At 41.9% G+C, this 116,605-nt stretch overlaps 3 protein-coding genes across 5 annotated transcripts; 1 reads left to right on the top strand and 2 right to left on the bottom strand.

Moving 5' to 3' along the window:
* Positions 1 to 9,338: 9,338 nt before the first annotated feature.
* Cops4 (COP9 signalosome subunit 4) lies at positions 9,339 to 42,038 on the top strand. Of its 2 annotated transcripts, XM_048364757.1 has the most exons (10): positions 9,368 to 9,616; positions 17,989 to 18,068; positions 21,230 to 21,381; positions 22,327 to 22,430; positions 26,971 to 27,124; positions 27,294 to 27,444; positions 31,967 to 32,137; positions 34,737 to 34,852; positions 38,332 to 38,416; positions 41,528 to 42,038. In XM_048364757.1, the coding sequence occupies exons 1-10, from the start codon at positions 9,543 to 9,545 to the stop codon at positions 41,659 to 41,661; spliced, it is 1,221 nt and encodes a 406-aa protein (XP_048220714.1). In that variant the 5' UTR covers positions 9,368 to 9,542; the 3' UTR covers positions 41,662 to 42,038. The 2 variants fall into 2 exon arrangements, with proteins under 2 accessions (XP_048220715.1, XP_048220714.1); XM_048364758.1 differs by lacking the exon at positions 38,332 to 38,416 and having other exon boundaries at positions 9,339 to 9,616.
* A 2,396-nt stretch (positions 42,039 to 44,434) lies between these two features.
* Positions 44,435 to 61,275, bottom strand: Plac8 (placenta associated 8). 2 transcript variants are annotated; one of them, XM_048364759.1, is made up of 5 exons: positions 61,128 to 61,275; positions 52,223 to 52,366; positions 50,465 to 50,589; positions 48,104 to 48,220; positions 44,435 to 44,588 (listed from the first exon to the last, which is right to left on the bottom strand). In XM_048364759.1, the coding sequence occupies exons 2-4, from the start codon at positions 52,335 to 52,337 to the stop codon at positions 48,116 to 48,118; spliced, it is 345 nt and encodes a 114-aa protein (XP_048220716.1). In that variant the 5' UTR covers positions 52,338 to 52,366; positions 61,128 to 61,275; the 3' UTR covers positions 44,435 to 44,588; positions 48,104 to 48,115. The 2 variants fall into 2 exon arrangements, with proteins under 2 accessions (XP_048220716.1, XP_048220718.1); XM_048364761.1 differs by lacking the exon at positions 61,128 to 61,275 and adding an exon at positions 53,154 to 53,163.
* Positions 61,276 to 83,818: 22,543 nt separating this feature from the next.
* Positions 83,819 to 86,483, bottom strand: LOC125364460 (U3 small nucleolar RNA-associated protein 6 homolog). Its single transcript, XM_048364050.1, is given in 6 exon segments — positions 83,819 to 84,285; positions 84,288 to 84,814; positions 84,816 to 85,190; positions 85,843 to 86,031; positions 86,063 to 86,393; positions 86,396 to 86,483. Coding segments are annotated over 6 exon segments (1,689 nt in total). The 3' UTR covers positions 83,819 to 84,106.
* Positions 86,484 to 116,605: the final 30,122 nt, after the last annotated feature.

Below are 116,605 nucleotides of genomic sequence, written 5' to 3'. Positions count from 1 at the left end.
TCCAATGGTAATGGGTCTCCACCCAATCCTTGGGGAAAACAGGATTTGCTGCCTCCTCCCAGCAATTAAGTCTTTTGTGCTTTAGGGGAATAGGGATTTGGCTTTTCTCTTTCTATTCTTTCTAGTCCATTCTTCTGGCCTCTTCCCACTACCATCATCCCACTTGACTTTTCTTTTCTTTGTTCTCAGTACCCTTGTGGGGTTCATGGAGAAGAGCCTAGTTGTGGATGTGAACTCTTCTATGATCATAGCTCTCATGAAATTCTACAGGCATGCCAGCACTAAGCCTTTAGTAATCATTATGGTTTGGATGTGAGACATCTCCCAAAGGCCACTTGATACAGGCTATGAGCTATCAGGTGGTAGTGGGAACAGGAGCTAGGGTCTCCTGTTATATTACTGGAAGTGTGACCTGGAAGGGTATATCAGAACTCCAGCCTCTTCTAACCTATCCCCCCTTCTTCCTTCTCTGCTTCCTCTTCTTCTTTCTTCTCTTCCTTCTTCATCCTCTCTCTCTTTCTCTTTCTTTTTCTCTCTGTCTTTCTCCTCCCTTCTTCCCTATCTCCCTCCTTCCTGGCCACCATGATGCCACAAAGCGAGCAGCTTTCCTCTGCCATGTGGTTTGAAGCCCCTAGCCTGCTGAAGCATCTGGGTCATGTGATCATGGACTGAAAGTGCTGGAACCATGAACTAAAACACATTTCCCTAGTCTTATTTTTTATTTATTAGTATTTTAAAATGAGATCCTGCTATATAGAGTAGATTGGCCTTAAACTTATTATGTACCTCTGATTGGCCTTAAACTCATGATACTCCTGTGTCAGCTTCCTAAGTGCTGGGATTATAGAGATATACCACCTTACCCAACTAATCCTTCGTGTGTGTGTGTGTGTGTGTGTGTGTGTGTGTGTGTGTGTTCTTGTGCACTGGTACTATGGTTTGAACTCAGGGCTTTGTACTCTCACTTAGATTTCCATTCAAGGCTTATGTTCGATAACTTCAGCCATAGCTCTCCTTCTGTCATTTTGCTGGTTAATTTGATATAAGGCTCTCAGATTTTTCTGCTTGGGCTTGCTTCCAATCTCTATCCTCCAATTCTAGCCTCCTTTTCTCCAGCCCCTGGCAAGAATAAGTTATAAGATGCTGATGGTTCATGCCTGTAATCTTAGCTACTCCAGAGACTGAGAACTGAGGTCAACCTGGGCAGGAAAGTCTGTGAGACTCTTATCTCCAATAAACTACCAAAAAGCCAAAAGTGGAGCTGTGGTTTAAGTGGCAGAGTGCTAGCCTTGAGCAAAAGAAGCTAAGCAATAGCACTCAGGCCCTGAGTTCAAGACCCAGGGCGGGCGCAAGTATACTACACACACACACACACACACACACACGGGGGTGGGGGAGAGAGAGAGAGAGAGAGAATAAGTTATAACAAGGAGAAAAAAATGGGAAAGAAAGCCGAGTGGAGAACAAAGGGAGTGAGAAGGGGCTTATGGAACACACCGGAAAGAGGAAGGCAGAGTGATAGAACACTGGCATTAATTAGGCTTCTTATCTGAAATCCTGGAAGTTAGAAAACCATAGAACAACATTCACTGGTCACCAAGGGGAAGCTCTGCTAAAATCCAATCCAACAAGATGATAGAGGTTGGTGAATATGCAGTGATTCACAGATATGTTACCCATAGCTTCTTAGGGATTTCAGAATGAATGCTACCCAACACTAAAACAACCCGATCACAGGCCTCATATCAATATAAAGACAGAGATGGAGAATTTGTGATAAATTTCTTTGAGTGTATACGTCAGTGACATGGGAATTATAGCATAACTGGAAATTATAACATAAATGTTAAATTGAGAAGTCTTAAAATAGATGGAGCATTCCACAAGGAAAACCTTGCTAAAGGGGAATGAAACCTTCTCGTCTATCTCCGTAAAAACTAGGAATGATGTGGGGGCAAAGAAAGGCAGCAGTAGTGAGTATGTTCACGTGCTCTACATCTCACTAGACATGAAGAGCATGGAAAGAAATATTCTAAGACTTTTCATTTATGGAGGTATAATAAAGGTACAATGAGGATGAAAGTAAGAGGTAAGGAAATAACAAAAACTGTTCTCATGGGATATTAGAGAAAGGGTGTTGAAAGTTAGAAAAGGTAGGTAATGTTTATTTGTATAATCTTTAAAGTGGACTTATTTCTTTCAGTTATTTTGCATTTTCTTCTTGTGATCTTTCTAATTTACTTTTCCTGGCTTCTTTCAGACTAAAGTTTTCTACATTCTTTTCCTCTGTTGCTTTGGACTCTACAGATTCGTTTCATACTTTTGGTTAATTTAAACATTTAGTTAATTTAAAATGTTGACCCAGATGCTGATGGCTAATATCTGTCATCCTAACTACTCAGGAGCTGAGATCTGTGGATGGCAGCTCAAAGCCAGCCCAGGCAGGAAAATCCTTGAAATTCTTATCTCCAATTAACCGCCAAGAAATCTGGAAGTAGAGCTGTGGCTCAAGTGGTAAACTGTTATCCCTGAGCAAAAAAGCTCAGCTACAGCACCCAGAATCTGAGTACAAGCCCTGGGACTAGCATAAACAGAGAAAAAAAAACATTTTACTGAAAAAAAGTAATAAATTACTAATAAAATTTAAAAAGATAATATGTGTTTAAATAAGCCTTAAAACACATTTCATGCTGACTAAATTGAGAAGAAAACATAAAAGAATATCATATGAATTATAAACATGGGCTAGGAATGTTATTTAGTGGTAGAATGCTTGCCTATTGTGCATGAAGTCCTCGGTTTGATTACACATAAACAGAAAAGGCTGGAAGTGGCGCTTCGGCTCAAGTAGCAGGGTGCTAGCCTTGAGCAGAAGAAGCTCAGGGACAATGCCAGGCCCCAAGTCCAATCCCCAGAACTGCAAAGAGGAAAAAAAAAGGAATTATAAACACACAGAACAACTGGTAGGACTCATGAAAGAATTTAAAATATTATTTTAGTATTAAAACTAAACTAGGGGGCTGGGGATATGGCCTAGCGGCAAGAGTGCCTGCCTCATATACATGAGGCCCTGGGTTCGATTCCCCAGCACCACATATACAGAAAATGGCCAGAAGTGGCGCTGTGGCTCAAGTGGCAGAGTGCTAGCCTTGAGCAAAAAGAAGCCAGGGACAGTGCTCAGGCCCTGAGTCCAAGCCCCAGGACTGGCCAAAAAAAAAAAACTAAACTAGAGGGAAATACAACAGATAATACCTTAAGAGAAATATTGAAAAGAAGGACAATTTTTAAAATGAAAAAGATGTGACAAAAGAAGAGAAACAGTTTGAAGGAAAGGTACTAAGATACCAAGATTAAAGATAAGCAGAGGGCTGGGGATATAGCCTAGTGGCAAGAGTGCCTGCCTCGGATACACGAGGCCCTAGGTTCGATTCCCCAGCACCACATATACAGAAAACGGCCAGAAGCGGCGCTGTGGCTCAAGTGGCAGAGTGCTAGCCTTGAGCGGGAAGAAGCCAGGGACAGTGCTCAGGCCCTGAGTCCAAGGCCCAGGACTGGCCAAAAAAAAAAAAAAAAAAAAAAAAGATAAGCAGAGAAGTTCTAACATAGAGATAATAGCAGTTTCTAAAGAGAAGAACAAACAGTCTTGGTGTGGTGGCACAGCCTATAATCCCAGGTATGGGAATTACAGGAATCCTGGGAAGGTGATGCAAGAAGAATGAGAGACCAAGGGCATCCCAGACTACAAAATAAAATTTCAAGGAGGGGAAAAAAGAAGGGAGGGAGAGAGGAAGGGAAAGAAGAAAGTAGGGATAAAATCTAATAACTATAACTAAAGGAAATGTTAGAAATATTGAAATTACATATTGAAAGAACATACTGTGTACCTGAAAATATTAACCCAGAACGACCAACACAAAGACATATACCAAAAACTACTCTATGTGAGAGGGAAAAAAATTAGGGGCCTCCAAGCAAAAAGGAGAAATAAAATAGACTTATCAGATGTGTGTGCGTGTGTATGTGTATGTGTGCACCCGTCCTGGGGCTTGAACTCAGGGGCTGGACAATGTCCCTTAGCTTTTCTGCTTAAAGCTGCTGCTCTACCACTTGAGCCACAGCTCCACTTCCAGCTGGTTGCTGGTTAATTGGAGGTAAAAGTCTCAGAGTTTTCTGCCTGGGCTGGATCTGAACTGTGATTCTCATATCTCAGCCTCCTGAATAATTAGGATTTCAGATATAAGCAAATGGTGCTTGTCTTCCATCAGATATTTTTCAGTAGTGGTTTATGCCACAAGAAAATGGAGTACCATACTTAATATTCTCATTTGTTAGATCACATCTAACAAAACTGATGTTCAAACATAAAAGATACAAGCAATTATCAGCATCCAAGAGTATGTAAGAATTCAGTTTCATGAGTTCTTTCTGAAAAAACATATTAGTGAATTAGTTTCAGAAAAACAAGATGATTAGAAAAAGTACATAAGAACAGGTAGTAAGCATTAACTTTCATGACTTATAAGACTAAGATTAAGTGAACATTAAAAGGAATAAAGTATCTGGGCACATCTGTAATCCCAGCACTCTGGAAGCTGAGGCAGGAAGATTGCAAGGTCAAAGCTAGCCTGGGATAATGAGACACTGTGTAAAAAAACACAAGGTATAATTCGTAATCACTGCAATGTGCACAAAATATCAGTATGGGAATGTAAGTGTGGTGGTAAATATCTGTAGTCCAGTTGAGGGAGGGGGTGGGAAAGGGAAGTGACAGGAGCAAAGAGATTATAAGAACATATTTCACTTTTGTTTTACAGTAATTACATTGGTGGGGATGGTATTAATTTTGTGCTATTGTGTATGTGATAATGTGGGATGAATAAGATGATTAATTATGAGATATTCTGATTCTATAATTCTTTACACATTTGTGAGCCAGAATTCCTAGTAGAGAAATAAGAAAATACAAATGTAATATAGAAAAGATTAAGTAAGCCATCTACATTGAGATTGGAAGTATCAGTATGAACTCAAGTCCTTTTAACTTTAAAATATGTACATATTTTCTATTTTTGTCCTTTGAAAAGTCCCTGAAATGATGCATACAATAGTAAAAGCATTGGTAGCTCTCATATTGTTATCTAGACCATCATTCTCCAATAAAAGCAATAAGGGTTTCCTGAGAAGTGACTGATTCTGGTTCTAGGCTAGAAAATACACTGGGTTAAATCTAGAATAGACTTTTTATAGCACCAGCAGCATTTGAAATCAGTGCTGAATTAGTAATTAATTATTTTTCCTTCTATAGCAAGGTATATTTCAGTTGGCACAGTAGACACAGACTATGTACTAGAAAAGAAATCTCTTTGCCTAACTATAGGGAAGTTGTGAAAGGGTAGAAAACATCTAGTTGCCTGTAATAATTGGAGGGTCCTGGGCAGGGAAATTACATTTTTGGACTAGAGTTTAGTAAAATTTATAGACCAATAGTGTTGACAACTGTGACATGCTTAGTAGGTGGTATATTAACATGATGATTTTGGTTCAGTACATCTGGGCTAGGAGCCAAAGTTTCACATACCAAAAAAAGAAAAAGAAAAAGAAAAAAAGACCAGGCGACAGTGGCTGACCTCTGTAATCCTAGCTATTCAAGAGGCTGAGATCTGAGGATCTCAGTTCCAAGCCAGCCCAGGCAGGAAAGTCTATGAGACTCTAATCCCTAATAAGCTGCCCCCCAAAAGCTAGAAGTGGAGCTATAATTCAAATGGTAGAGTGCTAGCCTTGAGGGGGAAAAAAAGCTCAGGGATAGCACCTGAGCCATGAGTTCAAGTCCTGAGGAATGCTATGAAATCTTTTGTCATTCTGCTTGTCCCTCCTGGGAAAATGACTCATCTTTCTGTCCAGCACATCCACAAGGCATATGCTATCCTTCCTTTTAATAGTTGTCTTGTATATCAGATTTACTGTTGCAGTATCACAATGCTTGTATTCAAGGAAACTTTATAATGGCACAAAAGAGTAGTAATACTTGCAATTCTAATTTGACAAAGAGAAGTTGTAAATGAAAGAAGGAAGATGTCTTGAGGGACCACATTTGCACAACTTTATTATGCATATTGTTATAGTTATTCTTTTTTATTACTTGTTATTATTGCTAATCTATTTTATTTTTTTTTAATTTTTATTTGTTTTGTTTTTGTTGCCAGTCCTGGGGTGTGGACTCAGGGCCTGAACACTGTCCCTGGCTTCTTTTTGCTCAAGGCTAGCACTCTACCTTTTGAGCCACAGCACCAATTCCGGCTTTTTTCTCTATATGTGGTGCTGAGGAATCGAACCCAGGGCTTCATGTATACGAGGCGAGTACTTTACCACTAGGCCATATTGCTGGCCCACAAATCTATTTTATAACTAGTTACTCAAACCTTAAAATAAGTATTGTAAAGAACTCAGAATAGCTGGGAGCCAGTGGCTCATGCCTATATTCCTAGTTACTCAGGAGGCTGAGATCTGAAGATCACTGTTTAAAGCCAACTGGGAAGGAAAGTCTGTGAGACTCTTTTCTCCAATTAACCACCAGAAAACTGGAAATGGTGCTGTGGCTCAAGTGGTAGAGCACTAACCTTGGGCTGAAGAACTCAGGGACAGTGCCCAGACCTAGACTTCAAGCCCCATGACTGACAAAAACAAACAAAAAAGGAACAGAGAATATGTAGTGTCAGATACTAGTGGTAGTTTCAGATATCTATTAAGGTTCTTGGAATTAGCCCCTGACAATATGGTGGAACTACTGTATCCAGAAAGCAAAGACTGGGCTTTCAGAATATAACAAGCAATTGAAATCTTCTCAGCAGAACTGAGAAGTCTCCATAATCTATTTAATATTTTCAGAGAGTTCTTTGGCAAAGGACTGATACTGCATCTGTCCGGCAATGTTAGCAATCTCATTAAAAAAGAAAAAGCACTTTTCACTGCATTTAGTGTTTTCTGTTTCTTTCTGACTTTTGGTTGTCTCTGAGGTCATCACCATCTTTTTAGGAGATATACCAAGGGGGCTGATGTTGGGACCAGGGCAGATGTACCACAAATCTTGCTACTGGATTATAACTTTGATCTTTTTGGCTTCAATTTACAATTTAACAATTGTTTAGGGGCTGGGAATATGGACTAGTGGTAAAGTTCTTCCCTTGTATACATGAAGCCCTGGGTTCGATTCCTCAGCAACACACACACACACACACACACACAGAGAGGCAGAGAGAGAGGCAGAGAGAGAGAGACAGAGAGACAGAGAGAGACAGAGAGCGAGGGAGCGAGAGAGAGAGAGAGAGAGAGAGAGAGAGAAAGCCAGAGGTGGTGCTGTGGCTCAAGTGGCAGAGTGCTAGCCTTGAGCAAAAAGAAGCCAGGGACAGTGCTCAGGCCCTGAGTCCAAGCCCCCAGGACTGGCAAAAAAGAAAAAGAAAAAAGAATTGTTTACTTCTAGCCCAGCACTGATGGCTTATCCCTGTAAGCTACTCAGAAGGTTGAGATCTGACGATCTTGGTTTAAAAGCAGTCCAGGCAAGAAAGTCTGTGAGACTCTTATTTCCACTAACGACCCCAAAAGCCAGAAGTGGAATGGTGGCTCAAGTGGTAGAGTGCTAGCCTTGAGAAAAAGGAGCTACGGTATAGCAACCAGGCCCAGCATTCAAGCCCTAGGATCAGCACCAATTTGTTTTTGTTTACTTCTGAAACTTTCCATTCTTTTACTTTCAAATTGTAATTATTAACAGATAATTTAATCCCTGAAAGCAAAATCACAGTTTAAAGGCTACTATATAAGTTAACTGGATGTTGAGTGTATTTCTTCTTAGGAAACATACTTAGTACAATTCCAAAAGTTCAGTTAGCTCTGATTACTTCTAGACAGTTTCTGGTGCCAGTACCGATTTTTCTAGAAGTAGTTATTAAGTTTTTCCTATTTTTGGTTCCATGCTTAAAACATTTTTTTTGTTTGTCTGATGATCTTTTACTTAAAGATTTTCCTTTGTACTTCTTAGCTATCTGGGCATGCACTTGAGTAAATATAAATGTCATCTTTCTCAATCTTTCTCTTTTTCTCTCTGTGTCTCTATTTCTCTGTCCTTTCTTTTTGTGGTAGTGGGTTTGGAGACAGGATTTAGCATTTGCTAGGTAAGTGTTCCTCCACTGAGCCATACCTGCAGCCAAAATAATTTTTAAAGTCTGAGCTTACATCTTTTGTTTGTTTGTTTTGTTTTTTTTGGCAGTCCTGGGCCTTGGACTCAGGGCCTGAGCACTGTCCCTGGCTTCTTTTTGCTCAAGGCTAGCACTCTACCACTTGAGCCACAGTGCCACTACTGACCATTTTCTATATATGTGGTGCTGGGGAATCAAACCCAGGGCTTCATGTATATGAGGCAAGCACTCTTGCCACTAGGCCATATTCCCAGCCCTGAGCTTACATCTTCAGTGGTAAGATGTCTGGACCAAGAGCAGAACAGTAAAGTGTGTTACACAGTAAATTGGATTACTTTTTGTGGAAGAAATAAAAATGTATATGTATTTGCTCATATTTACAGAAACAAAGTCGATAAACCTTGGGATTATAGAAGCGAAAACATTGGTGGTAGCTTTTTCCTTTAAAAAACAAAACAAAACAATTCTAGACAAGCACTGGTGGCTCATGCCTGTAATCCTAGCTACTGAAGCGGCTGAGCTCTGAAGATAGTGGTTTGAAGCCAGTCGGGGCAGGAAGGACCATGAGACTCATATCCAATTTACCACCCAAAACTCACAACTAGAGCTTTGGCTTAAGTGGTAGAGCATTAGCCTTGAGCAAAAAACTCAGGGACAGTACCGAGGTCCCGATTTCAAGGCCCAAGACCAGCACCAAAAACAAAACAAAAACAAAAACCCCAACCCTATTCGGTAAAAGGGAGAGAAGGGGAAAGAAGGCTATTCCTGAAGGAGTAATGAATGCAAAACTCAGGGCCACATATTGTAAACAGCTGGACAAAATGGAATGTATAATTAGTCCCTCAAAAGTGCACATCTGGCATTCACAAAAGGATTGGGCTGTGGTGAACTGGAATTACGAACAACAGGTTCTTTACCACCGGTCGTCCAAGCAGTGCCTTGAAAGAACAGGGTACCGTAGAGCTCGGGCCCGGAGCTTAAGTAAACGCAGTAGTTTGACCTACCCGGCCTTCATTGAAGTTGCACACGCCGCGCACCGCCTCCAAGGTCTTCACCCAATCACAAGTCGGAGCGTGAGAACGAAGCCTGCTGGAGAGGCCTGGGCGGGGCGGGGCGGTGTGGGTGGGCCTTGGGCGGTGTGGGCGGGACCTGGGCAGGGAAGCGAGGAGTTTCCCGTCACTCAGCCTTGGGGGCGGAGCTCACTCACCCCTCCTCCTCCGGCGCTCTGGCCCACAAAGGCGGTACTCTCTGGTATCTCGGGTTCCCTCTGGCTGCGCTCCGGAGGACCACAAGCCACTCGTTTCCTTCGGGGCTGCGAGAGGCCCCCGCAGCCGTAGCTGAGCTGGAAGAAAGATGGCGGCAGCCGTGCGGCAGGATTTGGCCCAGCTCATGAATTCCAGCGGTTCCCATAAAGATCTGGCGGGCAAGTGAGTATGCTTCCCAGGGGCACACGAGCTAGCCCGAGGGGCCGGGAAGCGGCAGACATGTTCCCCTTGAGGTGACCGAGGTTTCGGGTGTGAGGCGGGGAGCGGGCCGGGCGGCCCGAGGGGGCGGGCCTGAAATCGGCTACGGAGCCACATTGGGAGCCGCGGAAAATTAGAGGGGACCGAGTGCCGAAGGCCTGGGACCTGGGAAGCCCTGGGACCTGGGAAGATGTCAGCGTGTCCAGTTCTTGAGAACATCCTTCCTGGTTCCTTTGGCTTCTGGAAGCGTGGGCAAGAGAGACGTCGGCTCCTTCGGCCTTCGCCGCCCTCCCCAGTGTCTCTTCTCATCGCTGGTCGGTCCCTCACATCGAATCCGACCCCTCTTTATCCTGGACTCTCCCACCTTTGGTTGAGGGAAATTGGTATTATGAGACCTTGATGCAGAGTTTGCGCCCAGAGGCGACATCGCGGCTTCTCAGGGTTAAACAGGGGCTGAGGAGGTATGGCTCCTGTCATGTCGTCCAGAACTGTTCGGACCCATCATCCGTGGGTCCTTGTGTTTTGGATATTCTCACTCCAGCACCATTCTGAAGAAGGGCACATGGGCATTCTGTCTTCATTTCATGGATCAGAGTGCCTAGAACAGTGATGTTTGCAGGAATCAGAACTGCTTAGGAATTTTGTTGAAGTCTATGTAGAACGCTTTGGTAGACTCCCAAGTTAAAATTATGACATGAGCTTGTCCTACAAGCCGTTTGAGCAGTTTTCATCATAGGTAGGTGGATGGAGAGACCTTGTAGATTTCACAGCATTGCTATTTTGTAATGATAGGCCTTCTGTTTAAAGTGTGCCCCCCAAGTTAATCCTAATGTTTATATCCTAACAACTAAGATCGCTTTGAACGAATTGAGGGGACACACTTGCTTTAACCTGAACATTGAAATTGTGAATGTGCTGTATGTGGGTTGTGCTGCCTTTTCTTTGGTGGCAAATACCTCTATTTTTATTATTGTACCTAATTTATCAGTATATATTGTACATTTTTCATTATTTTCTGCTCAGCAAAATGGGGATAACAATAGGGCTTTCTTATAATTGCTGAGGACAAAATCAGTGTGTGTGTGTACTTACACACTTGAGTCAGTACCATCCTGGCACATAGAAAATGCCATAAGATTGTTATTACTGTTAATCAGTCAGTAAGTATTTATTCCATAGGTTGGCAGTAAGTTGAATTTATCTTCATGGCTCAGCCTTTTCTGCATGTAATTTTTATAGATTTGGATGTAAATGAAAGTAGCTTACGTATTTCCCCATATATCCTTTTTTATTATATTGAAGAAAATTAAAGGCATTAGTTATCAGAAGAGATACAACTTTTCAAGCTTTTACGGAATTTTGAAACTTCAGCTACTATTTACTTTTTCAACTTGGAATAAAAGGTGGACAATAGTCTGTATGAACACGGTAGTCCCTCAGTGTATTGTGGATCACTTATTGGGGCTTCACTGTATCGTGGTTTTTTGTTGTTGTTTTTTTAATACATGAATAGTGATCCCTCACCTATCACGGAGGTAGCAGTAAGTGAACTGTGCTATATGGAGGGATGACTATCTAACGCTACTACTTTGCGGATTTTCACCTATCGCTGGTGTCTCTGGAACCTAACTCCCACAATAGGCCAGAGATCACTGTATTCTCTTGAGTGCTGCTTTGTTGTTGTTTGCTAAACCAAAAACTTAATGGTGTAAAACAACTAGTATTTCTCAGAATTCTATAAGTTGACTGTGCTGTTACGCTGATCTTGTCTGGATTCAGTCATGTCCACTGGCAGCTCACCTGGCAGCTGGGCACTGGTCATACCTGGCTCAATCTCTTTGTTACTGTCTCTGTCTCCTACTCTCTCTTTAGTGGCAAAGTGACATTGCAAAAGCACACAGACAGGGGAAGGTGTTGGAAGCCACTACTGTAACAGTCTGCCACATGGGTTTTTGTTACAGTTATATAAAATGGTTTGCTTGGTAACTGATAGCCAGTTTAATGTTAGCTAGCTACTCAAAGATGCTTTCTTTCAAGTCTCAGTCTTGTCTACAGGTATTTCTGGTTCTATCTAGATGAAAGTGTGTCATGATAGTTGGTTTATACTTGAACCCAGGTGTGACTACTCTAAAAAAGCTCATTTTTAACCTATCAGATTATACTACTCCTCTTTTTAAAACTGAATTAAGGTTAGGTGGCTCAGGTCTCTAATCCTAGCTACTCAGGAGACTGAGATCTGAGGATCATGGTTCTAAGCCAGCCCAAGCAGGAAAGTCTGTGAGACTTTTACTGAACTACCAAAAAAAAGCTGGAAATGGAGCTGTGTCTAAAGTGGTAGAGCACTAGCCTTGGGAAAAAAAGAAGATTAGGGACAGTGCCCAGACCCTGAGTTCAAGCTCCATGACCAGGAGACACACGACAAAAAGAACTGAATTGGGCAGGATGCTGGTCACTCTTGCCTGTAATCTTAGTTACTCAGGAGGCTGCAGGTTGGGGATCACAGTTCAGAGCCAGCTGGAGCAGAAACGTCTATGAGACTCTTATCTCCTAAAGCCAGGAGTGGGGCTGTGGCTCAGGTGATAGAACACAACACTGGAGTGAAAAATCCAATTGAGAGAGTTCGGCCCTGAGTTTTATCTTCAGAACCAGCACAAAAAGCCAAATCAAAACAAGCAAAAAACAAAACAACCCCCCCAACCTGAATTGTAAGTGCTTTCCAGTAGCTGAACTAATACTACTGTATAAAGTAGGTAAGAAACTGGCCATTAAGCTGGGTACCAAGGATTTACACCTGTAATGTAGCTACTCAGAAGGTTGAGAGATGATAATTGAGGTTTAAAGTCTGCACGACTCCATCTCCAGTTAACCAGCAAAATGCTGAGCTGGAAGTGTGGCTTAAGTAGTAGAGCACCTGCTGTGAGCAAGAAAGCTGGGCCAGAGAATTAGGCCCTAAGTTCATGGTATACTGTAATAGCCCCTATCAAACCCCCAAAAGGAAATAAATTATATAAAATATTTTTTTTGCAAATTTGGTAGGTTTTTTTTTGGCCTATAACATGCATTGGATTCATTACTTTATGTAATGCTTATGAAGAGAAGGAGAACGTTGAGAAAGGAGCATTTGAAGGTAACTGTTGGGATAGCCCGTCTTACTCGCTTAGCTAAAAACCTTTTTTGTTTTTCAAGAACAGTTAAGATGTTACTTCCTCCAGGAAGCTATTTCCTATGCCCAATGGTATTCTGAATTTACTTGTACATAGTACTTGATTATTTTGCTTGTTTGTATATGACCTTGGCCAGAATGTGATTTTTTTTTTTTTTAAACCAGTCCTGGGCCTTGGACTCAGGGCCTGAGCACTATCCCTGGCTTCTTTTTGCTCAAGTCTAGCACTCTGCCACTTGAGCCACAGTGCCACTTCTGGCCATTTTCTGTAGATGTGCTGGGGAATCGAACCGAGGGCTTCATGTATACGAGTCAAGCACTTTTGCCACTAGGCCATATTCCCAGCCCCTGAATTTTTTTTTATAAGAATTATTTTGTGAGCAGATATGAGACAATGAATTGTAGATCTTTGTTTAGTTAATCATAAGGAAATGTGACCTTCTCCCCTCTTCCAGTTCTGGGGTATAGAGGGTATCTAGAGGAGGCTATAAGCCTTCATGGCATAAACATTTCATTTTACAAGAAGCTGTTAGTAATGAGAAACTTCTGGGTTGGGAATATGGTCTAGTGGCAAGAGTGCTTGCCTTGTAATGAGAAACTCCTTAGCTGCCTTTGCTTATTAGAAGAGCTGTTTTTAGCTGGGCACCAGTAATTCTAGCTACTCAGGAGGTAGAAATCTGAGGATCATAGTTCAAAGCCAGCCCAAGCAAATCTGAGAAACTAAAGCCAGAAGTGGAACTGTAGCTCAAGTGGTAAAGTATTAGCCTTGCACACAAAAGCTCAGGGACAATGCGGAGGCCCTGAATTCAAGCCCTAGTAGCAGAACAGCAAGAAAAAAGCTTTCTTCTCAAAAAAGAAAATAGAATAATACACTGCTCTACAGAGGCAGAGTTTAGATTAGAATTTTCTAGTAATAAAATGGAACAGATGTTACAAATGGAGAACATATACACGTAATGGAAGATAAGACTGGACAACTTTAAAGTTCCTTCATAACTCCGTATCTCTGGTTCTCTGTTAATGCCCATATGTATACATTTACTTTATCTATAGAGTAAATGTTGATAACACCAAGAGTTTCCTGTAAGCCCAAGCATATTACTTATATTTTAGGGTATTTATCAAGTAGATATTATTACGTTGCGTATGAAAAAGCTGTAGTACAAAGATGTTTGGTGGGGCTGGGGATATGGCCTAGTGGCAAGAGTGCTTGCCTCATATACATGAAGCCCTGGGTTCAATTCCCCAGCACCACATATACAGGAAATGGCCAGAAGTGGCGCTGTGGCTCAAGTGGCAGAGTGCTAGCCTTGAGCAAAAAAAGAAGCCAGGGACAGTGCTCAGGCCCTGAGTCCAAGCCCCACAACTGCCCCCCCCCCCAAAAAAAAACAACAACCAAAAAACAAAGAGGTTTGGTGATGCCAGATTACAGCCATATCTGCTTGTCTCAATCTCTTAACTGTAAGCACCTCTACCTTTTGGCCTTATGTTATTTTTACTAAATTGAACTACATTTGAGATAATTATTTTTGCTTGCAAAGTTCCTTTTATCCTGTCTTTCTCATTGCCACTAAATTGAAATGTTTAGAATCCTTAACAATCAAGAAATTACTTGAGAAAGTGGTGCTGTGGCTCAAGTGGTGGACTGCTGCCTGAGTAAAAGATCTTGAGAATTCAAGCCGTAGTACTGGCATAGACAGACAGACACATACACACACATACAACTCTTCCAATAGCACTTACTTGTTTTTTAATTTTTGCCAGCTTTATTGTTATGTATATATGTGGACTATCTGTCAGCTTTCTGCTATGAAATAAGCCATTCCAAAACATAGCACCTTGAAATGGTAGTCATTTATTTAGTGCAGAAATCTGGAGATTGGCAGTTTGGATTGATCTCACATGGATGATTCTGTGCCTCTACTGATCATGTTTCACATGGGCTTCCATGTGTATCTGTAGTCAGCTGCAGGCCAGATGGACAGTTTTGCTTTTGTAGGTTGGCTGACTAGGTGATTGAGCTACATAGTTCAGCCACGAAGTGTGCTAGGGTTTTTTTCAACAGCAAGGTCTCAAAGATAAAGACATATTCAAGGCCCCTTGAGGTCTAAGCTCAGAACTGGTACTTTACTTCTGCTATATCCTATTGTTCAAACCAACTCTGAGGTAAGGAGTGAGGGAAATATATTCTATGTGAAGACCACAAAGTCACATCTCAAAAGAGACTGAAAAAACGTTGGCCTCTTTTTGTAATTACTATACCAAGTTACCCAGGTTAAACCTCATTGGGTTTCTTGGGTCAAAGGATTTGTATTCTTTCAATAATCCTAAGGAATTTTCAGCTATATCTTTTAAAATATTGCCTCTGCCTCATTCTGTTTTTCTCTTCTAGGTTGCAGTTAAATCTCTGTTATATCTTTTGTTCTGTCTTGTATTTTTTTCACTTCAATGCTTTACTTCAGAAAGGTTTTCCATACTTGTTTTCTAGTTTGTTAGCTTATTAACTTTGTCTAATCTGTCAAGTACTCAATTGAGTTTGTATGTATTTTCTTTTTTTTTTTTTAGTTCTCTAGTTTATCTCTGATCTTTTCCCAAACAAGCTCTTGATGAAACTTAAAAGCTTGTCTTTATTTGGGTGAATACAGCAAGCATAATTAATCACATATAGTATTTTTTTTTTTTTTTTTTTTTTTTTTTTTTTGCCAGTCCTGGGCCTTGGACTCAGGGCCTGAGCACTGTCCCTGGCTTCCTTTTGCTCAAGGCTAGCACTCTGCCACTTGAGCCACAGCGCCACTTCTGGCCATTTTCTGTATATGTGGTGCTGGGGAATTGAACCCAGGGCCACATGTATACGAGGCAAGCTCTCTTGCCACTAGGCCATATCCCCAGCCCACATATAGTATTTTTGATAATAGCATCTGAAGTCTTGGTTGTAGCTACTGTCTGTTGTTTTTGTTGATTCTACCTCATATTGTCATGTACTTTATTAACTTTTATTAAGAAAATTATTTTAAAAAGAAACTATTTCTAGAAGTAGTTGGAGAACTAAGATGCTGTGATTTCAAGAGAATTTTTATTTCCTCTACCAGGCACCTGAGGCTGCTCAGGCTAGGACAAAGGTTTCAGTGTTTCTGTTCGTTTGGTTATTTGATTGTTTAGATATCCTTGGATAGAATTTGTGTTCTTATTTTCAAACCGCTAGATTCCTGCTTTGGCAGGCAAGGAACTCCTACTGATCCAGCTCTTAGTCTTCCAGAAATTGTAACTTTTCTTTCAGTGCTTCCAGCTGTTCCCCAGAGAGCCCCAGAGCAGTGTCCTCATCCTTTCCCCACCACACTATCATCAGCAGATGCCTCCAGGCAGAAGAGAGAGAATATGCAGTATTTCACCTAAGGGAATTTTTCTGATTTAACTCTTTAAAAGAAAAAGGAAAGATGAGAGGCACTGGTGGCTCATGCCTGTAATTCTAGCTACTCAGGAGGCTGAGATCTGAGGATCTTGGTTCAAAGCCAGCAGGAAAGTCCGTGAGGCTCTTATCTCCAATTAACTTCCAGAAAACTGGAAATGGCACTTGTGCCTCCAAGTGGTAGAGTGCTGGCCTTGATTGAAAAAGCTCAGGGACAGTGCCCAGACCCTGAGTTCAAGCCCTATGACTGACAAGAAAAAAAAAAGATGAGAGAAAACTTGCCAGTTTTAGTCCTTTAAGGGCTGCCAAATTTGTCAATATTAAAAAGTTTAGAGGGCTGGGGATATAGCCTAGTGGCAAGAGTGCCTGCCTCGGATACACGAGGCCCTAGGTTCGATTCCCCAGCACCACATATACAGAAAACGGCCAGAAGCGGCGCTGTGGCTCAAGTGGCGGAGTGCTAGCCTTGAGCGGGAAGAAGCCAGGGACAGTGCTCAGGCCCGGAGTCCAAGGCCCAGGACTGGCCAAAAAAATAAATAAAAGTTTAGAAACTTAGTATTTCCTTGCTTTCTGAGAATCATTTCTGTCTTTTGGAATTTGCTATCTTTTCAGTCGGTATACTTGCATCATTGTTTCTTTGCAAAAGTATATAATGAAGACATAAGCATTTTGGATGAATTGAGAATAACTAAGTGCTGAATGGTAGTTTGGGGTATGCACCCTACAAAATACATCGTAACTCTGAATGTGTTCAGGCCCTGTTTGTATAAATGTTATTTCTTGGCTAAATTCCAAGTGCCTTTCTGTAATTTCAATGCTGTTAGCACTATCAAGTACATCTCATTGATGTTTTATAAAGTACTCATAAAACCAAGAGAGATAAAGCATAAAATATCTTAACCCTCATGTGTTGACTCAATTTAAGAAATAAGATGTTACCAGTGTTCCTAATATTGTTGAATATTTTCGTGCTTATAATGAGCTGAGTTCTGTTTGAGGTATTGTATATATCACTGTGACAAAAAAGACAAAAATTTGTGTCCTTGCAGTAGCTTATATTTTAGGAATTTGGTATGGCCTGGTAATTATTGCTCATTCTTTTTACAAACTAGTTTGAATCTTCTGTAGCTATGGATATTAGGTAGAATAGTTATTAGAACTGAGTACAAATAAAGAATAAGTAGTTTCTCTCAAATAATTTGAAGGGTGTTCTGTCAACATTTGGCCTGGTGAGTTTACTGTGTACACATGAGATAGTCTCTGTAGCCTAAAGAACAGTGTCTCATTGTAGATGACTCTAGATTCATTCAATCTGCAAGAGTAAAATGTTCTGGATCAACTCAAATAAGGTTCTTGTGTATCTCAGTTGAAGGGAAATATAACATCTCTTAAGACACTTGAAAGAAAATAGACTGTTTAGTTCAAATTTCAAACTAAAACTTTCAAGAAGTAACACCTGAGATTTAGAAACATAGAGATATAGATTTACTTATGATGGACATAAACAGTTCAGTTGGACATACTATACTAAAACCTATTAAATAGTACATTTCTTAGGATTATAGGTCTAATAGTCTATGTGGTGAACTAGAAACTTAAAAAAAAAAAAAGGTCTTCCATAAGGAAAACCACAAACTACTAGGACAGTCTGAGAGAAATCAGGGCAAAGGGAAGTTCATAAGTTAGAATCAAGGTTAACATTAGGAATGAGTAAATAAAACTGTAATGTAGTACTCTCTGTAAATGATTTTATTTGTATTATTTTAGGTATCGTCAGATTCTAGAAAAAGCCATTCAGTTATCTGGGGCAGAACAATTAGAAGCTTTGAAAGCTTTTGTGGAAGCAAGTAAGTAGACTGTAATTCTTTGTTTGCACTGTAATCCTGAGCTAGTATTTGAAAAATTTCTCAAGCCTTGTTTTATATCAAATTATCAGTGTGAAATGTATGTTGAGATTGATTCTAGAATTTAAATGGTACATTACTTGGTTATTTCTCATTAAATTGTCTTCAAATTTATTGTTCTATACAAATTAGTCTTAAGATTTTTGTATTGGTTTTGATGTAGTAACTGATTAGTGGCAAAATAGCATAATTTAAAGAGAATGGTTTTAGATTCAGTCCTGGCATGCTATTTCGTGATATTATTTAAGCCCATTGTGCCTCCTTTTCTCATTTACAAAATAGGGATTTGATACTTATTATGTAGGATTGTTGGGACTTTAAATGTTAATAAACAAAGTGCTTAGAATAGCATGTAGGATATAATGAGCACTCTCTATGGCTGATATTAATGTTAAGTATGGGCTTTTGAATGGGGAACCAAGTTTTCATTCAAGAAACTTTTCCCCACTCCCTGAGTTCAAATATCTCTAATTATTTTGAAAATTATTCAAAATTTAGACTGTAATTTATATTAACATATTGACACTTGACCGTGTCTGTAGTTGAGTATATTTTCATGTACATTTTTCTGTCACATAGACTCCTTTTTATAATTCTGTGACTAGACAATATAGTTATAAATGTCCCTGTGTGTATTGTAAAATGGACCTCAGGATTAAGTAATCTGTCTGTCCATTAAGGGTATGTAGCTGGTCATTGGCAGAGCCTACACTGGTTTCTGGTTTTCTGTCCTTAATTTACTTTCTTTCCTAATACTAAATGTGTAGTGATTTCTTTCTGTTTCAAGTGCCTAATAAATAGCAAATGTAATGAAACTGTTTCCTTAGTCACATCCAATATTATTCAGTAGTAAATACCCATTAGTATATTGTAAACTAATTGTAAGCACTAAATTGTTACCTAAAAGAATTAGGTCTGGGGCTGGGGATATAGCCTAGTGGCAAGAGTGCCTGCCTCGGATACACGAGGCCCTAGGTTCGATTCCCCAGCACCACATATACAGAAAACGGCCAGAAGCGGCGCTGTGGCTCAAGTGGCAGAGTGCTAGCCTTGAGCGGGAAGAAGTCAGGGACAGTGCTCAGGCCCTGAGTCCAAGGCCCAGGACTGGCAAAAAAAAAAAAAAAAAAAAAGAATTAGGTCTGGCAATATGAGAGAAACTTGCAGTGGTTTCAGAAAAACAGGTTGGAATTACTTTATTAAGAATATTGCACTGTAGTGGGCTGGGAATATGGCCTAGTGGCAAGAGCGCTTGCCTCCTACACATGAAGCTCTCGGTTCGATTCCCCAGCACCACATATATGGAAAACGGCCAGAAGGGGCGCTGTGGCTCAGGTGGCAGAGTGCTAGCCTTGAGCGGGAAGAAGCCAGGGATGGTGCTCAGGCCCTGAGTCCAAGGCCCAGGACTGGCAAAAAAACCAAAAAAACAAAACAAAAAAAAAAAACCCAGAATATTGCACTGTAGTAGGAAGAAAATAACTTTTTTTGTAATCTTTATATAAAATTTGAGTATAGTGATGCTCTAAGAAGAGCAGGCTACTTTGAAAGTTGGTTAAGTCTACTGAGCAACTTTTTTGTTTTGTTTTGTTTTTTGCCAGTCCTAGGGCTTGAACTCAGGGCCTGAGCACTGTCCCTGGCTTCTTTTTGCTCAAGGCTAGCACTCTACCAGCCACAGTGCCACTTCTGGCTTTTTCTATATATGTGGTGCTGAGGAATCAAACCCAGGGCTTCCATGTTTACAAGGCGAGCACTTCACCACTAGGCCATATTCCCAGCTCCCTGAGCAACTTTTCAATCATTTCTTTTCAGCATAACTGCTGTTTTAAGACTTGAATAACTTATCTAAGCAGGGGTTCACAATTATGGTGCATTTAAAAAGTGTAGGAGGGCTGGGGATGTAGCTTAGTGGTAGAGCACTTGCCTATCATGCTTAAGTCCTTAGGTTTAATCCTCAGCACTGTAAAAAAAATACAAGAAAGTAAAAAATTATATTACTCTAATACTGATAACTAATGTTTGTTAAGTGTAATGTGCCAGGTATTGTTCAAAGTACTTTGTGCATATTATTGCACTTCTAAAATTTTTAGGAGGTAAGTGATATTATCCTCGTCCTTACAGATAAGGTAACAGGAACACAGAAAGCTTCTGAGTCATATAATAGGTCAGGCTTTAGAACTTTCTTTGTTAATCATGTACGGTGATTAAGATAAAGTTGATATATCTACTACTGACCAATTTTTTTTTTTCTGTGTATTTGTGCCAGTACTGGAGCCTGAACTTAGGGGCTCTAAACTTTTGCTTAGCTTTTTTTTTTGGCCAGTCCTGGGGTGTGAACTCAGGGCCTGAGCACTGTCTCTGGCTTTTTTTTGCTCAAGGCTAGCAGTCTACCTCTTGAGCCACAGAGCCACTTCCGGCTTTTTCTGAATATGTGATGCTGAGGAATTGAACCCAGGACTTCATGCATGCTAGGCAAACACTTTACCACTAGGCCACATTCCCAGCCCCTCCTAGCCCCTCTTCCTTAGCTTTTTCTCTCAAGGCTGGCCACTCTACTTCTTGAGCCATATCTCCACTTCCAGCTTTTTACTGGTTAGAGATAATAATCTCAAGAAATTGTCAGCCCAGGTTGGCTTTGAACTTCAGTCCTCAGATTTCAGACTCCTAGTAATACAGGCATGAGCCACCAGTGCTTGACTAAAATTGTTTTTATTAAGAAATACAAATAGCATACCTATACTGGTAATATTTGAATTTAGCTTTTTTAACTTTTTTCTTATTCAGGTTCATTTTGAAAGTGTATGATACATAAAAACACGAAAATATAGGTGTTTCTGTATCTTCACTTAGTAGAAAAATAAAAAGAAAGGAAAAGTGTAAATTTAACTATTCAATATTTTTCCAACCATTTCTGTTGTGTATTTTTACTGTTGTAGTAATTAGGAGCCTAAAGGAAACTATAATATAAAATGGTAAGTGTATAGAAATCCCTGAATAATGCATTGAAGGCTGCCCTAATATAGATTGGCTTTAGTATTCGTTTCAAGTAAAGATTGATTGCTTAATGAAAATTTATGTTACTCATGTTTTCTTCTCTTTTTTAAAACAAGTGGTAAATGAGAATGTCAGTCTTGTGATCTCGCGACAGTTGCTAACTGATTTCTGCACACATCTCCCTAACCTGCCTGACAGCACAGCCAAAGAAATCTACCATTTCACCTTGGAAAAGATCCAGCCTAGAGTCATTTCATTTGAGGAGCAGGTAAAAATCTAGCGCTGTAGAGTTTAATTGAAATTGCAGAACTTAATTTTAGAATCTGATGTTATTAAATTCTTAAAGGAGATGATACAATTTCTCTTTTTATTAATATATTTATTATCTATACGTGTTTTACAAGGAGTTGCCATTCAACAAAGCAGTTTATGAATACAATTCATTTTTTTTTTTTTTTTGGCCAGTCCTGGGCCTTGGACTCAGGGCCTGAGCACTGTCCCTGGCTTCTTCCCGCTCAAGGCTAGCACTCTGCCACTTGAGCCACAGCGCCGCTTCTGGCCGTTTTCTGTATATGTGGTGCTGGGGAATCGAACCTAGGGCCTCGCGTATCCAAGGCAGGCACTCTTGCCACTAGGCTATATCCCCAGCCCAATACAATTCATTTTTATCAGTGCCATTCCTTTTATCATCCTCTTATCCCTTCCAGCCCCAACCCTTTCCTCAATTTTCTTAATTTTGTAGGATATGAATTGAATTTTATAATTGTATTCTCCTGAATTTCATTTTATATAAAACAGTATGCCAAACTGTACTCCATGTTGTAAAATCAAATAAATATTGGATGTTGCAACTCAGACTGCTATGTTTATATATTAAAATTTGATTTTATCAGCCAACTCATCATTAGATGAGTAAAATTGTTCATGAGGCTGACATTGTAGGAAGTGGCATCTGGCATCATCTATGAAGTAACATTAAAGAAAATTAACATTTAAAGTCTTGCCATTACTCGTATTACAAAAATGTACTATTTTGATATTCTGTGAAAGAAAAATTCATAGAAAAATTTAGGTGATATGTATCAACTTTTACTATTGTGAATTTACTATGTTGGATGCGAGCATTGCCACAGTAGATTAACTTTTTGTGTAATTATTGCAATTAGTTACTATGCCAGTTAAAATAATTTAACATGTATGCCTACTATTCCAGGTTGCTTCCATAAGACAGCATCTTGCATCTATATATGAGAAAGAAGAAGATTGGAGAAATGCAGCCCAAGTGTTGGTGGGAATTCCTTTGGAAACAGGACAAAAGTATAGTAAATAGTGGATATTGATGAATATATATATATAATTGTTCACTTACACTTTTTCTTATTCTAGTCTAGCAAGCAGATGATTTATTTAGTAAGTACATTTTACAGTATATTAGAAGTGCTACACAGAATTAAAAGAAAGAAGTGCTACACAGAAAAGTAATTTGAAATAGATTAGGTATGGTGGTACATGACTTACCCTAGCACTCAGGAAGCTGAGGCAGAAGGACTGTGAGTTTGAGGCAAACCTGTGCTACGTAGTGAATTCCAGACCCGCTTGGGCTACATAGTGAGCCCGAGAAAGGAGAAAGGGAGGGAGAAAGAAAGAGAGAGGAGGAGAGGGGAGGGGAAGGACAAAGTAAGAATGGAACCTACATATAATTAAATACGGTGATTGGGATGGTGTGTTGGCCCTTCTCAAAGACGTCATATTCTCAAAGGATATAGAGGAGGCTGAAGAATGGCTGTGAACTCTGAGGGTAGAGTGGGTTAAGAGAGAATGAAAGAAGAATCAGAGATACTGAGTGTAGACAACTCTCCAGGGGAAATTCTCAAAAAAGGCAGGAAAGAAAACAGAAGATGATAGTAGAGGTTAGGATAAGAAATGATTCTTTTTTTTGTGATCCAGAGGAGAGCAAACATTGGATACTGAGGAGCTGAGGGAAGGATTCCTTCCCTAGACAAAAGGGGAAAGAATTGAGAACAGGGACAGGTTTAGGTAGGAGCACTGATGGTTGGTGCTGAGTTCCTCAGCCTTTGTACTGTTGGCATTTTAGACTGGGGAGTGCTTGGTTGTGAGGGCTGTTTTGTTTGTTGCAGGAAGGTTAGCAGCATCCGTGCCTTTGCTGCTTACATAGCTAATAGCACACCATTCCTAGTTGTGACAACTGCTTCCTGTTCCTTGGAGGGCCAGGTTGCCCTAGAGATGCACAGAATAGCTGGGACTGCATTATGGGGTACAAATGTTAATGCTATGGTGGGGCTTGGGCCGGTTCTGTCTGAGTACATTGTGATTCTTAGTGAAAAATTAAGGTGTAGACAGAGGGGGCGACTGTGACTGAGAAAAGACAGGGCTGGAACTTGGGATAAATGGACTTTTTGCTTTAAAAATTATTGTAATTATGTTTTGTTTTTCTGCCAGTCCTGGGGCTTGAACTCAGGGCCTGAGCACTGTCCCTGGCTTCTTTTTGATCAAGGCTAGCACTCTGCCACTTGAGCCACAGTACCACTTCTGGCCGTTTTCTATATATGTGGTGCTGGGGAATTGAACCCAGGGCTTCTTGTATGCGAGGCAAGCGCTCTTGCCACTAGGCCATATTCCTAGCCCAAATTATTGTAATTATAAAAGTAGGAGATTAATAGATACGGTTAAAATGAAAAAGAAAAAAGAAAAATATAGAACAGTGTAATGTTATAACCATGTAGACTTGAATTATGAATTAGAAAACAGTACAAAATATTAGTGATAAATGGTATATGTAAAAAACTTGAATTTTTATAAAATCCTCCCACCCCCCAAAAAATGTAAAGAAATGTGTTTTGTTTTTTTGTTGTTGGTTGTGAGACTTGAACTCAGGGCCTGAGTGCTGTCCAAAATTTTAGCCTCTTTGTTGTACTCAAGGATAGTGCTCTACCACATGAGCCACGGTGCCACTTCTGGTTTTTGAGTGGTTAATTGAAGATAAGAGTCTCATGGGGACTTTGCTGTCTGGGCTGGCTTCGAACTGCAGTCCTTATATCCTAGACTCCTGAGTAGCTAGGTTACAGGTGTGAGCCACCAGCACCTGGCAAAAGTAAAGAATTCTAAAGTTGGAGTCAAATAAATTATAAACTCTTTTGTCACATGGTGCCTCCACTTTTCTTGGTAAGTGGAAAGGATTAAATTTTTGTGGTTTATTCTTGGATTTAAATTTTTGAATTAGTTGAGCTATGCGTTTGTTGCATAAAATATGACCACTGGGGTAGAAGAAAATGAAAACTAGAATCTACCCACACCACTATGCTGTTGTGTTAATGATTGATTGATTGTTGTGTGTGCCCATCCTGGGGCTTATACTTAGGGTCTGGGCACTGTCCCTGAGCTGCCTTTTGCCTAAGGCTAGTGCCACTTGAAGATTTTTCTGAGTAATTTATTGGAGACAAGAGTCTCAAGACTTTCTTGCCTGAACTGGCTTCAAACTGTACTCCTCAGATCTCAGCCTCCTGAGCAGTGATGATTATAGGTGTGAGCCATTAGCACTTGACTGCTGTTAGTATTTTGATATATGTACAGAAGTACATTTTTCTTGAATGGGAGAAATAATTTTAATGATGTGTTATATATTGTTCAATCCTACTTTTTCTATTGCTTTTTTTAATGTTGGGGGGGGGGCAGGGGATGGTTCATGAGATAAGGCTTCACTCTACAGCCCAGATTGCCCTGGAACTTGCTATGTCTAGTCCAGGTGGGTCCTGACCATGCGATCCTCTGTGACCATATGATCCTCTGCCTTCCAAGTGCTAGGATTAGAGGCATACACCACAACCCCCAGCTCCTTTTCCCCCCTCTTTTGTGGTACTAGGGTTGGAATTCAGGGTACTTGGTAGGCTTGTACTCTGCTATTTGATCTATACCCCAGTGCTTTTTTGCTTTTAGTTGTTTTTCAGGTATGACCTCATATTTTTGCCTAGGATGGCCTCAAACTGCAATCCTCCCATCTACAGTCTTGTGCAAGCTGGGGTCACAGTCATGTACCACAATGCCTGGCTTATTGATATAGATATTGATATATTGATATATACTTTTAAGCTGATCCATCTGATTGCTGTTACCTCCCAAGTAGCTAGGATTCTAAGCATGAACACTATTTCTTTTCTTTTTTCTTGCCAGTCCTGGGCCTTGGACTCAGGGCCTGAGTACTGTCCCTGGCTTCTCTTTGCTCAAGGCTAGCACTCGACCACTTGAGCCACAGCGCCACTTCTGGCTTTTTCTATATCTGTGGTGCTGAGGAATTGAACCCAGGGCTTCATGTATACGAGGCAAACACTCTACCACTAGGCCATATTCCCAGCCCTGGACCTTGCACTCTTGCTTGGCTTTTTCATTCCCAGCTGGTATTCTACCACTTGAGCCATCCCACCAGCCCAGCATTTTGTTAGTTATTTTGGAGATTAGAGTCACTAAGACTTTTTTGTCCTGGCTGACTTCAAACTGTAGTCCTCCAGGTCTCAGCCCTCCTTAGTAGGTAGGATTACAGATATGAGCAATTGGTACCAGGCTGTATTCCAGCTCCTTTATATACCACACCATTATTGCCATATATATCCTATAGGTGATTTCCATTTTTTCCTACTATATATTCTTATAAGTAACTATAAATTAATGTCTTTATATGTACATACATATGTAGGTACATCATTGGTTATCTTCTTAAGATTTGTTATTTGGAGGTAAATATAGTGAGTGGGCTAAAGGCATACATAATTTACGGAATTAAAGATACTGTTTGAGAGTGTGCTGCCAGATTGTTCTCTTGGAAGTTGTGCTTTCCTTAATAACTTGGTTGGAGAGTATGCTGCCAGTTTAGTTTGTTTTCTTAAAAGCTCTGCTTTGCTTAATAACATTAGGGTTATAGTGATATCACTATATATATATATATAGATATATAGATATAGATATAGATATCACTAGTCCCTGAAGTTGAACAGATTTAGAAGAGCTTTAGGGCTGGGATGTAGCTCACTGGCAAAATGCTTGCCTAGCACGTGTTACATCCTGGGTTCAATCCTCAGTACCAAAAAAGAAAACACTAAATAAATAAGTGAGTTTAAAAAAGAAGAAGAAGAAGAAGAAGGGGCTGGGGATATGGCCTAGTGGCAAGAGTGCTTGCCTCATATACATGAGGCGCTGGGTTCAATTCCCCAGCACCACATATACAGAAAACGGCCAGAAGTGGTGCTGTGGCTCAAGTGGCAGAGTGCTAGCCTTGAGCAAAAGGAAGCCAGGGACAGTGCTCTGGCCCTGAGTCCAAGCCCCAGGACTGGCCAAAAAAAAAGAAGAAGAAGAAGACATAGCTGACCTCCAGTAGCTCATACTTATAATCCTAGCTACTCAGGAGACTGAGATCTAAGGATTGCAGTTAGAAGTCATCCTGGGCAGGAAAGTCTGAGAGGGTCTTACAAACCACTCAAAAAGGCCAGAAGTGGCACTGTGCCTCAAGAGGTAGAGTGCTATCCTTGAGTAAAAGAAACTCAGGGACAGCACCCAGGCCCAGAGTTCAAGCCCCAAGTCTGGCAAAAACAAAACAAAAAACAACCCCCAAACCTGAAATAGAGCTTTAGCATATGAAATTGCTTAAGGACTTGAAGATATAATGAGGTCAGTGATGGTAAAAATAATAGAAATTTAGTAAAATTTATGTTTTAGTTACTGTATAATATACAGTAAAAAGCTTTATTTTCTATGAACAGAATATACTAGGGAAACATAACATTTTTTAAATTCTAGAAGTTTTCTTGGTAAACTGTTGATTCATTTTGTGTTTTCTGCTGTGTCCTAGACAGTACAATGTAGATTATAAACTGGAGACTTACCTGAAGATTGCTAGGCTATATCTGGAGGACGATGATCCTGTCCAGGCAGAGGCTTATATCAATCGAGCATCATTGCTTCAGAATGAATCAACCAATGAACAGTTACAGATACATTATAAGGTTTGGAGCCAGTTTGGACTTAATTTTGTATTGGTGAATCATGTCATGCCAAAATTTTCCAGAATGTCTGAATTATGCTTTTATATTTTATTATTTCTCTTTGTTTCTTACTTTCTGTCTTTTTTTCCATTTCATTTTTTCCCCTAATCAACTCATTTTTCCTCTATAGGTATGTTATGCACGTGTTCTTGATTATAGAAGAAAATTCATTGAGGCTGCACAAAGGTACAATGAGCTCTCTTACAAGACAATAGTCCACGAAAGTGAAAGACTAGAGGCCTTAAAACATGCTTTGCACTGTACCATCTTAGCATCGGCAGGTAAACATGTAATTTGTGCCTAAATGCCGTTGATTATCTTTGGTTAATAACTTAGAATGATTACTATTGGAATATTTAGTAAAGAACTATTCTTACTCTTCTAGCTGAGATTATAGGTGTGAGCTGTCATACCTGAACTGAAATAATAACTTTTTGTTCCTGGCCCTCAGAGGCTCTTGACTATCTTATAATGCAAAATGTATTTAGTGTATACCTAAGAGTCACCAAAATTTTACTAGTTTCACCATTGTCTAAAATTTCTGGTTCAGCAGGATGTAGATTGTTTATGCCTAATTCTAGCTAACTCAGGAGGCAGAGATGAGGAGGATTTTGATTTAAGGCCACCCATGGTAAAAAGTTTAGGAGATCCTGTCTCAACCAGTTGCTAAGCCTGGTGGAGTGTGCTTGTCATCCCAGTTATTCCAGGGGCTGGGATAGGGATCAGCCTTGGCAAAAAAAGGTTTGCAGTAGCCCTTCTTAACAGAAAAAGCAGAGCATGGTGGTGCACATGGTGATACTGTCATCCCAGCTACTGCAGGAAGCAGAAACAGATGGATCATAGGATAGGTGGGCCTGCGCAAGTGAGACCCTATCTCCAAAATAACCAGAGCAAAAAGGGATGGAAATGAAGCTCAAGAGGTGGAGTGAAGTACTGAGCCAAACTCTTGTACTGCCATTTGCAGCTTAAAGGGGCTCTCTGGGGCTGACTCTGCGCACTCCCGTGTTGCTTTCTTCCCACATTCCCGGTATCTCAAATTCCTGGGATCTCCACTGCTTCCTCAGCTTCATGCATCACTATAGGTTCATATATCACTTTAGGGCCTGCCTGCAAGGAATCCAACCTTGTTACATATTGTCTGGCCACCTAGGCTTTCTTTGAAATCTGATTGGAAGGCTCCATGGTCCTTATTAAACAAGCATCATGTGGATGATGCCAACATCCGCTTGCTAACGCAAGCGGTACCTAGACCCAAACCCCTAGACCGTGGCTACAGTGCCTCTGGGAACCTGGGTGGCCGAGCATGGTGAAATGGATCTTGGGGGGAGTAACTAAAGAAGTGGTCCTTGGTCAGCAGCATGCTCCTGTGACTCAAGGGAACATCTTTAAAAGAAAAACATTAATTGTACAAAGGAATTGCCAGTTAACAAAGCAGTTTATAAATACAATGAATCTTGATCAAGGGAAAGTCTTTTAAGTGAATTTACACATTTACACTCTTGTGGCAGCAAGACCCATGAGATGAGTGGAGAATTATCCCAGCGAAACAGACTTAGCTTCTTTTTAATGGCCACAGCCTGAATGAATGCTGGGCCGTGTTGAAATTTTCTCAGCCAGATTCATTAGTCTGTCATTACTTTGAAACTTACTCAACATCTCAGGACATGGTCAAAATGTAGGCATTTTTCCCCCCCAGAATGTAATAGTCATGGACATTAGTCCATTTTCCAGTAGATTCTTCATCCTCATCCAAAACCTTATTCTTGTCAGTATCTAGTCCTCTGACCTTTCACCACATCTGTTCATGAAGCTGCATAGAGTATTCTGGGGCTTCTCCAGCCCACAATGCAAACTTCTTCTGGTTGCTTCCACAGACCAAAGGCCCCTGCACCTCATGTCCTGGCATAGTCACAGCAGCGACCCCACTCTTGCTACCGTTTCTGGGTTTGTTAGTTACTGGTTTTCTCATGGTGGATAGGAGGCAGCAGAGAAGTGCAAGACAAGACACAGCTCCAAGAATATGTCCCGTGGTGACCTACTGTTCTGGCTGTGGCCTCCTCTCCTAAAGTTCCTTTCATCTTCCAAAATCCTGTCCCTAGCTGTCAGGAACATGTATTCAACACATGAACATTATATATTTATATTTTGTATTCAAATTATAATGGATAGCAAACGTACAATTTGGTCACTTTATGTAGCTAAATGACAGGATTGTTTACATGTCAGTACATGTATTTTGGTTTTCTGTTGTCTGGCTTCATCTTTTTATTATCTTTAAGTAGTTGTACAAAGGAGTTGCCATTTAACAAAGCATTTTATAAACGTATATCTTGACCAGTGTCACCCTTTTCAACATTCTCACACATCCCTTCCCTACCACCCCCTTCCCTCACTATTCTTAATTTTGTCCGTTGGATTGTTATCTCCCTTCCCCCCCCCCTTCTCCTATTCTATTAGTCTACCCCTTTGTCTGGCTTCATCTTAATATATTTTGTCAATTACAGACAATGCAGATGTAAAGGTTCCAAGGTCCAGAATTTTAACCTTTTGACAGAGAGTATACATTGAGCAGGTCATGGCATTACACACTGTAATCTCAGTTACTCAGGAGGCAGAAGCAGAATTTGAAGTTTGAGGCAAGCCTGGGCACATGTAGCAAGATCCTGTCTCCAAAAACACAAAAATGAAAGGACCATAGGTATGGCTGAAATGCAGGACTTGGCCTAGCATTCATGTGTTCCTGAGTTCAGTCCTTAGAAATGCCCACGAGTACCTGATTTCTCATGTAGGTGCTACAAGATTTTTTTTTATATTTGCTAGTCTGGTATATGAAAAAGGTTATCTCACTTTAGTTTTAATCCACATTTAGTTTGTAATGAGTCCACATTTAATATGTAATACACATTTATTTTGTAATGAATGTTTTCAAGTATCTTTTAATAGTTTTTTTTTTTAAATGTTGTTGACAAACCTATACTTTTTGGGGGGTCAATTATTTTTTATGTCCATTCACCATTTGTAGAGTTTTTGGTTCTTTTTTTAGTTACATAGAAAAGCTCACAATAAATTTTTTTTTCCCCAATTTGTTGCCTATTTTAGTTTTTATGACATGCAGAATCATAATGTAATAGTCTTTATTTGTGTTGGGGATTGAAAACAAGTCCTCACATTAAGCTTATGCACTACCACTGAGCTACACACCCCTAATTTCTATTGTTATATTTTGGGATATTTAAAGAGTGTGTGTGTGTGTGTGTGTGTGTGTGTCTTCCATTTCCGGCTTTTTGGTGGTTAATTGGAGATGAGTCTCACCGACTTTCCTGCCCTCGCTGGCTTTGAACCTTCATCCTTATATCCCGGCCTCCTGTGAATATTGATTCCTTTTTGTGTGTGCCACTACCAGAGATGGACTTTGGGCCTCACGCTCTCACTCAGCCTTTTTGCTCAAGGCTGGTGTGCTACCACTTGAGCCATCCCTCCACTTAAATGATGTTTAGCAGAGGAATATTTGTTATCTTTCATAAATTTTTATTTTTAGACAAGATCTGACTGTTGCCAGATTGTCCTTAAACTGCTAATTCTTCCTCAGTCTCCTAATTGCTGGGATTATAGTCATGAATGACCATCACAGGCTTATAAATCATTCTCTCATTAAGAATGCATGTTCATTGAAGAAATACAGATAACCAGGGAGAAGAAAATATAATCACCTATGACTCCAAGTACTTAGAGTATTTTGATCTCTATCTTGGTTTTCATATATGAATATTCAGCTATTTTCTGAAGATACCATGTGTATGAATCTACCTATTCACATATATATATATATATATTTATTTTTTTTTTTTTATTTTTTTGGCCAGTCCTGGGGCTTGGGCTCAGGGCCTGAGCACTGTCCCTGGCTTCTTTTTGCTCAAGGCTAGCATTCTGCTACTTGAGCCACAGCACCACTTCTGGCCTTTTTCTGTATATGTGGTGCTGGGGAATTGAACCCAGGGCTTCATGTATAGGAGGCAAGCACTCTTTGCCACTAGGCCATATCCCCAACTTATTAAAATATATTTTAAATCAACCTCAAAGTCAGTACTTATAGGCTTTCCTAGTCATTTGTAGTCATTAGCAGACATGCAAAACAACTGAGAATATTTCTAGCTGAGATTGAACTAGTAGAAGTTCTGCCTTTTTGTTTCAGTTTTCAAACAGTAAGTATCCTCTGGTGGTTTACTTACTATCACACTTTTATGCTCTTTATCTGTGGTTTTGCTGCTTAAAACCTACCATACAGTTGAAACCCTCCCATGTTCTATTATTGTTATTATTATTATTAGTGCTGTGGATGTAACCAGGGCTTTGTGAACCAGGGCCTTGCTTATGCTAGGCAAGCACTCTTCTGCTGAGTCACATCCTCAGCCCTCTAATGTTCTTAAGTACAGATGTGTATTACATAAAAAAATATATCTATGAGATAAGCTTCCATTTAGAGTCAAGGTGCTGGCTGTATTTTGTGTGTGTGTGTACACATGCCTGCGTATACACAATAAACAATATATATATATAAAAAGATGTTTCATATAAAGACATAAAGTTATAGATTAATTGACTGGCAAAAATGTGCTGAGGCTACCAGGAACCTAACCTGAATTTCCTGTAGAATCAACAGTTGACTGTTTACTAATTTAGTGGTGACAGCAACTTCATTGAACATAGCCACTGTAGTTAATGAGAATTGCAAAACTGGCTTGATAAAAGATGATGATTACTGATTGAGAAACATGGTAAAAGATTTGATGTGTGTTTCTATAGGACAGCAGCGTTCTCGGATGCTGGCAACTCTGTTTAAGGACGAAAGGTGCCAGCAACTGGCTGCGTATGGGATTCTAGAGAAAATGTACCTAGATAGGATCATCAGAGGAAACCAACTTCAGGAATTTGCTGCCATGCTGATGCCTCACCAGAAAGCGACTACAGCTGATGGTAATGACACGTCTTACTCGTATGTGGTGTGAAGCATTTAGGACACACACACTACAGGAGAAATGGAACAGCTTGCTGTCTTAGAATTCTCTTTTACACTCTGGTTTTCACAAAGAGTATTACATTGACTGTAGGTGAATGTCATATATAGATATGGGCTTGTAGCATATATTTAAATAGTTCTGTTTTTTTTTGTTTGTTTGTTTGTTTTCGGCCAGTCCTGGGCCTTGGACTCAGGGCCTGAGCACTGTCCCTGGCATCCTTTTTGCTCAAGGCTAGCACTCTGCCACTTGAGCCACAGCACCACTTCTGGCCGTTTTCTGTATATGTGGTACTGGGGAATCGAACCCAGGGCCTCATGTTTACGAGGCAAGCTCTCGCACCACTAGGCCATATCCCCAGCCCCATATTTAAATAGTTCTGACTAGAAAGCATTTTGTGAAATAATGCAATTTTGGAAACTTAATAGAGCAGGAAGATTATAGACTGTATTTATATATAATGCTTGATTTAATAAAACTTCAAACTTCTTTGGGCATACTAAATTTAAGATGTTTATAAAATGTCCAAGTAATGATGTTATTTCAGCAATTTTGGCTGTATGAGTCTGAGTTCTGAAGAGACTTAGAATAGAGGTCCAGATTTGATGATGGTCAACAGCATATTGATACTTATTTAGATAATGTTGGATGAAAGAAGAGGTGAAGGTGCAAAATTGAGCCCTTTCTTTTTTTCTTTTTGCCAGTCCTGGGGCTTGAACTCGGGGCCTGAGCACTGTCCCTGACTTCTTTTTGCTCAGCACGAACATTCTACCACTTGAGCCACAGCGCCACTTCTGGCCTTTTCTGTTTTTATGGTGCTGAGGAATGGAATCCAGGGCTTCATGCATGCTAGGCAAGCACTCTAAGCCACATTCCCACCCCAAGCCCTTTCATTTTAAGGTAAGGAACAAAGGAAGAAACTGCCAGGAAGATTAAGAATTAGGAGTGAAAGGGAAAAGCTTGTAGCCCAGCAGTAGAGTGTTTGCTTAGAATGCATGAGGTCTTAGGTTCAATCCTTAGCAACACCGAAAAACTGGGAAGAGGAATGAGGAATTATAAGAAAGGGGTTCTTAGTATACCCTTGAAGTCTTATTAAACATACCTTGAGCTCAGTAGGAATATTGTTCTAACCCTTTCAGGATGGGACGTAAGTCCCAAACTTTATCTGGTGTTGTATTTCCTTTATTTTTTTTTAACTTTTTTTTCCCCCCCCACTCCTGGGCCTTGGACTCAGGGCCTGAGCACTGTCCCTGGCTTCTTTTTGATCAAGGCTACCACTCTACCACTTGACCCATAGCGCCACTTCTGGCCATTTTTTATATATGTGGTGCTGGGGAATCGAACCCAGGGCTTCATGTATATGAGGCAAGCACTCTTGCCACTAGGCCATATTCCCAGCCCCTGTATTTTTTCTTTTTCTTTTTTTTTTTTGGCCAGTCCTGGGGCTTGGACTCAGGGCCTGAGCACTGTCCCTGGCTTCTTTTTGCTCAAGGCTAGCACTCTACCACTTGAACCACAGCAGTACTTCTGGCAATTTTCTATATATGTGGTGCTGGGGAATTGAACCCAGGGCCCTCATGTATATGAGGCAAGCACTCTTGCCACTAGGCCATATCACCAGCCTATTTTTTCTTTCTTTTTTTGGCCAGTCCTGGGCGTTGGTCTCAGGGCCTGAGCACTGTCCCTGGCTTCTTCCCGCTCAAGGCTAGCACTCTGCCACTTGAGCCACAGCGCCGCTTCTGGCCGTTTTTCTGTATATGTGGTGCTGGGGAATCGAACCTAGGGCCTCGTGTATCCGAGGCAGGCACTCTTGCCACTAGGCTATCTCCCCAGCCCCTATTTTTTCTTTCTTTTTTTTGGCCAGTCCTGGGCCTTGGACTCAGGGCCTGAGCACTGTCCCTGGCTTCTTCCCGCTCAAGGCTAGCACTCTGCCACTTGAGCCACAGCGCCGCTTCTGGCCGTTTTCTGTATATGTGGTGCTGGGGAATCGAACCTAGGGCCTCGTGTATCCGAGGCAGGCACTCTTGCCGCTAGGCTATATCCCCAGCCCCTATTTTTTCTTTCTTAAATGAGGATTCTGTGCATGATCTTTGAAGACAGTTAGCTGATTATATCTTCTGGACATTTGTCACATTTACCTTCATGTAAGGTGTTTGTGGAGTGACCAAAAGATGTAAGATCAGGGATTTTATCAACTTTACCCAACAGGTTGCTTTATTGTTGTGCTTCTGCTGGCTAATAAAAGACTAGGCTTATAGCAGGAAAAGAAAAGTTAATGATTTTGATAGCTTAGCCTAGAGAAGCAAAGCCCAACCCAAAGAGTTGTATCTGTTCACTTAGTAGTTCCTTACTAATCACTCATTTCTTAAATACTGTACTATATTTAATTGCATGTGAGCCACACTGTCAAGCAATTTTGATTACTTTTAATATATTAGTTAGAGGAATAAAAATGATGGTTATGTATTATTGCATGCCTAGGCATTTTCAGAAAAAAATACATCTTTTTAAATTACGAAGCTTGTTTCAAACTTGTAATTTATTTTTATTTATTTAAGGTTCTAGTATCTTGGATAGAGCTGTAATTGAACACAATTTGTTGTCTGCAAGCAAGTTATATAATAATATTACTTTTGAAGAACTTGGAGCTCTTTTAGAGATCCCTGCTGCTAAGGTATTTTCTTGACTCATACATAAAAGCAAGTTAAGACCCTGAACTACTGAGGCGATGAGAGAATCTCTAATTGATAAATTGTTTGCAACTGCAATAGAAATTACACAGCAAAAAGCTCAAGTAGGGGCTGGGGATATAGCCTAGTGGCAAGAGTGCCTGCCTCTGATACACGAGGCCCTAGGTTCGATTCCCCAGCACCACATATACAGAAAACGGCCAGAAGCGGCGCTGTGGCTCAAGTGGCGGAGTGCTAGCCTTGAGCGGGAAGAAGCCAGGGACAGTGCTCAGGCCCTGAGTCCAAGGCCCAGGACTGGCCAGAAAAAAAAAAAGCTCAAGTAAATGGAAATGATTGAAATGATAAAATGCTTTTGTAGTCAAATTACCTTAATAATCTTGGGAATTTTTTTTCAATTTTTTAAAAATTTTTATTGTCAAACTGATGTACAGAGAGGTTACAGTTTCATATGATAGGCATTGGATACATTTCTTGTACTGTTTGTTACCTCCTCCCTCATTCCCCCTCCCCCTTTCCCTTTCCCCACCCCAGAGGTTGTTCAGTTCATTTACACCAAACAGTTTTGCAAGTATTGTTTTTGTAGTCCTTTGTCTTTTTTACCCTGTGTCTCTTGATTTTGGTATTCCCTTTCAGTTTCCTAGTTCTAATACCAGTATACATGGTTTGGGGATTTTTTTTTTTAACTCTACTAGGATTTGAACTCTGGGTCTTGAGCTTGTTAGGCAAGTTCTATACTTATGGAGTCACACTTCCAGCTCTGTTTTAGATGTTTTTATAGTGTTTTGTGACAGTTTTCTAGAATGAAATTCTCTTTGGAGTTCCAAGGTGTTAGGATAATTTATTTCATAAGAATATCTTTGGGGCTGGGGATATGGCCTAGTGGCAAGAGTGCAAGCCCCAGGACTGGCACAAAAAAAAAAAAAAAAAAAAAAAGAATATCTTTGTTTACCATCTGTTTCAGTCTACTTTGTAGTGATTCCTAATTTTGATAATTTAGATTTTAGTTGTTGCTCTTTGGGATAGAGTCTTACTGTGTAGCTCAGGTTGGCCTTGAGCCTCTGGTCCTCCTGCCTCAGCCTCCTTGTAAGTGCCAGAATTACAGATGAATGCCACCATATCTTGAAGACATTCTAGATTTTTTTTTTTAACTTTTTTTTTTTTTTTTTTTTTTTTTTTTTGGCCAGTCCTGGGCCTTGGACTCAGGGCCTGAGCACTGTCCCTGGCTTCTTCCCGCTCAAGGCTAGCACTCTGCCACTTGAGCCACAGCGCCGCTTCTGGCCATTTTCTGTATATGTGGTGCTGGGGAATCGAACCTAGGGCCTCGTGTATCCGAGGCAGGCACTCTTGCCACTAGGCTATATCCCCAGCCACGACATTCTAGATTTTGATTCATACCTTATATCTTTTTTTTTCATACCTAGACAGACTCAAAGATTAAACATTTTATCTCCTTGAGAGAATGACTTATTATAAGCCCATTATTCTATTTAACTTCTGTGCTTGGTTTTATTTAAGAAATTGACCTATTGGAGCATTTAATTCTATTCTTAGGATTTGGTTGCCGTACATGAATTCCCAACAAAGTACCAATAGTATCTAGAAGGTATTTCAATGGTCATTTACTAAGCGCTTTCTTAATTTTAAGTAATACTCAAAGTAATCAAGCTTAATTACTTTTGCCTTCCCAATTTTAAAGTCAAGCAGTTATGGGCCATATCCTCTTTTATCTGTTTGTGAAATTTTAATTTATTATTTTCTAACAATTTCTTGGATAGTACAGTGGAGAAAGTGGATTAATTTGGAAACCAAGATCTGTTACTGTTTATGAGCTGCTTTCTGCTCACATTGTGAGGTATAATATTGCTTGAGGCCAAGGGAAGTTAATATTCTAGTAATAACACACAATAGTCACATTTTTGCAGGGTGATTTAGAGTGATTGTTAAAAGGGTTAGGATTAATAAGTGACTAAGTTACATAATAAAACATTAAATACATCTTCAGGAACTAGATATAGAACTTTTTGTCTTGCTTTAACATTTTTTAATCCTTTCAGTTTCCTTTTGAATTTGAACATCTATTCATCCTTTCATTTTTTCATTAAAATATTACCTTGTTTTGGGTGCATGTATGGAAATAACACAAACCCCTTTGTACCATTAATATACATTAGCTAAATAAAGAAGGGATAGTAAAAAGAATCTGGGGGAAGACAAAAAAAGAGTTTGGGAACAATAAATATAGAAATTAAAGTGAAATAAAAGGGTTTTGGTTGGCTGCTTTTTTTTTTTTTGTCAGTACTGGGGCTTGAACTCAGGATGCTATCCCTTAGTTTTTGTATTCAAGGCTAGCGCTCTCCCACTTGAGCCACAGCTCCATTTCTGGCTTTTAGCTTGTTAATTGAAGATAAGAATCTCAGACTTTCCTGCCATGGCAATCATAGGAACCACAATCCTCAGATCTCAGCTTCCTGAATTACTAGGATTCCTAGATGTGAGTGACCAGTGCCTGCCTGACTGATGTTTTGAGTTGTAGAGCCCAGCAAGTAGAAGAAAAAGAAAAATTATTACATTGATTTTTCAGCAGAGGTAAAAATTGGTCAACAGGCTTCTTCTCTAAAAGCTCATATCAAAAAAGCAAAACACCGGGCTGGGAGTATGGCCTAGTGGCAAGAGTGCTTGCCTCCTACACATGAAGTTCACAGTTCAATTCCCCAGCACCACATATATGGAAAACGGCCAGAAGGGGCGCTGTGGCTCAAGTGGCAGAGTGCTAGCCTTGAGCAAGAGGCCAGGGACAGTGCTCAGGCCCTGAGTCCAAAGCCCAGGACTGGCCAAAAAAAAAAGCAAAACACCAACAATAATGACCAAAAAAACTAGGCTCTAGTGGCTCACACTTGTCATCCTAGCTACTCAGGAGACTGAGACCTAGAGGAATTGGGTTCAAAGCCAGCCCAAGAATATTCCGTGAACATATGTGAAAATAGAGCTAGCTAAACTGAAGTATGGGTGGGAATGTGAAAGATGGGGAAGGATGAGGAAAGAGGTGACATGGGTCAAGATGCATTGTACTCAAAGACTAACATGTTTAGCTGAAACCCCTTTGTACAACTACCTAGAGACTACAGAAGAGTCCACCTCCAATTAACAAGTGGAAAGCAGATTGGAGGTATGGCTCAAATGGAAGAGTGTGGCAGCTGGGCAAGCAAGCCTAGCAAGCCCTAAAGACAAGTCTGGTACCAGAAAAAGGAGAAAAAAACCAAAACCTCCAAACAATTAATTAAAGCAGTAGATTACACCCAGAAAGAATTAAGAAAGAAGATTTACAAGAAAGAGGTATTCATCTAATAATGACGAATAAACACATATGTAAAGCTTAATGGTAGATAGTTAAAGCAAAACCTTTCAATCTTTTATATGTGAGTAGCATAATTTAAGTTCTGTTTTTTATTTTTTTTTTTTACAGGCAGAAAAAATAGCATCTCAAATGATAACGGAAGGACGTATGAATGGATTTATTGACCAGATTGATGGAATAGTTCATTTTGAAAGTAAGCTTTGTGTATTTTTTCCTAATAGAATGGCAATAAACTATTATATATTATTAAAATATGTCAAGTTCCTTTAACCCAAATTTTACTACTAGAATGAGCTTATTTCCAAAGGAAATATTTTAAGATAGTTTTAGAAAGTTAACTGATCAATCTATTTAATGCAGCATTTTGCAAACTGAGGAAAAATTTTAAACTTGAATTGTATCAGTTCTCTTTCCTCCCCATCAAACATTTACTGAGCTCATACCATGATTCAGGCATGTAGAAATAACTCCTTCATTTCCTGTCATCAGCTCATGACACTAATGAAGCAGGCAGGTAAGTGGGTCTCTTGATTTTCTCATTGTCAGAAGTCATTCCATCTCCTCACTCCCACCTCTGTTACATCGGGGACCTTGTTGTACCCAAGAACTGTTCCACTTGTAACACTTTATTTGAAATAGTTTACTTTTAACTTTCTGTTTCTAGGGGTTGACTCAGTTATTCCCACTTATAGCTCTCCCCTCACCACATGGGAACTGCTAGTCCATTAATTCTTGTGTTTCCTTCCAGTCAGTACAGCCCTTTTTTGCCTTCTCTTTCTATTTAGCTTGGATTTTTTTTTATTTAGCTTGGATTTATAATCTATTAGTTCAGTTACTTTTTTTTTTTTTAAACAAATACCCTAGAACATTAACTTGCCTGTTGACTTTTATTTGTGGGTGGCACTGAAGTTTTGAGCTCAGGGCTTCATTCTACCACTTGAGCTATGCTCCCAGCCAGCCCTTTTCTCCCTCCCTCCCTATTTTGGGTTTGTGTCCCTACTGGCCTGGACCTTCATCCTCTGTTTATATGTCCTACATAACTGAGATTACATGTACAGACCACCATGCTCAGCTTTGTCAGGGAGATGTGGTTCTCAGTAACTTTTTGCCTCTGCTGACTTCAAACTGTAATTGTCCATTTCCAAAGTAGGAGGCGTTGTGTCACCACACAGGATGGCCTATTGGCTTTTTATTCCAACTATTTAGTGAACCTTCACCTTAAGTGAACTCATTCTCTGTATTTTCCATGCCTGCTTGAGATTCAGGCAACAAACAAGTACCACTGTAAATCCAAGGTCTCAGGTCCTTGTTAGAGCCTGAGAATCTTGGTACATTTTTTTTCAGTTTATTCTTTTTCTTACTTTGCAATTTTACTTCAGATCTGATTTTTCTTTTTTTCAAATTTTTATTATCAAACTGATGTACAGAGAGGTTACAGTTTCATAAGTTAGGCATTGGATACATTTCTTGTACTGTTTGTTACCTTGTCCCTCCCTCATGCCCCCCTCCCTCCCCCCCTTTCCCTCCCCCCCCCCCCCCCGGAGGTGTTCAGTTCACTTACACCAGTTTTGCAAGTATTGCTTTTGTAGTTGTTTCTCTTTTTTTACCCTGTGTCTCTCAAATTTGGTATTCCCTTTGAATTTCCTACTTCCAATACCAGTAAACACGGTTTCCAATATACTCAGATAAGATTACAGAGATAGTGTAGGTACAACCACAGGAAGGTGATACAAGAACATCATCAATAATAGAGGCTACAGTTACATATGGCATGTTGAAAGTAGTTACAACTGTGATATAACAATTGTTTCCATAACATGGAGTTCATTTCACTTAGCATCATCTTATGTGTTCATAAGGGTATAGCTATTGGGCCTTGTGATGCTCTGCTATGACTTGCCTAAACCTGTACTAATTATTCCCAATAAGGGAGGCCATAGAGTCCATGTTTCTTTGGGTCTGGCTCACTTCACTTAGTATAACTTTTTCCAAGTCCTTCCATTTCCTTACAAATCTTAAATCTCTGACTTTTTTTCTCAACAAAACCCCTTGTTTTTTTATTTCATAATCTGTGATACTGTTGTTCTTGATCAGATTTATAAACCTTAAAATTTAAATACAGATTTAAATCATTTTTCCTTCCTGCTTGTTATGCTAGAGGTGGTTTCCATTTCCTGATCTTTTCTTTTAGTTTTTTAGGATTCCTTGTCTAGCCTCTTACCCACCTACCAAGAAAATACTGAATGAGGAACTGGAGATTAGTAGTGATTTTTGTCTGTTTTCATCCTTTCTTACTTTACTGGTTTCTTTTGATCAATATTTAAGCACATTTAGGTTTCTTCCTCTTGAAAAAAAATCTTTTTATCTTTCAGGCTTCACTTTAAATCTTTCCAACAAAATGAATAGTATTGATCATATCTCCCCACCTACTCACCCCCCCCCACACACACACACCTTTTTTATTTTTGCCAGTACTGGGTATTGAATTTAGGGCCTGATGCTTGGTACTTGCTGGGCAAGCACCTATCCCTTTTTGCATGGATTGTTTTCTAGGTGAGGTCTCACTGTGTGCTGGAGCTGCCCTTGACTGTGATTCTCCTACTTGTGTTTCTTCCTGTTGCTGGGATTGGCTGGCATGCATCACTGCACCCAGCCCTTTGTTGAGAAGGAGTCTGTCTAGCTACCTTCTGCTTGTTCTGGCTGGCCTCAAATCACAATCCTTTGATCTGTACCTCCCAAGTAGCTTACCGTGGTTTATTCTCAAACAGCAGTTTTTCCATATTGACTTGAATACTGTTATCCTGTTTATAAAACAAAGTAGAAATGAAGGAGATTCTCTTTGGGATCTCATTAAGTGAGACTTCTTCCCAATTTTTCATTTTGAACTGCACACTGCTGATACAAAGGAAGCCCCAGTGAATTCAGGGTGGTGTTTAAGTGGTGGTTATGGTTTTGTTGTTGTTGTTTTTGCGAGGCAGCCTTGAATATGTAACCATACTTTCTTTTACTCAGTAGGTGGAAGTGTTTTGTGAATCAATAAACATGGCTGTTTGTGATAGTCATTGTGGTTAAGCTTGTTGGTTGGCTGGTTTTAATTTTGTTTAAAGAGTAGTAATAACATTTATCTGTGTGTATGTGTTTATATCTTCATTTATGCTTTCTACTAGTGATTTGGGTTCTCAACTCCTACTTGATTAACTATGTTTTTAGCCAAGATTTTTGAAATAAACTAATTTCTCACATTTGTTCTATACACTAAGGAGTAATCTCAGGTTTACCCATTATTTTCTTTTCCCCCCCATAGCCCGAGAAGCCCTGCCAACATGGGACAAGCAGATCCAGTCACTTTGTTTCCAAGTGAATAACCTTCTGGAGAAAATTAGTCAGACAGCACCAGAATGGACAGCCCAAGCCATGGAGGCCCAGATGGCCCAGTGAATCCTTGCGGAACTCTTGTGCACACTACATCCTCTCCATGTTGTGCAGGTTGATTCCACTGTCCCTCTGAAGCGTTTGCATCATGACCTTACATTGCAGTCCCTTTTATGCTGGATTCCATTTAAAGAAGATGATAGAGCAGCAAGTCCAAGCATTTAAACATGTAGTTACATATTCAGGGTCTGGTATCCAAGCTAACTCAGATGTTTTGAAAGCTTTTTCTTTAAACAGAGGTGAAATATCTGTGACTAAAAAGTTTGGGCTTTGTGATAACTTTGTAGTCATGTAAAACTTAAGTGCTCTGTGCTTCTCCAAATGTGGTTATTCAAATAAATGGAGAAGTGAGCCAAATAAAAGTAGTACTTTGTTTTTAATTAGTGAAGGTGTTTTTTTTCCCTTTAGTTTAGTGGACTTTGATTTATATCATACACTACAAATACAAAGATAAGATAAAACCTGTTTTCCAGGCATTCAAAGAATCAGCCAAGAGCCAGCGGGTTTAATTCTTGGAGCTGAGTTGCATCGTGTGCCAGAGCAACAGGGGGAGCTCTTCCCCTAGCAGAGCCAAGTCAGGGAAGACTCCCCGGAGGGGCTGGTGCAGCTGCGCTTCCTGCAGCAGGAGGATCCAATTCTAGCCTGAGATAGAAAGGCCTTGTCTCGAAGGGGGTGAGAGCGGTGACCTGTTCCTTAGGGGAAGCTTCACCTGAGCCTTAGCTGGCCTAGAAGAGCAGTAGACAATTCCAATTTCATATGACAGGAGGAAAATCAAACACTTCTAAAGGCCACAGCCCAGGGATCCAGCCTAACTATATAAAAGAGAAACAATCACAAAATGACAAAATGCTTCCCAAATACTACCTCATAAGTATCTTATGACTGACATCTAGATGTCAGTCTGGCTCTTTTAAGAAAGAATTTTTTTTTCTCCTGGTCCCAGTAGCACTTAAACTCTGGGCCTGGGTACTGCCCCTAAGCTCAAGGCTACCACTTGAGCCACAGCTCCCTTCCTGACTTTTTAGGGTTAATTGGAGATAAGGGTCTCACAGACTTTCCTGCCCTGGCTGGCTTCAAACTGCAGTCCTCATATCTCAGCCTCTGGAATAGCTAGGATTACAGGCATGAGCCACCAGCCCCGGGCTAAGAAGGAAGACAACGTACAGGAGAATTACACTTATGTGAGTCAGGTAAAAAATACATTTCTTTTTGTACAATGTCACCCCTTCTCTCTCCCAGTTGTTCCCCTCCCACCCCCACCCACAAGTTGTGTAGTTCACTTTCAACATAGTGTGTAGGGAGTACCACTGATGCGTTTGTTCACTCTTTGTCCTTCCACTTCTGTGCCCCCCACCCGGCAAAGGAAACCTTAAGGAACCCATCTTCCCCTTGTCTCCCCTCCCTTGAAAAGACAAAAACAAGGAAATAAAGACTCAGGTAAAGACATAGTAAACATGCAGTCTGGCTCCTATTTAGATTAACATAAAGCCTTATACTTAAAACCTAATTGTCATGTCTGGCTTTCAACTAAAAAGTACCATGCAGGTCAGAAGACAAGAAAACAATCTGGAAGATATATCCAAATCAAACTGAGATACAGAAGTGTTGGAATCATCGAACTAAGAATTTAAAACATTTATGATTGACATGCTAATAGTAGACAACAGGCAAGAACAGATGGAAAATGTAAGCAGAGATTCTAGAAATGCTAGGAGCAAAACCAATTCCTGAAAGTTGACAAGCAGAGTTGTTTGGTGTTCCCACATGCAGCAGCTTCACAGCTTGCTAGGGTCCACTCACCCTGGGTGCAGGTACTCACTGCAAAAGGGTTGGGATGGATATTAAGGTGGGAGTCTGGTGACCCTGGGCCAGGATAGGAGTGGACAGGGAAGGCAGATCCCAGCCCATGCTCCATATCCTTTGCCTCCCTCTCTGGGAAGCTCCTACATAAGGAATCCCCTTTTCCCTTCTCTCCACACTACCATTCTGGTGGGAGGGGGTGGAGGTGGTAGGATAGAGCAATTCTCGACTTGATTCTTACCCTCTAGGGACTTCTGGAATAATGGAGGGTTAGATAGCAACACTGGCTTTCCACAGAGCTTGTTCCTAGTTCCTGGCTACAGTGCTAGACTCAGAGCTAAGGTCTGATCCCGGATCACCTCAACCATTTAGGCCCCTGGGACTCTGGCTGTCTTCTGTAGCACCACAGATCCATCTTCACTACTGTAGCTTTTGCTTCTCCCATCTCCCACCTTGTGGTGGCCAGGAAGCACAATCTGATTTTCAATCTCACTGCAGGCTAACACTTCGTTAACACAGAACAAAACCACTCTGCCAGTGGCTCCTGTGAACCAGGAGGAGGTGACCTCTGAGTGATTGGTCACATCACATCACAATTCACAGAAGAAAAGAAATGCGAGCTCTCAGGGCATGGCTCAACTGGTAGAGCGCTGGCCTATCAAGACCCTGAGTTCAAACCTAAGTACAGATGGAGTTATTTTGATACAATGTGACCAGGGAAAGCTTCCTGAAACTCTAAACAAACCAGGTGGGGTTTTTTGATATGATCAAGGAAGTACCACCCATTTCGATACCTAAATTTCTGAAAACTCCAGGGGTGGAGCTGACAAAGCAAAAATGGAAACAATCTTATTAGTAAAATCTTTTTATTTGGTTCATTGCTTAATGTAAGGAATTACAAACTAGAAAATTTTATAATATGACTTAAGGGATCTCAGCAAGGAGCTAAGGGGCAACATCCATATGAAATTTTTTTTTCCACTTTTTAAAATGCCATTATGTGATGATGCCATTGTGTGAAATATATCCATCCCATTTCAGTTGAGAAGATGGAGAAGTCAGGTCTTCAGGCTGAAGAGGTGGTTTCTGGGTTGTTTTTTTTTTTTGTTTGTTTTTTAATAAAAGCTCTTCACCTGTAATGACACACATAGAATAGCTTTGAATTTTTATCAGTCTCTGTGTGTGTGTATAAATATACATATATATAATTTTATATAACTATAAAGAGGTATGTAGGGACTGTACCTTTATCTGTTTTGATCTTTAATAAAATTATAAACTTTTGTACCAGTCCTGGAGCTTGAACTCAGTGCCTAGGTGCTATCCCTGTGCAATTTTTTTTTTTTTTTCAGTCATAAGGCTTGAGCTCTGGGCCTAGGCACTGTCCCTGAGCTCTTCAGCTCAAGGCTAGTGCTCTTAGCACTTGAGCCACTGCACCACTTCCGGTTTTCTGGTGGTTAATTGGAGGTAAGAGTCTCACGGACTTTGCTGCCTGGGCTGGCTTTGAATTGAGATCCTCAGATTTCAGCCTCCTGATTAGCATTACAGGCATGAGTCACCGGTGCTAGCCCTGAGCTTTTTTTGTTCAAGGCTAGCAATCTACCGCTTGAGCCACAGTTCTACTTCCAGTATTGTGGTGGTTAGTTGGAGATAATAGTTTCATAGACTTTCTTGCCTGGGCTGGCTTAGAACTGCGATCCTTAGATCTCAGCCTCCTGAGTAGCTAGGATTACAGGCATGAACCATTAGTGCCCAGCAATAATAAGCTTCAGAATTATTTTAGTTTCAGAAAAGTTGCAGAGCTTATACAGAGGATTCCCAAATATACTGCACTCAGTTTCCCTGTTGGTTAGCATCAAACATTATTAAGGTAGATTTGTTTCAACTGATAAGCCAATATTAATACATTGTTGCTAATCAAACCACACTTTAACCAAATTCCTCACATTTTACCTGAAGTGGTATTACTGTTCCAAGATACCATATAATATTTGTCCTATTTCCTTAGAGTTATTGAAAGTGACAGCTCTCAAATGTTTTCTTGTTTTTGATGATCACGACAGTTTTGAGGAAAGCAGGTACGATTTTGTAGAATGTGCCTCAGTTTAGGTTTGTCTGATGTTTTCCTCATGGTTAGACTGGATTTTCTCATAAGGAAGGGGTGTCTACTTAAACACTTAGAGTTCTGTGTGGGAGATTGTACTACAATCCTGCCATTTCTTTGCACGCAACACTCCCAATTTCCCTTCTTTCCACACACATAGTTTTTCTAAATTTTAACTTTTATTCAGTTATTCTCACGGACTTTTCTCCCCATGCTGGCTTCAAACTGTGATCCTCAGATCTCAGCCTCCTGCATAGCTAGGATTACAGGTGTGAGTCTTTTATATCTCAGTAGTTTCCTGCTTATAGGATACCACCCTGCCATGCTGGTTCCTAAACTCATAAAGATGTTTTTGCATTTTCCTTTTGTTCCCTATAGTCTCACTAATGTTGCTAATGATTAGAAACAACTTTCCATCTCTATTTATTTTGCTATTCTGTTTGCCTCCTATAATCTTCCCTTGCCTGGTGACCTGAGAACTTCCTGTAGTCAGCCAAAGGAAGGAATTAGAAAGTGAAGTCAGTGGTTTTTGCAGTGCCCTGGGCCTATGGGATTGCCGCAGGCTGCTCTGTCTACATTACTAGGATACTTTTCTTCCCAGTGAAGCCTGCTTCCCACAGCTCTCTCCTTAGAGACTTGGGTATTTTCTTCTCTTCTCTTTTCTGGGACTGGGAGATAATTATATTTTCTAGGCCCTTAATTCTTAGGTAATCTTTTATTATTTCCATCTGTGAACTGTTAACAACTTTCCTTTTTACAATTAAAACCATTTCTTTCAAGACTTTTACTCTTGGTTGGGCTGCTGGTAGCTTTTGCCACTTATCCTAGCTACTCATGAGGCTGTGATCTGAGGATCACAGTTTGAAGCGAGCCCTGGCAGAAAGCTTGGAAATGGATCTGTGGCTCAATGATAGTCAGCCTTGAGTGGAAAAAGCTAAGGAAGGACAGCATTCAGGCACCGAGTGCAAGCTCTAGTACTCGTACACACACACAAAAGACTCCCTTTCATCTCACAAATGTTACAAGGGTAATTTCTTCTTCATGAGCATAAAATAGCACTCTGCTAATGATATTCAGCAAACTGCATTTTATGTAGGGATTTATTTAAGCCCTTTATGAGTTTAAAAAAGGACTTATTGATATCTTTCCCCAACATCTAGCAGTATCTTATGTAGTACTAGATAATTTTATACAAAAAAGTTTCCTAAGAGTTCTTTTTAAATTTTTGTTAACCAATGCAAATTTCTCATTGCTTCAAACAGGAAGTGGGATGTTTTTAAAAGTGCAAAAAGTATGTTTTATTCTCATACTCAAGAGATATTATCTAGAGGGGCTGGGGATATAGCCTAGTGGCAAGAGTGCCTGCCTCGGATACACGAGGCCCTAGGTTCGATTCCCCAGCACCACATATACAGAAAACGGCCAGAAGCGGCGCTGTGGCTCAAGTGGCAGAGTGCTAGCCTTGAGCGGGAAGAAGCCAGGGACAGTGCTCAGGCCCTGAGTCCAAGGACCAGGACTGGCCAAAAAAAAAAAAAATTTAAGATAGTAAAATCCTATCTAACATATCCAAATTCTAATATATTCTAAATATTCCACCATTTTGAGGACCACTCCAGAACAGGACTTTCTTTGGTATTTATGTATTAGTATATTTTATTTTGGATATTTTCATATTTTGGATATGAAGATATCTAAAACACATATGAAAATGGATGTATATATATCCATTTATGGCAAATGGAATTTGTTTGCATTTATGTTCATGATTAATACCAAGAACTGCACCTGTGGGTTTTATTCTGTTGGATATGGTAAGGCACCCAAGCTAGACAACTATATCTACATATGAACAAATTGTATATTTTATACACAAACATGTCTATGATTATGTGCATACTTGTAAGCTTTTCAATCAGTATATTTACATATATCTACTTTATATGTAAATATGTGTTCATTAAACAAGGCTTGTTTTTCTGTGGAAGTCATACAAGTAAGTATCATTGTAGCATGAATGACTTAAGGGAGATGTGGAACTCTTCTAGCGAGGCTGATGGCCTTATCTGTGCCACAGGCTCTATCCCTCCCGTAGGAGCTATCTGATTACCTTCATGTCACTAAGTAAAAGGTTTATGCTACAATCTATCCAAATGTTAAGCTATATTTCTCATTTACTCTACCATTTTATAATAATATGCCGCATAGTATAGTAGTTTCTTTTGTCAAGTTGTCTTAACAAGAGCTATATTTTTTTACTTCTTTTTAAGTTTACTTATCTGGTGTTTTGTGACTGTTCATTAATAGACTAATGTGATTATGAGAGGTTTTGAAAATATACCAGATTCACCACCCATTTATTTATGAAAATATGGCTGAAAATACAGAACTATATTCTTCATAAGAAGAAATCATAATCATTTTAAGATACACTTTAGGAGATTTAAAAATTTCTATTACTGAACTGTTATTTCAAATAATAGTTTACAAAGCCTCTATTTCCCAAACTCTGTAGATTCTAAGGATAAACAGTTTTCAACAACTCACCATCAATCTTTTTTAGAAGGCATTCATTGCCCTCCTCCTGTTGATATCTCTCTTGATTTGGCAAAGAGAACAAACAGGACAGCAATAGGTCACCATGTAGTCATCGCAAATGGACCCCTGTTTGAAATTGTAAAAGAAATATGAATGTAAAGTATGCTGTATTTTAATACAAAAACTTAAACAGCTGGACATAGTGTTTCCTGCCCAGGATTCCCAAGAGGTCAGGAGGCTGAAGAGAGATAATCCGGAGTGTGACATAACAAATTCAAAGCCAGTATAAACTATGTGAGGAGATACTTTCTCAAAAAAAGGATCTTGGGCTGGGAATATGGCTTAGCGGTAGATTGCTCCCCTTGCATGAATGAAGTCCTGGGTTCGATTCCTCAGCACCACCTAAACAGAAAAAGCCGGAAGTGGCACTGTGGCTCAAGAGGTAGAGTGCTAGCCATGAGCAAAAAGAAGCCAGGGACAGTGCTCAGGCCTTGAATTCAAGGCCCAGGATTGGCACAAAAAGAAACAAAAAAGGATCATAATATAAGTATCACATATGGCTCATAATGTATCAGATATGGAATTAACTGAAGTATATCCAGCTCTGTGGGAAGGGGTGGGATGGGTAGGAGAGGGTGCCTGGCTACCATGGGGAATGAGAAGGAAACAAAACCAATTTTTTATTTTCTAAGGTAGAAAGTCCCAAACTGAGATAACATCTCAAATGGAAAAATCAAGTAATACAGGCTGGGAATATGACCTAGTGGTAGAGTGCTTGCCTCGTATACATGAAACCCTGGGTTCCATTCCCCAGCACAACATATATAGGAAATGGCCAGAAGTGGCGCTGTGGCTCAAGTGGCAGAATACTAGCCTTGAGCAAAAAGAAGCCAGGGACAGTGCTCAGGCCCTGAGTTCAAGCCCGAGGACTGACTGGCAAATAAATAAATAAAATTTAAGAAAATGAAAAAAATTTAAAAAGTGGCAATACAAATGTGTGTGTGTGTGTATGTGTGTGTGTGTGCACGTGCTCACATGTAGTGATACAGTGTTTTGAACTCAGAACCTGGACTCAGCTTTTTTGTTCAAGGCTAGTGTGCCACAACTTCACTTTTGGTCTTTGGGTGGTAAATTAGAGAAAAGAGGTTTCTGGAGTTTACGACATGGACTGGCTTTGAACCTCCATCTTCAGATGTCAATTTCCAGAGTAACTACGATTAACAGTTATGAGACACACATGCCAGCACCTAGCCCAGGTGATTTGAAGATTCAGAGGAAAACACCCCGGATTTGAGCTACAATTTCTCCCTGGATCTCCAACCTGTCGGCTAGCCTCCATAACTACATTACTCAATTCCTTAAAATCCCTCTCTCTCTTCCCCTCCCTCTTTCTCCCTCTTCCTCCTTCTCTCCTGCTCTCTTACTCCCTCTAATAAATATATGCCTCTAATAAAGAGGCATATATATGTACACACATGTAGAGACATGCATCTGTATATGTGCATATTTCTATATGATACATAAATGTGTATGCATGCATACACATATGTACACACACTCATTCTATTGGTCATTTCTCCATAGACTACTGACTAACATATTCCCCCATTAAATATAGCAAAGTAGGTTTAGTAGAAGGCACTGCCTGGACAGTTGAATAGGATGCTGATTCTATTGCTAAGCATTTCCTTGGTGAATGACTTGTCCTCTTAAAAACATGGACATCCTCATGTGTAAATGCTCTGGGCTGGCCTACTTTCCAGAGTCTATGACACGAGGTGGCATATGTAATGCAACCATGGCATAGTAGATTCTGTGTGTGCGTGTGTGTGTGTGCGTGTGTGTGTGTGTGTGTGTGTGTGTGTGTGTGTGCGCGTGTGTGCTGATACTGAGGCATGGCACTCTCACTTAGCTCTTTTACTCCAGGCTGGCACTCTATCACTTGAGCTGCACCTCTACTTCCGGCTTTTTGTTGGTTCATTGCAGATAAGCGTCTCGTGGACTTTTCTGCCTGTCTACTTTGTACCATGAACCTCAGACCTCAGCCTTTTGAATTGATATGATTACAGGTGTGGGCCATCAGTGCCTAGCTCATTGTAAATTCTAAATAATCCTCCTTCAATATGTATCCTACATATGGCAGATATGAGAGTTACTGATTTTCAAGTGTTTTCAGCAGAAACTTGGAAGGTTTTGTGTAACGGGAGAGTCTGCATTTACAATTGAACACAAGGGCGCCAATTCTGGGGCTCTCCAGGCAAATTCAGACAATAAGTTCCATGTAATGGCCTCCTTCCCTATGATTGTTTGGGAGTTATTTGACTGACATGATTCTTGTATTTAAACAATAAGGGATGGTAAGAGACTTACAGGGATCCCATATCTGGTTCGGTAGAGAGTCCTCATTGCCACAGTTGTTCCACACAGACAGCATTCATTCATGTCAGCTGCAACTTGACATCCAAGGCACATAAAGCAAAATGTGCCACAGAGACCTGAAAAGCACAGAGACACATGAAAAGCAAGGGTACAAATTACTCTTCTCGGCCTGCCCTGGCTGAATTGCAGTGCGCATTATGGTTGCCACATACATCTTCAGACTTGGCATCAGCTCTTCCCTCGGTCTAGAAGTGACTGAATATTGGAAAGGAGATCATTCTTTCTGCCACAGTGCCTTCATGCACTGATTAATGATTCACTGCATCACTGGATCATTGATTCAGTTAATTGATTCACTGAAACCTTGTCATTTCCAGACTTTGCCCTCAGTACCAGCAATGCCCTCCACTGAAGTCTAGGCTGGCTTCAAACTGCAATCCACAGATCTCAGCCTCGTGAGTAGCTGAGATTACAGGTGTGAGCCACCTGTACCCAGCCAGAAAGATCTTATTAAAAAGAAAAAAAATAGAAACATTTTTCCCAAGAGCAAGCTAATTGCCTTTAAACTTCTTTATTTTCAGGCGTACAGGGAAGAACCTAAAAATACAAATTACACTGAGTCTCTGAATTTGTGCTGAACCTAGGGATAAACACCATCTTCCATGTACTATACCTAATCTAATGAAAATGAATAATTTGTTGGCTGCCAGTAGCATACATCTGTAATCTTAAAGGAGCTGAGATCTGAGGATTGAAGTTTTTTTTTTTTTTGGGGGGGGGGGCAGTGGGGTTTTGACTCTGGGCCTGAGCACTGTCCCTGGCTTCTTTTTGCTCAAGGCTAGCACTCTGCCACTTGAGCCACAGCGCCACTTCTGGCCGTTTTCTGTATATGTGGTACTGGGGAATTGAACCCAGGGCTTCATGTATACAAGGCAAGCACTCTTGCCACTAGGCCATATCCCCAGCCTGAGGATTGAAGTTTAAAACCAGCCCTGGAAGGAAAGTTCATGAGACTCTTATCTCTAGTTAACCATTAAAAAGCCAGAAGTGGAGTTGTGGCTCACATGGTAGAGTGACAGCCTTGAGCAAAAAAGCTAAGGGATAGCCAACAGACCCTCAGTTCAAGGCCCAGGACTGGCACACACACACACACACACACACACACACACACACACACACTTATGTGCAACAAAACCCGTCTTTTAAAAATCAAGTTAAGCTTGAAGGATTTCATTAATGTATAATCTGTTTGTAATGATTAGGCCAGAGCTATTCATTTTTTTTTTCTTTTTTTTTTTGCCAGTCCTGGGCCTTGAACTCAGGGCCTGAGCACTGTCCCTGGCTTCTTTTTGCTCAAGGCTAGCACTCTGCCACTTGAGCCACAGCGCCACTTCTGGCCGTTTTCTGTATATGTGGTGCTGGGGAATTGAACCCAGGGCCTTATGTATACGAGGCAGGCGCTCTTGCCACTAGGCCATATCCCCAGCCCCAGAGCTATTCATTTTTAGAATCAATTTACTCTTTCACTGTTAAGTCTAGGTCTTATTTTCAGCATAAGACTATTCTCTGATGGGTCAGAGAATTAATTTACAATCAGTACAGAGCCTTTTTGGTTAAAAAATACCATATATTACTTGATATGCAAGGTACTTGTAAATAAATTGTAAACTTTTACTGCAAAAGAGGATGAACAAAGAATTTGGATGTTGATAAGCAACCTCTCCTAAGTTAGGGGGGCCCCACACTTACAGACTCCGCAGTCACTGAAGCAATCACACAGGCTTGTCTGCCAGTTGGAATTTTGGGGTGCACGAACAAATCCAGGCTGAGTTACAACAACTGTTGTTGGCACCTGAGCTTGCATTCTCAATGCAAAGTCTTAAAAGAAATTGCCTGAAAAAGAGAAAATTGGCATTGGTGGCCCCCAGGGTTTCTTGGAAGGCACTTTTTGAGGCACGATGCTTTGCTGGCTAGGGAGACAATAGAGGTGGCATTGCTCGGTGATCTGTGAAAGGAGGAGTGAGGTCATGGAAAATGAGTTAGAACAGGAAGACCTTTTCTCAAGTCTTGGTTTCGGAAACTGTGATATTAGGTATTTCACCACTCATTTCAATTTCCACATATTCGTCTGTAAAATGAAAATAGTTTCTGACCTACCAGCCTACACATTCTTTGAGAAGAATATTAAGTAAGAAAAGGTCTATGGGTGAGTTTAATAACCAATAAAGAATCAAAAGGGCTAGAGGCATGGCTCAGGTGGCAAAGCACCTGCCTAGAAAGCCTAAGGCTGTAAGTTCAATACACAGTATCACACACACACACACACACACACACACACACACACACACACACACACACACTGGAAGTGGTGCTATGGCTCAAAGCGGTAGAATGGTAACCTTAAGTGAAAAAACTTAGGGACAGTGCTCAGGCCCTGAGTTCAAGTCCTACAACTGACAAAAATTAATTAATTAAAAATAAAAAGATGGACACCAGTAGCTCATGCCTCTAATACTAGCTACTCAGAAGGCTAAGTAAGATCTGAGAATCATGGTTTAAAACCATCCTGGGCAAGAACATCCAGGAGACTCTTAATGCCAATTAATTACCCAAAAAGCTGGAAGTGGAGCTATAACTCAAGTAGTAGAGTCCTACTGAGTTCAAGCTTCAGGATGGGCACAAGGAAGGAAGGAAGGAAGAAAGGAAGGAAGGAAGGAAGGAAGGAAGGAAGGAAGGAAGGAAGGAAGGAAGGAAGGAAGGAAGGAAAGAAGGAAGGAAGGAAGGGAAAAAAAAGAATCAAGCAGCCTAGAGGCACTTGGTGGCTCATATCTATAATCCTAGCTATTCACCAGGCTGAGAACCGAGGAACATGGTTCAAAGCCAGCCCAAGAAGACAAGCCTGAGAGACTCTTATCTCCAATTGACCAGCAAAAAGCCACAAATGAAGGTATCAAGTAGTAGAGTACCAGCCTTGAGCAAAAATGCTAACAAATATCACCTAGGTCCTGAGTTCAAGCCAGAAAAAACAAAAGCAAGTATTAAGGAAGGTGTATGGCATAGCAATGACATGTCCTTTGATAGTTCCCCTACATACTCCTTAACCAGAATTTCATGAAACATTGAGGTTGACACTGCCCAGTTAACTTCTACAGCAGCTCAGTTGTGTCTTTGTTGTGTTGATAAGAAAGTAGAGGCTTGGGACATTTGAATTGCAATATTCAAATCCTTTTCAGTGTCCCTTTCTCTTTTGCCTCTCAGCCTTAGCCCTACTTCCTCATTGTCTTACTTGGTGTATAGCATCATTACCAGTTCGCATGAACTAAGAAAGTGCCTCTTTTCATATCTCCTTGTTTTTGTCTTTTTTTTTGGGGGGGGGGGGATACTGGGGTTTTGAACCAGGGTTTAGGCTTCGTGAGCAGGTGCTCTACCATTTGACATGGGCCTCCAGTGCCTTTTGCACCAGTTCTTTTGGAGATAGAATTTCACTTTATGCCTAGACCTGCTTAGACTGTGATCCTCCTATTTGTGCTTCCATTTGTTGCTGTGATAATAGACACCCTCCGCTGTGCCAAGCCGTGGGTGGAGGTAGAATACCATGAACTTTTATATTCAACTGGACTCAGACCATAATCTCTTTTTTTTTTTTTTTTTTTTTTGGCCAGGCCTGGGGCTTGGACTCAGGGCCTGAGCACTGTCCCTGGCTTCTTTTTGCTCAAGGCTAGCACTCTGCCACTTGAGCCACAGCGCCACTTCTGGCCATTTTCTGCATATGTGGTGCTGGGGAATTGAACCCAGGGCCTCATGTATACGAGACAAGCACTCTTGCCACTAGGCCATATCCCCAGCCCCAGACCATAATCTCTTGATCTCTGTCTCTCAAGTATCTTGAGCCACTGTACCTGGCTCATATTTTCTTTAGCATCCAGCTCAATGTTTGGCTCAGAGTGGGTACTTTCAATTGACATATTGAATTAAGCACTTATAACATGCTGTCTCCTACTGTAATGTAATACATTTTCACTTAAGCATTCAACATAAGATTTTTTAAGTATAAAAGAATGCATAATACTAACACTATAGTGTCTGTAGACATTCTAGCAATGTAATTATACTGTTTGATTTCTAATGTTTTTATTCCTTGGGGAATGATACTTTCCATGCCTGGAAAAATGCTTCCTTTTTTTCTACTTTTTTGGAATTAGATGCTTCCTTTCTAGGTCTAACTGCTTAGTAATATCTGTAGCTTAGGGGTTGCTCTGAATGAAAGAATAGAGAGCAGTACATGAAACTGAGAATGATATTGAAGCTTTAAGAAATGATCTTAAAAGCCAGGCGTTGGTGGCTTATGCCTGTTATCCTAGCTACTCAGGGAGCTGAGATTTGAGGATCACAGTTTGAAGCTAGCCTGGACAGTGAAGTCCATGAGATGGTTATATTCAATTAACCATAAAAAGCCAGATGGGGAGGTGTGGGTCAAGTGGTAGAGCACCAACCTTGAGCAACGTGCTAAAGGTCAGCATCGGAGCCCTGAGTTGTCCCCAGAAAGGGCTCCCCGTGGCCCCTCCCCCAAAAGCTAGGAGGCCTTTTTCGCCACACAACTGCAAGTGAATTATGTGAGGTAGCTTCAATTTGAGGCTACAGTTTGAACATGCCTAAATGGGGAAAAAACTCCCTCTAAAAATGAAACAAGGGCACCTAAGAAGCTAGGTAGAGGGACAGATGCAGGTGACTCATGCTTGTAATTTTTATCTAATAAAAAGGCTGAGATTTGAGGGCCAAGGTTCAAAGGTAGCTCAGGGATTAAAGTCTCATCTCCAGTTAAACACCCAAGAGTCAGAAGCAGAGCTGTGGCTCAGGTGGTAGGGCACCAGCCTGGTGTGAAAAGCTAAGGGAAAGCACCCAGGCCCTGAGTTCAAGCCCCAGGATTGGGGGGGGGGGGAAGAGAGAGAGAGAGAGAGAGAGAGAGAGAGAGAGAGAGAGAGAGAGGAGGGGGAGGGGGGAGGAAGGGAGGGAAAAAGGAAGAAAAAGAAAGAAAGGAAGGGAGAGAGAAAAGAAAGAAATCAGGTAACTATTCATTCCTTTGGCAATAAACCAGCTACTCAGGAGGACAATAATCATGCAGCTCTTATCTCCAATTACCAAAAAGCTAGAACTGAGGCTGTGGCTCAAATGCTAGCTGTGAGAGAAAAGCTTAGGTTAAGCACCCAGGTCCAGAGTTTAAGTCCCAGGATGAGCACACAAAACAAAACATAGTTACAGGAAAAGTTAAAGACAAACTCATGACATTTGCAGTGTTCAGGGTAAATAGATAATGTGGAGATAGAGAATTGCCATAGAATGATGCATATTTGTAACTCTTTGCATTGCTTTGACTCTTTGAACCCTGCAAGTATTTCACATATCAAATCAACCCAGAAACAAAGAGACTCAATTAGGACATGGGTAGAACCTTAAATGCAAAGTAAACAGTAACAAATGGACCTCACTGTATTATAATTAATATCACAATTATACTGTTAGGTATAGGAAGTCTATGACTGATTTTCACTTTGACAAATCAGTATTTGACTACAAAATTAAAGACAAAAAGCACTGATACTGGTATTATACTCCTGTTTGTAAATTTTTTTTTACAGGCTTAGCAATTCTGAAACATCTAAAATATAGCTAGGTTTCCATAGGATTTACTCAAATAAATATATTGTGGATAACGAGATCAAGGCTTTTCACTGTCACAAAAAGAAGTTCCAAGTAAGGAACTTGCTGTGAATTGGAAACCAAGGTAGGGACTCATGGTTATTTGCAAACATACGTGTGTGCACATGCACACACATATTACTATAGTCTTTAAATAAGATCACTCTAGCCTGGCAATAGTGACTCACACCTGTAATCCTACTAGTCTGGGAGGCTGAGATCTGAGGATGAAGGTTCAAAAAGTCAGTCCTGGGGCTGGGGATATGGCCTAGTGGCAAGAGTGCCTGCCTCGGATACAGAGGCCCTAGGTTCGATTCCCCAGCACCACATATACAGAAAACGGCCAGAAGCGGCGCTGTGGCTCAAGTGGCAGAGTGCTAGCCTTGAGCGGGAAGAAGCCAGGGACAGTGCTCAGGCCCTGAGTCCAAGGCCTAGGACTGGCAAAAAAAAAAAAAAAAACACAAAAAAAAACCCCAAAAAAGTCAGTCCTGTGAGAGACTTATATTTCTGGCCAGTAAATAGAGGTTGTGGCTCAAGTGCGAGGGTGCTAGCCTTGAGCAAAAATGCTACGGGAACACCCAGACCCTGAGTACCCACCTCAGCACTGGCCAATAAGTGAATGAATAAATGAGTGAGTGAATGAATGAGTAGACAAATAAATATTACATGGCTACAGGAGTCAGATTTGAGTGGAGTGTGACATTAGAGGATCATGATACTCACTGGTTGAGAGAAGGAGGCACAGAGCTCCACAGGTACCACCCGAAAGCCTGCAGTTAGGAGCAGGCAGGGTGAACAGCTGTGAGAGGCTTTGGGCAGATTCCTTTATGGAAGGCTAGAAGTCCGTAGAGAGTGACAAGCTTCAGGAAGCATTTTCCCTGAGTAATTTGAATATGACTGGATGAAAAATCTTCACAAAATTTATGAACATACTTGTTGGAGACCCAAAGATGAGCAATAATACATCTGGGCTGTATGTGCCAGCCACTCCAGGAGGCTGATGCAGGACTATCCCCTAAGCTCAGATTCAAGGCCCATCTGGGTAATGTACAGAGACATTGTCTTTTGTGAAATACATGGCTTTTGTTGTTAATTATTTGTGCTGGTAATGGGGTTTAAATTTAGGGCCTCAGGCTCTTATTTGGCTTTCTTGTTCAAGCTTGGCACTCTACCTCTTGAGCCACAGCTCTACTTCTGGCTTTTAGCTGGTTCAAGTCTCACTGATTTTTTTGCCCTGGCTGCCTTGTCCAACTTCCATCATCAGATTTCAGCCTCTTGAGTGGCTAGGATTACAGGCGTGAGCCACCAGTGCTTGGGTCCCAGACACATACATATATAAATATAGATATGTATATGTGTTCAAAAAATACATACATTTCCCTGCTGTGTGCACTGAGAGGGCCTAGAGCAATCAAATTTTGTATCAGGAAAGCACACTCTGTGCATGAATCTTGGTTTAAAGAACCAGTGTTCAGGGCTGGGAATATGGCCTAGTGGCAAGAGTGCTTGCCTCGTATACATGAGGCCCTGGGTTCAATTCCTCAGCACCACATATACAGAAAATGGCCAGAAGTGGCGCTGTGGCTCAAGTGGCAGAGTGCTAGCCTTGAGCAAAAAGAAGCCAGGGACAGTGCTCAGCCCTGAGTTCAAAAAAAAATAATAAAAAAAAAAGAACCAGTGTTCACTGGAAATATGGCTGATTCCAGGGCCTGAGATTGCAGGCAAGGATAAGGATAAGCCTGGAACATCTTGTATTACCAAAAATCAAAGAAGAACAAACAGAAGGAACTCTGTGCTAACTAGATGGCACTACCAATGGCCAAATCTAGGGGATTGAAGCAACCAAATAATGTTATTAATGGGTTATCTATCCCTTCCTTCCCTCCTTCTTTCCTTTCTTCTTCCCCCCCTCCTTCCCTCTCCCTCTCTTTTCCTTCCTTCCTTCCTTCCCATGCCTTCTATCCTTATATATTTTTTCTTTTTTTCTCTCTCAAGGCTGGCACCTTACTTGAGCTACAGGACTATTTCTGGCTTTTTGGTAGTTAATTGGAGTTCTTGGAACTTGCCTGCCTGAGCTGGCTCTGCACCTCGGTTTTCAGATCTCAGCCTCCTGAGTTGTTTAGGATTACAGGTGTGAGCCACGGGTGCTCCAGGGAGTCATAAGACTTTGTAATCAGTAACTTTTCTTTTGATGACAAGAACTCAGAACATACAGTGACTTATGGGTGACAGTCTGTCCTCGCATCAGCAAGCAGGCCACCTGAAATTTCTGTGTACGCTGGCCCTTTCTATCTGCTGTGCTTTCCTCAGATGCCTGTAAAGGGTTTGTACTTGCACGCCTAAGAAAAATGGCTTCCCCCCTCCCCCCCTACTTTCCGAATGGTGAACTTGTTGCCAGTAAAGCTCTTTCTACCTCCTTTTCCGTGTCTCTCAAATATCTGGCTTTGTGGGGGTTGGGGTGCCAAGCAGTAGGAAAGACAGATGTTTGCTGCATTGTGGCTTGGACAGTGTTGGAGTATTCTGGAACCTGATGTTGTTCTCTTAATCCACTCGGGTCTCAGCCTTATCAGATGTTGCTGCTCAGGGAACTGTTCAACTCAGGAAGATAGAGCTCAGATCCACCAGCCATACCAAAGGCTCCAGCCCAGCGCGTGCATTTTCCACGAGGGCTGCGTTTCTCGTTCTCAGGAAACGCATGGTCACACTCAAGATCTGTAGTTAACGAGGTGTTGCCGTTCGTTTCCGGGTTTCTTCGGGGGCCCCGGGCTACAGTGAGCCCCGGGTGCGCTGGCACCTGGCTGCGAGCTTACGGGGAGGGCATGGGCGGGTTGGAGGGGGCAGCAGCTGCGCGGGGTACCGGCAGCTACCCCCATTCCACCCCAACACACCCTGATGTGCCTCTGAGTCCTCGGAGCTACCGGGACAGAACCTACCCGGTGGAGACGTCTATCCACCCTCCTGCCGATCGGCGGCTCCGTGCGGTGGGAAGGACGCGCGGCGGAGCGCGGGGAGCCCCGGGCAGCCCTGCGCACCCGCCCGCCCTCAGGCAAGGGGGGCCGGGGGAGCTACTGGATCAGCCCCCACGGCTGCCCCCTTCCAACTGCACCGCCCCACCCCGGAACCTCGCCCACCAGGCAAGCTTTTGGAAGAAGATTTTAGATCCGCTGGGGGGGTGGCTGTCTCGCGCACGGGGTCCGCTGCCGCGGGGGTGCACGCCCACCCGCAGCCCCCCACAAGCCTCCCCATCAAGGCTGGCGCCCTACACGTGAGCCACAGCTGCACGTCTGCCCTTTGCTGGTGAGCTGGAGATGAGGACTTGTCCTCCCGGGGCTGGTTTCAAACCTCCTTTCTCTGGTGTCATCCTCCGGAGTGGTTAGGATTACAGGTGAGCCCCCAGCGCCCCGGGGGCTAACGAAACCACCCCAGCGCTGAACACCGGCACTCATTGAAAGTCCAGACAAGGGGCTGGGGATATAGCCTAGTGGCAAGAGTGCCTGCCTCGGATACACGAGGCCCTAGGTTCGATTCCCCAGCACCACATATACAGAAAACGGCCAGAAGCGGCGCTGTGGCTCAAGTGGCAGAGTGCTAGCCTTGAGCGGGAAGAAGCCAGGGACAGTGCTCAGGCCCTGAGTCCAAGGCCCAGGACTGGCCAAAAAAAAAAAAAAAAAAAAAAAAAAAAAAAAAAAAAAAAGAAAGTCCAGACAAGGCCAGAACTCGGTTTTCCGCTGTAACCCCCCCGCTACTCAGGGGGCTGAGATCCGAGGATGGCGGTTCAAAGCCAGCATGGGCAGGAAAGTCTAGGGTACATGTATCTCCAGTTAATCACCAGAAAACCAGAAGTGACCCGCGGTGGCTCAAAGAGGTAGAGTGCTAGCCATGAGTGGAAAAGCTCAGGGACAGTGCCCAGGCCCTAGGACTGCCCCCCACCCCCACCCCCCAAAGTAGAGGGAGAATTCAGATTTCCTTGCTCAATCCTTTTACAACAGTTTCGTCGGAGGAACAGGGAAGTTAAGAAACGGCGTTCAACAGACCCTGTCGGCGCTCCACTCAACCCAGAGCCCCGGGGTTGCCCACCTCCCAAACTCCAGTGCTAAAAGAATGGAAATCATATTTTGGGTGCTGGTATTCTGGAAGACCTTGGAGAAAAACACATTATTTGAAAATACCAAAAAAAAAAAAAAAAGAGATGTGTATGTAAATGTTTTTGTTTTGCCTTTGTATAATCCAGTCTGCCCCCTGCTCCCCACTCCTACCAGTGCCTGCATGTAGAGGGCATTTGATAAATAGCACTTGTGTGAGCAACTGAATATCCTTTTCATAATTGCTTATGGCAGAAAACTGTTCCTTTAACTCACTTATTTTTTCCAAGAAGCCCACTTGCAATTAATACAAATCTACAATTAATAAAACAATCTCATCTCTTGTTGCTAAGTATTTCTAAATGGATTAAATAAAATATTTTCAGTGCACAAAGAAATTATACTAGCAATATGTAAATATGCATTGAAATAACGAAATGAATGATCAAGTTAGTAAGTACAGTACAGAACTAACATTTCCTGTTAAACATAGTATTTAAGGAGGATTTAAGGCAAAGATCCTCCACTACTTTGAAAAGCATAACATGTAACAATAAATTGCTTACAGCACAATGCTGAATTTGACTAAAAAAAATTTTTTTTTTTGGCTAGTCCTGGGGCTTGAACTCTGGGCCTGAGCACTGTCCCTGAGCCTCTTTTTGCTCAAGGCTAGCACTCTACCACTTGAACCAAAGCACCACTTCTGGCTTTTTCTGTTTATGTGGTGCTGAGGAATCAAACCCAGGGCTTCATGCATGCTAGGCAAGCACTCCACAGCTAAGCCATATTCACAGCCCCTAGATCACTTTAAGGCAAAATATTTTTTTCAATGCTAATATAAAGTTCAAAAGAAGGTCTTAATTTCAAGTACTTACAATGGAGAAGTAGGCTTCAAGCAGAGAGGCTTGTGGCTTGGGAGAGATTCAGAGTGAAAGCTAATAGAGGTGGCTCTTTCTATCCCAATGGGTTTGTAGTACAATGAACAGAGCTGGACGTTCTGATTGGCTGGTGCAATCTAGACAGAAGTGCTTTCAAGCCATGTCTCTCTTATTGTGTGAATCAGTCTCCGGCCAAATAAGGTGTGTTCCTTTTCTTAACTTACAGTAAGTGCACTCATTCACCTTGCTATTATCATCTTTAAGTAGTGTACAAAGGAGTTGCCATTCAACATAGCAGTTTATGAATACAGTGCATCTTGATCAATGTTACTGTTTTCATTCCCCTATTCCTACATTTTTTTTTTTTTTTTGGCCAGTCCTGGGGCTTGAGCACTGTCCCTGACTTCTTTTTGCTCAAGGCTAGCACTCTGCCACTTGAGCCACAGCATCACTTCTGGCCATTTTCTGTATATGTGGTGCTGGGGAATTGAACCTAGGGTCTCATATATATGAGGCAAGCACTCTTGCCACTAGGCCATATCCCCAGCCCTTTTTTTTTTTTTTTTTTTTTGGCCAGTCCTGGGCCTTGGACTCAGGGCCTGAGCACTGTCCCTGGCTTCTTCCCGCTCAAGGCTAGCACTCTGCCACTTGAGCCACAGAGCCACTTCTGACCGTTTTTCTGTATATGTGGTGCTGGGGAATTGAACCTAGGGCCTCGTGTATCCGAGGCAGGCACTCTTGCCACTAGGCTATATCCCCAGCCCCCCAGCCCTTTTTTTTAAGATTTTTTTTTTTTTTGGCCAGTACTGGGGCTTGGACTCAGGGCCTGAGCACTGTCCCTGGCTTCCTTTTTGCTCAAGGCTAGCACTCTGCCACTTGAGCCACAGTGCCACTTCTGGCCATTTTCTGTTTATGTGGTGCTGGGGAATTGAACCCAGGGCCTCATGTATACGAGGCAAGCGCTCTTGCCACTAGGCCATATCCCCAGCTCATACATCTTTTTAGGGAGAAAACAATTTCATTCATTCTACAGTTTGATTGGTTTCACATGCCAGGCAGAGTCTAATTTTGAACGTTTATTTTTATTTATTCATTCAAATATGCCACTACTATGGTTTGAGCTCAAAGCCTGAGTGCTGTCCTTTAGCTTTTTCACTCAGGGCTGGTGCTGTACACTTAAGCCACTTTATGGTAGTTAGTGATAAAAGTCTCACAGACTTTCCTGTTTGTGTTGGCTTTAAACTGCAATCCTTAGGTCTCCTGCTGAGTAACAAGGATTATAGGCATGAGTCACTGGGGTCTGGCCTATTTTTCTCTTTTATTAAAATAAACAGCTACTATTTAGTGCATATTTATTGTCTTTTTTTTTTTTTTTGCCAATCCTGGGGCTTGGACTCAGGGCCTGAGCACTGTCCCTGTCTTCTTTTTGCTCAAGGCTAGCACTCTGCCACTTGAGCCACAGCGCCACTTCTGGCCTTTTTGTATATATATGTAGTGCTGAGGAATTGAACCCAGGGCTTCATGTATATGAGGCAAGCACTCTTGCCACTAGGCCATATTCCCAGCCCCTTTTGTCATCTTTTTTATTGCAGAGCTTGCAGGGAGTATTTGGAAGAAAGTAGGCTACTTGAAATTTCATATGTGATTAGAATTGTGTTGCTTTGTTTCCTGTACTATAGATTGCATTTTTAATGTTTAAGTAACCACTTTTAAATGCAATTAAATGATTTTGCTTGTGTTCCCAACCCCATTTTAAAAATTTTTTTCTGTACCAGTCCTTAGGTTTTAACTCAGGGTCCAAGTGCTATCCCTGAGATTTTTTTGTTCAAGGCTAGTGCCAGTTGAGCTCCAGCTCCACTTATTGCTTTCTAGTGGTTAATTGGAGATTAGGCTCATGGACTTTTCTGCCTGGGTTGACAGCTAAGAGTACATTGTACCTGGCACCCAGCTTGCATATCCATTTGTATCCACACAGTTCTGTAGAAGGGCACAATTATTACCCCCAGTTGGCTGGAAAAGAAAGGAGGACATACAAATGTTAAGTGGCTAGCAGATGGCAACAAGGAAGTAAGTGAAAAGAGATTCATCTGTGCCCTCAGGGCTGGGCCATGTGGCTTCCAAAACAGTAGGAAGGAGTTCCCATTCCAGACCACGCGGTGAGTGACAGGAAGGTTGGTCACTCTATTGCTGAGGGTTAAAGGAATGGGAGGCCATTGTTTTGAACTAATATCTTGCACTAGGCTCCAGCAGACCACACCAATTCAGAACGCAGCCATGTGGTAAGTGCCATATAACCCAAGTGAACTTTGAGAGATTCCAGTTTTCTCCAAAAAGGAAATTTGTTGACGGCATGGTCCCCAGTATAACGTTTAGAGGTGGGGCATTTGGGAAGTGATTGGTTCATAAAGGCTTTGACTGGATTACTGAATCAATCCACCAATGATTCACAGTTAGATGACACTATTGGGAGGTGGTGGAATGAGGGAGGTGGTGGTTTATTGGAGGGAGCCGGTCACTGAGGGTGTGCCTTTGAAGCGTTCATCTTGCCTACTGCCCATTCTCTCCCTCCACTTCCTGATTGCTATGTGATGAGCAGCCACCTCTCTCCTAGACTCCTATGCTATCATGTGCTGCCTTAGCACAGGCTTAAAGCAATTGAGCCAGCAGAGCAAGGACTGAAAACTCTAAAAGCAGAACTGGGTATTGGTGGCTCATGCCTGTCATCCTAGCTACTCAGGAAGCTGAGATCTGAGGATCAAGATTCAAAGCCAGCCTGAACAGGAAAGTCCATGAGACTCTTATCTCCAATTAACCATCAAAAAGCTGGAATTGAAACTGTGACTCAAGTGATAAAGTGCCAACATTGAGTGAAAAACCTTAAAGGCTCTGGGTTCAAGTCCCAATACTGGCACAAAGCATACGAACAATATAAACCTCTGAAACTAAAACAATTCAAAGTAATGCTTCCCTCTGTTAAGTTAGTTTTTCTCAATTATTGGTCAAAGCAATGAGAAATTGACTGACATGTCCTCTGGTTTTTTTTCTTTTTCTTTTTCTTTTTCGTTCTGTTTTATTTTGTTTTTGCGACAGAGAGAGTTTTATTATGTAGCTCAAGCTTACTTTAACCTTTCTATCTTACTGCCTCAACTTCCTGAGTGCCTGAGAATAAAAATGTGCGACCACACCTAGCTGTGCTCTTTGATTTAACCCTACCAGGAAGTCATGGTAAAATAATTGATCTACTCTTTACTTTCTATTTCTCACTTCTTCAATTCCCGCTGTCTATAAAGCCAATCTCCTCCGCTCAGCTTTTGGAGCAATCATTCTGTTTTATGGAGTGAGGTGCTTCTTGATTTTAGAATAACAAACAAAAGAGTGCTTGTCTTGTATAAATATTTCAAAAGGAAGAAACAGAAGGACTGTGAAGTATAGATGAGTAGTGAACTGCTTGCCTAGCCTGTGTGAGGTCCTGGGCTTGCTCCCCAGCACATAGACTCTCCCACAAAAAAAAAAAAAAAGAAACCAAAAGAAAGAAATATAAACAATTGTAAATGATAAAGGTAATCACCTGGATGTGATGTAGTAAAAACAGTCATAGTTTGGAGATGCTCTGACATGTCATAAAATCCCAAGTGTGTGATTTGGTAGCTATACAACCTCTAAAAGTCAGCTAAAAAATTAGAGCTAGAGTGTGGTTCAAATGGCAGAGTACCTGCCTTGCAAGTGCTAAGATTCTCAGTTCAAACCCCAGTACAACCAATAAGGATTTTTCTAAAGCTCATTTCCTTACCTCCAAATTTGGAAAGTAGAATCTACTTACCAAGGTTATTGAGGAATCATTTATAACACTTGGCTCATATTGTTTCTTTTAAAGGACTTAGGCATTTTGAATCACTTAAGTACATTGAATGAAACGAATCTTCATTAGATGATGTTTCCACAGTAATCTCATATAATCTAAAGATAAGATTTTAAGAATAAAAAGAAGTCTTGCTGTCACCAGATGCAGGTGAAGGTTTGTGAAGTTTCCCTTTAAAAGCAGGGACTCCTCACTTAGGGTCCTTGACTTCAATTGCACAATAAGAATTTCTGGACAAGACAGGATGGTAAGAAAACTTGGCAGAGCTTTACTGAATAAGTAAGCAGGTAAACAAGGAAATGTGCAGACAAACAGGAAAGCAGAAAGGCAGGGGCACACTTAACAGAATGTGTGTGCTCTCAAAGGGAGGGACACACACACACACACACACAGAGTTACTTGGCTGTTTGGGGGTATTTATAGGGTAAAGGCAGGGGGTCAAAGTTAATGAAAGCTAGGTGTTTTATCTTTGCTCTAATCACTCCTGATGTTACACTTTCTGCATTTTTGGATGTTTGAGGCACTCTTTCCAGGTAAGAATGCATCCTGCTGTAAAACAGGTCCTTATCTTTGAGCTGTTATCCCTGATGCCTGCAGTTTGGGTAGGAGGATGCTTAAGCTTGGGGAAACATTTTTCTCAGGAAGGCTTCCACCCTGTCAGACAAGTCCTTAGCTCCTGGGGTGAGAAATGCATCCCTCAGGAAGGATCACATCCTGTGGTCTCTCTTGGAAGGGAAGATGGCACTTCTGTGTTTCTAAATACCATATTTCTGAGTTGCCTTCACCAAGCCTCAGTTTCCTTAAGTTATCCGGTCTCATTGCTCCTAAAATGACTTTGTTCCTTTAATCTTGGATGGACATGAAGAAATGAATATCTCCTGCATTTGCTGTAAGCTGACCACACCTCGTTTTCCCCTTGTCTATTCTGCTTCATTACCATAGTGGAGAGAAACTGCTCTCTCCAGGAGACAGACTGGCCTCTGAGGTGTATGGCAGGTCCAGGAAGTGAATGAAAATGAGGAAAAAGAAAGACAACTCAGGGTCACAACATGAAACTCATTGGTGCCCCAGTTGGGCAAATAAAATAACAATTAAGAGACACTTCAATTAAAGAAAAAAAGTAGGAAAAGAAAAGGAAACACAACTGTTCACGGAAAACGTGCCCTTTTTCAAAACAGAACATTTTCTTTTCTTTTTGAAACATGGTCTCACTATGCATAGCCCAAGTGGGTATGGAAATCACGCTGTAGCCCGGGAGAGCCTAGAATTTGTGATCCTCTTCGTTCAACCTTGCTGAAGGTTGAATTGCTGAACACTTGGTGTACATTTGCTGTAGGAGAGTGCCAAGCTCTCAAAACACTAAGCTTGGTAATATAGAACTCCACAATCAAGGATTATAGCAATGTATTGTACTGTGGAAAAAAATAGCTTCATAGCAACATGAAGGTAACGCTGATGGGTTTGCCCCAGAGAGCTCACATAAGCAGAAAGTTCAGAGGTTTCAAAATATGGTTCTCACCTTGAAATTCTCATCCTTGGTCACCAGGTCCTATCTTTTCTTTTTTTCCTCTCTCTTTTTTTTTTTTTTGGCCAGTCCTGGGCCTTGGACTCAGGGCCTGAGCACTGTCCCTGGTTTCCTTTTGCTCAAAGCTAGCACTCTGCCACTTGAGCCACAGCGCCACTTCTGGCCGTTTTCTGTATATGTGGTGCTGGGGAATCGAACCCAGGGCCTCATGTATACGAGGCAAGCTCTCTTGCCACTAGGCCATATTCCCAGCCCCTCCTCTCTTCTTTTTTAATTTAGATATTTGGGAATATAGTTCAGTCAGTAGTAGAGTATTGGCCTAGTATTCATGAAGCTTTAGCATTTAGATATGTGATCTGTGGAAATTTATTTCATCTTTCAAACTTGGTTTCTTTGATAGCAGTAATAATGCCACCTCACAATTGTCCTAAGGCTTAAATAAATTTGAAGGTAAGCAGAAAGTACATGTTGACCTTAGAAGGTAAATGAATTGGAGGTAGGGGCACAGAAGTGGTAAATGCAGAAAAAGAAGTCATCTGTAGGCAATTGAGGACTTTTGACTTGTCCACCAGCCTGTCATTCTGTGGCTGCACAAAAATTCAGAGAGCATCGACCACCAGCAAACAAGCCAGGCACAAGGCCTGTCCTCACAGGGCTCACTGGGAAATGCGGACGTGAATGCCTAAAGAAATGACACAAGTCCAGTGAGCTCCGAGCTCCAAGCTCCGAGGTGATCTGAGAATGATTCCGAGTGCAGAAACTTGAGTAGACTTGTCAGCGGCAGGTGATATCTCAACTTGCAGAAGCAGGTAGTTAGGTGGGCTGGGCTGGGGCAGGTGAATACAAGAACGGAGGTTCTAGGAAGGGATGAATCTGTGGTTGCACTTTACTGGAGAGAAGAAAGGAGGAAATGACTGGAATACAGGGCCTCCTAAGCCACAGGGGTAACTTTTGTAATGTTCCAAGAGCCATTGTGAGTTCTCAGTAGGAATTTCTCTCTCTCTCTGTCTCTCTCTCTCCCTCCCTCCCTCCCTCTCTCCCTCCTTCTCCCTCTCTCTGTCTCTCTCTCTTTCTCTGTCTCTCTCTTCCCCTGCTTCTGCCTCTCCTCCAAGTCAGATTTGCATCTTGGAAAACAGAATGGTTGGAACAAGAAAAGAGAGAGCTAAGGAGATAAGGAAACTGTGGAGAATAAAGCAAGGGAGAAGTTAAAGGGACCCCCATCTATTCTTTTATCTCTCTGTGTATCTCTACTCTATATCTGCACGGCTCTCAACTTGCTGCAGAAGTTCACTTGCCCTCTACCTACTATGAAAAGAGTCTTTTTAAAAGACTAGTTTCAATGCGTGACAAATCCAAACAACCCAGCAATTTCAAGCACAGAGATTTATATTAAGGAAACATACTTGCAAATCTTAAATTACAAGTATTATTTAGATTAGCATAACATTTTACAGTCCATAAAAGATTATTGTGGAAACATGATACTTAAGTATTTGAATAAAATGAATCTCCATGATTTGAAAAATAGAGGCCAACTGATATCAATGGTTAGTTAATAACTTGGGAGGTAAACCCTATGTTCCAGTGGGGCCATCTACAGAATGTGGACCTGCAGGGTGCTTTGACTCTATGTTTGATTCCTTTTAGTATATGCCTAGAAATGCTATAGCTACAGCATAGAGTAAGAACTTTGTGAGTTGACTGTTTTTATTTTTCTCTCTCTCTATGTCTGTGTCTCTGCCTTTCTCATAGGGGAAAAGAGCACCTCTTTAAAAAATCATTTGAGCCAGGTGCTGGTGGCTCACACCTGTAATCCTAGGTACTTAGGAGGCTGAGATCTGAGGATCATGGTTCAAAGCCACCTGGAGCAGGAACTCCATGAGACTCTTATCTCCAATGAAGTCCGAAGTGGTGCTGTGGCTCAAGTGGTAAAGTACTTTTGCCTTGAGCAAAAGAAGCTCAGGGACAGCATTCAAGCCCAGAGTACAAGCTTCATGACCAGTAAAAAAAATAAAATAAAATAAAAACAAATCACTTGAAGCTGGTTGCTGGTAGCTCACATCTGTAATCCTAGCTACTCAGGAGGCTGAGATCTGAGGACTGCAGTTTGAAGCCAGTCCAGGCAGGAAAGGTCTTGAGACTCTTACTTCCAACAAACTGTTCAGAGAAATAAAAAGGTGCTGTGGGTCAGGTGGTAAAGTGCTAGCCTTGAGCAAAAGAAGCTCAGGGCCACGTCTAGGCCCTGAATTCAGGCCTCCAGACTGTACTCCCCCACATAATAATTTGACATTTAGAAAAAAATTTCACAGCAATTTTTCTCAGAACTGTTTTGTAGAGTATTGAAGATTCAGACGATACAAGGAGTATCAATTTGACTTCTAGAGTGGCCTTTCAAGCTCCCAAGATCTCAACACCCCGAGCAGCGCAATTACAGCACAGGAGGGAAGAAGTTGTCTCTTTCAGTTACTTCATATACTTACTTCTGTGGCTATGACTGGCTCATCCAGGCTCAGGTAAACATCTGTTATTAATCTGATTCTGAATGTTCTGATTGAATTTTAACTAATGTTTCCTGGAGGTCAAAAACCAAAGATCTGGGCAGAAACCTTGTGAATAATGAGCAAAGCATCAGCAATTCCTTGGAGTCCTCTTGGGCTCTGCCCTTTGTCCCAGGCTCATATTTAATCAAGGCTTTGGCCTTGGCCGGCTCACCTGCACAGTGCTTGGAAAGAAGCACACAGCCATCCCTCCGCAGAAGCACGGAGGACGGCTCTGCACCTCCGATTAGAATCAGTGCATGCTTATGTACCATTTGGTAGCCCGAGGGCTGTTGAGCTCAGTAAGGATGAGCTGCTCTTCTTGCAGTTCCTCTTCAGAGACTGAATGTCCCAAAGATGAGTTGGGTTATCACGACTTCAGAACTCTCTTACCACAAGAGTCAGCCTTTTCATATTTCTCCTTTAATTCTCTGAAGAGCTACTATGCCTTAAGTAAGAACAAAGGTGTAAAGAAAAGGTGCCATTTCCTTCCGTGTGTGTGTGTGTGTGTGTGTGTGTGTGTGTGTGTGTGTGTGTGTGTGTACCAGTTCTAGGGCTTGAACTAAGGGCCAAGGGACTGGTCCTTAACTTTTATGCTTCACTCTGGGGCTCTACCACTTTAGCCACACCTCCACTTCCAGCTTTTTGGTGATTAATTGGAGATATAGACTCATAACTTTCCTCAAGATGGCTTCAAAGCACAATCCTCAGATCTCAGCTTCATGAATAGGATTTCAAATGTGAGCCCCTGGCTCCTGGCTCCAATTATTTCTCCTCCCCGTCTCCTTCTCCCTCCCTCCTCCTCCTCCTCTCCCTCCCCCTCCTGCTTGAATTTAAGGCACTGTTCTCTGAGCTCTTTGGCTCAAGGTTAGAACTCCACCTCTTTGAGCCACAGTGCCACTTCTAGTTTCTTGGTGGTTAACTGGAGATAAGAGTCTCATGGACTGCTGCTCAGGCTGGCTTTGAACTGTGTTCTTCACGTTTTAGTCTCCCAAGTAGCTAGGATTACAGGCATGAGCCACCAGCGCCCAGCCTCCAATTACTTCTTTTTTTTTTTTTTTTTTTTCCAGTTGTGGGCCTTGGACTCAGGGCCTGAGCACTGTCCCTGGCTTCTTTTTGCTCAAGGCTAGCACTCTGCCACTTGAGCCACAGCACCACTTCTGGCCATTTTCTATATATGTGGTGCTGGGGAATCGAACCCAGGGCTTCATGTATACGAGTCAAGCACTTTTGCCACTAGGCCATATTCCCAGCCCTCCAATTACTTCTTGATCGATAGATAATACAATCTTTACCTGGATTACCTTGGGCTTTCAAATTAATCTTATTTTCTTCTAGTTCTTGTATGCTTTCTTGTATTTATAGTCTAAACAGAATAGATTGAACTTAATCTTTTTTTCTTTTTGTCAGTTGTAGGGCTCTAACTCAGGATCTGCGTGCTGTCTCTGAGCTCTTTTGCTCAAGATTGGCACTCTACCACTTTGAGCCACATCTCTACTTCCAGCTTTTCTAGTGGTTAATTGGAGGTAAGAATGTCACAGACTTTCCTGCGCAACCTTGCTTTGAACCTTGATCCTCAGATCTCAGCCTATGGAGTAGCTAGGATTACAGGCATGAGCCACCAGTGCCCAGACAATTTAGTCTTTATCTTAAGACAATCCACCAACACCACTTGCCAAAAAGTTCATCTTTTGACTGATTGATCTAATCATTGATACACAATGCCACATTGTGTGTGTGTGCGTGCACACGCATGTGTGTGCTGGTTCTGGAGCTTGAACTCAAGGCCTGGGCATTGTCCACGAGCTTTTTTGCTCAAAGTCAGTCCTCTATCAATTGAATCACAGCTCCATTTCTGGCTTCAAATTTTATTTTATTTTTTTTGTTTGTTTTTTGTTTTTTGCGCCAGTCCTGGGGCTTGGACTCAGGGCCTGAGCACTGTCCCTGGCTTCTTCCCGCTCAAGGCTAGCACTCTGCCACTTGAGCCACAGCGCCACCTCTGGCCGTTTTCCATATATGTGGTGCTGGGGAATCGAACTGAGAGCTTCATGTGTAGGAGGCAAGCACTCTTGCCACTAGGCCATATTCCCAGCCCTGGCTTCAAATTTTGATCCTCAGATCTACAGCTTCCTGAGTAGCTAGGATTGCAGGAGTGTGGTGTCTGATCTTAAATGTTTTCAATGTTAATAGAACTCACACCTTAATCACAATCAGAAGTAATTGTTACTTTGCCTAATACTTGAATTTAAGTAGTTTACAAAGCAGTATGAACATTGTGACTCAGTGACTATTTTTAGAAGCATAGCCACCATTCATTTTAGTTTCTTTATTCTTTTTTTTTTTTTTTCGTCAGTGGTGGGGCTTGAACTCTGGGCCTGGGTGCTGTCTCTGAGCTCTTCATCTCAAGGCTAGCGCTCAACCACTTTAAGCCACAGCACCACTTTCTAGTTTATTTATTCTTAAAGACATACATCATCCTTAATAATTGCTGACTCGTTTTCTAATCACTCTATAATTATTAACTAAGGTAATCTTCAAATCATCCCTGTGAGATTATTAGTACTAAAGTTGATTGATGAGGTCAGATTTCTTTTTTCCAGTCCTGGACCTTGAACTCAGGGCCTGAGCACCGTCCCTGGCTTCTTTTTGCTCAAGGCTAGCACTCTGCCACTTGAGCCACAGTGCCATTTCTGGCCATTTTCTATATATGTGGTGCTGAGGAATTGAACCTAGGACTTCATGTACACGAGGCAAGCACTCTTGCCACTAGGCCACATTCCCAGCCCAGAAATTTTTATTCTCTAGCGTTCTAATCATTTTCCTTTGTCTTCTTGCCTGTCTTTATCTTACCTTGTCTACTTTAATAGTCTGCTCAATACTAGTTTTAAATTTTTAGGTTTTTTTTTTCTATATGGATTCTACTTGAAAATTCTACCTTTTTGCCGTTTGAAGTGACTATTCTTTTCTCTTTCTTGCAAGGGTCTGAGTTCAATCCCCACTATTACATTAAACATGAAAAAAAAAAAATCAACCAGCGTCCTGGTGCTATTGCCCTGTGGAGCTCTAGTGGTGTTGCAGTTGAGATTGCTGAGGAAATCCAGACCTACCACCAACCCAAAGGGGAAGAAAAGGCTGGGGACTCTGCCTTTGAGGCAGAAATGGCCTGGTTGGTCACCCATATTTTACAGAGAGAGAGAGAGAGAGAGAGAGAGAGAGAGAGAGAGAGAGAGAGAGAGAGAGAGAGAGAGAGAGGATGTGTGTGTGCTAGTACTTGAACTCAGGACCTGGGCACTGTCATGTAGCATTTGAAACAGATATTTCAATTCAACATGATCAATATCACCCCTTCCATTGTTCTTTCTCATTTTTCCCAACGCCATTAATACAAAGAGAATTTTCTAAGGGAGCTTAGTTCCAATTCGGATCTGATTGTTAAATTGAGATAAACAGGTGGCATCAATGGCAGACCCAAGCTGAACTGGGGGTAGATTCAAGAGAGAAAGGGCAGTATGGTGGTAGAAGCCATGTCCATCCGTGTTTTCTGATTTTTCCACTCTCAGGTATCTTTCATTTGGATCCTGTTTTCATAAGTTAATAATGGGGAATCTCAGCTAAGCAATTTATTTGTGGGTTTTTTTATGGTCTCCATTAGACCGAGGTCTTTGGGGGCTTCTCTGGGAATAAAACTTCTCTTGGTTGATCTTCAGTGTTCTGGCTTTGTAAGTAGTCAGGATTTCTGTTTCTTCAGGGTGAGGCCTGAACACAAGATGTTAGGCTAGAGGGCAAGGCATCACATTCCTTCGGGGATAAACCCTCTATTTCCTTTCCTCCCTGCCTGGTCTGGGCATGTTGCTATGTAAATCCCCAGAGCCATGAATGCATTGGAGAGCAACATGCAGTTGCCATGGCACCCGAGTGTTTTTTTTGTTTTTGTTTTTGTTTTTTTTGTTGTTGTTGTTTTTACTTTAGTTTGTTCTAGGGAGATTAGCGTCTGAGTACTGGTCTCCTTTCAAGTGCATTGCATAGGCACAGGTTGTGTTTTTGGGTCTGCCTTCTGGCTTCTCTTGACTAGTTAATTCCCAGTTCAAGCACCCGTTTCCCCCAGGAAGCTTTCCCTAGTCTTGATGGTGTGGATCCTACTACTGTCAGCTCTCATTCTGGGGATCTCTCTGTGCCCTCCAATTAGTATCAGTCAGGGCTAGATCCATTTCTGTGTGTGTGTGTGTGTGTGTGTGTGTGTGTGTGCGCGCGTGTGTGTGTTTCCAGTACTGGGGCTTGAACTCAGGGCCTGGGCACTGTCCCTGGGCTTCTTGCTCAAGGCTAGCACTACCACTTGAGCCATAGCAACACTTCTGGATTTTTCTGTTTATGTGGTACTGAGGAATCAAATCAAGGGCTTCATGCATGCTAGGCCAGAACTCTACACTAAGCCATATTCCCAGCCCCTTTATGTGGTTTTGTTAGGTGACCTCCACCGATTCCTCTGGAATTTCATTCCTTCTTCTCCTCCATTCTTTTTGCTTTCTTCTGCTATCTCACTCTTTCTTTTTATGAAAGTGTTAGGTCCTCTCCCTGAGGGCTCCATGTAGATGCCCCCACCTCATTAAGTCTCCACCCAGTTACCTGGGTAACCTGCAGACCTGGAGGCAGTTACCTCCCCTTTCCCTGAGGTCACATCCTAATCCCCTGCCCTAGATATAAGGCAGGGCTAGGTGGGGGTCGTTCTCTCTTCTCTCCCTTCTCTCCAGCCATGGATCATCTTGGCCACAGGCCTGCCTGAATACCGCCTGAATACCGCGTGGTGTTCTCCTTTACCGGCTACCTACTTTAAAAACCTAACAGAAAGAACTCAGAATCAAAATGGAGTCACTCGTGTCAAACTCTAACAAATGAATGCATAAATAAATAAAGCCAGAAGCTCATGAAGAATCTCTTGCATATATGTGAAAACAAAAACTATCACAAGAAACTTCCAGAACCACAACTTTGTATCATGGCCACCACAATATCACATAAAAAAAGTTTCTGTGAGATAATTTTCTCTTACCAGCAACTGCTTGTCTAACCTTGGGCTGACCCCAGGACGCTATTGACCCTTGTCATCATAATTGTCTCAAGTCTCAAAACAACTTCTGGAACCTTCCTTCCTTTACAGTCTGTCCTTTCTCCTTGCATAGATCTGTAACTCTTTCACAAGATAGTGTAAAAAATGCTGCTACTTTTGATCAGAATTAAAATATTCACATGCTGTGAATTCCACGTGCTTCCTGGAAAATACTTAAGAATATATTTGCACAGGTGGCATGGTGAATGATTCTAAGTGCCACCATGTGAGTTTTCTGTCACAGTCACAAGATAGGGGAAGGCAGGCAGAAAGGGAACAATGGCACAAAAGAGTCAGAGAACCGTGCAACAGCATATCTATATACGCTTGCCAAACATCCTGTTCCACCATTGTCCTGACAAACACTTAACTGGTTAAAGCTACTTCTCTGTAAAGCAGGTGTAGTTCCCAGCCATGACCCACTAAAAAAACTTTCATAGTTTGAGATGTAAGAGGCCTCATTTACATCTCATTATAATTATGGCTTTGTACACACCTCCTCTCAAATCATCATCTTGGCTCTGAGGATACATTAGTAGATAAATCACTTCCTATTCCTTGGTTCTTTGTTTTATTTTTGTTGACAGTCCTGGGGCTTGAACTCGGCCTGAGCACTGTCCCTGGCTTCTTTTTGCTCAAGGCTAGCACTCTATCTCTTGAGCCACAGCGCGCCACTTCCGGCTTTTTTACTATATATGTGGTGCTGAGGAATCGAACCCAGGCCTTCATGTACACGAGGCGAGCGCTCTACCACTGTTGTGCCAAGTCGCAAGACCACCCCCAAGAAGACCACCGAGATTCAGACACTCCGAAATGCAAAAGCAAGGCAAGGCTTTATTTAACGAGCTGCCAACTTGGGCCTCGTCCTACCCACCGACACAGCGGAGGTTAGGAGGAAGCCCCGAGCTGTGAATACACAGGGCTTATAAAGGCAAAGAACAAGGTTACAACAATCAGCTGTGCAAGCAAGATTAGAACACAGGTACAAATCTGTTTGGCTCAGGGTTCGATTCTAAAATGGGGTTCACGTGGTGGGGCCTGACTTCAAAGTCTGGCACCTCATTTCCCCCTTTTTCTTTTTGGTACCTTGGGAGGCAATCATGGCTCCATTCTGTCCATTTCAATGGCTTGCATGTCTAGGGGATGATACAGAGGTAAGGCATGGGCCAGTAGGGCCCAATGTAGTAACAAAAGGGCCTGTCACCATTTCTTACAAGAATAGTCTCTGTACCTCTGTTTTGCATGTCTCTAGTTTATCCTGCCTCATCTTCCCAAAAACAACTCTGGTCCCTTGATTTTAAAGGGGGGCTGATGGGTGAAGATCATCCATCTTCTGTAACTTCTTCAGGCTGACTCAGGGGCGTAGACCTTACCTAGCCAGGAACCTATAACCTTAGTCTCAGTCTAACTTTCTTTTCTTGAGGCGAAGGCAAAGCGGCTGAGTTGGGTGCTTGGAGACCTCCCATGTTCCATCACGGTAGTTGTCATCCAGGGCAAAGGGGTCAGCTGGCCTGGCGTGGAAGCAATGAACCCAAATGGCGATGCCGTCTAGGGTTCCTTCCACCATGGTTCTTAGGATTTCAGTCCCCTGGTCTGAATAAATGGGGGGTAGGGACAGAAGCAGAATCATATAATGCCTTAAGTTGGGGTCACATTCTTGTACACGAGCTGCAAATAATCGAGTTTACACAAAAATTCAGCATTATCCAAATCAGCAAGCAATTCAGTCTGAAGGCTAGGGATAATGGGTGGGGGTACCCGTACATTATTTCAAAAGGAGTAAAGCCAAGCTGATAGGGAGAATTTCTTACTCTAAGCAGAGCAAAAGGAAGGAGTGACACCCAGTCTGCGCCAGTCTCTAAGGCCAGTTTAGTTAAGGTTTTTTTTAGAGTCCGATTCATTCTCTTTACCTGTCCTGAACTCTGGGGTCTATAAGCACAATGCAATTTCCAATCCGTCCCCAGTGCTATCCTCTCATTTGACAAACTTACCCTTACTAACCATTATCACAGATGACTGGCAAATTCCTGCCCAGTAGACAGACATGGGCATTGGAAAGGCATGCTTATGAACTATTCTTCTAGGACTTCCCGGCTTTAACTTTTGAAAGGCCAACAGTAGTGACTCTAGGATCTGACACCATCTCTGCCATCCAAGCAGTGGCTTACTGCCTCTGGATGCTCCATCACTTTTGTCCCAGGAGGAGTGACTTTCCACTGGACTTGGACTCAGGGCCTGAGTGCTGTCCCTCAGCTCTGCAGCTCAAGACTAGCACCGTACCACTTTTGAGCTCCACACCACTCCGTTCCAAGCACTCTGCTGGCTGATTACAGACAAGTCTCTCACAGGGACCTTTCTTTGCCCGGGCTGGCTTCGAACTGCAGATTCAGATCAATGAGTCTTATAAGGGGCCACTTTACTCCAATTATAAGCAACAAGGTGGTCCACACAGAAGTAGTTTTTAAGCATGCTCTCTTACCTGGAACTTATTAAGGGTCAGTATTAGATCTTGACAAACTTGTAGGAATCACCTGTGCTTCTCTGTGGGCCTGCTGGAAACTGTTACAAAAAACCTACAAAGAAGCTGGAATGGCAGTTAAACATTTTGGTAGCCATAATTCTCCCTTTGCAATAATTATTTAGGACAATTTTACTTCCAAACTTCTTATCTAGAAATGTATTCTTGATTTCCAAAGCCTTTTTAACACTAACACAACACTTTAGCTTTTATCTGCATCGGAAAAACTGAAGCTCACAGGCATTCTGAAACCAGGTGCCACCCTTTGCTTACGGGCTGCTTGTTTCAAAAGAGCCTCTTTTTTTTTTTTTCTTCAGTCCCAATTACTGCATGGCATGAAGACCTTTGAATTTAAACTTTGATTTGCATCATACTGCAGTCTTGAACATGTTCACACTCACACATGCACACACACATACATTTTCAAAAGATCTTAAAGTGCGCTGAATAAGCATCGGCCGTACATTTTAAGACAAAAACCTTTAACAAATGATTTTAGCATTCTCCAGCCTCATTTTCCAGGGCTTGATAGTTTTAGTAAAACGTTTTTAGTCTTAGTAAAACATTTTAGCGCACCAAACAATTTTCTGCTTACGAAGGCTGGGTGGGGGTCCCCCCAGAGTTCTTTTTGTGGACTCTCACACTCTGATTGTGAACCATCGCCTGTACATCTTTCCAATGAGCTAAAGTCAAGTCCAGGGGAGTGGAAGGAACATTCCCCATCATCCGTTTGTCAGTCTGGCACAGTGCAAGAAAGAAACACACAAAAATGAGCTATCTCCTTAACCTCCCTCCAGTGAGCTAGGATCAAGTCTAGGGGGCTAGATGGAGGTCCTCAAGATAGAATGTTATCCATAGCTCTGATCAGATGTACAAAAGGAGGAAAACACACAGGCCTAAGAAAAGCTACGAGTTGGAGATCTCCCAAGCTGGCCCACAACCTCCTACAAGGTGCAGAAGGAATGGACCCGAGTTGGCCCACAACCTCCTGCAAGAAGGAGTGGACCCGAGTTGGCCCACAACCTCCTGCCAGATAAGCAGAAGGAGCAGACCCAAGTACAAGTTGGGCGGGTTGAGTCTCGTTTAGGAGGCCCTCCTGGTCAGTTAAGTGCATGTGCTTCGACAACCCCTTCAAGAAATAAGCAAAAGCAAGACAAACAAACAGGCACATTACAGGACAAGACAAATGAACAGGGCTGTTTTCTTACCTTCGGAGTCTGGGGTCTCGGGGTCTCTGGGGCTATCCCGGACGAAACCCCAAATGTTGTGCCAAGTCGCAAGACCACCCCCAAGAAGACCACCGAGATTCAGACACTCCGAAATGCAAAAGCAAGGCAAGGCTTTATTTAACGAGCTGCCAACTTGGGCCTCGTCCTACCCACCGACACAGCGGAGGTTAGGAGGAAGCCCCAAGCTGTGATTAGACAGGGCTTATAAAGGCAAAGAACAAGGTTACAACAATCAGCTGTGCAAGCAAGATTAGAACACAGGTACAAATCTGTTTGGCTCAGGGTTCGATTCTAAAATGGGGTTCACGTGGTGGGGCCTGACTTCAAAGTCTGGCACCTCACCACTAGGCCATATTCCCAGCCCTATTCCTTGGTTCTTGGAAATGCCACCACAGGTTTTTTTTTTTTTAATACACCACAATTATGTGCATATTCTTAGTATACTCATTAGCATAATTATTAAGCCCTATCCATACAAGTAGCTAGTGGGGGTTTGGAACACTTGTCTGCTTGGCTAAGCTGCCCACCCTCCATTTCCTTTGGAGGTGGAGATGTCTGATCACTTTATAATCATTTCAATTTTAATAAAATCTAGATTGTGTTTGTGTGTATACTAGTCCTGGGACTTGAACTCAGGGCCTGGGCACTGTCCCTGAGCTTTTTTGCTCAAGGCTACTGCTCTACCACTTAAGCCACAGCTCCACTTCTGGACCTTTATGGTAGTTTATTGGAATTCCTTTTCCAGGCTGACTTACTTTACTTAACAGTTTTTTCCCAAGGTCCATCCATTTCCTTGCAAATGACAACTTTTTGATAGATGAGTAAAATTGATATATACATATATCTATAATTAATAGACCTCAGAGAGAGAAATTATATATATATATATTCCATTGTAAGGTAGTTGTGTTGTTTTTATAACTTGGCTATAGTGAAAGGTGCTGCAATAAACATGGCCTGTAAGTGTTTTTACTGTTTTCTGACATAATCTCTTTTTTAAAAAATTAATATATAATCTTTTAAATAAATGTTGAAGAGTGGCATCACTAGATCATAGGGTAGTTCTATTTTTAGTTTTTTTTTGTGGTTATGATTTTTTGGTTTTGTTTTGTTTTTGTTGCCAGTCCTGGGGCATGGACTCAGGGTCTGAGCACTGTCCCTGGCTTGTTTTGTTCAAGGCTAGCATTCTACTTCTTGAGCCACAGCACCACTTCTGGCTTTTTTCTACGTATGTGGTGCTGAGGAATCAAACCCAGGGCTTCATGTATACAAGGCGAGCACTTTACCACTAGGCCATATTCCCAGCCTGTGGTTATGATTTTTTAATGAAGAAAGAAAATGCTTGACACCAGTGGCTCATGACTGTAACCCTAGCCTAGGTAGGAAAGTCCCTGAGATTATTATTTTTATTTTTAAATTTTTTGGTAAAGGTAATGTACAGAGGGGATACAGCTACATAAGTCAGGTAATGACATGAGAACATTTCTTTTTGAACAGTGTCACCCTCTCCCTCATTCTCTCCCACTTTTTCTCCTCCAAACTTCCCTCCCCACCCAAGCTCTATAGTTCATTTCCAACATAGTGTCTAGTGAGAATCAATGCTAAAATGGTTCATACTTTTTCCCACCAATCGGTGCTTCCCCTTCCTCTCCCCAAATCAGCTAAAGTTATATACAAGACAAAGGGTGCAGAAATAAAAAACAGTGACGACGAAAGAGATTCTTATCTCTAACCACCAAAAACACAGTCTGGAAGTTGTGGCTCAAGTGGTGGAGTGGCAGCCTTGAGTGAAAAAGCTAAGGTCCAGCATCCAAGCCCTGAATTCAAGTCCCAATACTGAAACAACAACAACAAAAAGGTAGTAAGAACAAGCTCTGCTTCTGGTGCAAATAATTGTACTTTTATACCTCAGAAACTAACCTCTGAAAGGCCAAACAGAATTCTAGACACTCCAAAGCTCTGTTCCAGTGGGCTATTGTCTCTTTCTCTTTCTTGGTTGTTTATAAGGAGTAGAGTGACAATTCTATTATTCTTCCTATGCAAACAGCCAAGGCTAACTCACTGTTTCCAAAACAGATAGTCATCTGGAAATAATCCCATTTCTCAGAAAGTAGGTAATAGTTCTAGTAAAACCCAAAGCTTTGTACTCAAGGAGACTGGAAAATAGATTAACTTACTTATCTAAACCCAGTGAAAACATCATAAGCAATCATGCTCATTTATTTATCAGAAAGTCTCTAAGGATTCACAAATAGCACTTACTACAATGTAAGCAAAGAGATGCTGCCTTAATAAGTGGGGTGGATAAGCATATTTGAGGATTGGATGGTTTAAGAAGTGTGGAATGGGACTCCTTATTATGGATTCCACAGTCTCTGGTGGGTTTATATGCAATGAGTCCCCGAGGAACTGGAATTCTTACCTATGTTGTTTAAATGTACTTTAGAAAGAACCTTTTTACTTATATACATTACCATTTGGAAACACATCTCTGAAGCTTTGTCTCAGAGACTACATTTGGGATACATTGATATAAATGTAATGAATGTCGGGCCTAGTAATAAATATGGCCTAGTGGCAAGAGTGCTTGCCTTGTATACATGAGGCCCTGGGTTCCATTCCTCAGCACCACATATACAGAAAATGGCCAGAAGTGGCTCTGTGGCTCAAGTAGCAGAGTGCTAGCCTTGAGCAAAAAGAAGCCAGGGACAGTGCTCAGGCCCTGAGTTCACGGCCTAGGACTGGCCAAAAAAATAAATAAATAAAATAAATGTCCATATGGAGTTCTTCTATGCTCAGCTGAAGTCACAAGACAATAGAAATCAGGTAGCCCCTCCACTGTAGAATGAGATGACAGAAACCAGACCAGAACCTCAGGGAGGTTTCTAGAACCTCAGTTTACAATATTCCAGTTAAGTGGAAGACTGAGATCAAGAGGACTGTGTTTCCAGATCAGCCCAAGCAAAAATGTTCACAATATCCCCATCTCAAGAGAAAACACTGGGCATGGCTGGTATATGGCCATCATTCCAGCTCCTGTGGGAAGCATAAACAGGTTTAGCATTTAGCTGGGTGGGTGTAGCCATTCCCATCTCACAGGGAAGTCAATGAAGATGAATGTGACTTGCACTGAGTGCCAGTGGCTTATGTCAGTTATTAGGAGCACAGATGTTGAGGACTGTGATTTGCAGTTGGCCAGGGCAGAAAAGTCTGGTAGACTCTATCTCCAGCTTAACCAGGACAAAGCCAGCTGAAAGACATGACTTAAATGGTAGAGTACAAGTTAAGCAAGTACGCTGAACAAACACAAGGATCTGAGTTCAAACCCAGTAGCAGCAAAATAAATAAAAGAAATCTGACTTGATTTACTTGTGTTACAAAACTTGGACACTGACAAATTCAAGTTTCAGCACTCCTGTCACTCCAAAGCCTCGATCAGACCTTTCACCAAAATCCATGCTAGGGTTTTCACAGGATGCCATGAGAGGCCCTATGAACACCAGCATCCATTTCTCTAACGTGACTAGAAATGACTTCTCAGTAAATAAAACGGAAATAATTACAGCTGCTGGACAGGGTTTTTAGATAGCAACGTCAGCCTTGAAATGAAGTCAAGAGCAGCGTAAAACGGTAGGACCCCAGGCACAGGGGACGAAAGCCATGCTCCAAACCCATACCCGCTGCTCTTTATAGTTGGATGAATTTTGTTTTTCTCCCATTCAATAATTTTAGGAGAGGGGCTCCCTTTGATTGCATGAAAACAAATAAAATCATGTGTACAGAGAATACTTTTGGCATAAAGCACAAGGCCTATTACACCACTTTTTTTTTTTTAAACTGGCACAAAATCTAAGAAAAACCTCAAGGTGCAAATGATCTGCAGTCTATTTAACATCATGGCTCTTTACCCTAAATTATAAGTACATTCTTGGCTCTATTGCCCACTGTGCTGTAAGCTCCAGATACTTTTTGCTATATTTCCAAATAATCTTCAATACTTCCTCAATCAAACATCTAACTTCTGATAGGTGATGTCTCAGCCCAGGCGCATCTCTATGGAATGCTGTAGTTTAAGCCACAGCTGTGAGCCCCATATGTAGTCCAGAAAAGCAGGGTATGTCCATCAAAACCATGAGGAAAATTCCCAGGCTGCTACATGTCTCAAACAGCAAGGCCATGAAGGGCTGCCGTTTTATGTTTAGTTTTTTGAGGAATCTCCAATCTTCCTTCCATAATGGTTGCACTAGCTTACATTCCTGCCACCAATGTAATATAGGCTTCCTTTTTTCTCCCACATCCCCACTAGCATTTGTTGTTGTGCGAGAATCTCAGTGTTGCTTTGATTTGCATTTATTTTATGGCCAGAGATGTCGAACATTTCTTCATGTGTTTATTGGCCAATTTTACTTCTTCTGAATTTCTATGTTGCTCCTTGCCTACTTGTTATTCAAGTTATTGATTCTTTGGGGTTTTTCTTTCTTGAACAACTTGTATGTTCTGAATATTAGGCCTTTGTTAAACATACAGTTGGCAAAGACCTTTTCCCATTCTCTAAGATGTCTTTTTAGCTTAGTAACTATGTTCTTTTGCTGTGCAGAAACTTTTTGGCTTGATACAATCCTATTTGTTGATTCTCTCTCCAATTTGCTAAGCCTTGGAACTCTACTTAGAAAGTTCTTGCCTATGCCAATAAGTTCTAATATTTTCCCTCCTCCTCCTAGTAGTTTCACAGTTTCAGGTCTTCAGTTGAGTTCTTTTGATCCATTTTGAGTTGACAGTGCAAAGTGGTAGACAAAAATCCAATCTCAGTCATCTATATACTTATCTATTTTTCAACACCATAAGAGGCTGTCATTTTTCAACATATATTTTTGGCTCCCTTGTCAAATATCAGATGACTGTAAGTATATGGGCTTATTTCTGCGTCTTCTAGTCTATTCTACTGGTCTTTAGGCCTATTTTTGTGCCAGTACCAAGCTGTTTTTGTTATTATAGCTCTGTAGTAAAGCTTGAGGTCTAGATTTGTGATATTTTCAGCATTGCTTTATTTCTCCTGAGAATTTCTTTGGCTATCTGGGGCCCTTGTGGTTCTAGATGAATTTTTGAATTGTTTTCTTTATTGCTGTGAAGACTGACATTGAGATTTTGATGGGAATTGCATTGAATTTGTAGATTGCCTTTGGAAGTATGGTCATTTTTATGGTATTCTGCCAATCCATGAACATGGGAGGTCTTTCCACTTCTAGTGTCTTCTTAAATTTCTACCTACATAATTTTATAGTTTTTCCTGTAGAGGTCCTTTACTTCATTGGTTAGGCTTTTTTTTTTTTGCCAGTCCTGGGCCTTGGACTCAGGGCCTGAGAACTGTCCCTGGCTTCTTCCCGCTCAAGGCTAGCACTCTGCCACTTGAGCCACAGCGCCGCTTTTGGGCGTTTTCTGTATATGTGGTGCTGGGGAATCGAACCTAGGGCCTCGTGTATCTGAGGCAGGCACTCTTGCCACTAGGCCATATCCCCAGCCCCTGGTTAGGCTTATTCCTAAGCATCTTATTCATTTTTTTGTTGAGGGTATTAGAAAAAGCATTGTTTTCTTGATTTCTCTATCTGCTCATTGTTGGTATACCAAAAAGTGACTGATTTTTGTTTGTGAATTGATTCTAAATACTAAATATGTACTAATAATATTAATAATAAATAATAACTATTGTACCTGACACCATTTTTATTTGTTTATTTGTTTTGTTTTTGTTGCCAGTCCTGGGGCATGGACTCAGGGTCTGAGCACTGACCCTGGCTTCTTTTTGCTCAAGGCTAGCATGCTACCTCTTTTTTTTTTTTTTTTTTTTTTTTTTAGTGTACAAAGAGTTTATTTTATTTATTTATTTATTTTTACCTCTTTTTTTTTTAACACAAGAATATTTATCAGTAGATTAGGGATATGCATACTTCACCTGCATGACTATATATGAACCTAGCTGTATGACTACCATAGATTTTAGAAAATGTTTAAGAATTACAATAGGTCTGGACTCAACAGAGAGCCATTCAATAAGCAGTTCTCTTTTTCTGGAAATAAAAATTTACACACTAACACAAAATAAAAGCATGTCTCTAAACCAATCAGCCATCTTGTCAGCCATCTCTGAAAAAGTTGCACAATGTCTCCGACATCTCCCCAAAGGGTTTGCAGTACAGCTTCACAAAGTTATCCATGTTCCTCTCTTCCCCAGTGGCCAGCCTGGTGCATAGCATGTTTGGCTACAAACATCTCTGCTGACTGTCCCTGCAACATTTTCGTGGCTCGCCAATAGATCTGTCCACAGTTCTCAGCTCTACCAAGGGGGTGATTCAATTCTTCTTTGATGTAATCCATCCAAAGATCAAAACCCTCTCATAAGAATCTCTTAAATTCGCCATTCTGCAGGATTCTTGCTCCTTTTCAAACTGCATCATTTTTCTAAAAAAGTCGACTGAAAATGGACGGCTTTCCTGTAAACTTTTAAACACAGCTCGGGCCTTTTTGTAGCCATCACTTCGGTATGCCCAATCCAGGTATTTAGTCTTCAGTGTTACTGAGCTGGCCCCTGTGACAGCTAAAAGAGCTTTCTTAAAGATTGCTTCTGTGTCTTCTTCGCTTTTGGCACCTTCACTCCATTCTACCCATAAAATCCACAAGGGAAGACAAACCTGTGGTTTCAGGTACACAAAGGCTTCTTCAAAAGCCACAGCTATGTCAGGGCTCTTTGAGTTGATCAGCTCCTGCAGCTGCAATTGCCACATGGTCACAGAGTCCTTGAACAGCTCAGTCCCAGCTTCTGCCACCCCCAGAGCTTGCCTATAGTCTTGGTGCAGCAACAACTCAACCCATTGCTTATATTGCAATTCTGAGAGGAGCTTGAGTTCATGAGCTTGAGTTCATGGTGCTTTCTATCCTCTTCCCTCTGAGAAATGATCTACTTGTATTCTTAGAAAATCGTTCTAAACAAAAGTTGATGTAACACTTGCACATGGCCTCTGTAGGCAGATTCTTCACTGCCTCTTCATATACAGCACAGCACCTCTCCTCTCTCTGGTCCAACTCTACTGCCTTGGCTTGTTTCCTTGTAGGCTGCTCTTCTGAATTAGATTTGATCTCTAATTCTTGCCGTGCCACATAATCCGAGGTGAGAGGGTCATCTGTGTGCAAAGCCTGAAGGCCATCATAGATTTCTTTTTGTAGATCTTTGGCAAAGTCAAATCGCCATGCAATGGAAAGAAGTGACCCATGAAATTCGGCACCTTTAATCTTGCTTACAGTGCCCCAGCCCGTGGGGTTTCGTCAACAGGAGCCCGAGGGGAAATTGACCTGAATGAGAGACAAACCTGACACAAGGAGGGAGACCAAGACAGGATTCTGATCAAGGTCTCAAACTTTATTTTCGCAGGGCAGCGTATATAGTAATCAGCAAAGGGTAACTCACATAGACAGGGTCATTAGGTTGCTAGGTTACAGAACCATGGGATGGTCTTTCTCAGGACAGGGACTGGGTAAAGTTTACAAGGTTGTTAATTAAAACTAGACAAGATGTTAGGCTTAACAGGCAAGGTTGTAAAAGCATCAAACATTCTTATCAGCTAAGACTTATAGTGTCTTCTTGTTAGAGCATGACAAACAGTGCCAGATCTTATCAGTTAAGTTTTATAGTTTCTTTTTTTTTTTTTTGGTCAGTCCTGGGCCTTGGACTCAGGGCCTGAGCACTGTCCCTGGCTTCTTCCCGCTCAAGGCTAGCACTCTGCCACTTGAGCCACAGCGCCGCTTCTGGCCGTTTTCTGTATATGTGGTGCTGGGGAATTGAACCTAGGGCCTCGTGTATCCGAGGCAGGCACTCTTGCCACTAGGCTATATCCCCAGCCCCTATAGTTTCTTTATGTTACATCCTGACAGCTGTTTTGGCTCCCGGCATTACAGAAGTTTTGTAGATGATCCTGGCCAACTCGTCATCCCTAAGGATTTCTTCAGGCTGATCAAAATCCCCCATGTCCAAGGCAGCCTTTTCAAATTCTTGCTTTTCCTTCCTCAGTTTCTCAGCATGCATCAGCTCCGTTCTAAAGTATTCCTGATAGAGTTTCTGGCACTTAGGATGAAAGCGCCTAGAGTTTCTGGCACTTAGGATGAAAGCGCAGAGCCTGAAGAAAGAGCTGTCTTGCACTTTCAGAAGACAAGCCATCTTCCATTTCCCAGGTGGCTGGCATAATCCACAAAGCTGGCTTGTTTGAATGAATGGCCAACATGGCAGAGACTATGTTGCTAAGTTGAGCTTTGGTACCCCATTTCTTACAAAAAACTACATAGGACAGCCAAAGCTGTACATCATCTTTCCACTTTGCTGAAGCACGCCCAAAGACTCCATATATCCGTTGTACAATTGAATGTTCAATCTCATCCCTCTTAAATGAATATCTGATGCGTGCTCTTCTTCGCTGGATCAGCTCCAAAAGATTAATTTCATATTAATCTCCGTAGCGCAGAACAGTCCAATGCGCTCCAGCTGTTCCAATTCGGGGATACGGTCTTCTATGCATTCCTGGATTGTCTCCGCCATGGGGTCGGAGCTCTACAACTGGCCCGGCGCAGCCCACCTTCCAGGCGGGACACCCAGACTTCACGCTCACACCGACTGCCCAGCACTCTGCCACTTGAGCCACAGCGCCACTTCTGGCCATTTTCTGTATATGTGGTGCTGGGGAATTGAACCAAGGGCCTCATGTATAGGAGGCAAGCACTCTTGCCACTAGGCCATATCCCCAGCCCCCATAAACTTTCTCTTTTGCAAAACTTGTAAGTGCTTGACCTAGTGTGTAGTGGGCAAGACAGGCCTTGTAGGCATTCCTAAACTGCTACACACTCAAGTCAAATCTATCCTGGTTGGTATGGTGTGTTTGTTAAGTCAACTAATTGAATTCCTTAGCTAACACGGGAATGGATATCATCTTCTTTTAAGTCTCTAAATTCCTTTACATAAAATAAAATGTTTAGTAGTATATTTTGAAAATGAAACAGTGTATGTATATATATATATGTCTGAATAAATATGTGTTGTTTTACAGATTTTTATTCTTCTACATATTGTAGATAGATCAATATTAAGTAATGGTTCTTATATATGTGTGTGCGCCTGTGTGTGTACGTGTGCATGTGTGTGCGTGTGCAAGTCCTGAGACTTGAACTCAGGGTCTAGGAGCTGTTAGTGAGTTTTTATTGCAAAAGGCTGGTGCTCTACCAGTTGAGCCACAGATTCACTTCCAGCTTGGTGATTAATTGGAGATAAGAGTCTCATAGATTTTTCTTCCCATGCTGACTTGAACCTTGACCCTCAGAACTCAGCCTCCTAAGTAGCTGGGATTACACCAGTGCTTGGAAATTCTTAAATTTGAAAATGTACAGGATTCACTTAGGTTTTCTTTTAAAATGTAGATCCCTTTGAATATATGCCAAAGTGTAATATCTCTGGAAGGTACAGTAATTCTGTTTTTAGTTTTCTGAGGAACCTCCACACTGATTTCCATAGTGGTTATAATAGTTTACATTCCCATCAACAATGTAGTAAGGTTTCTTTTTCCCCACATCTCAGCATATGCAGAATGGGACTTGAGCTTTCCAACAAACTCCAGATGATATCAGTGCTGCAAGCTGTGGCCTGCCCTTTGACTAGTCAAGGCCTATGTTATTGCTAAGAAGTATGGAGGCAAGAAAACCTGAGTTCAAATCTATTCTCACCCTTTATGTTTCCTTGGTCAAGTAAACTACCCTTCTCTGATATCTTTAGGATGAGAATGATATAATATATCTTGTTGGGTTGCAGTATTAATGGAATGAGACTATATCAATAGACCCAATAATGAAGCACTGTGTTTCATCTATGTCAGTGGCCTGACAGGCACACCATTGTCTCTATGCCCCTGGATAGCAGAGACTATCCAGTGGTTTAATCCTGTGGAAAGGTGCTTGTAATCACAATGCTAAGTGAAATGATGGCATCATGGAGAAATGGCATGACCGATGGGTTAGGAATCAGAAGACATTACAAGAGTAGGAAAGCTAGGATTCAAATTGGGATTTAAATTTTTTTTTTTCTAGCCCCCTTTCCTACTAGATACATCAATTCTGTCTATAGTAGGCCCAACCAGCAGTTTCTGTTAAGAATGAAACCTAGCATTTCTCCTTTGAGAAAGTTCAACCTCCCATTTCTGGAACTTGGGCCTCATTACACAACCTAGGATTCCCATAGATTTGTTCACATCCTGATTGAACTTCCGCGTGTTTGCAAACTACTAGCTGTCCTCTTGGTTTCTCTTGAGTTAACCAACCCTACTCTACCCCTTTCTCTTCCTTCTGCTTATTGTGCCCATGTGGTACCGGTTATCCTATTTAGCTCTACAAGTACACATACACACGTTTGCACATGCACACATGCACACACACACATACACAACTACAAGCTGCTCAGGTATTTTAAAGAGTAAGATGTAGATATAAACCAGAGTTTCTCACCCTTGATACGATTTGTTAAATAATTCCCTGCTGGAACCTGGAGAAGATGGGGGCTGTTCTGTTCATTGTCAGGTGTTTCCAGCATCTCTGTCTTCTATCCACCAGATGCCAACAGCAGCTCTCTCCCTCCTCACTGTGCTGAGCTGGAGTAAGCAAGCTTTTCACTAGATATTATGCCTAACAGAGATATGACCATTCCTAACTAGCAGAACCAATATTCACAGGAAATGTTGAAACCAATCATAAAATAAGAAACTTTCTAGAACAAATTCAGAATATTTTGGTTAAACACACCAGTCTTTGTAGTGATTCAGTGGTTTCTTATTTAATAACTATGAAAAATTACCTGTGGGGGGATGGGCTTTCTACTAGTACATTTAAAGACCATTTTCAGTGCTGGGAATAGAACCTAGAGCCTTTTGCATGCTAGGAAAGCATGCTATCACTGAGCTGGAACCCAAGCCCTTGGTAGCACCTTTTCTTCTCATTTTTATTAGTGCATATTCATTGTACTATGTAGAGTTTCATTGTGATATACATGTACATGTATGCACATGATACATTTTGACCATACACACCCTCTCTATTATTCTGTTATCCTCCTTCCCTATCACCCTCAGAAAATCTTGAAATTTTAAGAATGGTTCATGAGTTTTGCATTCATTCATACAAAGAACTTCAACAACATTCTTTCTCCTCACTTCTTTATTTCTTTCCACCTATTGTTGTCCCCAAATAGTCCTCCATTATGTCCACGTCCAGTTTTTTCTTTAGATCTAGCTTCTGCAAAGGAGAGAAAAGCAAATGGTTCTCGCCTTTCTAAATTTGGCTTGTTTCATTTAACATGGTGATTTCCAGTTCCATCCATTTTCTTGCAGAAGGCATAATTTCATTTTTCTTTATGTATACATGCAACATACCTTCTTTTTAAAAAATGTATACATTAGGGCAGTTACATGGAGGATGGTTAATTATGACATTTCTACTCAAACATAATGTATATTCCAAATAATCTCATCCATTCAATCATTCTCCCTTCCACTTCCTCCCCCTACCGTAGACAATTATAACAGGTTTTGCTGTTCTAGTCTTGTACCTGCAAGCTGTCCATCTAAGCTATATTTATCTTCCCTCCTATCCTCCTAGCCCACTATTACCCATCTCCAACAAAGCCTTTTTTTTTTTTTACAATGCAGGCCAAATGATACTCCATTGTGTATATATACAATATTTGATATTTTAAATATTTCTTTATTAATCTGCTGATAGGCACCTAGGCTGACTCTATAAATTGATCGTTATGAATAGTTCTGCAATAAATATGGATGTTTGGGTGTCTCTATTGTGTGTTGACTTCACTCCTTTGAGTATAAGGGCAGAGTGGTATAGTAGGTCTATTTTTTAGTTTTTTGAGAAACCTCCATACTTGTTTCCATAGTGATTGTATTATTTTATTTATTTATATATTTATTTTGCCAGTCCTGGGGCTCGGACTCAGGGCCTGAGCACTGTCCCTGGCTTCTTTTTTTTTGCTCAAGGCTAGCATTCTGCCAACTTGAGCCACAGCCCCACTTCTGGCCTTTTCTATATATGTGGTGCTAAGGAATCGAACCTAGGGCTTCATGTATATGAGGCAAGCATTCTTGCCACTAGGCCATATTCCCAGCTCCTGATTGTATTATTTTTGTATTTCTATCAAATAGTATGAGGTTTCCCCTCCCTCAGCAGTCACTTCGGCATTTATTGTTGTGTATTTTTTCACAATAGCCATTTCGACTGGGGTGAAGAGGAACCTCAATGTTATTTCGCTAAGAAGATAATAGGATTGCAACACTAGGGAAAAAACCTGCAAAAATGACTATGATAGCCATCGCAGAACAACTGGGAGCACGCACGGAATTTATTGTAATCAGCAAGGGCAGGGTTGGTAGTAGGGGAGGAAAAATGGCGAAAAGTAGAGCTAAATTATCTTGAATTCTACATACTCACATACAATGAGGCCAAAATAGGATACTCTTAAGAGAGAAACACCAAGGTGCAATGCTTATGTAGTTCCTTATATTTACATAAAATAACATATACACATGGAAAGGAACTCCAAGGTATGGAAACAAGAGACCTCTCTTCTTTTTTATTTTTTTGATGATTCTGTCTTCTTTTCCTTATGTATGGTGTCTTCAAATGTCTATCTTCAGGAGGGTGGAGGGGAGGGTACAGAGCTTGAGGGAAAAAGGGTGAAAAAGTGTAGCAGTGCTGGGAGGGAGGAGATGGGAGAGAATGAGGAAACAGAAGGCTGCAGGAAAGGAAATGTGTGTTCACTTCTATAATAACAATAAAGTAAGTTATTAACAAAAAGAAAAACAATCTTTCCCAGCTTTCTTCTCTACCTTGGGGTTAAGTGTTTCCTGAAAGTAGTCTCAGCATTTTATCTCACCACATATAAATTGTGTAATGTGTGCCTGATAACACTGTTGGCTTTGATGCAGATGTGACAACATATTGATGAAGGCAAAGGCTTGTTTACTTTTTAAGGATTCCTAGAATTCATTTACTTCCCAAGACACTAAAGAATCTTGAAACTTGTTTATAAGGAAGAATTAGCCAGGTGCTCATGCCTGTAATCCTAGTTACTCAGCTCAGATCTGAGGATTGAGATTCAAAGTCAGCCCAGGGAAGGAAAGTCTGTGACTCTTGAAGTAAAGTTGTGTTTCAAGTGGCAGCATGCCAGCCTTGAGCAAAAATGGTAAGGGGCTGTGAGTAGGCCCTGAGTTCAAGCCCTTGTGTCAATGTGTGGGTATGTGTGTGCACACACACACAGAGAGAAGGAGGAGGAGGGAAAAATAGGAGGAGAAGGAGGAAGTAGAAGAGGAGGAGGAGGAGAAGGAAGAAGAGGAGGAGGAAGAGGGGGAGGAGAAGGAAGAAGAAGGAGAAGAAGAAGAAGGAGGAGGAGAAAGAAGAAGAAGAAGAAGAAGAAGAAGAAGAAGAAGAAGAAGAAGAAGAAGAAGAAGAAGAAGAAGAGCAGAAGAAGAGCAGAAGAAGGAGGAGGAGGGGGAGGAGGAGGGGGAGGAGGAGGGGGAGGAGGAAGGGCAGGGAGGAAAGGGAGGAAAGGGAGGAAAGGGAGGAAAGGGAGGAAAGGGAGGGGGAAGCAGCAGGAGCAGCAGCTAGCCACCAGTGGCTCACACTTGTAATTCTAGCTAGTCAGGTGGCTGAGATATGAGAATCATGGTTAAAGCCAGGGTGGGCAGATAAATCCTAGAGACTCTTATTTCCAACTAACTTTCTCTCTCTCTCCCACTTCCTAGAGTTCATTTTGATAAATATTATTTTACATGATCAGCGGCACAGAGGCCTTGTGCCTTATGTCCTCCCCTAAGAGTATCCTTCCTTTGTCTCACTGCGTGCGTCTAGTCCTGTGTAATTCATCATGTATTTTACATCTAGCTTCTGCATGTGAGAGAAAACATGCACTGTTAATTTCTCTGAGCTCTGGAGTGAATCTTTAAAGAGAAGAGAGTGCAGAGAGAGTTGTCTTTCTAGGTTTTATAACTTTCTTTGGGGATGACGGGGTTCTGTGACTAGTTTTGGAAAAAGGAAATTCTCATTTCTAGGACTTACTCTCAGGGAGAAAGAAGACAGAGCCCATAAGAAAGAAGAAGTCCAGGAGACCTTGTTCTGATCCGACCTGCTTCATTGCAAGTAGTCAGGATGCCAGCATGTAAGACGTTGGGGTATCATGTTCTGACCCCAAAATCCAGGTTATTGAGATTTATGCTCCAAGCTCTGGGTGAAGACAAGGGGAGACAGAAAACTTGGAGCAGAGCAAAGGCAATGATGGATGGTACTTCGAAGCCCTCACTTTGGTGCCACTGTGGGGTCTGCTTTCCAGAAGGCAAGGTTACCATGGCAGAGCAATTTCACAGCAGAAGAAGGTTTCAGAGTGTCTCAGCAGGGATGGAGGGCAAGAGGAAGATGTAACAAAAAATCATAACATGTGAACTTAGTAGTACTGAAGGGCTAGATGAGGGGTAAGAGAAGAAATGAATCATTTGATGAATCATTAGGTAGGTGAGGTGGGGTTCGCTACAATGAAACAGGGTTCCCGCCCCCCAAGGGAGGGGATTCCTGGTTCCTCCAAGAGTCCACCACACAGTCTCCAGCTACAAGATGATAAAAAGATAGATTTATTGGGGAAGTAAAAGGCGGACAAAAAGCAAACTGACCAGCCTTGGTTACAGCCCAGACTCAGGAGCCGGAACCACACGCACTTGTGGCCTTCCAGCCTGGTTATAAGGCAAACATCACAGTCAAACTTGCCACCGGCAGGTGGCCAGTGAGGATACAGCACTTACAGAGCATGCTAGGCCGATCGCAGGTGGCCAGTAGAGTTACAGTCTGTCTCATAGTATCTGTTGGGACCAACCTATCATTCTAGTTAGAATTGGTGCATGGATTTGACATCAGGTGGTTACGCCCACTCATGGGAGGGCACAGGTTCCTTTGAACCTTCCAGGCCTCAGGTGGTCAATTTACATAACTTATAATAATAAAGGGGCGCTTCCCTGGATAGGGTGGGGGAGATCTTAGTGAAGATGGAGTTGGTTTCTGCTCTAATCTGAGCGGGAGTCAATCTGACGCCCCTCCACAGTCAATGATGGTGCTGTCCAGATCTGACTTCCCTATTACAGTAGGCACACCGACATGCAATGTATAGAACCACCTCAATTGTTTCCAGGATTAAATGTACTGGCTATATTGCTACTTTATTTAGCAGAGGCTAAAAATCCCTCCTTCCTATAGGTGTAACCCTAAAGTTATCTTATATTTCATGACAAAAATTGAATGACTCATATTACTAAAACCCTAGTCAGAAGTAAACAGAGGTGCTTGTTCTTGGACTTGGTAGGAAAGCGAAAAGGTTATTGTGGTACTTCTTGCAGAGTTGGTTACTTCCTCTATTACCATTTGCACACGGACTAGAAAGTACAATAGCAGCATAAATTCTGTCTCATTTTACTGAACTCGTGAGTATACAGTAGCCACTCTCTATCTACCCTGTGAAATCAGAAAGACAGAAAAATCACTCCTGTTTTGGAAGAGCTCAAAGCCTGAATGGTGACACAATCCAGACTGTTTGCCAAATACTCTTACGATCTGACAAAGCAAGAAATCATCACATGCTGGGCCACTTACTGTGTAGATAAGGCTGTGATTTATTGAGAGCCTAGTAAGTACCATGCACAAGATAATTTCATTTTGAGGAATGGATTAGCTTGCATCATTACCAGCCTTAATTGTTATTATTATAATAACATCCTAGAAATCTCCAAAGTACTAAGTATTTTTCTGTGTGTTAGTGAGTGGCTGGCAGCCCCTATGTAGATTCGCCATGGGGGCTGTTCACAGGATAGACCAAGGTATGGCCAAGGGTTGGAACTTGTCATCCATATCACCCATGACATCTAACACAAAAAAGGCTGGGGCTATGGGTTAGGTAGGTGAGCATCTGCCTAGCAAGTGCAAGGTGCCGTGTCCAAATCCCAGAAGGAAAAAAAATGGTTACAAGGGCTAGCAGGCTCTATAAGTAGACAGTAACAAGTACCCAGCAAAGATTTATTTTTCTTTTCCCACATTCCCTCAGAAGAATGAAAAAACAAGAATGGGAGTGAGAAGAAGTAGGAGCAGAAAGTTTAGCCTTTTCATGCAGGATGTGGACAGCGAGAAAGGGAAGGACTGAATTCAGGTCCTTGCTTTCTAGCTGGGGATGTGGGTTGCTATCAGGATATTTGCTGATGCATAGCACAGCCTAGTTGTATAAAAGAACTTTTTGACTCACGTAACTGGAAAGTACAGCCAGTTTTAGGATCCGCTTGTTGCCAGGATGCTTAGCCCTGTGATGTGGCCCAGGCCCCTTCTCCTGGCTCAGCTCTTCTTCATTCTGAATTCATACCTTTTCCGCTCCATGTACCCCTGTAGAGCTGACAGCCCCAGGCCTACCGTTTCAGATTCTGGGATAGAAAATAAATAACAGCAATAGCTCCTAACATAACTGCTAACTACATGGATGGCACTTCTAACTTTTTTGCATCCATTGACATGTAATTTTCACCATTATGCTATGGAGTGGTTGCTGTAAGGTTCAGCCAAAAGGAAACTGAGTCACATGGCCCTGGCAGAAAAGAGTGTATTGGGGGGAGAGCATATGCTGGCCTGCACATGATGGACGTTTGCAGGGGGTGCAAGGGGTGCAGGGAAAGGGAAGGGAAGAAGGGCAAGGGGCAAGGGGCAAGGCAGCATGGGGGATAGGGCAAAACAAAGTGCTGAACTAGAGATGGAGAGTGATATAAGGGAGAGGGCAGGAAAGGAGGAGTGGCCATGGTCCTGGAACCATGGAGGTCCCGAAGCCTGGAACCTCCCACAGTCGGAAGGAAGTGTGACTGGGGAGGTCTAGCATGTGATCTCAGAGGAAGGGGAAGTGACTCCTGAGCCTGAGCAACCTTCCACTCACCCCAGGTGAGTGCCGCGCAGTTGAACCCTAGGTCCTTCTGTTTGGGTTCTTTGAGACTAGAGGAAGGCTCTAATTAGTCAGTTTGCAGCCACTTGTCCACCTGGTGTGCTGGTGTGCGGCCATGCCATCTGACATCCAGTTTCTGAGCTAAGCAGGGAATGGATGGACCTGCAGAAGAATATCCAGCGCTCTACTCAGAGCAAGAGAGATGAGGTGCTCTGAGGATATCAGATCAGCTTTCCCACATGATTGAGGTGGGAAATGAAAGTGTAAACCTTTCCACGGATGAACTCTGTCAAAAAGCTAGAATCTAAAGCTAGGAATGATTGCCAGTCTCTGGTATCTCACGCCTGTAATCCTAGCTACTCAGGAGGCTGTGGGAAACCTTGAGTGGTTGGTATGCTTGGAGTATGAAGAATGCCAGTGGGAAAACCCTAGTTGTATGCTCGCTTAGACTGTGTGAGTGTTTGACCTTCTGCAGTAATCCTGTCAAAAGACAGGAATGAGTGCCTCAAGTTGATTATCTTTATTTCATCCTAGTATCCCAGATAAACCACTACCAATACTACTCAACTTACTGTTTCCTGATTTTTTTTTATTATCTGCCTCTTGGAATGTGTCCTTTTTATTTATTGACTCCATCAAGATAGCCTCAGGACAATCTTATTTTACAAAAAGCATAGAGTGAAACAAACTATACAAGTTGTGGGTGGGATGGAAAGGGAAAACTGGGAAAGAGCAAGGGAAGAGGTGACATGTTAAAAAAGAAATATACTCTTTACCTGACTTACATAACTGTAACCCCTCTGTATATCACCTGGATAATAACAATTTAAAAAAAGCAGAGGGTAGGGCTGGGGATATGGCCTAGTGGTAAGAGTGCTTGCCTTGTATACATGAGGCCCTGGGTTCGATTCCCCAGCACCACATATACAGAAAACGGCCAGAAGTGGTGCTGTGACTCAGTGGCAGAGTGCTCTAGCCTTGAGCAAGAAGAAGCCAGGGACAGTGCTCAGGCCCTGAGTCCAAGGCCCAGGACTGGCAAAAAAAAAAAAAAAAAAAAGACCAGGATTTAAATTTGTAAACAAATTATAATTCTATATGTTAAAAAGTATCCAGAAAAAAAGCAGAGGGTGGGGGAGACATCTTTAGTTTAATTATCTCTCTCGGTTAAACTTATTTCTTGCCTCTTGTTGATATTAAAATATTACTTACCTGGCTGGGGATATGGCCTAGTGGCAAGAGTGCCTGCCTCATATACATGAGGCCCTGGGTTCGATTCCCCAGCACCACATATACAGAAAATGGCCAGAAGTGGCGCTGTGGCTCAAGTGGCAGAGTGCTAGCCTTGAGCAAAAAGAAGCCAGGGACAGTGCTCAGACCCTGAGTCCAAGGCCCAGGACTGGAAATATATATATATATATATATATATATATATATATATACACACACACACACATATATATGTATATATATATATATATTACTTACCTAATAATGAAAGATTCTGAGGGCTGGGAATATGGCCAAGTGGTAAAGTACTTGCCTCATATACATGAAGCCCTGGGCTTGATTCTTTTTTTTTTTTTTTTGGCCAGTCGTGGGCCTTGGACTCAGGGCCTGAGCACTGTCCCTGGCTTCTTCCCGCTCAAGGCTAGCACTCTGCCACTTGAGCCACAGCGCCGCTTCTGGCCGTTTTCTGTATATGTGGTGCTGGGGAATCGAACCTAGGGCCTCGTGTATCCGAGGCAGGCACTCTTGCCACTAGGCTATATCCCCAGCCCCCTGGGCTTGATTCTTCAGCACCACATATATAGAAAAAGCTGGAAGTGGCAGGTGGCTCAAGTGGTAGAGTGCTAGCCTTGAACAAAAAGAAGCCAGGGGGGCTGGAGATATAGCCTAGTGGCAAGAGTGCCTGCCTCGGATACACGAGGCCCTAGGTTCGATTCCCCAGCACCACATATACAGAAAAAACGGCCAGAAGCGGCACTGTGGCTCAAGTGGCAGAGTGCTAGCCTTGAGCGGGAAGAAGCCAGGGACAGTGCTCAGGCCCTGAGTCCAAGGCCCAGGACTGGCCAAAAAAAAAAAAAAAAAAAGAAGCCAGGGACAGAGCTCAGGCCTTGAGTTCAACCCCCAGGACTGGAAAAAAAAAAAAAAAAAAAGATTCTGAGATATCATTGCATGGGTTTCTCTTCATCCACCTGCCCTGGAATGCTGGTCAAAACCAGCAGAAGAAGAAGAAAAAAAAAAAAAAAAAAGAAGTGGCGCTGTGGCTCAAGTGGTAGAGTGCTGACCTTGAGCCAGGGACAGTGCTCAGGCACTGAGGCCAAGGCCCAGGACTGGCAAAAAAACAAAAAACAAAAAAAAACAAACAAAAAAAAAAAACTTTTTAAGTAATCTTAAAGTAATTGTGCAAAGGAGTTTCAATGAAAAAAACAACACGAGCTGGGCACTTGTGGCTCACGCCTGTGATCCTTGCTACTCGGGAGGCCGCGATCTCAGTTTGAAGCCAGCCCAGGCAGGGAAATCCTCCGAGACTCACCTCCATTGAGCCAGCTTCTGAAGCAAAAAGGCTCAGGAGCAGTGCCTAGGCTCTGGGTTCAAGCCCCAAGACCAGCACAAAAATGAACAACTTTAACCAATCCACATTTCTCCACCAGATCACATTTAAAGGTTTCTTTTTGAGCCCAGGCCTCACGCTGGGGGCTCTGCAAAGAGGCCCAGAAGTGAGTCGGTGTGACAGGTTTTGTTTTCTTACTCCTGGGAATTGCTGTGTAAGCAGTTCATTTTGCAAACGAATTTATCTATACCACTCTCCAGAACTAAGCCAAAAATATGTAAAGTAAGCTACCTAATTTTTGTTTCAATTAAAAAACAAAAAAATATATATAGCGCTGGGACTGCCTGGGAGTGAAAGCCTAGGGGAGCACTGTCTTGGGATGATGGCGTCCCCGGAAACTCTGAACATTGAAGATGTAACTGTGAACTTCACCCCCAGAGAGTGGGACCTGATGAACGCAACACAGAGGAAGCTGTGGAGAGATGTGATGTCAGAGGTTGCCTGTCTGCTGGAGTCCATCGGCATTTCCATTCCACATGGCAAAGATGGCCGTCTTTACATAGAACAAGTCAGCGATAAAGTCCCCGTGACCCCGTCAGTGCAGAAATCTCTTTATCTGCAAGACTCACTTGACAGGAATGACTCGACAGAAACAAAGACTCACAGCTCTTCATTGACACAGAGTTTGCTAAAGGATGCAGAAGACATCTCCTGTGTTAGCCTACACCGAGGAGAGAACCACCATGAATATTCACGTACTCCTGAGCACCTGGAACACAAAGAAATTGATCATCTACATGGCAATGGCATTATGAAGAACTCGTTAGACATTAGACAATGCAGTAAGTCTCTCAAGAAAAACAGTGTGACTGTGGTCTATGTGCTAAAGTCTTTGTTGAGAGCAATGAACGCTGTAAACACAATGTAACTCACACTGGAGGGAAATCACATGGTTGTAGTTTGTGTAGGACAGCCTTTGTTCCTTCAAAGTCCAGTCACCATACGACTGCACACGATGGAGACAAAGCGTGTGAGGATAGTGACGTGGGGCATGTACCTGGTCAACCCAGGGAGCTCAGTTGGCAGGATGGAGGAGACCCTAGACAGGAAGTTGATGACAGCCACCTGTGTACTGCCCCCTCCATTCAGCCAAGTCACTTCCGGCAGCAGGAGCACATGCCCACTGGAGGAGGGGCAGATGAAGGTACCCTCTGTGTGTGGGAAGCGGTCACTCAGTCTTCTCATTTTGGAAATCAGGAAGGAGCACATGCTGGAGAGAAAGCATAGGCGTGTCCTCCCGGTGGGGAAGCCTCCCAAAGGCCAAGTGACCTTAAGACACATAACAGAACACACACTGAAGAGAAACGGCATGAATGTCACATCTGTGGCAAAGCCTTCAAAAGGCCAAGTCACCTTAAGGCACATAGCATAGTGCACACTGGAGAGAAACCCTATGAATGTCGCACCTGTGGGAAAGCCTTCGCTTTGAAATGTTCTCGTGCCAAATGAGAGAATGCACACTGGAGAGAAACCCTATGAATGTCGAACCTGTGGGAAAACCTTCACTGTGCAATCTTCTCGTGCCGCACATGAGAGAATACACACTGGAGAGAAGCCCTATGAGTGTCGCACCTGTGGGAAAGCCTTCACTATGTCATCTAAGCATGCCATACATGAGAGGATACACACTGGAGAGAAGTCCTACGAGTGTCACTACTGTGGGAAAGTTTTCTGTTATTCCTCCAGCCTTTTTAACCATAAGAAAGTACACACTAGAGAAAAAAATGATGCATGTCATCAGTGAGTGGAATCATTCAGTATCTCATTTAAACCTTGCCAGGTCGAGAAATGAGAGCAATCACACAAATGCAACCTGTGTGTGGAAGGTTTTGGTACACCGTGTAACCTTAGAAAGTAAGAGCAATCCTCCCGGAGGGAGAACTCAGGAGACGCATCTGTGTGGGAAAGCCTTCAATCAACTCATCTAAGACAACACCAGAGGACATGTACTAGACAGAAACCACCGACAGAAACCATCTTTGTGAGAGGCTTTAGGCCTGACTATCCGCGGGTGAGAAAAACTATGAACATCGCAGCTCTAGGAAAGCCTTCAGTCATCATGGAGGGTTGGCTCCCTCAAAGAACGAACAGTGGAGAGAGACCATGAGTGTCACTCGTGGGAAATCTGTGAACTGATCTACTCCTCTTATACAGAATCAAACGTTGCACACTGATGAGAATCCACAAGAACATTTTTCATGTGAGAAATCCTTCTGTCTATAGTTAGCCCTTCAGTGTCATGTGGGAATACAGAAAGGAAAGAATATAGCTGTGTGGGGTATTATATCTTGCTTGTAGATTATGCACATAAAAACTATGACTGGGCTGGGAATATAGATTAGTGGTAGAGTGCTTGCCTCGCATACGTGAAGCCCTGGGTTCAATTCCTCATCACCACATATATAGAAAAAGCCAGAAGTGGCACTGTGGCTCAAATGGTAGAGTGCTAGCCTTAGGCAAAAAGAAGCCAAGGACAGTGCTCAGACCCTGAGTTCAAGTCCCAGGACTGGCAAAAAACAAAACAAAACAACAACAAAAAACTATGACTATGACTCAACCTTTAGTGAAAATTTATATATGATGACTAGAACAAGAAAAGCCACCTAGAGACCCAAACTCAGTTTGGCTAGTCAGTCCCTATGCACAAACACATTTAAAGATGTATGTGTGTAATCTGCTTGGATTCTAGCGAATGTAGGAGTCTGTAGTTACAATGTTAGTTTCAAATACCCTAAGGGCCTTGTTGGGAAGGAAACTCCTAATCCATCCTTAATGGACAAATCTTTCCATCTATGATGTTTGTGTGTGTGTTTTGGTTCTTTGTTGGTCTTCTGGCTTGAACTTGGTATGAGGGCTGTCAACTATCCTTTAGCTCTTTTTTCTCTAGGCTAGCACTCTACCACTTTGAGCCACAGCCCCAATTACGGGTTTCTAGGTTAAGTGGACAAGTTACCTGGCCTGGCTAGCTTTCAATTTTGATCCTTAGATAATCAGCCTCTTGAGTTGCTAGGATTACAGGCATGAGCCAACAGCACTGGGATACAATGTATTTGTAAGTAGTAGGAGATCACATCACTTGACATACCTCATTTGTCTTTAATTTTGTGAAAAAATATTCATCTAAGCACCAGGTATGGCATGCAAAAAACCCTGAAGTAACAAGTTCTAAAAACACTAAGTATTCCATCTAAATGAATGATGAACTTTTATAATTGATAGCTTTTTTATTTAACAGCCAAGTTTGTGGTACATGTAATGTTCCATATTGTATATGATGTTTAGTGTCGTGAGTGATGAAAATCTGAGTGGATAACGATGTAGTTTTCAACAATAAGATTCACTGAGGAAGATTGATCTTAAAAAGAAAGTGGAGTCATTTCTGATTTATTGGATGTCAAATAATCTTTAAACAATATATAGATATGTATGAATACATATGTACTTTAGTGAGATTGTATAAAATTAATAAGAGGAATCATCACATGTAGATTTGGATGACATGACAGACCTAATTTTCAGATAGAATTAGGAATACAGATTTCAAATAATTGAGAGACTAGTTTGAGAAGATTTGACATTTATTTTGTTCTACTTTTTATCATGAAGTTTAACCCAGAACACTGGATCTGAACTCCTTGATAGGTGGGAAGATATCGAGCCCATACTTTGGGCCATTGCTTCCTTCAATATCCTTTCCTCTGAGATAATTTCCAACTTCTTCACGTTAGCAGAAATCCCCAAATGTGCTGAGAAACACAGCACAGGATTTTCTCTCCTTCCCAAGTGTCTAGGAATGCCATGACTATATCAAAGGTAAGTGCCTGGGTAGGCAGTCTAAGGCATTTGGGGCTCCTCAGTCCTCCTCAGTACATGGGTGTTACCATGTCTGTTGGTCAGGCCCTCAGAATACTCCTGATGTTTTTGTCCTTAAACATCTCCTTTGGGCAGAGTAATGGTGGGAGCTGCTCTAAGTCAAAACATCATGATAGCCCTGAGATAACTTACATAAAATATTTGGAAACATATAGCATTCACATCGAAATTGCCTGACCCGAGTGTCTCAGATATGTAATCCCAGCTTGTCAGGAGGCTGGGAACAGAAAATTATTTGAAGCCAACCCAGGCAGGAAGTCTACGAGACTCTTACTGACTGCCCCAAAGTCAGCTGTGCAAACGATGGCTCAAGGGGTAGAGTGCTAGCCTTGAGAAAAAAGCTCAGGCCCAACAAAGACCCTGAGCTCAACCCAAGGAATCAACAAAAGACAAGAAACAAAATGAGAAGCTCCTTAATGAAAGAGCTTACCGATTTTAAGTAAGTAGTCACTGGTGTCGTATTTTCAATAATGTGGAAAAAGTGTGCTTTTCAATATACCTTCTCAAATTACCTATATTCAGGTTACTGATGAGTGCATCTTAACAAGTAACAGAAGGTGCTTAGAAAGTATATTAAATAGCATTATAGTTTGCTGTAAGATGCATGTATATTTTTAAAATTAGAAATAAATGACCAAATGTCAAGATACTATGCATTTTCAAAAACATTTCACAAGTGCCTGCATATCTAGTGTGTTTTTAATTTGTTTAATAGAATATATTCATGTTTTTGTGTTTTGATAATGGAATATTCCCAGTAGACTCCGGCTTTTAAAACGTTGTCCCCAGTGGACTGGGCTGTTGTGGAACACTTGTAGTCTTCTTGGTGGAGGAAGCAGGTCATTTTGGGTATGTCCTTGAAGGCTCTACCAGGAATCTCTTCTGCTCTCCCTCCTTCTACCTCCTCTCCTCCTTCCTCTTCCTCTGCTCACCTCCCTCCCTTCTCTCAGTCATTTTCAGTGTCTCCCTCAGCCTCCTTCCTGGCTGCTAGGAGGTGTGGTAATTCTCTGCTCCATTTTCCCACAGTGGTCATGATGTGTCCTGTTGGAGAATTAATATCTCTAACCAGTGGGAAACTTAGCCTCAGCACAGTTACTCTGATGCCTCATTAGCACACTAATAGGCCCTTGGGAACACTTTCCCAGTAAGGAGTTCCTTTGTGTTTGCGGGCCAAAGGAAGCCACCTTTTGTTATGAGAATCTCCCTTCCCCCCTGCTTAGAGTCTCCCTGAGGAGACTTGCTTGACCAGCTGCCTTTAGTGACAGATTCTCACTGTAGATAGGGAAGTCTCTTCACAAGTCAATTGGGAAGTCAAGATCAAAGTTATTTAGCCTTGAGGAGATAGTAGCTAGGAGATAATTATAGTTCTGCCTCCACTGGTTATAATCCCTTGTTTTGATATCAACAATCTTTGTAGTAACTACCTCCTGTAATAGGAAAAGCTTTTGTATTAAGTTCCTTCCCTCACAGTAGTAACATCCTCCACTTTTGTATTTGAGATGATATCATGCTGTATTAATTTTTAGCCTTGAAGTTGTGAAATTGATTTCTAACCCTATATAAACCCTGGCCCTCCTGAAATAAAGCATGCATTGGTTCACTCACCTTGCATCCCCCGTGTCCTGACTACGGCTGCAGTTACCCAGGCCCAACAGTGTCCAGTGCATGAGTCTTAGGAACGGAGAGCAGAATCCTTTGAAATAATGAATCAAAATAAATCCTTTGTCCCTTAAAAAAAAAAAAAAGAAGAAGAAGATTGAGATCTGAGGATTGTAGGGCTGGAGAGGAAGTAGGTAGTGGTAAAGCATTTCCTAGCAAGTGTGAAGCCTTGAGTTCAAGCCTTTGTATCGCTAAAATTTCAATGGAGGAGATGTGGTTTATCAGAAAAGAACCAATGAAATAGTTCATTGGAAATATGATTTATACTTGAAACTGTTACGGGGTTCGAGGGAAGAGATTCCACGTCCCTCCAAGAGTCCACTGTGCAGAGGCGGTCTCAAGCAAAAAGATGGATTTATTGGGGAAGCAAAAAGCAAGACTGACCAGCCAGGGACACAGCAGTGACTTGGGAGCTGAGTCTGCTCCCCCTAACAGTCCTAGAGCTGAGGTTTATAAAGGTAAAGGTGTGGCACAGATGTAGGGGGTTGACTCAGGGGGGTAGAGCAAGCAACAAACAAGTTTAGCAAGTCATTTACAGAAGCAGAATTTTGTGGTTAGGTTGACCTAATATTTAACTTCATTTTAACAATTGTTACCATGTTTACTTAATAAGATGGAGTCACCTCTACTCCCCCCAAGATTTCTTACCATGTTTACTTAATCAAGATGGAGTTAGCTCTACTCCCCCCAACATTTGCTACCATGTTTCCCTGATCAAGATGGAGTCAGCTCTGCTTCCTACAACAGAAACAAAGTAGGAATGATAGAAATTAAAAGTTAGGCAAAGAAATATCAAGCAAGTGAAATACAAGGAAGAAAAGACTGGCAACATTTGCATGAGATAAGGTAAAACTTCATGATAAAAGCACTTAGAGCTAGATGTTGGTGGTTCATGTCTGTAATACTAGCTACTAAGGAAGATGATTCCTGTAGGACTGAGGTTTGAAGCTACCCTGGCTGGCTTCAAAAGAGTCTGAGAGACTCCATCTCTAATTACCCAGCAAAATGAAAATGAAAGATATGGCTCAAATGATATAGCACGGAGTCTTGAGTATACACACACACACACACACACACACACACACACACACACACACACACACACACAATAAAGGAAGTTGCTTAAACTCTTAAGTGCTTTACTATAAGGCCTCACACTTGCTAGAAAATGCTTTACAATTGAGGAAGTCCCTGAATGCAACATGAAAAGATACAGATGACAGACAGATCACATTGTAGTAATAAATATCAAATAGGTGCACACAGAGAACTTTATAAGTACACAACTATACTGAAATATTTCAAAATACTACTGTCATAATTAGCTAGAATAGTTAAAAAGTATTCTGAACAACAAATAATACAATGTTTTACTAATAAAAAATTACTCATATGAACTGAAATTACTCATGTGAAACAAATGATTTAATAGAACTTCTTATATTCTGCAAAGGGAGAAAATGTTTTTGTAATAAAACTGAAAATATTGTGTGTAATCCCACATGTATAATCCCAACACTTGGGAGGTTGAGGCAGGAAGCCTCGTGACTCAAGGCCAGCCTGGGCTATAGAACAAGATCCTACCTCAAGGAAAAGGAAGGGAAGGGAAAGGAAGGGAAGGAAAAGGAGAAAAATGAGGTTTTCATGTTCTTGATCCCAAAGAAAGCTTTAACAACCAAACACCTGACTTTGTAGGCCATATTCTTTGACTAAAAGCTGAACATCTATAGATGCATTAAAAAAAAAGACCTAAAAAAATCTTAAATAGTTAAAAGATAAGGAACTCCTAGGCATGTCATGACTTAAACTGAAACAGAAGGTACCCTACAAATTATTTAGAAACCAACTAGAAGTAAACCACTTCCTATTGACTAACAGGACCCTGAAAGTCGGGCCCATGGGAACATTTACTACTCTTAACTGCATTTAAAATTCAAAAGCAAAGCAAAGGAATAAATAAATAAGGGAACTAAGTAGTCATCTCAAAAATTTAGAAAAAGAAACACCAGGAAGTCAGAAATAGTAAGGAAAGGTAAAGCTGGCATTAATGAAGTAGAAAAAACAATAGAAAAGTTAAAGAAGGGTGGGAGGAATAAATAGGAAAAATCAGCTCCAAAAGTTTATTGGACAGACTAATAAAATAGATAACTCATAAGTTTGAAAAAGGAAAAGAAGCAAATAGAAGAGATTAAGAATCAGAAAAAACCATAACCATAGGTAATAGAAAATTAAGATTCAAATGACTCATTATAATTTTATGATGAAGGATATGAAAACCTATTGGAAATGTGTAATTCTGGACAAATTATTAAAGTTTGCCCAAGGAAGGAGGAAACACATGAACAAACCAGGGGCTCCAGTAGTAATAAGTGGTAAAAGTGACTGGAGGTTTACTATTGAAAAGAATTTAGGGCCAGGGGGTTATTGTGTGGCTCAAGCAGAGGAACACTTGTCTAGGTTCAAACTCTAGCACTACTCCTGTCCTCAAGACCTTAGAGTCAGATCGCATCATCATTGAGTTTATATTTACTTCCAAGCGTAAATTAAATCTGATGATTCCAATGCATCACCTAGGACCTAGTTTTAAATGTAGGTTTTGCTGCTTACGCCAAGGAAAAAGGTTGTTGGTTTTTAGTTGTTGTTGTTTTGCCAGTCGTTGGGCTTGAACTCAGGGCCTGAGTGCTCTCCCTGAGCTTTTTTGCTCAAGGCTATCACTCTACCACTTTGAGCCACAGCTCCACTTCCATTTTTTTTAGGTGGTTAATTGGAGACGTTCCTGCCCAGGCTGGCTTCAAAGTGGGACCTTCCGATCTCAGCATCCTGAGTAGCTAGGATTATGGGTGGGAGCCACCTGTGCCTGTAGCTGAAGAGTTTTTATTTTTTTTTAATTAATATACAAGGCACTCTTACAAATTGAGAAGAAAGATGACCACTGACCTAGCATTAAATGTCCAACCAATGGGAACTGGCAATAAAGAGAAGAACAAACATGAAATTAAAATAAAAGACCCACAAACTTGAAAAGGCATTTAAATTTACAAGTCAGGGAAATGGAAATTCCATCTCACTCCAGTAAGATTGGCTATCAACAAGAATACAAACAACAACCAATGCTGGTGAGGATGTAGGGAAAAAGGAGCCCCTTTACACTGTTGATGTGAATGTAAACTAGTGATACTGCCATGAAAATTAGTACAGAGAACCTCCCCCCACCCCAGTAAAGCCCTAAACATAGTTATCCAATTATCCTATTCATGGGCATTATATGAAAGAATGAATGTCTAGATATAATAAAGTCATCTGCATACCCATTGCAGCACAATAACCAAGCTATAGCCAAAGTCCAGAAGCCCGCAATGGATGAATGGATAAACAAAAGTGAGACACACACACACACACACACACACACACACACACACACACACAGGAATTCTGTGCAGCCATTAGGAAGAATGAGATCATGTCATTCATAGGTGACTAGATGTATATGGAAAATCTCATACTGAGAGAAGCAAGCCAGGCCCAGAAAGACAAAAGATGCATACTTTTCCTCATATGCAGAATTTAGCCCTAAAATACAGATTCCTATATAATTTATAAAGCTCTATGTGCTTATATACATGATTTAGTTGACTGAAGTATAGCATCTTCATTTTGAACAATTAACCCACCGGTTAACAAAACAGGTATCCGGAAGCTGAAACAAGAGGGTGGGGGCTGGTGAGGGGAGTAGATGAAGGACAAAGAGAAGAGGGAACAAACACAGCTAGAATACTCGATATGCACATGAGATGAAGTGGGGAGTTTGAAATGAGGCTGAGGGGAGGAAACAGGATGTCCGAGCACGATGGAAGGGATGACTCTTAACAGAGAGCACCGATGCTTAGACAGATATATTAAATTATAACCCCTTACTACAACCTTCAGGGGTTCAGAAAAATAAAATAAAATGTCAATGAGGTGATACAATGACAAAAGAAGTCATCTTGCCTCTTGGAGTAGAATCTGAGAAAAAGTATCATCATGCCAATTGGTGAAACAGCCTTTGGGAATGGCAATGTAGCACTGGAAGAGTCCTTAGGAAATGTTTAATACTGTGTCCGTGTGGCTATCCACTAGTAAATGCCAAGACTTTTTTTTTTTCCAGTACTGGGTTTGAGCCAAGGTCTTGACCTTGCTAGATAGACATCCTACACCTTTCTTCTTTAATTATTTTTCTGTCCTAGCGTGAACTGCATTCCTCCTGTTTCTACTTCCTGAGTAGCTGAGATGACAGGCACAAATCGCCATGACCAGTTGTTGGTTGAGATGGGATCTCTAGAACTTTTTCTCAGGCTGACCACCTCTAACTGATTCTTCTGATCTCTGCTTCCCAAGTAATCAGGATTAGAGGTATCCTGCGCTTCATCTGGATCCACACACATTCTGTTAAACAAATAAGGCTTCTCTGAAAAATAAAATACAAATACTCACTGGCTCAAAAATTCCACTCTGAGGGATCAGTAATCTTGTAAATGTTGGAACAACAGAAGGGAACCCAAACAAACTAACTTGCTCTCTAGGCCTTCTTACAAATGAGAAGTGTATTTTCCTTTTATCCCAATGTCTACGCAAATTCCTTACCTTTGAGGTACTTAGTAACAGTACCTTTCATTTGATGTCCAGTTGCTGGATATTTTTGAATATGTCTGAACTTTCCTTTTGGCTATGAACTCTGTGAGGGGAGGAGGTATTTTAGACACAGTAGGAGCAGTCAGTAGTTGTTAATTGACAGGTATGATTCAAGCGTTGACACAGGCAATGGAGGTTGGGATGGAGGTGAAGTTAAAGCAGACAGGTGTGCAAGTGTTTTGTGAAGATCCATGGTGGAACTGTCTGGTGGCTCTCAGAAACCAGGGGCAAATGAGAAAAGCACAGATCCAGAAGAAAACCAGGAGACTGAATGGAAGTAAACATAAAAGCTGAGTGGGTTTTGTAGAACAATGGAGAGTTGTAGATATTTTATGAGGGCATTATTAAATGTGTGGGTGGAACCATACAAAAGTTAAGGCTAACAATACACTTGCAAAGGTCATGGTAATCCCTAGGAAGGGCATCTGAGAACTTCCTGTTGAGGTGAGAGGGGAGGTGGGTCAATGAGTCCCTAGAGAGAAGACAGTGAAATCCCTAGGATTAGTGTTGGAGGCCAGCCGCATTCCAACAGATTTGATGACTGAGTAGACTGCATGACCTTGGGTCCCCACATACTTGAAGAGCCCATAATGCCCCGGCCCCTGTTCGTCCCCTGCCCCATCAGCATGACATCAGTATATCAATCAGCCCGTGCTGTGCAAAGAAAGGCTTATGAAGAATGGAGATACCTGAGGTTTCAACAGGGGGTTATGGCCTGGTGTCTTTAATTCATCCACAGATGCCTACTCATGCCTCGGATCTCAGCCCAGCAGCCCTGCTGATCTCTCCATGGCCCAAGGCCTTCTGCCATGCCTCCTGTGTGAAGGGCCACTGTTGTAAGTTCACAGTTACGGGATTTGATTCCCATTTGTCTCTGCTCTCAGGTGTGTACCCAGGGAGTGGGCTCCATGTCTCCTCTGTGCTCATTGGAGAACTCAGTACTGGCTCCCAGCAATCACCTCGTCAGGATTCATGGGAGGGGTTAGGGAGAAAGAAGCTAATAAGCACAGGCTATAGGAGAGTGGAGTCAGTTAGGAGGAAGGAAACAAAACCACAGCTGTAGACAAAGCTGTAGGGAACTTCTCTAAAAAGATCAGCAATACTGATGTTTCAAGAAGTGAAAAGGTGTATAGAATCTGAACACATTCCAGATTAACCAGACTTGCATCTGAGGTCACTGCCTGAATCAATGGTTTAAATAAGGCAAAGCTGTTGGGTGCAAATAGTCTCTAGATCTTTTTAAGAAGGTAAAAGCAAACAATTGGGATCTATCTTCTCCAAATCCATTCCATCAGGGCATTGAACCCTAGGTAACCTTGTTCCATGAAGTAAGAAGATAAAAGCCTATATGGATTTAGTACAAGAAATGGAATAGAGCTGTAGAACTCCAGCACTAGAAAGCCAGGGGTGTGTGGACTCATTGCTAGAAAGGTTGCTAATTCCTAGTCTTTTGTTCACAGATCAAGCACTACAATGAATCTCAATTCCATTATTTTTGTTTGCCTCTGAAAAAAGAAAGTCCAAGTTAATTGAGGAGCTAGATCTTTTCTGCCAACATGCAATCACCTCCACATACTATTTCATGGTTAGGCCATGTGTTTCCTAAGTTCAATTTCCATTTTGCTTGAATAAATAATTGGAAGATATTTTGTTCCTGTTTGATCCAATTGATCAGTGCTTATTTGTCGACCCTTTCCTTTCTTGGCTCCTCCGGTTGGGGCGTGCCTTCCCCGTCTCTCCCGCAGGTCGGGGGAGTGTGTGTGTGTGTGTGGGGGGGGGGGGAGCCTAAAAACCCCGACAATGGCGCCCAATGTGGGGCAACGAGGAAGATGTTCAACAAAGTGAAACTATCGGCGGGCCAAGCCAAGCGAGTTCCGAAGTAAGGGTATCCCCGAAAACATGGGGCAATCTCACACTAAGCATGATGAACCGGCTCTTAAAGCGCTGAGATTCATGTTCAAAAGCCGAGGTTGAGAGATCTTGGACCCCCAAGACAAAAGAGTCTGGGAAACCTTATGGACTCATAGACCCTTTTGAGCCTTGGCCTAAGCTCCTAGATTCTGCGCCAAGCGCCCCTGTCCGGGCTGCGCCCTAGTTGGTGGCGGCCAAAAAAAGCAACCAGGAAAATATTAGATTTTACTCAAGTTAGGTGTTAGGTTAAGCTTCTACACGTGGCGGACGGGCAAGGTGGGGAGTGGCCTCCGAAAATTACCCAAGGGCCATTGATTGCCTAAGCTGTTTTGGAATTTAGTGTGGCACCAGCTTGTAAAAGCCAGTGTACGTAAAAAAGCAACCAGGAAAATATTAGATTTTGCTCAAGTCAGGTGTTAGGTTAAGCTTCTCTAACAAAAGGTCTGGGAAACTTTGACACATGCTGTGCCCTGGCTGGTGGCTGCCAATCTTTTCAACTGGGCTACTTGGGACTGTGTAGAACAAGTGGTGAGGAAGAGGGAAATTAACTTGGGAGAAGATCCCCCTCTTGGGGTTTACCCGACCCTATCCCCCCTCAAGGCCTGTTTCTCCCCAGCCCCCCCCCCCCAAAGGGGGACGGTAGGAGTTGCCGCTGGAGTGGGAATAGGCATTGGGGGTCTTGGTACCTCACTTCATGTTTATGATAAACTGTCTAAACAAATGATTAATGATATGCATCAAGTTGCTAGCACTATCCTAGGTCTGCAATCTCAACTTGATTCCTTGGCTGCTGTGGTCCTCGAAAATCGCCGGGGCCTGGACCTGCTTACCTCCAAAGAAGGGGGACTCTGCCTGTTTTTACAAAAGGAATGCTGCTTTTATCTTGAGCGGCGCCGAAATGAACTGAACTCTGGACTGGGCTAAATGCGTGGCTCGCTTACCTTCTCCCCCTTGTGGGCCTCTTGGCTAATTCTTGTATTTACATTTGGCTGTTGTGTGGTTAATAGGCTTCTTCAATTTCTTAAGGAATGAGCCACAGCTGTTCAGTTCATGGTGGTCTGATATGCTGCCTTACAAGAGGCTGATTGGGAACCCTACGAGGTTGGCCATGGCCCCTACCAGGATGTACAGGCGTGAGGCAAAAATAACAGGGCTTCCTCTTCGGTGTCAATCTGTCCCTCCGAATTTCCCTCGAGAAGAACTGCAGCTAGAGACGGGTAAGAGGGGGTGCCGGTCCGACAACCTAAGACAGGGCCTTCAGCTTAGCTCTGAAGAAGTTCCCAATTACGGGTATGGCAGACAAGGTGACCCACCCAACCTAAGACAGGCGGGTTCGCTTCTAATGCTAATAAAACAAAAAGGGGGAGATGTGGGACACACCTGGATCAGAAAGAGGAAGTCAGCTAGCTGGCCTGCCTGTTTCTCAGTCCTAGGGCCACGTGTGGCTAATCTGGCCGCCTCTAGGATTGATCCCTGGCTCTTGCAGGTCGGAGGAGCACGCGGGGTGGGGGTGGGGGGCGGCTAAAAACCCCGACACTTATTTACATAAGAGTTTTAGAAGTGATAAGATTATTGTGAACTTTCTGTACAATCTGTGAAAAAAAAAGCAGTATCTTTGTTCCTGGGTGGCTTCATCCTCTTTCTCCAGTGTGTGGTAGAAACTTCAATGATTAAAATTGAAAAATATTGTAGCTGTGTACACAGTAGTGTTGCACATTTTCTAGTTTTGGTGCCAGTACTGGGGTTTGAACTTAGGGCTTCCCATTCTTGCTTCAGATCTCAGCCTCCTGAGTAGCTAGGATAACAGGCATGAACCATCAGTGCCTGGCTCACTGGAACATTTTTTTTTTTTTTTTTTTTTTTTTTTTGCCAGTCCTTTTTTGGCTTTGGACTGGCTTCTTTTTGCTCAAGGCTAGCACTCTGCCACTTGAGCCACAGCGCCACTTCTGGCCGTTTTCTGTATATGTGGTGCTGGGGAATCGAACTCAGGGCCTCATGTATATGAGGCAAGCTCTCTCGCCACTAGGCCATATCCCCAGCCCCTCACTGGAACATTTTTTAAGAGTATTGGTTTAGTATCAGTTGTATGATTGTTCATTAATATTTCTTTTTTTTTTTCTTTTCAAAATTGATACTCTATATCTATTAAGCATCAGTCACCATTTCCTCCTCCTCCCGGCCCCTGGCACCTATGGTGGCTACCCGTTTTTTGGACAGGGTCTCAAAGCTCCACCTGGGTTGGTGACCTTCACATATCTCTGGGAGGCAAATAAGGAGTCACTAATTCACTATGGCCATGTGGCCAGCCCACAGGGCCGGTGAATGAAGAGGAAAGGAAGTCCACAAATCTCAAAAGATGGGCAGAGAATAGGTAAAAGAAGGAGTTAATTTTCCATGGAAAGGAGTAAACAGTTCAAACAGCTGGAGGAAGGATCGGTCAAGTGGTCATTCTTTTTGAAAGCTATGTGTTAACTACACCCAATCCAATTCTGGTTAGGATTTCACACCCAAGAAAAATAAATTAGGATCCCTGGCTGCAAGGTACTTGTCCTTAAGTAGTCTTGTAAGATAAAGCGGATAATAACTATGTGTTTGTCCATGGCCATATCCAGTTTCCTGGATATGAATTTTTTTTTCTTCAAATAAATTGATGCTTCATTTTTTACCACCCGGTTCTTCCATAGCATTAATACTAACATGGCTCACTATGGAAATGAATTTGACTTATGCGTGCTGAATGTTTACCAAGCACTTTACCAAATCCAAATCATGTCTATTTGCAAATGCCTCAGTGGAGAATATTATTACCATCTGCATCTTATAGATGAGGAAATAAAAGTTCAGAGAGCTGAGGGATCTTTCATTCACAAAGATAGAGACAGAGTCAGAATGAGACTTAAATACTCTTGGTAAATTTAGCACTGCCTAGAAAATTGCCTATCAAGCTGGGTGCTGGTGGCTTATGTTTGTAAGCACTCAGAAGGCTGAGATTCAGACTATGATGGTTTGAAGCTGGCTAGGTCAGAAAAGTCTGTGAGACTCTTATCTCCCACTAACAACTAGAAACAAGTGGAGCTGTAGCTCAAGTAGCAGAGCAACTAGTCTTGAGCAAAAGAGCTCAGGGACAGAGACCAGGCCCCAAGTTCAAGCTCCCATGAATGACAAAAAAAAAAAAAAGGTAAGAAAGTTTCGATCAGTCATTAATATACATGTGTATTTGGTACTTACTGCACAAAGCATTTGGGTTGCTATTATAAGATCCAAAAGAATTGGCCCTTAAATGCCGGAATGAGTAGCAATGACTACTAAACAAACAACTACACATATGCTATGTATTACAAAGGTATGTTTTAGGAGATTAAAATGTAGGAACCCCACCTATATTGACAATAGAGTTGGGTCAGTTGGGTGAAGGCATACACATTCAAGATGGTATTGCTCAGTGTGAAAGTTTAGTTACTACATAGGTGGGTTCAATTAAATAGTAAGTTGGCAGTCTTCTTCCCACAAAGACAAGCTGGAACTAGCTTTGGTATTTGCAAAAGTCTGAGAAATAGACTCTACAAAGGTTTTGTTTAAATACACTAACTGTATTTGAAACAAAAGTTGGCTAGTGACAGTACTTAAACAAACAGGAAGATAATAGTAAGGCACTCTGTTTTATGAAAAGAAATGAAGGGAACATGTTTCTTCAGTTATGTGCAGTTATGGTATACATGGTTCTTTAGTGTTGATATAGAATTACATCTACATTAACTATTGTCATTGAATACTGTCACACCCAGAATCTACCACATGCTCAGTGGATTTGTATCCTGCCGACTAGTACAAAAGTATAGCAAAAACTTCTTGCTGCTCCTCTATAGATTACACATGTAGACTACAAGAACTGTGTTTTCTGAACAAAACTCTTTGGAGTCATAGGGTCATCTTGTCTCTGTCATTGTATCTTCTAATATAATTTGTATATTGTACATGCATAATTGTATGCATGTAATTCTCCTAGCAACCACAATTGTGAAAGTCATTTAATGAAACCAGAGATGTAAGAATCAGCATAATCCCAAAGGGTTATTGGTTATCATCAGGTTATTTTAGCTTGCTTTCTTTCCTCAGGGGAGATTGCACCATCATCTCTTCTCTCTCTTTATTTCTCAGGTCAGATAAACAACTTATTTTTGATGCAGTGATGAAGAACTCGAGCAGAAGTGACTCCATTTTGGTTTTGTCCATAAGAGCCTAGCACAAGAGCTCAGTCCAGGTTAAATGCTTTCCATAGATGTCACTTACCATCTATCTCCATTGATTTTTCAAGCATAGACAAACTATAACCCCCAAGAGACAACCCACTGTTGCTGTTTTCGTATATTAATTTAACTGAAAGCAGGTTCTTCTCATGTTGTCATGGTCCTCAGATGACTGCTTTGGAACTGCACTGGCAGAGGTGAATAGTTGTGACAGACTATTGGTCCACAAAGCCAAAGATGATATTTACTATCTGCACTTTTATTTTAAAACTCAGCTTGCTCTCAAATATCCTTCTTCTTCCTCCATTGGGTAAGATCTTGCCCTAACTTTGAGTGTTTTCTGCTATAGCATAGAGTCTCCAGGTCTCTGTGCCCTCATTGTGTTTATATCCGTATCTACTTGACAGTAGTAGACACCGGTGTATCCTGGGAGCACTTTGGGAGGCCTGTGTCGAGACCACGTCTTCACCTGTGGCTGAGGTGCTGAAGGCTCTGCTCTGGGGCTATGACTGTCCCAGAAACCAAAGCCTTGTTTGGACAGAAGCTGATTAGACCAGGCTCAAGTCATGATCAACATGCTCCTTAAAAGACATGGCCTCTACCTGGTTCCAATGACCCTTCTACTAACTGTGGACACATCACAGTCTAGGCCTGGATTTTTAACCTTTTATTGGATGGTACTAGGGATTGGATTTAGTGCCTCACATTTGCTATGCAGATTCTATCACTTAAGCCACGCCTATAGCCACTTTCTGCATTGGATATTTTTGAGGCTCTTGCTTTCTCCCTGGGCCAGCCTGGCTGTCACCCTCTTACTCATGTTCTCCCTATCCTCTGCCCCCAAGCGGGGCTCACAGGCATGGAGCACTGTGCTTGGCCCTTGGGAGTCTGGGAAACCTTTTTCCTTATGGCCTCAAAGCATGATCCCCTTTTATCTGTCAGCTTCCCGAGTAGCAGGATTGCAGGCTTGATCCTCTATGTTTGGCTTTATTTTTCAATTTCAAACATTCAGGATTTATTCTTCAGATCAGTGCTTGAATATTGACTCCAGAAAGTGCCAGGGCAAGATTCCCCTGAGTGCGGTGGTACATGTCCATAATCCCAGCACTTGGGAGGCTGAAGCAGGAGGATTGTAAACTTGAGGTTGTATTGGGCTACAATAAAGAGACCATGTGTTCAAAAAATAAAGGAGAAAAGGGGAAAGGGGGGAGAGGGGAGCAGAGAGACAGAAACAGAGACAGGGAGACAGAGAGAGACAGAGACAGGGATACAGAAAGAAGAAGAGAGACCTCTTAGCTCTGAGCATAATTACCTGAGGATCTTAGGGTAAAAAAGACAAGAAATGTGGCTCAAAAGGTAGAGTGACAGCCAATGAGTGAATGCAAGTATCAGATAAGAGTTCCAGTTCTTGTCTACAAACAAAAACAAAACTCTTATTTACCCTTTCTCCCTCACAAGCTGCTGTGTCATTAAGTTGGCACGGGGAAGCAAACACTGAAAACAACAAGTCTTCTTCTCTTCTGGTTGTCTTCTACTGGTTGTCAGGGCTGCTGAGTGCCTTCAAAGAATATGTTGGATTTGGATAATAATATTTTGGACTAAGTAATTAATCATGTGTATCCAATATAAGTTCAGAAGTGCTTCTCCTTCCCTCTGCCCCCTCCCACTTCCTGTCTTGCCAGTTCCTACGTAAACCAGAGACACTACCAGCACTAGAAAAAAACCAAAGACCCAAAGCATGGTAAGCAATCTCTAAGGCACTGCTGCATCTGCCATGAGAGGCCGTCCGGCCCACGTGATGCAGCAGACCGTTAGTCATCAGGTGTCAACAGCTGGCCATTGGTCTCTCACAACCAAGAACCAAACAAACCTCTGTTTCTGATAAACCACTAAGTTTGAGGTATGCAGTCATAACAATGGAACATGGATGAAGGTGAATTTTCTTCTTCTTTTTTTTAAGTGTGTGGGTGCTGGAGCTTGAACTTGGCCAGGTCTTTGTCCTTGAGCGTTTGTGCTCAAGGGTAATGCTCTACCACTGCAGCCACAGCTCCACTTTGGGCTTTTTGATAGTTAACTGGAGTTAAGATTCTCATGGGGCTGGGAACATGGGTTTGATTCCCCAGCACCACATATACAGAAAATGGCCAGAAGTGGCGCTGTGGCTCAAGTGGCAGAGTGCTAGCCTTGAGCAAAAAGAAGCCCGGGACAGTGCTCAGGCCCTGAGGCCAAGGCCCAGGACTGGCAAAAAATAAATAAATAAATAAATAAAGAGTCTCATGGATTTTCCTGATTGATAGGGCTTTGAAACACGACCCTCAGATCTCAGAGCCTCCTGAGCCACCAGTGCCCAGCATGCCTGGCTTCCTTTTTTAAGTTGTTTTTCCTGTTACAGTGCTTATTTTAATGAAACTGTTTGCTTTGAGATAGTTGTAGACTTATGTGCTATGGTAGGAAATGATACCAAGAAATTCTATGTGTTCTTTCCTTGAGGAGTATAATTTTAACTTCAGATGCTTTACATAAAAATCTGCTGGTATGGATCTGAAAAAGCACTCTCCCAAGTTCACTGCAGGCAGCAAGGCACTGGGAGGGGCATGGAGAAACAAAAGAGTTTCACTTTCCCCTTGTAGTTGCTGGGAAATGAAAACTGAAGTGCTCAGGTGGCCATAAGGGGCGGGGGGGGGGGG

Source organism: Perognathus longimembris, chromosome 16 (assembly GCF_023159225.1).
Source record: "Perognathus longimembris pacificus isolate PPM17 chromosome 16, ASM2315922v1, whole genome shotgun sequence".
In the NCBI taxonomy this organism is placed as follows: domain Eukaryota; kingdom Metazoa; phylum Chordata; class Mammalia; order Rodentia; family Heteromyidae; genus Perognathus; species Perognathus longimembris.
The sequence above is the reverse complement of the archived record's forward strand: the minus strand, read 5'-3'. Positions and strand labels throughout refer to the sequence as shown.

Coding starts and splice junctions, on each gene's coding strand:
- Cops4 (XM_048364757.1), top strand. CDS start 9,543: ATGGCGGCAGCCGTGCGGCAGGATTTGGCCCAGCTCATGAATTCCAGC. Junction 9,617..17,988: donor CATAAAGATCTGGCGGGCAA/GTGAGTATGCTT, acceptor GTATTATTTTAG/GTATCGTCAGATTCTAGAAA. Junction 32,138..34,736: donor GAAAGCGACTACAGCTGATG/GTAATGACACGT, acceptor TATTTATTTAAG/GTTCTAGTATCTTGGATAGA.
- Plac8 (XM_048364759.1), bottom strand. CDS start 52,337: ATGCAAGCTCAGGTGCCAACAACAGTTGTTGTAACTCAGCCTGGATTT. Junction 50,590..52,222: donor CTTCAGTGACTGCGGAGTCT/GTAAGTGTGGGG, acceptor TGTGCTTTTCAG/GTCTCTGTGGCACATTTTGC. Junction 48,221..50,464: donor GAACCAGATATGGGATCCCT/GTAAGTCTCTTA, acceptor AATTTCAAACAG/GGGTCCATTTGCGATGACTA.